We start from the raw sequence: 107106 nt of genomic DNA on the forward strand, positions 1-107106 counted from the left end.
TAATTTAAGCCTTCTTTTCGGTCTTCTTGGGCAAGAGAACAGCTTGGATGTTTGGCAATACACCACCTTGAGCAATGGTGACACCGGACAGCAATTTGTTCAATTCTTCGTCATTATGGATAGCCAATTGCAAGTGACGGGGGATAATTCTTGTCTTCTTGTTGTCACGAGCAGCGTTGCCAGCCAATTCAAGAACTTCAGCGGCCAAATACTCCATGACAGCAGCCAAGTAAACTGGAGCTCCGGCACCAACACGTTCAGCATAGTTGCCTTTGCGCAACAAACGATGGATACGACCGACGGGGAATTGAAGACCAGCACGGTTGGAACGGGACTTTGCCTTTCCCTTAACTTTGCCACCTTTACCACGACCAGACATTTTTAGTTATTTTTTTTAATTCACTTCACTTAGCACTGAAACACAAATGATATTAGTTCGCAGTTTTGTTTTTGTTTTTTGTTTTTTGCAAAAGGCCATTTTATTGATGAAATTCTTAAATTTAATTTACAAAACAACCTTAGAAAATAAAGATTCCGTATACAATATTACCCAGCAAAAAAAAAATATATCAGGGTCTTCCAAATTCAGTTGAATACAACAGGTAGCAATATAGATCACACTCTTCATTTAAAATACATAAGAAAAAAAAAATAAGATCATGTCACCCGAAAATTTAGCACAAACTTAAAAAGGGCAATTCTCTCAAAACTTAAAATTTAAACTTAAAAAGGTAACTTAAACTAAAAAGTACATAAATATAAACCTAAATAATATATACAAGAAATTAAAAACTAAACGATATCTAAACTAAAGACTATGTACACTATTTACATCGACTCGACTCCGGGGCACCCCTTCCGCGAGAACATCTCCTATGGTAAAATATCAGGACGTCATCAGAGAACAGCATCCCTTCATCATTCAAGTTGGCAAGGGCTGACGGGCGTAAATGCCTCATAGTGACCTCGGATGAAGTGTCCGGAGGATGGTCAAGAGAAGCTTGAACAATCAAGTTACTAGAAGCTCGAGAATTTTCAAAGTATCTGAGGGCGCTCCTAACCATAAACACGTCAATCCTAGGGAAATCAACGGCCCCATATATCTGCCTGCACGGTGTACTCCTGACAGAACCATCCACCACAACGCGTCTCCTCATCCCAAGGCATGTCCTAATGATCCTCCTTTCTCATACACGTAGTCTTTCCATCTGGTGTGACGAAATACCACACCAGGCGGAAAAGGCGTATGTAAGTATGGGCCTGATTACCTGTCGGTAAATCAGAACCCTTACATCAGGAGGAAGACCACCCCTCATGCCGAGGAGTCTGCAGTAGCCAAAGTAAACAGACTTCGCCTTACAGAGCACGAAATCAACATGTCTACAGAAGTCGAATCGACCGTGAAAAACAACGCCCAAGTACCTCATAGAATCCTGCACACGAATAATCCGGCCACCTATACGAAGCACAGGGACATAGCGTCTGAAATTCGGATAGACAATCCGTTTGGACTTGCCGCTAAACACGACTGCCACACACTTACCAACATTGAGCCTCAGGCCCCAGTCTTTGAAATAGCCATGCAGAGACGCAAGGTACGCATTGAGCCGTCCGGTAACCGTGCTGGCCCTTGGACCAGAACTCACCACCAATACGTCATCCGCGTAGGTCAAAAGCAAGCACCTTTCGGGGGGTGCAGGAATGTCGCAAACGAAGATGTTGTACAACACCGGTCCCAGCAGAGAACCTTGCGGCACCCCTGCTGAAACGTGGCGCTGCACAGACATCTCCTCGCCGACTTTAACCCTATATACGCGCCCCCGAAGGAAGCTTGCTATCATCCTACATGTCTGATGACCAAAGCCAAAGGACTGGAGCTTATAAAGAAGGCCGTTGTGCCAGACCGTGTCGAACGCCTTGGAAAAATCCAAACTGATCGCAATGGAAACCCACCTCTTCTCGAAGCCCCCAACAACAAAGTCGGTGAGGGCTACAAGTGCGTGCGAGGTCCCAAGGCCAGACCGAAAGCCGAACTGGCAATCGCGCAGAATCCTCCTGTCCTCAAGTACATCCTTAATCCTGGAGAGAAGAAACGCCTCAAGTAGCTTGCCAAAAGACGAGAGTAAAGAGATAGGTCGATAACCCGTGGCAGAGAGTGGATCGGCGCCGGGTTTCCTAATCGGGACCACCATGGCCTTCTTCCAAGCTCCAGGGAAGTAGCCAAGATTCAGACAATGATTGAAGAGGACAGCGAGAAAGGTATGAACCAATTCATCTGTCCTCTTCAATACAATGTCCGGAACTCCGTCAATTCCACTAGATCTTTTCGAAGGTCTGGTGACCAACATCTCGCGCACCTGGACCGAAGAGACAAAGCCCCCCTACTCCACTCCGACCTATCTGAAATCGTTGAACCATCAGCCATAAATACCCTAGAAAAAGTCACCAGCGGCGTCCCATCATCCACATCAGCCACAGCACGATCCACCATGGATCTGAGTGAGGTGTCAACCGAGTCCATCGCATATTAATTCGCAGCATGAACTGCAGTATTTATACTTTCGGATCCATCGTGTAGCTAAATTTAGAGGGTTGTTTTCGTAAACATAGCGACTGTTTTCGTCTACCTGAATATCTTGTGCATGAAATGGTTTAAATATTCCGAGTAAGCCATCAAACACACAAAATCGTGAACAGTGTTAAAAGTGTTTGTGTGACTTAAAAAAAAACCAAGTGAAAATGCCTCCAAAAGCCAGTGGTAAAGCAGCAAAGAAGGCCGGCAAAGCACAAAAGAACATCACTAAGGGTGACAAGACCAAGAGACGCACCAAGCGTAAGGAGAGTTATGCTATCTACATTTACAAAGTGTTGAAGCAAGTCCATCCCGATACTGGTATCTCCTCAAAGGCCATGAGCATCATGAACAGTTTCGTCAACGATATCTTTGAACGTATCGCCGCCGAAGTCTCCCGTTTGGCTCACTACAACAAGCGTTCCACCATCACCAGTCGGGAAATCCAAACTGCCGTCCGTCTATTATTGCCCGGTGAGTTGGCTAAGCACGCTGTCAGTGAAGGTACCAAAGCCGTTACTAAGTACACCAGCTCCAAGTAAATGGCATACTTATTTCGTCGTACAATATTTTCCCTACAACATCAAAGGCCCTTTTCAGGGCCACAAAATAAATTAAAAAAGAGACTTAATTCGTTATTCAACTAAAATTAATTTATATTTACAAATTTAAAGAAAAAATATATCTACCACTCACCCTCACATTGCCCTTATTACTTTTTTAAAATAAAATATGTATACTACCCATACTCTAATATTGCCCTCCTTGCTTAGCACCATCTACATCTACAGTAGTATGATCAACACATATTGCTCTTATGCTCAAACACTCGGTATGCAACGTTGTATTGATGTTCGAGTATATGTGAGCGTGTGTGTTGATACTAAATTTTTTAGGGATGTATACTAGTTAGCGTGTTAGCGTGAAATGGTGTAGAGATGTATATGTGGACTTATGCGTTTGTACGCGAGATCTATGGGTAGGTATGCTCGTAAAGAATGAAATAGGTATGCTAAGTGCGATTTTTGAAGGGAATATTGTACGCCACTCTCTTATTGGTTAGGTATGCTAAATGAGATTTTCTTTAACATTAAGTGATTTTCATAATTCTTAGTAATTGCTTTGGTTTATGACCCTAAGTGAAACAGTTAATCCAGTTGCGGAAAAAATCCCATTTAACATGTGATTACTTAAATTTCCTTAAAGGGTAATTTATTCCCATATTAGGTAACAATGGTATTAAAAGATTTCAACAGATGTTTTACAGCTACGAAAAGGGCTGTGATTAGCTTTTCCCTTAAAATTAACATAGTATTTATTAGGTAATTAAAAAATTGTTTGAGTTAAATTTGGTCTCTTTTTAAAAATTTTTTTGTAGCCCTGAAAAGGGCTGTTAGATATACTGCTTTCGAATATCGAAAATAATAATTTTGACATGATAAGTAATTTTGCATGGAAAAATTACTTCTTAGCGGCGGTCTTCTTGGCAGCTGGCTTCTTTGCTGCGGCAGCCTTTTTGGGCTTGGCAGCGGTGGTTTTTGCCTTGGGTGCCTTTGGTTTAGTGGCTGATGCTTTGGCGGCTGTTTTTGCGGGTTTAGCTTTAACTGTACCTGTCTTTTTGGCAGTTTTAGCCTTGGCCTTTTCGGTCTTCTTCTTCTCGGCGGTCTTTTTAGCAGCGGAAGGCTTCTTTCCAGCGGCTTTCTTTTCACCGGCTGCCTTTTTGGGTGCTGCTGCCTTCTTTTTCTTATCACCGGCTGGGGCCTTCTTCTTCTTTTCAGCGCTCTTTGCTTTAGGTTCCTTCGAGGCAGATGGGGACAATTTGAATGAACCGGAGGCACCCTTACCTTTAGTTTGGATCAATTTTCCACTAGCAACAGCGCTCTTCAAGTACTTCTTGATGAATGGGGCCAATTTTACAGCATCAACTTTGTATGTGCTGGCCAAGTATTTCTTGATGGCAGGCAATGAGGAACCACCACGTTCTTTCAATGTTTTGATGGCAGCATCGACCATTTGTTGGGTTGGTGGATGGCTTGGGGCAGCAGAGGGTTTCTTTGCCTTGGCAGCGGCTTTCTTAGGTGCCTTTTTCTCAACAGCGGCGACTGGAGATGCGGTGGCTTCAACAACGTCGGCGTCAGACATGATTTCACTTATATTTTTCTTTTTAAACACACTTTAACACTTTGTAAATATACACTCACTACTGGTGTACGCTGATTGGTTGAAAATATGGTTTCAACCTTTAGACTAGTGATGGCTGGGTACATCGAAATTATGAGAAGTACATAGTAGTCAACTACGAAATTTTGCGAAACGTTGTGTGGAAGCGAATAAAAATTTTTACAAAAGTTTTCACAGAATTATTCATTTTACGATGAGATAGTAACAATTTCTTTTTATTTTTTATACAATTCTTCTAGTAGAGATATCCAGCTAATCATTAAAGAAAATCCGAGTTAATTATCTTTAAGCGTTACCGAGTTATAAGGGTTTGAGTTGAAAGTTTATAAAAATGTTATGATAAAATTGTAACTAAATTAAAAAATTTTCCAATTTTTATTGAAAATTGGTTTTTATAAAAATTTAGTATGGAATCTTGATATGTTTTCTTGAAAGAAGTGTAAAAAAAAGTGAAAATTTGGATGATTTTCATAGTGAAATAATCGATTTTATTATGTAGTCTATGACAGTTGAATTCACCATATTGGCGTATTTTCCATGAATAAAAGTTTTTCTGCAAATTAATTTGAAAGCTCTAATGTAAAAATGTTTTAGGAAAATTTTATCATAAAATATTATAGAAATGATAGATTTCTATTAAAATGTTACATAATTTGTAAAAAGTGTACGTTTGTTACGAAAAGTCTAAAATATTACGGTGCTATGTTATACCAACGTCGTTGGCTATGCAAAATGTGCGATGAGCTCTATTGCATTTATTATAAAATATTTTTTTCTATATAAAGTGGACTTGAAACTAAATAAAAAATTTAAAATTGTATATTCTAAACAATGTATTGTTGCAATCACAAATTTAAAAAAATATATATATATTTTTTTTTTTGCAAATTAAACACAAATTGAAAAATGCCCTTGTCTAAGCAAGCAAATGTAGAACAGTTGCATACCGAACGAAATCTATTTCCCTTTAATAATTTAAAATATTAAAATACTATTTTATTCTTTTTAAAACAGTTTTTAGAATAGCAAAAAATATCATTTGTTTAAAAATAATAAAAAAATACAGAAAAAATGTATATTCAATGTATCTAAATTATCTATTTAAAGTTAAAATTCTCTCGAATGTATTGGCCTGGCTGTTTTTATCTTCATTCATTCTTGTTATGTAGCTACTACGAAAAATCAAATTTTGCAAAAAGAATAACAGCAAATATACTGTTGCTAATAGAAAATAAAAATTTTCAATTTAACATAAAAAGTAAATTAAATAATTTTTTTTTAAAAAAAGTTTTTGATTTCGCTCCATGTTTTGAAACTCAATATTACCAAAAGTAAAACGCATAGAAAAGAAAAAATTTTTTTTTAATATAAATAGTGTATTTTTCCATCCCCAAAAAAAAGACTATATTTATTTATTTTAATAAAAATAAAAAGGTGTAAGTTTTGAATAAATTTTTTTCTCTTCTTTATATAAAAATATTGTGGTCCTGAAAAGGACCGATTGTTTTTGTAAAAAAAAGTTGGCTTTTAAAATGTCAATAATTTAAGCACGTTCTCCACGAATACGTCTGGCCAATTGGATATCCTTGGGCATGATGGTGACACGCTTGGCATGGATGGCACACAAGTTGGTATCTTCGAAGAGACCGACCAAGTAGGCTTCGCTAGCTTCTTGCAAGGCCATGACAGCAGAGCTCTGGAAACGCAAGTCAGTCTTGAAATCTTGGGCAATTTCACGAACCAAACGTTGGAAAGGCAATTTGCGGATCAACAACTCAGTACTCTTCTGGTAGCGACGGATTTCACGCAAAGCAACGGTACCAGGGCGGAAACGATGTGGCTTCTTAACACCACCGGTGGCTGGTGCGCTCTTACGAGCAGCTTTGGTAGCCAATTGCTTACGAGGGGCTTTGCCACCAGTAGATTTACGGGCAGTTTGCTTAGTACGAGCCATTTTTCACTAGAGGTTTTTAGTTCACTTCACGATATGCACACAAACACTGTTAACACTGTAATAGTTGCCTTACGGTTTTTTTTTTGTTTTATACTTGTTTTATTTTCCAATCGATTTCAGTTTACAATATTTGCGTTTTAATTCTATTTCCTTAAAATTATCCTCTAAGCATCTTTAATTTATCTAGAGATTTATTATTCAAGAATATATATAAATATATGTAAATAAATGGCAAGGCCAGCCCAATTCGTTTTCTTATTCTAAACATGACATTTAGCCAGTAATCCATTCAAATTATGCCTCGGAAAAATGGAAAAAAACCGAGATCTCTACTCTCCTGTTTTTACTTATAAAGTACCTTAAAAAAACTAGCCTAATCTAATATTTACAAAAACAAAACAAAAACAAAAAAAAAAAAAACAATAAAACAAAAACAAATCCAATCTATCGTTATTACAAAAAATCAAAAGTATAAATATTTACAAAATCATAAATAAATGAAGCAAAACAAAATAATCTATGTGGGACCGGTCCAGGATCATTGCGTCGTATTATATACAAGGCTATCATGGCCATACTGGCCATACCTCCGATGGTAGAACAGTAGCTTGTCGTCATCGCCAAACATCATACCTCCATCGATCAATTTCATCAGACTCATCGATGTCAAATGTCCTCTATCATCAAGGATACTTTGCAGTTCCCCGTCTGCCAGTTCACACTCCCTAATCATGCCATTCACATGATCTCGGCATTTCGATAGATGGTTCACAGCCGTCCCGACCATAAATCTATCAATTCGCGGCATTCCTCCTTCCTCATAAATTCTTCTACACGAAGGTCTCCTATAAAATCCAGCAACGTCCTGCCTTCCCCTCAATCCAAGGCAGTATACTAACATCTTTCTCTCAATGACCCTTATCCATTCCATCTGGTGGGAGCTTATGGAATACCAGGTCGGGAATCCGTATGACATCGTGGGTCGTATAACCTGCTTATATACAGCAAGCCTGATCTTTCTGCTCAATCCTCCTCTCCCCGTCAGCAGGCCCTTGAAGGTGGTCAAGGCAGCCCAGCCCTTCTTAAGTACATGGCCGACATGTTTCTTGAAGGACATGTCCTCCTGAAACATGACCCCCAAGTACCTAATTGTACTGGTGCTGGCTATGACCTCTCCTCCGATTCTTATATTCGGCACAAATGATCTTGCGTTCTTATGCACGCTGCCTCTTCTACCCTTGAAGACTATAGCCCGGCATTTAGAGACATTTAGCCGCAGTCTCCATTGCTCAAAATAATCCTTCAGACCCTGCAAGCATATATTCAACCTTCTCTCGGCTATCTTGGCCCTGGCACTCGTTGCTGCCACAATTATGTCATCGGCATATATGATCATCATATCCTCACCGTCCGGCCTCGGTATATCGGCCAGGTAGAGGTTATATAACACCGGGCCCAGCACGGAACCCTGTGGCACTCCCGCTGTGACATCCCTATTCGCGGACTTGACGTCCCCCACCTCCACCGAAATCGTCCTGTTCCTGAGATAATCGCGAGTCAGCCTGGTCAGACAGGGGTTAAACCCATGTACCTCCCTCATCTTATACATTATACCCTCCTGCCAAACGGTATCAAATGCCTTCTCGAAATCCAGGCTGACTGCTATGGTCGCCCTTCTCTTATTAACCCCTCTATTGACCTTGTCCGCTAGGGACATGAGTGCATGATTTGTCGATAACCCTCTCCTGAAACCGAATTGCATGTCCGCCAGGACTTCGTTCTCCTCTATGTGACCATTCAATCTCTCAAGAATAAAAATCTCAAAGAGCTTACCCAAGTTTGACAACAACGATATGGGTCTGTAACCCTCAGGTCTTGTGGGGTCCTTCCCTGGCTTCAATTCCTTCCATTTCCTCGGGAAATATCCTATATTAATGCAATGATTAAATAATCTCGCGAGATGTCCCCAAGACCTTTCGCCTACTCTCCTCAGTACATAATTGGGTATCCTATCATTCCCAGAACTCTTCTTATTGTTCAATCTCCTGAGAACAGACCCTACCTCCTCCGGTGTAATGAGTGGCACTGGCAGTGGGCCAGCTCCAGGTAATCTCCTGCCGTCTGCAAGGTGTGAATCCCCAAACGATGTCATCGGTCTATATATCTCCTCCAGTGTAATGTCTGCATCCTCTTGCAATCCGGAATCTCCCTGGATTCTGGAGAAAGTATCCGCCAAGGTCTCAGATATACCAGTATCCGATACAATTCTTCTCTCCTGATCATCAATTAACTCCGTAATCTCTTTCCTCGTTCGGGCTCCAGTGAAAGCCCTAATCTTCTGGAACATCCTATCATCTGGTTTAATCCCTTCCAATTGCCTCAGGAATAAGTCCTCCTCAAATATACGGATTCTATCCCTTACAATGGCCTTAGTCGTAGTTGCCTCTTGTCCATCTACCGTCCTGTGCAGTCTGCGTCTTAGTGTCTTCTTCTGCGCAATAAGACTTAATATGTCATCAGGTAACTGCCTCATTACTCCTCTATTTAGTCTGAATTTACGGATACTCCCCTCCATCGCCGATATAAAAGCATTAGTTACCCCTTCCACAGCCCTATCTATCTCCCTCGTGCCAACGTTATGATCGTCCGGCAGTCATGAGCATGGCATTGAAGGTTCCCACCTGGATGGTGGTGTAGTCATATATTTCTGCCGCCGATCCTGTGGCCAGGGCCTCCATTTCCACATCCAACTGAACAGCCATATGATCCGACTCATAGTATAAAGTCTCAAGACCCCCTCTATTCCTCTCCTCATCAGTCCTTCCTATCCCTGCCGTCACCAGGTAAAAATCAATGTATGACCGCGACTCCGTTACAATCCTCGTCGGTCCGGATGTTCTCCTCAACTCCAATACAGGGTCCTGATCTAACCATCCTGCCAATATCCTACCATTGCCATTAACAGCAGTATCCCCCCATCTATAGTGCCTCGCGTTCAGGTCTGCACCTATTATCGCCTCATCCGTACCAATCACCTCTGTCAATGCCTCGAGATCCGTCTCACTTAACTTATCGTGTGGTCTTAAATAAAGGGATGCAACAATGCAACTTCTACCACCTGACGTACCCAGTCTAATAATGGTGCCCTCTATAGCTCCTAAATCAGCCGATATCCTCTCTCCTTTCATCCCCTCTCTCATAAAAATGGCCGTGCCCCCTCCGCGTCCGTTTCTCCTATTTCCAACAAATAACTTATATCCCTTAAACGATATCCTGTTCCTCACCGTCAACTTATGTTCTGCAACTAGCAGCACATCGGGTCTATGTCGTTCCAAAAATAATTGCATATAGTGTCTCTTGAACCGAGACACAAGAGAATTCACGTTAATAAAAATATACTTAAGAGTCATTACTTCCCCATGACTAGTGCCGCCATAAGTCCCACCATGGCGCGCGTCCTTTCCTCGTCCGTTCTCAGCCTCTTGTAATCCGCAAGATACCCTTCAACTTTCCTAAAGGCTGTAAGAAAATCACTGCCCAAAAGTCTCTCGCATTCCTTATCGAAAAACTGCATCGTCTGTCCTACTGTCTCACCAATACCCCTGGTCGCCGGTACTGGTGCCCTGATTTCCTTCGATGTACCTCTCAAAGCACCTGCATATGATGCCTCATTCTCTCGATCTGGGACACCAACCTTCCGTATGGGTGCCATTATAGTGGGTGGCGGAACATTGACCACCACATTCCTCCTCTCTGTCTTCCTTCTCAAGATCTCGAGCCGAACCGGGCACTCCTTCGCACTAGCCACATGGCCCTCGACCCCGCAATTCACGCACCTCACCGGGTGCTCCACTGTCCTCACCACCTGACCTGTATCAGGATCGGTTCTGACCACCTCCTTGTTCTCCTGACCCTTCTTTGGCACCACACACTTACCAGGGCCATGACCTTCTCCACACTTAACACATCTATAAGGCATACTGCAATTCATCGATGCATGCCCATATCTCTGGCAGTTCCTGCATTGCGTTATGCCTTTCCTCCTGTATCTGCCTATTGACACCCTGCTGTTCAAGAGATACCTAAGTTTCTTAAAAGCGCCCACATCAGACTCCCTGTCCAGCTGCACGATCCATCTACCACCATTCCCCTTTATAACATTGGTAATCTTCACATCGAGCTGTCTCCCCTCTATGAACTCCTTGAGATCATCCTCATCAAACGTGTCTGATAGTCCTTTTACCACCAGAGAGTATGGCCTCAAATTCTTAGGTGTAAATGTGAAGAATGAAATCTTCTCGTTCTCTAAATATTGCTTGACCTTGGAATGGTCCTGGACCGTCCCTACCATCAAACCTATCAAATTTCTATTGATCATATTCAGCGTAAAAATGCTGTGACCTAAGACCTCGGTTATCTTCTTAGTAAAATCCTTCACATTTACATCATAAACCTTAATTATGGGTGGGGTGGCCTTACCTGATTTCCCCTCATTCTTAGTCTTCTCAGTTCCATCATTGGTCATCTTTCGGGTCGTCTTTGGGATTGCTCCGGTATTGCGTTTGTTCCGCACCTCTTTGAAAGCAACCTCTTCGCCTCCTTGACTTGGTACCACAGTCTCATTGGTCATCATCTCTTCTTCCATCGGAGCCTCTCGGCCTATCTCCGATTCCATAGTGCTACGGCCTTGCACTATGCCATTATCTTCCATTAGATTGGTGTCGGCATGCCAATCTACCTTCTTATTATTATTTGTTGGAGTGCTATCTGCAACCCACTCATTCGGGATATGTAGGCTGACGTTGACATTTTTGCCAGCCAATTCCTTGGTAAGCACGTTTAGCTTGGCTTCCAAATCGTCGATGCGCTTTGCCGCATTCAATTTTTCATTTTCAATTTCCACAAGTTTCTCCTGTGCTCTTTTGTAGTCTGATGTCAAGACTTCAATCTGCTTCGCCTGTTCCCTTATCCTTGCTTCATATCTCAGGCTTTCATAATGATGGTCTTTCTCGCTTGACCTCCTTTTCTCACTTTTGCGAGAAAATTCGTAGCTAGCGACTGAATTTGTTGCACTAGCACTACTTCGCTTAGGTTTTCCATTTTCTTCATCCTGACGCCTCCTATGCGATTCTCATGATCGCTAGGGACGTCGACAATCTTCTCTTGCTTCTCAAATTTTAGTATACCAATATTGGCAAAATCAAGTTTTTGCGCAGCACTGGTGACTACTAGCGCTTCACACAATGGCACTTAAGATGTCCAAAATTCACCACCTTTAGATTAAAATTTTTGTTATCAAACTTTATCTTATTTTATTTTACACTTTATTATTATCCGCCTCTTTCACTGCTGGCTTACGATGTTCACACTTCAAATGCCAATCACTGAATAGTTAGTTGCCTTACGGAGCGATTCCCGATATTTATAGAAAAAATTTGGCGGGCTACAGTTTCCAAAAAGGGTGTGTGCTGCGTATATGCTTCAACATTTGTATCTGTACACACGAAGTGTATACGAACAACCCCGAAGATAGATCGAAGCGTATGTGTATGTAGTAAATTCAGAGCGGATTTTGTATAAATATGAGGTATCGCAGCATGGTAAGTATTACAATCACAATTAGACACAAAAAAGAAAGATCACAACAAGAGACAAAGAAGCCGAGCAGCGCTCGAAGTGTAAACATCAAGTGTTAGAAGTGAACTTATACGAAGTGCAAAAGAAGTTAACTTTCGTAGTATTACGAAGTCTTGAAGTGCATCATGAGTGATAGCAGTGGTGGTGCTATTGGCACCCCAGACGATGAGAATCGCATAGTAGTCAATTCTATGAACAATAGAAACCCGAGCATTAATGGTACTCTCAACGCCAATGTTGCCGAAGAAGAATTTTTAACAGCCGATGGTTTCCAGGTGGTTCAGAGTCGTGAATCCACGAAGAGAAAGAAAAACAGATCGGGAAATTCCGGCGACAGGGATTTCAAAAAATTAAAAGCCGATGCAGCAATAATAGAGCTCACGAGACAACTAGAGCAATTAAAAAATGATCATCAGATAGCCCTCCAGAAAATAAATGAGCTTATGATGGTAAACAATCAATTAACATCAAAATTGGCCGGTGGAGACGCCAACATCAATCTCCAACCGCCAAATAATGTGAACTATTGCCAAACGACAACAATGGCAAAAACGAATATAAATGCCGAAGCAGCCAACCCCCTCGGCAAAACTACAAAAACAACGGAAGTCGTCAACAACCCGACTAGAACTATCACAAAAGCCGATGTCATGCCGACAGCACATCATATAACAGCAACAGAGTGGAGCCTAGAAATCGACCATGAAATCGATATGGACATGAATGTAGATATAGCAGGGCAGCAGGCCACATTACCAGCCAACAAAGGAGCAGTGCCAAAACAGCCAGGGCAGCAACAACAACAACTGCAGAGAAATACTGAGAAGGAAGCCATGGATCATGAGAGAGGCCAAATTAATTCAACAACAAAGGGACCGACAACGTCAACAGGATCGAAAGGTAAGGCCAGCCCACCCGTCATAAAAATATATAATTCCAATTCGAAGGTATTGATAAGTAATGTTAAGGAGAGATTAGGACATAATCTTTTTTCACTGCATATTGTTAATAAGAACTTGATAAATCTTAAATTGAATACGAATGGGGACCATGAGGTGATTAGGAAGTTTTTGGAGGAAAGGGGGGTCTCTCATTTCACCTTTACGCCGAGGGAGTTAAAACCGGTTTCGGTTATTATAAAGGGGTTGTCGGACACGTTTGACAAGGAGGATTTAGAGGGGTATATTAATGAGAATATGCCGGAGCTGGGTCTGAGGAATGTGGTCAAGCTGAGGGGTGACCGATGGGTAGTCCAATTGGACAAAAGTGCTGATATAAAGGCTTTTCGGAGGCTTAGGTATCTGTTGAACTGCAGGGTCAGGGTTGAGACCCACAAGAGGAAGGGTCTGGTTCAGTGCCATAATTGCCAGAGGTTCGGGCATGTGTCCACTAATTGTAGAATGCCGTACAGATGCGTCAAGTGCGGCCAGTCGCATGGGGCCGGGAAATGCGAGGTCCCGAATAGAGAGCAGAATTGTCAGGAGACTTTGGAGAAGGACCCTGTGACCGGGGAGATAGTGAGGAGAATAGGTCGGCAGGTTCACTGTGTTAATTGCGGGGTGGATGGCCACGTGGCCAGTTCAAAGGAGTGTCCAAAGAGGATAAGTCTCCTTAGGGAGATGGAGGAGAGGAAGTCGTTTGCGAGGGCGAATAATGTGAATAGAGCGGTGGGGCCCCGGAGAGAGGCGGTGGCGCCTAGTTTTGTGCAGCAGGGTAGGACCTTCGCTGGCGCTGTAGGGATGGCTGAGTCGGCCGGTTTACGGACTAGGGTGGATGCGGTACCGGTGTCTAGGGAAGCGTCTGGGCAGGTAGGAGCCGCGATGGGCTGGTTTGATGGGGAGCTGAAGAGGCTCATAGGAAAGGACTTTGTCACGTGCATGAGGAAGGTGAATGGGTTTGTCGACACATACAGGCGATATACGAATGATGATGAGAGATTGCAGGGCGTTTTCGGTCTGCTTCTTAGCCTGAGACTCTATGACTAGTTTGAAGTGTATTTTCTTGAATGTGAATTCCTTAGTGTCTCGCCAGAAGAGACACTACTTGGAGCTGTTTGTGAGGGAGCACAGACCTGATGTACTACTGATAGCCGAGACGAAGTTATCAGCTAGGCACACATATGGTCTGCAGGGCTATACGGTCTTTAGGCAGGATCGGAGAGGGGGCAGCGCCGGTGGTGGTACGGCGATATGCTTGACGGACAGGTTGAGTGGGGAGAGGCTTGCGTCGGATTTCGGAAACGTCGAGGCTACAGTAGTCAGGATCAAAGGGACCGGGGGCAGGAGCGTCGTTGCCATGTCGTTGTACTTACGGCCGACTGAGGCGCTGGGAGTGGGAAGCCTCGATGCGGTCGAGGCAGTCATTGGGACTGATGAGGCGGTCATAGGCGCAGATCTTAATGCCAAGCATGGCTCATGGGGTGGGGTCCAGATGAACACAAGGGGGAGGGCGCTCTACGAGTGGCTGCTGTCGTGCCCGTCTTTGCTGGTTAGACCTACGGTTGGGCCGACAAGGTGTGCGATGGGGACAGGGTCGTATATAGACATGATTCTGACTACTGTGGGTATTCGACCTACAGAGGGTGCCATGAGGAGGGGTGGACTGAGGATCGTGGATTTTGAATCCGATCATAAGGCGGTGGTGTTAGAGGCCACAACTATTGGGTTGCGGGCTGGAGAGAGGGTGGAGGTCTATGATTTCAATAGGATGGATGTCAGGGCCTTCAATCGGAAACTGGCCGAGAGGCTTGGATCGGAATTGCTCCCTAGGGATCGCAATGTGTTGCCGGCTGAGATAGATGAGGCAGTTGGAAAGCTTTCATCTGCTATTAATCAGACCATGGTAGAGACCATTAGGAAGGTTACGCCAAAGAGAGATGGGTTGCCGGAACTGCCGCCCGACATTTTGGATTTGATCCGCCAAAAGAAGACGCTCAGGAGGAGAGTACATAGGACTCTTGACCCGCAGGGCTACACCACTGCGAAGGCTATTATCAAGAGGATGAATAAACTGATTGGCGAGCGGATAGCAAGGTTTGAAGAGGAGTATTACCTTCGAAGGCTGCAGGCCATCTCCGCAGACAAGGACATGTACAGAAAGGTGAAGGGGCTGAGTGGTGCCCTAAGGAGAAGGGGAATCGATGACTTGGTGGACTCGGGTGGCAGGAGAGCTGTGGCCGATCGAGAAAAGGCCGAGATACTAGCTAGTGAATTTGCGAGAATACAGGGGACTGCTGTAGCCGGATACGCCCCTGATGACGATGAAGAGCCCTTGGCACCTATGATGGATTTTGGCACAGACTATTTTGCAGATGGGACAGTGATCCCGGGATCGACCGCAGTACCGTTACGGCTGGTCAAAGTGGAGGAAATAGGAGCCTATCTCAAGAGGCTAAATAACAAAAAGAGTTGTGGAGAAGACGGAATCCCGAATTTTGTTCTGAAGAGGGCTGGCAGAGGGGCATGGTCTGCCCTGACCCTAATATTCAACCACTCATTGAATGTTGGATATTTCCCTAAGGAGTGGAAGGTGTCCAAGGTTGTCGCAGTACCTAAACCGGGCAAGGATCCCACTGACCCAGGTGGATATAGGCCAATCTCGCTTCTATCGAACGTGGGGAAGCTGTTTGAGATAGTGATTCTGGAGAGGCTGAACGAACATCTCGATACGGAGGCTGTTCTTGGCGATTGCCAATTTGGTTTTAGAAGGCAGACCTCGACGGTACATGCACTGATGACCCTGACGGACAGGGTGACAAGAAGGTTGAACGACCGCTGTGCTACCATAGCCGTCAGCTTGGATTTCCAGAAGGCCTTCGATACCGTGTGGCAGATGGGTATTGTAGAGAAGATGAGGACATTCGGTTTCGATCGGTATGTTGTTGCCTTGGTGGGGGAGTACCTCAGAGGCAGATCATTTGCTGTGGCCTTAGGGACCGTTAGGTCTGATACGAGGGCCGTGATGGCGGGGGTACCACAGGGCTCGGTGCTGGGCCCTGTACTGTACAACATATACTTAGCAGATATTCCTCTCCCACAGGGAGGGGAACTTCTGCTAATATATGCGGACGACATAATGGTGGCGTCCACTCATGCCAGCGCGAGGATAGCTGAGAGGAATTTGACCAGGTACCTGGAGACCCTCAGGATTTATTTCGACAGATGGAGACTCTCGCTCAACGTGGAGAAGTGCAGAACGATTATGTTCAAGGGCATCAAGAAGCGGATATTCAAGAACGCTAGGGGATATATACCTAGGGTGACCATCGGAGGGGAGGTGATTGCTAATGCAAGGGTCCTGAAGTACCTGGGCATTGTATTTCAAGAGGACATGACCTATACGCGTCATGTGGACCATGTCATGGCGAAGGGTAGGATGGCTTTCCAGGCATTGTACAGTGCCCTCGCGGGAAGGGGAGGCCTGAGCCGGAGGGTTAAACTGGCCATATATAGACAGATTGTGCGTCCGTCGATGTCATACGGATTCCCGATATGGTTCTCCATATCATCTCATCAGATGGAGAGGATTCGGATGTTGGAGAGAAGGATCCTTAGATATTGTCTGGATCTCAGATGCAGGATGGATGAGGAAGGGCACTGGATCAGGCCTAGCTGTAGGAGGATATATGAATTGAGCGCTTTGGGCCGGATCGATGTATTTATGACACGGACTGCCCTTGATCAACTCTCGAAATGCTCCAGCCATCCAAATGAGATGGTAAGGGGCTGCGCTGTCTCTGATGAGACTTTTGACCGATACATTCGACAAGGGGCATACTTACCCCCGGCCTCCTTGTTAAACATGTCCGAGAATGGGAAACTTTACGATGAGAATGGTCGGCTGCTGTTTTATCATAGACGGTTCCGAACATACGGTTTTGACGATCTTGTTTATCGTACTTCGCAATGAGAGATCCCCTATGGGGGAAATAGAATTTGGAGAGAATAATTTTATGACCTTTTTGTAAATACCTTAATAATTTTGCTTTCAAGAATGGATTGTTAATTTAAGTTTATGAACCTGTAAATATTATGTAAATACCTTTTTGAATTTTTGTTTTATTATGATTTCCTTTTTAGTTTTTGTTATGTAAATACGTTTTATTAGTTTTAAGTAGGAAATATAAAAAAAAACATTTGAGAGTTAGATCCTAGAGTTTTTCTTTACCTTTTTACTAGGGCAAATATGATAAGAGACTCCACGGGCTTTTAAAGTGGAACTAGAATGAAATAAGGATAATGGGTTTGGCTGGCCTACCAAAAACATTAGTATATAATTAGAATGTAAGAACTTTATAGAAATATATATATATATATGCTAAAGAAAATAAGACATAAGATCGTAGCTTATAAGGCAAAAATTGTTAAATGAAAAATATGGTAAATAAATAAATAAATAATCATGGTAAGTATTAGTTCTTGTGCATATCTTGTGAAGTGAATTTAATTTATAAAGTGAAAAAATGACTGGTCGTGGTAAAGGTGGCAAAGGCTTGGGAAAAGGTGGCGCTAAACGTCATCGTAAAGTGTTGCGTGATAACATCCAAGGTATCACCAAGCCTGCAATCAGACGTTTGGCTCGTCGTGGCGGTGTAAAGCGTATCTCTGGATTGATTTACGAAGAAAGCCGTGGTGTCCTGAAGGTGTTTTTGGAAAACGTTATTCGTGATGCTGTCACCTACACTGAACACGCTAAGCGTAAAACCGTCACCGCTATGGATGTCGTCTACGCTTTGAAGAGACAAGGCCGCACTTTGTACGGTTTCGGCGGTTAAACATTATCTTGACGCTATTTTGGAGAAAATTTTAAAAACTTTAAAACTAAAACAATCGGTCCTTTTCAGGACCACAAAACATATTTAAAAAGAGATATTTCTTGTTATAAATTTTTACTAAAAAAAAAAAATACACAAAATTTATTTGAAAATAAATATTACCATTTTTCAATTTGCCGTCGGCAAAAATGTAGCTTCTGTAATATACATACATACATGACGAAACTAAAACCGACGCCATTAGAACAATACGATGAAACGATGGTATACAACACTAAAAAGCATACATACACACAGATACCAAAATGCACGCATATACTACCATTAAATGTTTCCTTTGCTTGGAGCTGCTAACTTTGTCACAAATGTACGAAGAGGGACGATCGTAGATACTTCGTTTCGATGTTTTGTTATTACATATGCCAATTTTTTTTAGCATCAGAAAATGAACAATGATTACCATGTGATATTCAAATGTAAAATAAATAGTTTTTACAGTACCCTAATGGTAACATTGCTCCTATTAAATGCCGATAATCTTGAGTAGGGTCGATAAAACTAAATTCTTATTATGTTAATGTATGCAAAAAGGCGAAATGTTGATACATGATAATTGATAACTGATAATTATGACATGTATATTAAAAGACCTGCAATAGTCGATAAGATGTAAACATATTTGAAAATGTTTACCTATAAACAATAGATGGCAGATTTTTTTTGTATTTACGCCTAAAACAGGATTGTTTAAGGAAATTTCGAATAACGAAATTGCTAGCAAATTACCAAATCCACTGAAAAAAAAATCGACCAAAAAATATTTTTTTTTAAATTTAACTACAATTAAAATTTTATTTATTATTTAAAACTATTTTTTAAGTAAATTTTCTTGATAAAATAAGGTTTGATATAGTTTTTTCTCTTTTAAAAAAATTTTTGTCGTCCTGAAAAGGACGGATTGTTGTTGTTGATTTATACGATGGCCTGTATTTACATTTTTTCTTTGATGCTCGTAGATAATTTAAGCCTTCTTTTCGGTCTTCTTGGGCAAGAGAACAGCTTGGATGTTTGGCAATACACCACCTTGAGCAATGGTGACACCGGACAGCAATTTGTTCAATTCTTCGTCATTACGGATAGCCAATTGCAAGTGACGGGGGATAATTCTTGTCTTCTTGTTGTCACGAGCAGCGTTGCCAGCCAATTCAAGAACTTCAGCGGCCAAATACTCCATGACAGCAGCCAAGTAAACTGGAGCTCCGGCACCAACACGTTCAGCATAGTTGCCTTTGCGCAACAAACGATGGATGCGACCGACGGGGAATTGAAGACCAGCACGGTTGGAACGGGACTTTGCCTTTCCCTTAACTTTGCCACCATTACCACGACCAGACATTTTTAGTTATTTTTTTAATTCACTTCACTTAGCACTGAAACACAAATGATATTAGTTCGCAGTTTTGTTTTTGTTTTTGCAAAAGGCCATTTTATTGATGAAATTCTTAAATTTAATTTACAAAACAACCTTAGAAAATAAAGATTCCGTATACAATATTACCCAGCAAAAAATATATCAGGGTCTTCCAAATTCAGTTGAATACAACAGGAGTAGCAATATACATCACACTCTTCATTTAAAATACATAAGAAAAAAAAAATTAGATCATGTCACCCGAAAATTTAGCACAAACTTAAAAAGGGCAATTCTCTCAAAACTTAAAATTTAAACTTAAAAAGGTAACTTAAACTAAAAAGTACATAAATATAAACCTAAATAATATATACAAGAAATTAAAAACTAAACGATATCTAAACTAAAGACTATGTACACTATTTACATCGACTCGACTCCGGGGCACCCCTTCCGCGAGAACATCTCCTATGGTAAAATATCAGGACGTCATCAGAGAACAGCATCCCTTCATCATTCAAGTTGGCAAGGGCTGACGGGCGTAAATGCCTCATAGTGACCTCGGATGAAGTGTCCGGAGGATGGTCAAGAGAAGCTTGAACAATCAAGTTACTAGAAGCTCGAGAATTTTCAAAGTATCTGAGGGCGCTCCTAACCATAAACACATCAATCCTAGGGAAATCAACGGCAGATATATGGGATATCTGCCTGCACGGTGTACTCCTGACAGAACCATCCACCACAACGCGTCTCCTCATCCCAAGGCATGTCCTAATGATCCTCCTTTCTCATACACGTAGTCTTTCCATCTGGTGTGACGAAATACCACACCAGGCGGAAAAGGCGTATGTAAGTATGGGCCTGATTACCTGTCGGTAAATCAGAACCCTTACATCAGGAGGAAGACCACCCCTCATGCCGAGGAGTCTGCAGTAGCCAAAGTAAACAGACTTGGCCTTACAGAGCACGAAATCAACATGTCTACAGAAGTCGAATCGACCGTGAAAAACAACGCCCAAGTACCTCATAGAATCCTGCACACGAATAATCCGGCCACCTATACGAAGCACAGGGACATAGCGTCTGAAATTCGGATAGACAATCCGTTTGGACTTGCCGCTAAACACGACTGCCACACACTTACCAACATTGAGCCTCAGGCCCCAGTCTTTGAAATAGCCATGCAGAGACGCAAGGTACGCATTGAGCCGTCCGGTAACCGTGCTGGCCCTTGGACCAGAACTCACCACCAATACGTCATCCGCGTAGGTCAAAAGCAAGCACCTTTCGGGGGGTGCAGGAATGTCGCAAACGAAGATGTTGTACAACACCGGTCCCAGCAGAGAACCTTGCGGCACCCCTGCTGAAACGTGGCGCTGCACAGACATCTCCTCGCCGACTTTAACCCTATATACGCGCCCCCGAAGGAAGCTTGCTATCATCCTACATGTCTGATGACCAAAGCCAAAGGACTGGAGCTTATAAAGAAGGCCGTTGTGCCAGACCGTGTCGAACGCCTTGGAAAAATCCAAACTGATCGCAATGGAACCCCACCTCTTCTCGAAGCCCCCAACAACAAAGTCGGTGAGGGCTACAAGTGCGTGCGAGGTCCCAAGGCCAGACCGAAAGCCGAACTGGCAATCGCGCAGAATCCTCCTGTCCTCAAGTACATCCTTAATCCTGGAGAGAAGAAACGCCTCAAGTAGCTTGCCAAAAGACGAGAGTAAAGAGATAGGTCGATAACCCGTGGCAGAGAGTGGATCGGCGCCGGGTTTCCTAATCGGGACCACCATGGCCTTCTTCCAAGCTCCCGGGAAGTAGCCAAGATTCAGACAATGATTGAAGAGGACAGCGAGAAAGGTATGAACCAATTCATCTGTCCTCTTCAATACAATGTCCGGAACTCGGTCAATTCCACTAGATCTTTTCGAAGGTCTGGTGACCAACATCTCGCGCACCCGGACCGAAGAGACAAAGCCCCCCTACTCCACTCCGACCTATCTGAAATCGTAGAACCATCAGCCATAAATACCCTAGAAAAAGTCACCAGCGGCGTCCCATCATCCACATCAGCCACAGCACGATCCACCATGGATCTGAGTGAGGTGTCAACCGAGTCCATCGCATCCTGCACACCATCCAGGGTCTCAGCGAGACATTCCGCCTTACCCCTATCATCAAAGATGATCGATCCATTCGACGAACGAATCCCCTCTATGCGCTCCCTAGCGGCAAGACCTGCAGCGGACTTCACCTTTCCGTACGTCCAGGAGTTGACCCGTATCCGCTCCAATCGTTCCTCCATACGGTCCTTCCCGTAGTTCTATATGGCACCCTCAATAATCCTGCCCAGGTTTCGGATATCCGCACGGAGAATGAGATGGCGTCCGGGATCCCCAGACCTATGCAACACTCTACGCAGACGTTTACGCTCCTGGATAAATCGTAATATATGCGACGGCAACGGGCCAAGGGAAGCGGACCGGGGGGTAACCCTTGGTGTGGAGCCCGCAATAGACTCGCCAAAAGCAGAGGAAAGGTCTTCTATGCAAACATCAATCATCTCGCGGGTCACATTCGAGTCAGTCGGAAGAGAAATGGCCGGTAGACGATCTCCTAAAAGTCGCCTGAAGCGGCGGACATTCATCTTTGGGAAATTGAAAAAAGTCGTGGGCTCACGCGGTTGCAGATCAATCAAGGCAAGGGGAAAACGGACCGCCCTATGGTCCGATTCAAAGTCATGTGTCATCAGAGGAGTTCCATCCCCCGGAGGTATGCCGGGGGTCCAAAGAAATAAATCAATGTGCGACCCACCCGAGCCATTCGGTCTGGTCGGTTCGTCGGTGGGACCCGTGTCAAATTCCGGAGAATCGATAAGGAATCTATGAAGTAAACGACCCCTAGAGTCTGCCTCGGCCCCTCCCCAGGCGGGATGCTTAGCATTCAAATCGCAACCTATCAAAACTTCATCAGTACCAGCCAAGGCGACCAAGGAATCCAAATCACCAATTCTAAGCTCAAACTGCGGGCGCAAGTACATCGACACAAAAACCACCGACTAACCATCCGACCTCCAAACTCTGCTGGCACAAGACTCAATCAGGCCAGTACCAATCACAACCTGTTCAGACCTAAAGGTTTCCCTTACTAAAACCGCCGTGCCACCACCAGCACCTGCCTCCCTGTTCTGCCTATAAACCACATAACCATCCATGGAGAATCTATGCCTGTTAGAGAATCGATGTTCAGCGATCAGTAAAATATCCGGGCAATGCTCATCTATAAATAAACGAAGGAAGTGTCTCTTGCTCAACGAAACAAGTGAATTCACATTAATAAAAATGGCGTTCAACATTAGAAACCCTGTATATTGATAAGAAGGCCCAACAACGAACTGGGGCCGTTCCCTTCTCTCTCCAGCCTGTCAAACTCAGGACCAAACTCCCTGATACTGGCCATCACCGACATCAGATCCCTTCCATAGTAGTCCCGACAGGACTCAGCAATAGTCCTGCCGCGGCGGTGAATATCCTCCATACCAGGACGCGGGACCCCCAAGGGGTTAGGCAAGTATCGGTCGCGAGCCGAAAAATCCTCGAAGTGAGCAGCGCGCTGGGGGGCGCGGGATTGTGGGGCGCCGAGGTGTGACCGAGCAGCCGAAGCATAGGATACGCCTGAGTTCAAATTACTCAACCGAGTAGTTCGGGCCCTGGCTTTATCCTGAGCCACCTGCTTCCTTTCGGTCACTTTCCTCAGAAGAGCCTGGCGACTTGGGCAGGTGCGTGAGCTGGCCGCATGACCAGCCACGTCACAGTTCGCACACCGCAGTTGGCTATCGCCAGCTTCGGTAGACTGCTGTCCTTCGTCGGCCTCCTGCCCCTTAGGCGGTACCCCACAATTACCGGGGCCGTGTGAACCAGCGTATTTGACGCAGCGGTACCTCATGGTACAATGCGCAGACACATGGGAAAATCTCTGACAGTTGAAGCATTGTGTTATGTCACGGCCCTTACTCTTACGCAAAACCACCTTGCAGTGGAGCATCAAGTCAACCTTGTACAGCCTCTCAACATCCGTGTCCCTACCAAGGCGGACAACCCACTTGTCCGGTGACACATTGGTCGCATCCAAAAATACGACCTTAAATTCAAGCGAGGAGAAGAAATCCCGCACCTCATCCTTCGTGAACTCCCTGGACAGCCCAACAATCAAAATAGAGTAAGGCAACAGTTCCCTAGGGGTGTGCGTATGTGCCTCATACCCACGTTCCTTGAGCAGCCCCTTGATCCTCTCGAAATTCTCAAGCCCTCTAACTCTTATAGAAATCGATGACTTACCTGCCAACTCAATGACGAATTCTTCCTTCTTCAAATGGCGCAACAAAATCGTCGTTGCCTCTCTAACACCTACATTATAGAGGGTTATCGCCGGAAGGAGTCTCCCAGAGACGCCCTTAGCCATAGTCGTATCACTAGAACCAACAGGTGCCGGAGCCCTTGGAACGGCACCGGTGTTAACTCCAGAGCCAAATGATGTCTTCGTTGCCTTGGGAGCAGGCGATTTATCAGTCGTCGTCACTGTAGTCATGTTAGTTGGTGCTGCCAGTGCACCAGCAGAAGATGTAGATGCCTTCGTCGCCTTGGGAGGGGGCGGCTTCTCAGTTGCTGTTCCCGGAACTGCGTCAGTTGAAGATGCTAGCCCACTAGCATATGATGAAGATGCCCTAGGCAGCGGGCCATCTTTTATTGCCTTGCCAGCGTCGGCCAAGACCACTGTCTCCTCTTCATCCATCGCCATACCTGAGTTTTCGGCTACCCAGGCAGCATTATCTTCTTCATTATGCCCTTCAGCAAGAGAATTTCGCAGCAAAGAGATTTCGTCGGACAATCTCTGGACCGTATTGATGAGTGTATTTATCTGCTGGCGATACTCATCCATCTTAGTCTGAGCCAGGCGGAGCTCATCAGCCATTCTCTCATTGTCCAGCTTCAGTTTAAAGTCGGCATATGCGCCATCGGAATCGTTGCTTCCGTCACTTTTACGCTTCTTTCTCTTTTTTTTGTTCTTCTTAGGGATTGGGTTTGCCCCTGACACGGAATTGGAGTTGGAGGCCACAGTCATATCGGCTCTCTCAGCCGCTTTCTTGTCAGCTGATAATGCAGCTGGATCCAAATCACGTTGCATATCAGCAACAACGTCCAAAGAATTCGGTAATTCAAAAGTTCTTAAGGTGCCTTCACTTTTAGTGATAGCAAGATCTGCTTCATTTCCATGAACCATTTTATCAGGTTGCAAGAATATTTCACTTCTCGGCCCAGATGCGGGTCGAAATGCAGGAACACGGGCTACTGCAACGGCTTCCTCACGTCCACCGTTGCATTCGCCGCGAATATTCAACAAAAACTCGTTAATCTCCACTACAGCGCCTCCTATGCACTTCACAAAATTACAGGTTAAGTAATAAATAATTCGCGCAGCACTGCTGCCTTCTCTCGCTTCTCAAAAAAGCAAGGTACTCCAAACAAAAAGTCTTAGGTTTTGCCAGAGGATGAAGGAATATTAATTCTGTGTTTGGTGCTCGAAGTGACAACAACGAAAGCGGAAAGTGAAAAAAAAGTGTTTGATAACATATCCAATCTCAATTTTAAGTGACTTTACGTGTCTATAAGTACTAACTTTGAGAATTAATAGTAGTCGCAAGTGTTGCGCAAATAGACTTTTGAAAGACTTTTGGTATATCGAATTTTGAGAAGCGGGAGTAGTCGCCAGTGCTGGCACACTCAAGTCAGCGAAATACGCATGTCCCTCTGGGACGCGAGAATCGAATAGAAGGCGAGAATACGCATAAATTTTTGCAATTGAATTATGATTTACCCACTGGCGGAATGAGTTCGACTGGTGACAACAATAGATTTGGCGTTTTGGCAATGGCTGAACCGAACGAAGACAATGTAAATATGGGGCGTCATAAGACGGGCGCCCATGTTAGACCAGAGACTAAGGATGATTGGTCTGTAGCTATTGATGGAAAGGTTAATTTGGATCAATATTCGACTGATGGAAGCCAACTTACTGAGGCAAAAACGAAGAAAAGAGGAAGAAAAATAAATCTAGCAGTGGCAGTGAAGATGAGGGTGATGCTGCATATCAAATCCTCAGGCTTCAGCTCACCGTCGATGATTGTTATAAAACAATTAAAAACCTAGAACAGCAAATTGCCGTATTAAGGGCAGCAGCATCAAAAGAAAGCAATAGTTTCGTCACAACAGACACCAACCAACTACCATCAACTGGAACCTCGACTATTAACGTTAATACCGGTCAGGTCCAACAAATGGAGACTGAAGAAATGCCAGGTTTAAGTCTCAAGTCGGTCAAGGTAGCTGCAAACCTTGACACAGCGTTGAATGCGTGCATGAAAACAGCAGCAACCGGTGCCGGCACAGGAACAGTACCCAAGGGGTCCACCGGCAGTTCGACTGGAGCCATTCCAAAATTGATGCAGAAAGTTGCTACAGGCGCTCAACCGAGCATACGCAATCCTACAAACGGAGCAGCTGGAGGAAACCCTCGGGGCAGCATGCAGAATAAGGTCAAAGGTAAGTCCAGCCCACCAGTTATTAAGATATATGGGAGCAATCCGAAGGAATTGACTGACAGATTGTCTAGGCACCTGGGTCATGGTTTGTTTGGTCTTAGACTGATTAATAGGAATGTGGTAGGTCTCCAGCTGTCTAAGGTGGAGGATCATGAGAGAACTTTGGTTTTGTTAAAGGATATGAATTTGAATTATTATACTTACACTCCAAAAGAGTCCAAACCCAGTACACATCTGATACGTGGGCTATCGGAAACATACGAGGAGGATGATTTGAAGGCTTTTCTCGAGAGTCTTGACATTGAACTGGACTTAAAGAAAATAATTAAACTAGCGGGAGGCAGATGGATCGTCCAACTAGGAAATGACTCGGACATCAGGGCCTTTATGGGTATACGCTATATTCTTCACTGCCGCGTTGAGATCAAGAGGAATAAGATGAAGGGTCTCACCCAATGCCGTAATTGCCAACGATATGGACATGTATCCTCGAACTGTCAGATGACGTACCGGTGTGTGAAGTGTGGTGGCTCGCATGGACCAGAGAAATGCCAAATCCCCGATAGAGAGAACAACACCGAAGAGGTGATAACAGCGGATCCGACGACTGGGCAGATAGTGCGCGCTATTGGAGTTCCCGTATATTGCATTAACTGCAAGATCAATGGACATGTGGCGAGTGCCAAAGACTGCCCGAGACGACTGGAGATTCTTCAGAAGAGATCAAGACGTACGATTGCACCACCTATCGCGGTTTCAGTGAATAGGACAAATCCGCATTCGGTCACGGATGGTAGGACATTTGCGGAGGCTATAAGGGGAACCCGGGCGAATGGGCCTGGAATGACTCAACAAGGAGGATCAGGAGTCAATCGGGCCGTGGACATGTTTGATGAGGAATGCAGACGGCTTCTAGGCGGAAACCTTATAACTTGTCTGAATAAGATCGGCAGCTATGCTGAGACCTACCGGAGGCTGCAGACGGATGAAGAGAGGACCCGTGCGCTGTACGGGCTTTTGTTGTCTATGAAGCTTGATGTCTAGATATAAGTGTATATTCATAAATGTGAATTCCATAGTGTCCTTGCACAGAAGACACTACTTGAAGATTTTCGTGGATACACATAGACCGGATGTTCTGATGGTGGCGGAACATGGGATGAGGAGATGTAATCGGCTGGAACTAAGAGGTTATAGGTGCTACAGGACGGACAAGTCTGATAGGAAAAGAGGGACGGCGATATTTATAAAGGAAAATATAAGGTCTGAGTGCTGTGTTGCGGACCTAGGTGAGCTAGAGGGGACTATCGTTAAGGTATGGACAGATGGTGGATTCGTCTACTTCGCATCTTTATATTGTGCACCGCATGTTGCCCTGGGGACTGGAGATCTCGATAGGCTGCTAGACATTATAGGACCGAGTGAGGCGGTGCTAGCAGGGGACCTGAATGCCAAACACACGGATTGGGGTGGCAATGACATCAATCGAAGCGGTAGGACACTTAAGGAGTGGATGAGGTTAAGTCCCACGATTAAGATCTGGCCAACGGCGGAACCTACAAGGTGTAGCGCGACCTGTGAGTCATATATTGACATTTTTATGACTACAAGCGGACTTAGACCAGCTGGGGCAACCCTTTTGGCAACCTTAGACTACGATTCAGATCACGAGGCAGTATTGATGAACGTGGAACTGGACAGATTGCAGACCCTCCCTCCAATAGAGGCTTTTGATTATAGGTCTGTCAAGATCAGGAGACTTAATAGCGTTCTGGCACAGGGACTAGATAGATACAGACTTCCTGTAAATAGGAATTGCACTATAGAGGAGGTGGATGGCGCAATTGCCGGGATGAATTCAGCCTTTGAGGAGGCCATGAGCCAGTCGATCAAGCGATTCAGACCTTGCCGAGGAGTAATGAGGGACCTTCCAGAGGATATACTGGAGTTGATCAGACAGAAGAAGTCTCTCAGGAGAAGACGACACCGGCTGCTTGACCGTCAGGAGGCTAATACCCTGGGAGCGATTATTCGGAACTTAGGCAATATAATTGCTCAAAGAATTGCTATTTTTGAAGAGGAGGCCAAACTGGAGATATTAGGAGCCATCAGGCCAGGTTGTAATATGTTTCAGAAGCTGAAGGGACTTTGTGCGGCCAAGAGAAGGACAAAGATTGGAGATCTCATGGGGCCGAACGGCGAACTACAGATCTCGGAGGAGTCCAAGGCGGAGACTTTGGCCGATAAGCTCTCGGAGATTCAGCAGCGTGCAGGGTCCACCGATGATGAGGAGGGATTCATAGACTTGACGTCACATACACCTATAGTCGAGTTCAGCGAGGAAATCAGAGCTGATGGCTCCCTGGGAGTCCCAAGGCAATTGAAACTACTAAAGACGAATGAGGTAGGTTCTATAATCAGACGGCTGAACAACAAGAAAAGCTCGGGCACTGATGGTATTCCGAACTTCATTCTGAGGAAGGTGGACGCGGCAACCTGGGAGTTCCTGACCATCCTTTTCAACCATTGTCTTAACCTGGGATATTTCCCAGGGTTATGGAAGAAATCAAAGGTTGTCCCAGTCCTTAAACCGGGTAAGGATCCGACAGCTGCTGCCAGTTACAGGCCCATATCGTTGCTGTCCAACGTATCGAAACTGCTCGAGAATGTGATTCTGGAGAGGTTGAATGACCATATAGAGGATAATGCCATCCTTAAGGACGCGCAATTTGGTTTTAGAAGAGCGACTTCGACTACACATGCCCTCCTGTCCCTCGCGAGCAAGGTCACGGATGGTTTTAATGCCCGTTGTGCGACTATAGCAGTAGGATTGGACTTTGAGAAAGCGTTCGATATGGTATGGCAGGAGGGTATTGTTAGGAAAATGAGACATTCCTACGGCTTCGTTGAACATCTTTGCGTAATGATTTCCAGCTATCTCAAGAGGAGATCTTTTTCGGTGTTTATTGGGCAGGCGACATCGAGGGATAGGGCGATTGTGGCTGGAGTCCCTCAGGGTTCGGTACTGGGACCGGTATTGTATAATTTGTACCTGGCAGATATTCCGGAGCCTGAGACAGGGGAAACTCTGGTCATATATGCGGATGATATATTAGTGACATCCTGCCATCCCAGGGCGAAGATGGCCGCCAGGAATTTGTCACTGTACCTTGGGAAACTGGAAGTGTATTTCAGGGAATGGAGGCTTAGGCTTAATATTGAGAAATGCTCTTCGATCGTTTTTAGAGGGAAGAGGAAGAATCTTTACAAGAATGCTCGTGGCTATGTCCCTGAGATAAGAATGAACGGTCAGCTCATAAGGAACGAGAAGACAATGAAATACCTCGGAGTGGTCTTTCAGGAGGAATTTACTTTCACTCGCCACATAGACTACACATTGGAGAAGGCAAGGGCTGCTTTTCATGCATATGGGTCCCTCTTTAGAGGAAGAAGGGGATTGAGCAGCCGGGTGAAGCTCATAATGTATAAGCAGGTTGTTAGACCGGTCCTTTCGTACGCACATCCTGTATGGGCGTTTATATCATCGGCGCAAATGGAACGTGTGAGGCGTTTTGAGCGCCATATGCTGCGATACGCCCTCGATATGAGATGGTATATGACGGCGAGCGGGGAAATGAGGATGCCTTCGAATCGTCGGGTTTATAGAGAAGGCGGCATGCCCAGAATTGATGCCTTCATGGTTGGATCATCTATCTGCCACCTACAGCGCTATCCAACTCACCCGAACGGACATGTCCGAGAGTTATTTCCCACTGGGGAAAGATTTGAACGATTAAAGGTTGATGGGAAAGCCCTTCCCCCCACATGTCTTCCTCTTATGGCCGATAGCGGCATGTTATATGATGGTGATGGTAAACTTTTGTTTTACCACAGAAGGTTTGGGAGTCTTGACATTGGAGATACGGTCTACGCCACCGATCAGTAGACAGGGACTTGTAAATAGTTGTACATAGTATGCTCTGGGTTATTATTGTTTTGTTTAGTTTTTGTATATACCTTTTGTGTGAAGTATTTGGTTTGTTTTTACTTTTATTTTGTTTTTGTAAATACCTTTTGTGATTTTTGTTTACTATAGTATTAAGTAGCTTTAGTTTTCATGGACCTAGGTTTTGTCCCTTTCCTGGGTTTTGGAATATTGAGTTAGGGTTTTGGAAACCTTCGGATTGAAAGTTGGAAATGGGCTGGACTTCAGTATAAACATTTAAGTTCTTATGGAAGGAATATTCTTAGATAGATATAAGTGCTAAGAGAAATTGTATTAGAAATAAGATAGTTATAAGACACAACTTGTAAAAGAAATTTGAAATAACATGGGAATAAATCAAAACTTGAAAACTTGAAACTTGATCTTAGGTTTTGCCAACCCTGGTGACTACTCTCGCTTCTCACAATTGCACTTAATCAAGTTAAATGCCCACTGGCTCAGGTTAAAATCTGTCATCAAACACTGAGATTAAAATTCGCTATCAAACACTTGAACACTCCGAAACTGGTCTGCACTGCACAAGAGCTAAACACTGAATCCCGATATTAGTTCGCAGCATGAACTGCAGTATTTATACTTTCGGATCCAACGTGTAGCTAAATTTAGAGGATTTTCGTAAACATAGCGACTGTTTTCGTCTACCTGAATATCTTGTGCATGAAATGGTTTAAATATTCCGAGTAAGCCATCAAACACACAAAATCGTGAACAGTGTTAAAAGTGTTTGTGTGACTTAAAAAAAAACCAAGTGAAAATGCCTCCAAAAGCCAGTGGTAAAGCAGCAAAGAAGGCCGGCAAAGCACAAAAGAACATCACTAAGGGTGACAAGACCAAGAGACGCACCAAGCGTAAGGAGAGTTATGCTATCTACATTTACAAAGTGTTGAAGCAAGTCCATCCCGATACTGGTATCTCCTCAAAGGCCATGAGCATCATGAACAGTTTCGTCAACGATATCTTTGAACGTATCGCCGCCGAAGCCTCCCGTTTGGCTCACTACAACAAGCGTTCCACCATCACCAGTCGGGAAATCCAAACTGCCGTCCGTCTATTATTGCCCGGTGAGTTGGCTAAGCACGCTGTCAGTGAAGGTACCAAAACCGTTACTAAGTACACCAGCTCCAAGTAAATGGCATACTTATTTCGTCGTACAATATTTTCCCTACAACATCAAAGGCCCTTTTCAGGGCCACAAAATAAATTAAAAAAGAGACTTAATTCGTTATTCAACTAACATTAATTTATATTTACAAATTTAAAGAAAAAATATATCTACCACTCACCCTCACATTGCCCTTATTACTTTTTTAAAATAAAATATGTATACTACCCATACTCTAATATTGCCCTCCTTGCTTAGCACCATCTACATCTACAGTAGTATGATCAACACATATTGCTCTTATGCTCAAACACTCGGTATGCAACGTTGTATTGATGTTCGAGTATATGTGAGCGTGTGTGTTGATACTAAATTTTTTAGGGATGTATACTAGTATGTTAGCGTGAAATGGTGTAGAGATGTATATGTGGACTTATGCGTTTGTACGCGAGATCTATGGGTAGGTATGCTCGTAAAGAATGAAATAGGTATGCTAAGTGCGATTTTTGAAGGGAATATTGTACGCCACTCTCTTATTGGTTAGGTATGCTAAATGAGATTTTCTTTAACATTAAGTGATTTTCATAATTCTTAGTAAATGCTTTGGTTTATGACCCTAAGTGAAACAGTTAATCCAGTTGCGGAAAAAATCCCATTTAACATGTGATTACTTAAATTTCCTTAAAGGGTAATTTATTCCCATATTAGGTAACAATGGTATTAAAAGATTTCAACAGATGTTTTACAGCTACGAAAAGGGCTGTGATTAGCTTTTCCCTTAAAATTAACATAGTATTTATTAGGTAATTAAAAAATTGTTTGAGTCAAATTTGGTCTCTTTTTAACAATTTTTTGTAGCCCTGAAAAGGGCTGTTAGATATACTGCTTTCGAATATCGAAAATAATAATTTTGACATGATAAGTAATTTTGCATGGAAAAATTACTTCTTAGCGGCGGTCTTCTTGGCAGCTGGCTTCTTTGCTGCGGCAGCCTTTTTGGGCTTGGCAGCGGTGGTTTTTGCCTTGGGTGCCTTTGGTTTAGTGGCTGATGCTTTGGCGGCTGTTTTTGCGGGTTTAGCTTTAACTGTACCTGTCTTTTTGGCAGTTTTAGCCTTGGCCTTTTCGGTCTTCTTCTTCTCGGCGGTCTTTTTAGCAGCGGAAGGCTTCTTTGCAGCGGCTTTCTTTTCACCGGCTGTCTTTTTGGGTGCTGCTGCCTTCTTTTTCTTCTCACCGGCTGGGGCCTTCTACTTCTTTTCAGCGCTCTTTGCTTTAGGTTCCTTCGAGGCAGATGGGGACAATTTGAATGAACCGGAGGCACCCTTACCTTTAGTTTGGATCAATTTTCCACTAGCAACAGCGCTCTTCAAGTACTTCTTGATGAATGGGGCCAATTTTACAGCATCAACTTTGTATGTGCTGGCCAAGTATTTCTTGATGGCAGGCAATGAGGAACCACCACGTTCTTTCAATGTTTTGATGGCAGCATCGACCATTTGTTGGGTTGGTGGATGGCTTGGGGCAGCAGAGGGTTTCTTTGCCTTGGCAGCGGCTTTCTTATGTGCCTTTTTCTCAACAGCGGCGACTGGAGATGCGGTGGCTTCAACAACGGCGGCGTCAGACATGATTTCACTTATATTTTTCTTTTTAAACACACTTTAACACTTTGTAAATATACACTCACTACTGGTGTACGCTGATTGGTTGAAAATATGGTTTCAACCTTTAGACTAGTGATGGCTGGGTACATCGAAATTATGAGAAGTACATAGTAGTCAACTACGAAATTTTGCGAAACGTTGTGTGGAAGCGAATAAAAATTTTTACAAAAGTTTTCACAGAATTATTCATTTTACGATGAGATAGTAACAATTTCTTTTTATTTTTTATACAATTCTTCTAGTAGAGATATCCAGCTAATCATTAAAGAAAATCCGAGTTAATTATCTTTAAGCGTTACCGAGTTATAAGGGTTTGAGTTGAAAGTTTATAAAAATGTTATGATAAAATTGTAACTAAATTAAAAAATTTTCCAATTTTTATTGAAAATTGGTTTTTATAAAAATTTAGTATGGAATCTTGATATGTTTTCTTGAAAGAAGTGTAAAAAAAAGTGAAAATTTGGATGATTTTCATAGTGAAATAATCGATTTTATTATGTAGTCTATGACAGTTGAATTCACCATATTGGCGTATTTTCCATGAATAAAAGTTTTTCTGCAAATTAATTTGAAAGCTCTAATGTAAAAATGTTTTAGGAAAATTTTATCATAAAATATTATAGAAATGATAGATTTCTATTAAAATGTTACATAATTTGTAAAAAGTGTACGTTTGTTACGAAAAGTCTAAAATATTACGGTGCTATGTTATACCAACGTCGTTGGCTATGCAAAATGTGCGATGAGCTCTATTGCATTTATTATAAAATATTTTTTTCTATATAAAGTGGACTTGAAACTAAATAAAAAATTTAAAATTGTATATTCTAAACAATGTATTGTTGCAATCACAAATTTAAAAAAATATATATATATTTTTTTTTTGGAAATTAAACACAAATTGAAAAATGCCCTTGTCTAAGCAAGCAAATGTAGAACAGTTGCATACCGAACGAAATCTATTTCCCTTTAATAATTTAAAATATTAAAATACTATTTTATTCTTTTTAAAACAGTTTTTAGAATAGCAAAAAATATCATTTGTTTAAAAATAATGAAAAATACAGAAAAAATGTATATTCAATGTATCTAAATTATCTATTTAAAGTTAAAATTCTCTCGAATGTATTGGCCTGGCTGTTTTTATCTTCATTCATTCTTGTTATGTAGCTACTACGAAAAATCAAATTTTGCAAAAAGAATAACAGCAAATATACTGTTGCTAATAGAAAATAAAAATTTTCAATTTAACATAAAAAGTAAATTAAATAATTTTTTTTTAAAAAAAGTTTTTGATTTCGCTCCATGTTTTGAAACTCAATATTACCAAAAGTAAAACGCATAGAAAAGAAAATTTTTTTTTTAATATAAATAGTGTATTTTTCCATCCCCAAAAAAAAGACTATATTTATTTATTTTAATAAAAATAAAAAGGTGTAAGTTTTGAATAAATTTTTTTCTCTTCTTTATATAAAAATATTGTGGTCCTGAAAAGGACCGATTGTTTTTGTAAAAAAAAGTTGGCTTTTAAAATGTCAATAATTTAAGCACGTTCTCCACGAATACGTCTGGCCAATTGGATATCCTTGGGCATGATGGTGACACGCTTGGCATGGATGGCACACAAGTTGGTATCTTCGAAGAGACCGACCAAGTAGGCTTCGCTAGCTTCTTGCAAGGCCATGACAGCAGAGCTCTGGAAACGCAAGTCAGTCTTGAAATCTTGGGCAATTTCACGAACCAAACGTTGGAAAGGCAATTTGCGGATCAACAACTCAGTACTCTTCTGGTAGCGACGGATTTCACGCAAAGCAACGGTACCAGGGCGGAAACGATGTGGCTTCTTAACACCACCGGTGGCTGGTGCGCTCTTACGAGCAGCTTTGGTAGCCAATTGCTTACGAGGGGCTTTGCCACCAGTAGATTTACGGGCAGTTTGCTTAGTACGAGCCATTTTTCACTAGAGGTTTTTAGTTCACTTCACGATATGCACACAAACACTGTTAACACTGTAATAGTTGCCTTACGGTTTTTTTTTTTGTTTTATACTTGTTTTATTTTCCAATCGATTTCAGTTTACAATATTTGCGTTTTAATTCTATTTCCTTAAAATTATCCTCTAAGCATCTTTAATTTATCTAGAGATTTATTATTCAAGAATATTTATAAATATATGTAAATAAATGGCAAGGCCAGCCCAATTCGTTTTCTTATTCTAAACATGACATTTAGCCAGTAATCCATTCAAATTATGCCTCGGAAAAATGGAAAAAAACCGAGATCTCTACTCTCCTGTTTTTACTTATAAAGTACCTTAAAAAAACTAGCCTAATCTAATATTTACAAAAACAAAAAAAAAAAAAAAACAATAAAACAAAAACAAATCCAATCTATCGTTATTACAAAAAATCAAAAGTATAAATATTTACAAAATCATAAATAAATGAAGCAAAACAAAATAATCTATATGGGACCGATCCAGGATCATTGCATCGTATTATATACAAGGCTATCATGGCCATACTGGCCATACCTCCGATGGTAGAACAGTAGCTTGTCGTCATCACCAAGCATCATACCTCCATCGATCAATTTCATCAGACTCATCGATGTCAAATGTCCTCTATCATCAAGGATACTTTGCAGTTCTCCGTCTGCCAGTTCACACTCCCTAATCATGCCATTCACATGATCTCGGCATTTCGATAGATGGTTCACAGCCGTCCCGACCATAAATCTATCAATTCGCGACATTCCTCCTTCCTCATAAATTCTTCTACACGAAGGTCTCCTATAAAATCCAGCAACGTCCTGCCTTCCCCTCAATCAAAGGCAGTATACTAACATCTTTCTCTCAATGACCCTTATCCTTTCCATATGGTGGGAGCTTATGGAATACCAGGTCGGGAATCCGTATGACATCGTGGGTCGTATAACCTGCTTATATACAGCAAGCCTGATCTTTCTGCTCAATCCTCCTCTCCCCGTCAGCAGGCCCTTGAAGGTGGTCAAGGCAGCCCAGCCCTTCTTAAGTACATGGTCGACATGTTTCTTGAAGGACATGTCCTCCTGAAACATGACCCCCAAGTACCTAATTGTACTGGTGCTGGCTATGACCTCTCCTCCGATTCTTATATTCGGCACAAATGATCTTGCGTTCTTATGCACGCTGCCTCTTGTACCCTTGAAGACTATAGCCCGGCATTTAGAGACATTTAGCCGCAGTCTCCATTGCTCAAAATAATCCTTCAGACCCTGCAAGCATATATTCAACCTTCTCTCGGCTATCTTGGCCCTGGCACTCGTTGCTGCCACAATTATGTCATCGGCATATATGATCATCATATCCTCACCGTCCGGCCTCGGTATATCGGCCAGGTAGAGGTTATATAACACCGGGCCCAGCACGGAACCCTGTGGCACTCCCGCTGTGACATCCCTATTCGCGGACTTGACGTCCCCCACCTCCACCGAAAACGTCCTGCTCCTGAGATAATCGCGAGTCCGCCTGGTCAGACAGGGGTTAAACCCATGTACCTCCCTCATCTTATACATTATACCCTCCTGCCAAACGGTATCAAATGCCTTCTCGAAATCCAGGCTGACTGCTATGGTCGCCCTTCTCTTATTAACCCCTCTATTGACCTTGTCCGCTAGGGACATGAGTGCATGATTTGTCGATAACCCTCTCCTGAAACCGAATTGCATGTCCGCCAGGACTTCGTTCTCCTCTATGTGACCATTCAATCTCTCAAGAATAAAAATCTCAAAGAGCTTGCCCAAGTTTGACAACAACGATATGGGTCTGTAACCCTCAGGTCTTGTGGGGTCCTTCCCTGGCTTCAAAATCGGAATCACCCTCGACGCCTTCCATTTCCTCGGGAAATATCCTATATTAATGCAATGATTAAATAATCTCGCGAGATGTCCCCAAGACCTTTCGCCTACTCTCCTCAGTACATAATTGGGTATCCTATCATTCCCAGAACTCTTCTTATTGTTCAATCTCCTGAGAACAGACCCTACCTCCTCCGGTGTAATGAGTGGCACTGGCAGTGGGCCAGCTCCAGGTAATCTCCTGCCGTCTGCAAGGTGTGAATCCCCAAACGATGTCATCGGTCTATATATCTCCTCCAGTGTAATGTCTGCATCCTCTTGCAATCCGGAATCTCCCTGGATTCTGGAGAAAGTATCCGCCAAGGTCTCAGATATACCAGTATCCGATACAATTCTTCTCTCCTGATCATCAATTAACTCCGTAATCTCTTTCCTCGTTCGGGCTCCAGTGAAAGCCCTAATCTTCTGGAACATCCTATCATCTGGTTTAATCCCTTCCAATTGCCTCAGGAATAAGTCCTCCTCAAATATACGGATTCTATCCCTTACAATGGCCTTAGTCGTAGTTGCCTCTTGTCCATCTACCGTCCTGTGCAGTCTGCGTCTTAGTGTCTTCTTCTGCGCAATAAGACTTAATATGTCATCAGGTAACTGCCTCATTACTCCTCTATTTAGTCTGAATTTACGGATACTCCCCTCCATCGCCGATATAAAAGCATTAGTTACCCCTTCCACAGCCCTATCTATCTCCCTCGTGCCAACGTTATGATCGTCCGGCAGTCATGAGCATGGCATTGAAGGTTCCCACCTGGATGGTGGTGTAGTCATATATTTCTGCCGCCGATCCTGTGGCCAGGGCCTCCATTTCCACATCCAACTGAACAGCCATATGATCCGACTCATAGTATAAAGTCTCAAGACCCCCTCTATTCCTCTCCTCATCAGTCCTTCCTATCCCTGCCGTCACCAGGTAAAAATCAATGTATGACCGCGACTCCGTTACAATCCTCGTCGGTCCGGATGTTCTCCTCAACTCCAATACAGGGTCCTGATCTAACCATCCTGCCAATATCCTACCATTGCCATTAACAGCAGTATCCCCCCATCTATAGTGCCTCGCGTTCAGGTCTGCACCTATTATCGCCTCATCCGTACCAATCACCTCTGTCAATGCCTCGAGATCCGTCTCACTTAACTTATCGTGTATTCTTAAATAAAGGGATGCAACAATGCAACTTCTACCACCTGACGTACCCAGTCTAATAATGGTGGCCTCTATAGCTCCTAAATCAGCCGATATCCTCTCTCCTTTCATCCCCTCTCTCATAAAAATGGCCGTGCCCCCTCCGCGTCCGTTTCTCCTATTTCCAACAAATAACTTATATCCCTTAAACGATATCCTGTTCCTCACCGTCAACTTATGTTCTGCAACTAGCAGCACATCGGGTCTATGTCGTTCCAAAAATAATTGCATATAGTGTCTCTTGAACCGAGACACAAGAGAATTCACGTTAATAAAAATATACTTAAGAGTCATTACTTCCCCATGACTAGTGCCGCCATAAGTCCCACCATGGCGCGCGTCCTTTCCTCGTCCGTTCTCAGCCTCTTGTAATCCGCAAGATACCCTTCAACTTTCCTAAAGGCTGTAAGAAAATCACCGCCCAAAAGTCTCTCGCATTCCTTATCGAAAAACTGCATCGTCTGTCCTACTGTCTCACCAATACCCCTGGTCGCCGGTACTGGTGCCCTGATTTCCTTCGATGTACCTCTCAAAGCACCTGCATATGATGCCTCATTCTCTCGATCTGGGACACCAACCTTCCGTATGGGTGCCATTATAGTGGGTGGCGGAACATTGACCACCACATTCCTCCTCTCTGTCTTCCTTCTCAAGATCTCGAGCCGAACCGGGCACTCCTTCGCACTAGCCACATGGCCCTCGACCCCGCAATTCACGCACCTCACCGGGTGCTCCACTGTCCTCACCACCTGACCTGTATCAGGATCGGTTCTGACCACCTCCTTGTTCTCCTGACCCTTCTTTGGCACCACACACTTACCAGGGCCATGACCTTCTCCACACTTAACACATCTATAAGGCATACTGCAATTCATCGATGCATGCCCATATCTCTGGCAGTTCCTGCATTGCGTTATGCCTTTCCTCCTGTATCTGCCTATTGACACCCTGCTGTTCAAGAGATACCTAAGTTTCTTAAAAGCGCCCACATCAGACTCCCTGTCCAGCTGCACGATCCATCTACCACCATTCCCCTTTTTTAACATTGGTAATCTTCACATCGAGCTGTCTCCCCTCTATGAACTCCTTGAGATCATCCTCATCAAACGTGTCTGATAGTCCTTTTACCACCAGAGAGTATGGCCTCAAATTCTTAGGTGTAAATGTGAAGAATGAAATCTTCTCGTTCTCTAAATATTGCTTGACCTTGGAATGGTCCTGGACCGTCCCTACCATCAAACCTATCAAATTTCTATTGATCATATTCAGCGTAAAAATGCTGTGACCTAAGACCTCGGTTATCTTCTTAGTAAAATCCTTCACATTTACATCATAAACCTTAATTATGGGTGGGGTGGCCTTACCTGATTTCCCCTCATTCTTAGTCTTCTCAGTTCCATCATTGGTCATCTTTCGGGTCGTCTTTGGGATTGCTCCGGTATTGCGTTTGTTCCGCACCTCTTTGAAAGCAACCTCTTCGCCTCCTTGACTTGGTACCACAGTCTCATTGGTCATCATCTCTTCTTCCATCGGAGCCTCTCGGCCTATCTCCGATTCCATAGTGCTACGGCCTTGCACTATGCCATTATCTTCCATTAGATTGGTGTCGGCATGCCAATCTACCTTCTTATTATTATTTGTTGGAGTGCTATCTGCAACCCACTCATTCGGGATATGTAGGCTGACGTTGACATTTTTGCCAGCCAATTCCTTGGTAAGCACGTTTAGCTTGGCTTCCAAATCGTCGATGCGCTTTGCCGCATTCAATTTTTCATTTTCAATTTCCACAAGTTTCTCCTGTGCTCTTTTGTAGTCTGATGTCAAGACTTCAATCTGCTTCGCCTGTTCCCTTATCCTTGCTTCATATCTCAGGCTTTCATAATGATGGTCTTTCTCGCTTGACCTCCTTTTCTCACTTTTGCGAGAAAATTCGTAGCTAGCGACTGAATTTGTTGCACTAGCACTACTTCGCTTAGGTTTTCCATTTTCTTCATCCTGACGCCTCCTATGCGATTCTCATGATCGCTAGGGACGTCGACAATCTTCTCTTGCTTCTCAAATTTTAGTATACCAATATTGGCAAAATCAAGTTTTTGCGCAGCACTGGTGACTACTAGCGCTTCACACAATGGCACTTAAGATGTCCAAAATTCACCACCTTTAGATTAAAATTTTTGTTATCAAACTTTATCTTATTTTATTTTACACTTTATTATTATCCGCCTCTTTCACTGCTGGCTTACGATGTTCACACTTCAAATGCCAATCACTGAATAGTTAGTTGCCTTACGGAGCGATTCCCGATATTTATAGAAAAAATTTGGCGGGCTACAGTTTCCAAAAAGGGTGTGTGCTGCGTATATGCTTCAACATTTGTATCTGTACACACGAAGTGTATACGAACAACCCCGAAGATAGATCGAAGCGTATGTGTATGTAGTAAATTCAGAGCGGATTTTGTATAAATATGAGGTATCGCAGCATGGTAAGTATTAGTTCTTGTGCATATCTTGTGAAGTGAATTTAATTTATAAAGTGAAAAAATGACTGGTCGTGGTAAAGGTGGCAAAGGCTTGGGAAAAGGTGGCGCTAAACGTCATCGTAAAGTGTTGCGTGATAACATCCAAGGTATCACCAAGCCTGCAATCAGACGTTTGGCTCGTCGTGGCGGTGTAAAGCGTATCTCTGGATTGATTTACGAAGAAAGCCGTGGTGTCCTGAAGGTGTTTTTGGAAAACGTTATTCGTGATGCTGTCACCTACACTGAACACGCTAAGCGTAAAACCGTCACCGCTATGGATGTCGTCTACGCTTTGAAGAGACAAGGCCGCACTTTGTACGGTTTCGGCGGTTAAACATTATCTTGACGCTATTTTGGAGAAAATTTTAAAAACTTTAAAACTAAAACAATCGGTCCTTTTCAGGACCACAAAACATATTTAAAAAGAGATATTTCTTGTTATAAATTTTTACTAAAAAAAAAAAATACACAAAATTTATTTGAAAATAAATATTACCATTTTTCAATTTGCCGTCGGCAAAAATGTAGCTTCTGTAATATACATACATACATGACGAAACTAAAACCGACGCCATTAGAACAATACGATGAAACGATGGTATACAACACTAAAAAGCATACATACACACAGATACCAAAATGCACGCATATACTACCATTAAATGTTTCCTTTGCTTGGAGCTGCTAACTTTGTCACAAATGTACGAAGAGGGACGATCGTAGATACTTCGTTTCGATGTTTTGTTATTACATATGCCAATTTTTTTTAGCATCAGAAAATGAACAATGATTACCATGTGATATTCAAATGTAAAATAAATAGTTTTTACAGTACCCTAATGGTAACATTGCTCCTATTAAATGCCGATAATCTTGAGTAGGGTCGATAAAACTAAATTCTTATTATGTTAATGTATGCAAAAAGGCGAAATGTTGATACATGATAATTGATAACTGATAATTATGACATGTATATTAAAAGACCTGCAATAGTCGATAAGATGTAAACATATTTGAAAATGTTTACCTATAAACAATAGATGGCAGATTTTTTTTGTATTTACGCCTAAAACAGGATTGTTTAAGGAAATTTCGAATAACGAAATTGCTAGCAAATTACCAAATCCACTGAAAAAAAAATCGACCAAAAAATATTTTTTTTTAAATTTAACTACAATTAAAATTTTATTTATTATTTAAAACTATTTTTTAAGTAAATTTTCTTGATAAAATAAGGTTTGATATAGTTTTTTCTCTTTTAAAAAAATTTTTGTCGTCCTGAAAAGGACGGATTGTTGTTGTTGATTTATACGATGGCCTGTATTTACATTTTTTCTTTGATGCTCGTAGATAATTTAAGCCTTCTTTTCGGTCTTCTTGGGCAAGAGAACAGCTTGGATGTTTGGCAATACACCACCTTGAGCAATGGTGACACCGGACAGCAATTTGTTCAATTCTTCGTCATTACGGATAGCCAATTGCAAGTGACGGGGGATAATTCTTGTCTTCTTGTTGTCACGAGCAGCGTTGCCAGCCAATTCAAGAACTTCAGCGGCCAAATACTCCATGACAGCAGCCAAGTAAACTGGAGCTCCGGCACCAACACGTTCAGCATAGTTGCCTTTGCGCAACAAACGATGGATGCGACCGACGGGGAATTGAAGACCAGCACGGTTGGAACGGGACTTTGCCTTTCCCTTAACTTTGCCACCATTACCACGACCAGACATTTTTAGTTATTTTTTTAATTCACTTCACTTAGCACTGAAACACAAATGATATTAGTTCGCAGTTTTGTTTTTGTTTTTGCAAAAGGCCATTTTATTGATGAAATTCTTAAATTTAATTTACAAAACAACCTTAGAAAATAAAGATTCCGTATACAATATTACCCAGCAAAAAATATATCAGGGTCTTCCAAATTCAGTTGAATACAACAGGAGTAGCAATATACATCACACTCTTCATTTAAAATACATAAGAAAAAAAAAATTAGATCATGTCACCCGAAAATTTAGCACAAACTTAAAAAGGGCAATTCTCTCAAAACTTAAAATTTAAACTTAAAAAGGTAACTTAAACTAAAAAGTACATAAATATAAACCTAAATAATATATACAAGAAATTAAAAACTAAACGATATCTAAACTAAAGACTATGTACACTATTTACATCGACTCGACTCCGGGGCACCCCTTCCGCGAGAACATCTCCTATGGTAAAATATCAGGACGTCATCAGAGAACAGCATCCCTTCATCATTCAAGTTGGCAAGGGCTGACGGGCGTAAATGCCTCATAGTGACCTCGGATGAAGTGTCCGGAGGATGGTCAAGAGAAGCTTGAACAATCAAGTTACTAGAAGCTCGAGAATTTTCAAAGTATCTGAGGGCGCTCCTAACCATAAACACATCAATCCTAGGGAAATCAACGGCAGATATATGGGATATCTGCCTGCACGGTGTACTCCTGACAGAACCATCCACCACAACGCGTCTCCTCATCCCAAGGCATGTCCTAATGATCCTCCTTTCTCATACACGTAGTCTTTCCATCTGGTGTGACGAAATACCACACCAGGCGGAAAAGGCGTATGTAAGTATGGGCCTGATTACCTGTCGGTAAATCAGAACCCTTACATCAGGAGGAAGACCACCCCTCATGCCGAGGAGTCTGCAGTAGCCAAAGTAAACAGACTTGGCCTTACAGAGCACGAAATCAACATGTCTACAGAAGTCGAATCGACCGTGAAAAACAACGCCCAAGTACCTCATAGAATCCTGCACACGAATAATCCGGCCACCTATACGAAGCACAGGGACATAGCGTCTGAAATTCGGATAGACAATCCGTTTGGACTTGCCGCTAAACACGACTGCCACACACTTACCAACATTGAGCCTCAGGCCCCAGTCTTTGAAATAGCCATGCAGAGACGCAAGGTACGCATTGAGCCGTCCGGTAACCGTGCTGGCCCTTGGACCAGAACTCACCACCAATACGTCATCCGCGTAGGTCAAAAGCAAGCACCTTTCGGGGGGTGCAGGAATGTCGCAAACGAAGATGTTGTACAACACCGGTCCCAGCAGAGAACCTTGCTGCACCCCTGCTGAAACGTGGCGCTGCACAGACATCTCCTCGCCGACTTTAACCCTATATACGCGCCCCCGAAGGAAGCTTGCTATCATCCTACATGTCTGATGACCAAAGCCAAAGGACTGGAGCTTATAAAGAAGGCCGTTGTGCCAGACCGTGTCGAACGCCTTGGAAAAATCCAAACTGATCGCAATGGAACCCCACCTCTTCTCGAAGCCCCCAACAACAAAGTCGGTGAGGGCTACAAGTGCGTGCGAGGTCCCAAGGCCAGACCGAAAGCCGAACTGGCAATCGCGCAGAATCCTCCTGTCCTCAAGTACATCCTTAATCCTGGAGAGAAGAAACGCCTCAAGTAGCTTGCCAAAAGACGAGAGTAAAGAGATAGGTCGATAACCCGTGGCAGAGAGTGGATCGGCGCCGGGTTTCCTAATCGGGACCACCATGGCCTTCTTCCAAGCTCCCGGGAAGTAGCCAAGATTCAGACAATGATTGAAGAGGACAGCGAGAAAGGTATGAACCAATTCATCTGTCCTCTTCAATACAATGTCCGGAACTCCGTCAATTCCACTAGATCTTTTCGAAGGTCTGGTGACCAACATCTCGCGCACCTGGACCGAAGAGACAAAGCCCCCCCTACTCCACTCCGACCTATCTGAAATCGTAGAACCATCAGCCATAAATACCCTAGAAAAAGTCACCAGCGGCGTCCCATCATCCACATCAGCCACAGCACGATCCACCATGGATCTGAGTGAGGTGTCAACCGAGTCCATCGCATCCTGCACACCATCCAGGGTCTCAGCGAGACATTCCGCCTTACCCCTATCATCAAAGATGATCGATCCATTCGACGAACGAATCCCCTCTATGCGCTCCCTAGCGGCAAGACCTGCAGCGGACTTCACCTTTCCGTACGTCCAGGAGTTGACCCGTATCCGCTCCAATCGCTCCCTCATACGGTCCTTCCCGTAGTTGTATATGGCACCCTCATTAATCCTGCCCAGGTTTCGGATATCCGCACGGAGAATGAGATGGCGTCCGGGATCCCCAGACCTATGCAACACTCTACGCAGACGTTTACGCTCCTGGATAAATCGTAATATATGCGACGGCAACGGGCCAAGGGAAGCGGACCGGGGGGTAATCCTTGGTGTGGAGCCCGCAATAGACTCGCCAAAAGCAGAGGAAAGGTCTTCTATGCAAACATCAATCATCTCGCGGGTCACATTCGAGTCAGTCGGAAGAGAAATGGCCGGTAGACGATCTCCTAAAAGTCGCCTGAAGCGGCGGACATTCATCTTTGGGAAATTGAAAAAAGTCGTGGGCTCACGCGGTTGCAGATCAATCAAGGCAAGGGGAAAACGGACCGCCCTATGGTCCGATTCAAAGTCATGTGTCATCAGAGGAGTTCCATCCCCCGGAGGTATGCCGGGGGTCCAAAGAAATAAATCAATGTGCGACCCACCCGAGCCATTCGGTCTGGTCGGTTCGTCGGTGGGACCCGTGTCAAATTCCGGAGAATCGATAAGGAATCTATGAAGTAAACGACCCCTAGAGTCTGCCTCGGCCCCTCCCCAGGCGGGATGCTTAGCATTCAAATCGCAACCTATCAAAACTTCATCAGTACCAGCCAAGGCGACCAAGGAATCCAAATCACCAATTCTAAGCTCAAACTGCGGGCGCAAGTACATCGACACAAAAACCACCGACTAACCATCCGACCTCCAAACTCTGCTGGCACAAGACTCAATCAGGCCAGTACCAATCACAACCTGTTCAGACCTAAAGGTTTCCCTTACTAAAACCGCCGTGCCACCACCAGCACCTGCCTCCCTGTTCTGCCTATAAACCACATAACCATCCATGGAGAATCTATGCCTGTTAGAGAATCGATGTTCAGCGATCAGTAAAATATCCGGGCAATGCTCATCTATAAATAAACGAAGGAAGTGTCTCTTGCTCAACGAAACAAGTGAATTCACATTAATAAAAATGGCGTTCAACATTAGAAACCCTGTATATTGATAAGAAGGCCCAACAACGAACTGGGGCCGTTCCCTTCTCTCTCCAGCCTGTCAAACTCAGGACCAAACTCCCTGATACTGGCCATCACCGACATCAGATCCCTTCCATAGTAGTCCCGACAGGACTCAGCAATAGTCCTGCCGCGGCGGTGAATATCCTCCATACCAGGACGCGGGACCCCCAAGGGGTTAGGCAAGTATCGGTCGCGAGCCGAAAAATCCTCGATGTGAGCAGCGCGCTGGGGGGCGCGGGATTGTGGGGCGCCGAGGTGTGACCGAGCAGCCGAAGCATAGGATACGCCTGAGTTCAAATTACTCAACCGAGTAGTTCGGGCCCTGGCTTTATCCTGAGCCACCTGCTTCCTTTCGGTCACTTTCCTCAGAAGAGCCTGGCGACTTGGGCAGGTGCGTGAGCTGGCCGCATGACCAGCCACGTCACAGTTCGCACACCGCAGTTGGCTATCGCCAGCTTCGGTAGACTGCTGTCCTTCGTCGGCCTCCTGCCCCTTAGGCGGTACCCCACAATTACCGGGGCCGTGTGAACCAGCGCACTTGACGCAGCGGCACCTCATGGTACAATTCGCAGACACATGGGAAAATCTCTGGCAGTTGAAGCATTGTGTTATGTCACGGCCCTTACTCTTACGCAAAACTACCTTGCAGTGGAGCATCAAGTCAACCTTGTACAGCCTCTCAACATCCGTGTCCCTACCAAGGCGGACAACCCACTTGTCCGGTGACACATTGGTCGCATCCAAAAATACGACCTTAAATTCAAGCGAGGAGAAGAAATCCCGCACCTCATCCTTCGTGAACTCCCTGGACAGCCCAACAATCAAAATAGAGTAAGGCAACAGTTCCCTAGGGGTGTGCGTATGTGCCTCATACCCACGTTCCTTGAGCAGCCCCTTGATCCTCTCAAAATTCTCAAGCCCTCTAACTCTTATAGAAATCGATGACTTACCTGCCAACTTAATGACGAATTCTTCCTTCTTCAAATGGCGCAACAAAATCGTCGTTGCCTCTCTAACACCTACATTATAGAGGGTTATCGCCGGAAGGAGTCTCCCAGAGACGCCCTTAGCCATAGTCGTATCACTAGAACCAACAGGTGCCGGAGCCCTTGGAACGGCACCGGTGTTAACTCCTCCAGAGCCAAATGATGTCTTCGTTGCCTTGGGAGCAGGCGATTTATCAGTCGTCGTCACTGTAGTCATGTTAGTTGGTGCTGCCAGTGCACCAGCAGAAGATGTAGATGCCTTCGTCGCCTTGGGAGGGGGCGGCTTCTCAGTATTAAATATTCCGAGTAAGCCATCAAACACACAAAATCGTGAACAGTGTTAAAAGTGTTTGTGTGACTTAAAAAAAAAACCAAGTGAAAATGCCTCCAAAAGCCAGTGGTAAAGCAGCAAAGAAGCAATAGCCGTTGAGTGACAGATCATAGACTCAAGATACGAACTTGATTTGGCAAAAAGTGATTTTTGAAAATAAACATAAAAGAAATATTAAAAACCTACAGTGGTTGGCAGATTTGAACATTTTTGTGGGCCACTGGCCAGTGATTGTGGTGTTAAAATGGAAGGTCAGCCTGAGAAAAGGGATGACGAAGAAGAAGAAGAAGAAATTGAAGAGGCAGAGGATGCAGAGAAGCCAAAGAATGAGACGGTCAACGAGGTCATCCAAAAAATGGATGAGGCTAGTCGCAAGCGAAGAAAGAAGAAGTCTGATAGCGACATTTACGAGAGCCTAAAGATGGGATGCTTGGTGGATGAACTCAAGGCAACGATTGCACGCCTTGAGGAGAATGCCCGCAGAGATGGGGCTGTAATTTTGGCCCTACGAACGAAAATGGCCGAAATGGAAATGGCAATGATGGCCAGTGCAAAGCAAAATTTTAGTAATGCTTCTGATGGTCGAGTGATTGTTGCCCAAGCTACAAAGGGCATGAATTCACATAATGCTTCAGCTAGTGCCCACACCACAAAGGGCATAGCTGCTGGCAATTCAGCTGATGATGGCGTCCATATCTCAGTCGAGGATATGGATACGAATGATTTGTCGGCCGGGGTAGCCGAAAACCCCGGCACTGCGTTGAACGATGGAGCCTTCTCCCTGGTAAAGGCCAAGCGAATTCCGAAAGAGAAGAAGAATGAAGAAACGCTCCCGTTAAGAGATGTTGCGCACCCCGCAAAGACTGGTGCTGTACCGAAGATACCGGCAGTGAAGAAGAATGCTGTCCCCCCAGCTGTGAAGACCCCTGCTACGGGCCAACCGGCCACAGCGGATAGAGAAGACAATGGAACCATGCCTGCGTTTATGGTTTATGATGTAGGTGTAAGAGAGTTATGCACGATTGTGTCAAGATCCCTGAACACGAAGGACTTCACCATCAGATTGGTAAGAAAAAGTTGCATAAGTTTGAGGGTAAGGGGTATAAATTCCTTTGAGAAGATTAAGAGTATGTTGAAGGAGAGGCGGTATAAGTTCACCACCCATACGCCTAAGGATTTGTTGCCCTATTCCGTTGTTATTGAGGGGCTTTCTGGGGAGTTTTCTAAGGAAGAGGTCGAGGAGTGTTTGGGCGGCCTTGGGTTCCCGGTCGATGTGCGGGGTTTGGTTAACCTTTCAGGGAACTTGTGGCTTCTTAGGGTGGGAAGGTCCACCGATTTGGGTCTCCTCTATGGGGTGAAAAGGATGTTGCATTGCAGGGTCACTTTCCGTAGGGACAGGGCCCGTGATCCCGTCCAATGTTATAATTGCCAAAGGTATGGCCATGTGTCCGACAACTGCGGTTTGCCATTTCGCTGCTGTAAATGCAGCCAGCCACATGAACGCGGGGCGTGTCCGGTTCCGCCCAAGGATTTGGAAGGGAAGGAGGTTACCGATCCGGAGACGGGAAGGGTTACGAGGTATGAGGTGGTGCCAGTGAGTTGCGTGAATTGTGGTGTTGAGGGCCATACTGCTGGCTCGAGGGGATGTCCCATTCGTGTAAGAATGGTTGCCAGGATGGCAGAGAAGAGAGAGGAGATCAGGAATAGGGATATGTCTAGGTCGAATAGGGTGAGAGGACTTTCCTACGCGTCCGCTGCACGGCCAAGCGCGCGCTCGGCACCGTCTGGTGCCCCCACATCCGCCGGCGGTGCGGATATCTTTGCGGACTGTCAGCGAATATTGGGCGGCGACTTCGTTTCAGTTTTCGCTAGGATGAGGGAATTTGCACCAAGGTATGCAGGCCTTGTTAGGGAGCATGGTGAGTCGGGGGCCATTACGGCCTTCTTGCGCTTCCTCTGCGATGTGTAGTTTATTTAAGTGTGTTTTTCTGAACATCAACTCTTGTGTGTCCTTACGCAGGAGACATTTTTTGAAGATTTTTGTTGACGACCATGGACCTGATGTGATTTTGTTGGCGGAACATAAGCTTTCCAGTAGGCACCGCTTTGAATTGGAGGGATATGATGTTTTCAGACAGGATAGACAGTCACGCGGCGGTGGCACTGCGGTACTTGTGCGGAGTTCTTTTCGCAGTGAGAGGATACATATTCGGACAGGAGGCATAGAATCCTGCGCTGCGAGGGTTTTTACGAGGGATGGCGGTTCAGTTGCCTTTGTTTCGCTTTATCTTCGTCCTGGTGAACCCTTGATACCATCGGATTTGGAGTCGATTATGGAGCTGCACGAGTCTGGCGAGGTTGTGGTTGGAGCAGACCTCAATGCTAAACACCCGTCCTGGGGTGGCACGGAGGTGGACCCCAGGGGAAGGCGGCTGGCCAGGTTTTTACTTGACTACCCTGATTTTGCGACGTGCCGGTGCGATAGACCGACGAGACCGAATGCATCCGGGGGGACTTACATAGACTTCTTTTTGTTGACTCCTGGTGTTCCACTCACGGGCGATGGGGGATTGTCGAGAGCATTTGATTTCGAGTCAGATCATAGGGCGATCCAGGTGACTCTAGGTATAGGGCGACTTGAGATAAGGAATCCCAGGACTTTCCTCGATTTTAGCAGAATGCATGTCCGTCGCTACAGGGCTCGTCTGGGTGAGGGGCTGTCGCCTATTTCTCTTCCGGTAGACAGGAACGTGACTACACAGGAGATTGATGATTGTGTTGAGGGACTTGGAATGGTATTTCGCTCCGCGATCGAGGCTTCGGTCCCTAGGGTTCCCGTGGAGAGGACAAGGATGTTCTTACCGGGCTGGATTCTCAGGCTCATTTATGAGCGTAGGGCCCTATGTCGGGCGCTGCGCGGATCGGCTGATCCAGAGCGCCGCGGGCTTTTGCGCACTGACATCAGACACCTGTCTAGGGTGATTCGCGAGTCCATTGACTCCTTCGAACGGGACCGCATGAGCCGCCGACTTGGACGTATTAGGATCGATGGTCGTTCATACTCTCAGGTCAAGAGGGCCGCGGGCCTATCCAATAGGGAACCTATTGGAGACCTGACGTCCTCTGACGGGAGTGTATTGACTGATGATCTTTCCAAGGCGGAGGCTCTTGCGGACCATGTTCAAGTCGATTTGGTAACGGGCTTTCCCCCGTCTGACGGCGAGTTCGAAAGACAGGTCCATGAGGTTGCAGAAGATCTTGTTGATGCGTCTCCCCTGGTTGAATTTTCTGGTTCGTTCCCTGCTAACGGCACTGCTGTGGCTGATAGGTCCTTGTGGGAAGATGGTCTTTTTGTAAAACCATCTTGCATTGGTTCGGCCCTTTCCTCTTGGTCGTCCAAGAGGTCCTCCGGTGTTGATGGAGTCCCGGATATTGCGCTCAAGAGAGCCGGCAATGTGATTTTCACTTTTCTGTGCGTCTTGTTTAACCACTGCCTGAATTTGGGGTATTTTCCTCCCGCCTGGAAGACCGCTGTAGTTGTTCCGATACCGAAACCGGGGTCTGATCGGCGAGATCGCTCTGGCTATAGGCCTGTTTCTCTTCTGTCGACGTTTGGGAGACTCTTTGAGTCGTTCATTTTGAGGAGGATTGCCAGGGTCGTTGAGGACAGAGGTATTCTGCCGGATGGTCAGTTTGGTTTCAGGCCGGACCATTCCACCACACACGCTTTAGGCGTTTTCACGAGCTACGTGACTAGGGGATTTGATAGGAAGTACGGGACGATTGCGGTAGGCCTTGATATTTCCAAGGCCTTTGATTCCGTTTGGCACGACGGCCTGCTTTTTAAGCTTAGGGGCCTTGGATTTGGCAGACAGGTGTGTAGGGTGGTCGCAAGCTTTCTCCACGGTCGGAGTTTTTGTGTAAGGGTAGGTGAGCAATCTTCTTCAGATCGGCCAGTTCGATCTGGCGTCCCCCAAGGCTCCATCCTCGGGCCGATGTTGTACAATTTGTTTGTCCATGACATTCCAGCCCCTCCTTCAGGTGGCATGCTGCTGGCGTACGCGGATGACGTCATGTTGGCCTTCTCTGGCCCCAGGGCTTCTATTGTTAACAGGAATGTTAACATGTTTTTGGGTGAGTTGTGTGGTTATTTCACTAGATGGAGGCTTAGGCTAAACCCGGCGAAATGCTCCGCTATGGTTTTTAGGGGCAGGACTGGCACCACTTACCCTAATTTTCGACGATACGTTCCCGTGGTCCGCATCGGGGTCGATAACGTGGCAGTTACTGGCACGATTAAGTATCTGGGGGTCGTTTTTGACTCCAGACTGGAATTCCGCAATCACGTTGATTACGCGCTGGACAGGGCGAGGAGGGTCTATTTCGGCTATCACCGCCTGTTTCGGATGAGAAGGGGTCTATCGTCGGCCGTGAAGCTCTTGATTTATCGTCAAGTGATCAGACCGGTGGTTTCATATGCCTTTCCGATATGGTTCGGCATATCTTCGGCGCAGATGGAGAGGGTCAGGGCTTGGGAGAGGCGGGCTTTGCGCTCGTGCTTGGGGCTGCGGACGATAGTTAGGAGGGATGGTTCGGTTAGTCGCCCTTCGTGCAGGGCGATATATGATGGAGCGGGGACTCCCCGTATCGACGTATGGATGGTGCGGGGCGCCATTGGATTTCTGGGACGATGCGGCGATGTGGGCAATGGGATGGTGTCTGACCATCTCTCCTCCAATGATGACAGGAATGTACTCCTAAACAGAACGTACTTTTCACCGGCTGCACTGCCTAGACTGAATGAGGAAAACCTCTTATATGATGGTGAAGTCCTTCTATTTTACCATAGAAGACATAACAGTTTTGATTTTCAGGACACAGTGTACGACACAACTCAGTGATCCCAGCCTTGTACATATTGTAAATAGTTATTTAGAATTACTCTAGAATTAAGATTATATTTATTCTTTCCGTATATAGTTATTTAGGTTTAAGATTTAGATTTAAGTAACACACCCCTATTTTTGGTTCTATGAAATATTTCTTTTTTGTAACTCGAGGTTAATTTTGATTTTGATTTTTGACGGAATTTGAAGTCACGGTCAAGAGCCGGCTACCGCATAATAACTTGAAGTTGTCGTACGAGGGAATTTTTTAAGTACTTTGTAAAATTTATAGATTCAATTAGATATTAGCAAAATCTCTGTAAATGAATTTGAATTTTGGAAAAAATAAACGGCTATATGAAACGCCATCAAACACACAAAATCGTGAACAGTGTTAAAAGTGTTTGTGTGACTTAAAAAAAAAACCAAGTGAAAATGCCTCCAAAAGCCAGTGGTAAAGACTTATTATTTCAACTCGATATTGAAATAAAAAAAATTGAATCGTAATCCCTTCGATTATTTCGATAGGGCAACTCAAAATAAAAAAACGTCCAAGCGATTTGGAGGTGAGAATAATTCTATTTTATTAATGTTATTTCATTCTACATGTTAGTTGTCCACAATGACTTATGTTACTTAAAAATATCTTACAAAGCGTTTTTGGTTCTTGCTTATTTGTTAAGTCTGTTTCGTTTCCTGCTTCCATCGTTGTTGGGAACGAAACAGTGTTATAAAAGTCTATGGAATTTTAAGTGTTGGATTCAAAATGTCTTACAAAGCATTTTTATTGAAAGAGTGAAATTATTTGGAATCGCAACATTGTCGTTACAAACAATTTAACAATTGGGTTGATGCAAAATATTTTGTGATGACATATCCGATTTTGGAAATAATAAAATTTAATGTATAAAATTATTTGGAATTTTGGAAATAACAAAATCGAATGTATAAAATTATTTGGAATCTTAAATGTCGTTCCAAATAATTTTGCTGATTTGTAGTTTTAATTGTAATTTGTTTGTTTTTATATAATTTCTATTTTTGATGTCGTAACACCCCCACCGTTAGTATGAGGCTCCGACGAAATTACAAATTTTTGTTTGGATTTAGAAATTAACATTACGCATATAGTTATTATACATATTACTATTATTACATCGATACTGTTACTTATTATTGTAAATTTATTGTTATGGTAAATGATTTGATCTAGGTTATTTTTATATTTTATTTGTTCCATGAAAAGGGATTCGAGTTTTATATTATTCAGTGTAAAATGTTCGGTTTCTTTAACCTTTGTTAAAATATTGGGTAAAATGATTTTATCATAAATTTTTATGTTTACATTCATATATGTTTTATTTAAAGCATCAATTTGGCAGTTTTCAAATTTGATTATAAAATTTCCAGTTTGTTTTAGTTTCATTTTGTTACAGTTATGAGTAATATTTGAAAGAAAATTTTTAAATATTAAGACACCTGGAATTATTTCTATTATCTCTGTGTCTTTCAAAAATTCCATTGGGCAATTTGCCTCTTCAAATAGTAAAATATTCTTTAGACATTCGTTGTTTACTTTTATCATATTTTTCATTAATTTGTTTTTCACATTATTTTCGAATATATTATTGTTTAAGTCAACTAATACCTCGTTTGTGTCGAGTATAATAGATTTATTTAACATATTTGGTATTGGTTCGAACTGAATTCTTGAAAAGTAGTTTTCAGACAAATGTGGAATTTGTAGAATAATTACTAAACTTTCGTTATGAAATGCAACTGAAACTTTAATATCCTTATAGCTGTCAAAGTCGGTTATGAGGTCTAGTTCTGTTTTGGTTAGGATGTTTGAAGGGATTATTCCTAATTTACTAGAAAATATTATCTGTCCTATATCATCTATATGGTCTTTGAATAAGAGAATGTCGTTATTTATTTGGTAAATTTGTGTCATGTACGTAAATTCGTCTTCTAGCGTAGCTATCTTGTTTTGAAGGATGTTTTTGAAATCGTCTAAGTATTTGCCGATTTTGTATTGTTGTCGATTTATATGGTTTGTTATGTTTTGTATTTGTAAGGATAGAAAATTATTAACTTGTGTAAATGTATTTAATTTTCCAGTCAGATTAATTTGTCTGTCATTGAGAGATTTAAGTTTGTCTTCTATTTCTAATTCGTCGTCACTATCCATTGTTCCTGCTATTAGTTTAAGTCCTTTTCCTATTATATTCGCTAGTCCGCGTTTTGATTTAAGACGAGGATGTAAATTATCAACTTTAACTTGAAGTAATTCAAAGTTCTTATCAATTGTGTCTAAAAGGGGTTTATTATTAAATGTAGTCATTCTGAGGGCATTGATGTTTTCCGTTATAATATCCAGTGTGCGTTCGTATTCGGTCAGATTCAAGATGTGTAAGATTTTACTATAATATTCAATAGGTCTGAATTCTCCTGTCTTTATTGGTACGTATCCGTTATTGTTAGTTAAGTCCTGGATGTCCATCGTTTGAGCCGTAATAGTTGTAATTAAAGTCAATATCAGTATCCGGTCCATAGCCTGGAAAGAATTGAAAGTTATTTCTATGTAGTTATTGTCGGATTGTCTCTGTCTTGGTATTGCTTCTTTGGTTTAACATGTGTTTTATAATATTTTAATTTTGTTACAGTATTTTCTATGTGATCATTGTCTATCTTTCTACTATCTATTTTCCTGTATTTCCTGTGATTTTTGCCACCTCTAATTTCTTTAATGAAGTTTGTTCCATCTTCCAGAATAACATCTTCTTTACCTTCGTTTCGTTTATGAATTGTCTTTTCCTTTTTCGAGACCATTAGATCGTGTATACCTTTATAGGAGTCTTCGTGAATTTTTCCATTAATAAAATCTATAGGTTTATGTCCGGTGGTACTGTGAATAGTATTATTATAGAATCCTATGATTCTAATCATTTTTTCCTCTATTGTCTCGCTATTGTTCCTGTCGTCATGTCGTAGTAGTCTTAAATGTTCATTTATTGTGTTATGTAATCGTTCGATGTCGGCGTTTGATGTATGGTTGCTGTTAGACGTATAGTGTATTTCTATGTTTTCCTCTGTTAGAAATTGCTGCATCGGTATGGCTTTAAATCCGAGTTCATTGTCGACGATAATCTTATCCATCTTTCCGAGGGTATTGATCATTTGAAGTAGTTTTACTTTAAATTCAGTCCAAGATCTTCCGTTTATCCGATATGCCATTGCATATTTAGAAAACTTATCTATAGACGTCATAAAAAGACTTTTGTTCAAGGAGTAAAATACGTCTATGTGTATGATTTCTCTAGGTTTTGACGGTGTATCAGTTATCTGAAGCGGTATTTTAGGCGGATTTCTATCGTATTTTTCAATATTGCATACTTCGCAGTTATTTATGAATTGTGTGGTCCTAAGTTTCAATTTTGGGTTGTAGATCCTCAGTTTTAATTCTTCGTAAACAGCTTGGATGCCTCTGTGGTTTTTGTCCAAGTGTTCTGCTTTAATTAGTTCTGTTAATTTTAATTCATCTTCAATATCTTCGAGTAGAGTTGTACATCTTACTATCTTTAATCCATTATCATTCGAAAATATTTCGCTGTATGTGGTACTGAATATATTGAAGAAGGGATCGTCGATAATTATTGCGTTGACTTGGGTAGGATGAAAATGGGTTTTCAACAATTTTATAACTGAAGCTCTGTCTAATTCCTTAAAGTAAAATATTTTTCTAATTTTTCCAAATATAGTCAATGATCTTATTTTGGTCGAGCCTGATGTAATTTTCCTGATTATAGTTTGGTTCTTATAGAAATTTATCGGGGTTTTGCATTCTGTGATCATTGTATTTTCTTCAATTGTGTTTATTTCTGCTGTTTCGGGTCTTATTCTGGAAAGTGCATCAGCATTTCCATTTTTGGTGCCTTTCTTGTATCTGATCTCATAATCGAATTCTGATAATTTCAATCTCCAACGAACCAGTTTAGAGTTAGGTTCCTTTATCGAAAATAACCATGTCAAGGGTTTGTGGTCGGTTTCTATTATAAATTTTCTACCAAAGAGATAGGGTCGAAAATATTTAGTAGCCCAGACTATGGCTAATAACTCTTTCTCGATAGTACTGTAGTTTATTTCATGTTCGTTTAAGGTTCGGCTTCCAAAACATATAGGTCGATCATTTTGTGATAGTACTGCACCAAGGGCATAATTACTGGCGTCTGTGGTTAGAGTGAATATTTTAGAAAAATCTGGATATACTAGGATAGGATCATTAGTTAAAATCTTTTTCAAAGTTTCGAAACATTGGAGATATGATGGGTCTACTATGTTCAATTTGGCATCCTTTTTCAAGTATTTGGTCATGGGTTTGGTTAGATGAGAATAATCTTTAATAAATTTCCGGTAATATCCCGTAAGTCCAAGAAATTGCTTAATTTGTTTTGGTGTCTTTGGTATCGGAAAATTTACAACGCATTCTACCTTTGATGGGTTTGGTTTCACACCATCTTGAGTTACGATATGTCCAAGAAATTGTGTTTCTCTTTTACAGAATTCGGACTTATCTAGTTGAACTTTTAGGTTCGCGTTCTGCAGGCAATTAAAGATAAGTTTCAAAGACTCTATGTGCTCTTGAAGTGAAGTAGAAAATATTATAATGTCGTCAAGATAAACGAGACATATTTTGTTAATATAATCCTTCAATACAGTGTTCATTAGTCGTTGGAAGGTCGCGGGGGCTGTTTTAAGTCCGAAGGGCATTCTTAAGAATTCATAGTGCCCACCTTCCACAGTAAACGCAGTTTTATGCACATCAGATTCTTCAACTTCGATCTGGTAAAATCCTTTTGCTAGATCTAAAGTAGTAAAATACATACTTTTCCCCAATTTATCGAGGATTTCATCAATGTTTGGTATTGGATACCGATCGTTGATGGTCACTTCATTCAATTTCCTGTAGTCCACGACTAATCTCCATTTTTTATCACCGCTGGCATCTTCCTTTTTAGGAACGATCCATATTGGTGCGGAATACGGTGAGCTGCTATGTCGAATTATTCCGTTGTCAAGCATCTCCTGTATCTGCTTTTGTACCTCATCCTTATGGATGTAGGGGTATCGGTATGTTTTTGTACAAATTGGAATGTTGTCGATCGTATCTATTTTGTGCTTTATTTCACCAGTAAAGGTTAGCTTAGAATTTGGTTCATAGAATACATGTTGGTATTCTTTTATAATTCTTAATATTTGGGATTTTTCTTCTGAATTCATGTGCGATGTACGGATCTGTTGAAGAATTGGTTCTGTTTGTTGAAATTCTTCATTCACAATATAAAAGTTCTTGGAATTCACTGATGTTATTGCATCAGTATTAAGATAGATTTGGTCTAAACTATCTATAGACGTTTGTATTTCAAGTTTAAAATTCTGGACATTGTATATGCCTTCTTTTAGGATTACGCTTCCCGTGTTGTTTCGTTGTTCTGAAAAATGAACAAGTCCATTTTCTTCTGGTATTATAAATTGTACTGTGTGTGTGCCCGCATAAAATAAGGGAATTTTCTTATCATTTATCATCAAACTGTCGCTCGTGTAGTCTATTATTGCCCCAAAACGTTTTAGAACATCATTCCCAATTATTCCGTCATAATAATCGTGGAATTTACATTCTATTAGGTCAAAATTTTCCTTATCATCTCCTAGTTCAGAGAATAAAGGAACACGGTAAATGGTAGTGGTTTCGACGCGATTTTGCAGTGTTTTCAAGGTCAAGGGTCCTGTCTTTATTTTCCATTTTGGGTCGCATAAACCGGGATTCACTATTGAATGAGTTGCTCCGGTATCTATAATGAACTTTAAATAATCTTTCACGATTATATGGGGTAATTTTCCCCGGAGGCTACTGTAAGAAAATTTTGGGATGATTCGATATTATTTCGAGCAGGGTTATCTGCTGGTTGGTAATTAGAAGGGGGTCCTTGGTATTCTATCTGTTCTTGTTTTGTGATCTGCTCCTCCCAATTGTTGCCATAAGTATATTGGTTATTAACGTTGATTTGATCATTGTTCTGCACCATATTTATATCCATTGGTTCTGCAGGTGGTAGGTTGTTTCTTTGGTAGTAGTTAGGGTTTCGAATATTTTGTTGAGGATAATATTGATTATTATGCTGTTTAGGAGGGTTTCCATTGTATTTGTTTGGTTGGTAATTGTTATCCCTTTGTTGAAAACTATTACCCTGAAAGCTTTTATTATATTGATTGCCCTGATTTTGTACCGGTTTGTAGCTATTATTTCCTTGATTATATCTATTATTTTGATACGAATTATTTTGTTGCTGTCTGTTATTATTCTGGGGTTGACGCTTGTCTGTTTTATTTTCCTGACCTTTATATTGGGTTTGGTATGAATTGTTTGATCTGTTCGGTTGTCTCGTGTTAGAATTGAAGATACCATTTGCCTGTGTAGTATAAGCATATCCGGACTGAAACAGTATATCCATAGCAGTTTCCAGAGAGTCTGGATTTCTACATGTTATTATAGTCTTCATGGGTTCGGGCAATTTTTCCCTGAATATCCCCAACGCCGTTTTCATGTTATTCCTAGCACATTCACTTGTTGCTGGGCCCGATCCTAGTAGGGTAATCGTCTTGTTATTTAAACTCCTAAGGCCAGTTTTAATTTCATTATAAAATTCAACACTATTTGATCTGAACGTCACGCTCTTCAGTTTGTCGAACAATTCCTCTAAGCTGTGTCTGTCGCCGAAATTATTTATAAGGATCTGTTTTACATCGTTCCAGGATTCGGCCTGGCAATTTATCTCAACAATTTCCCTAGCTTTCCCTCTTAGTCTGCCTTTTATGATGTCAGAGAACAGATATTGAGATGGTTCATCGTAAGCTCTAAGGATAGGGTGGACTCTGTCTATTAAATTGATAAAAGTTTGGAGATCTCTATAGTCTCCACTGAATTCTGGAAGGTTTCCTAAATATTTAAGGGGATCAATTCTAACAGATAGAGGAGGTGGATTTGAAGTGTCAGTAGCCATATCGTCAAGCGAAAAGTTTATACTGGGGAAAAAAAATGTTTACCGCTGTCTAGTGTAATTGTTAAATATGTTTCTACATTCGTAATTTTGAAACAAAATATCGAACAAAAGAAAAACTAATTAATCAATTTGAATGTCACTTTAGAGAAGGAAAAAAAAAAATTTTACCCAAGGTTTTTGTTCAAAGATATTCTCTTTTTGTTTATTAATTTTTATTAAAATGGGAATCGCAGCAATATATTGAGAGAATTTTCTTACTTTTAAATAAAAATTAACCTTAATGAATTTATCTAGATTCAAAGGACAATTCGGTAATATTTTCATAAAATTTAAGAATGCATTTCACAATATAAATAAAGCGTATATAGAATTAGATCTAGGCTTACTTAGATGTTGTTAGATGCTGGGTTGGCTACTTTGTCGTCTTCAATTTTGATGTCAGTTGATTGCTGTGGATCTTCGTCCTGTGTTGTCAATATTGGAATTGGTTCTTTTTTGGTATTAGATGTTATTAGATGTTGGGTTGGCTTCTTGTCGTCTAAAATTTTGATGTCAGTTGATTGCTGTGGATCTTCATCCTGTGTTGTCAATATTGGAATTGGTTCTTTTCTTGGGAAATTTCACAGATTAGATTTTAATAGACACTTCCTCTTTGTGTTGTAGTCTTTGTTGATCTTAGATTTCACTGTTGTATGTTCGTTTCGCAATTGTTTTTTCTTTTTTTTGATCGTTTAGCAGTTGTGTTTTTTTTTTATTTGTTCTATTAAAATAAAACTCTTCTTTTAATATCTTTGTTTATTTTAATAAACAGTTTTTCTTTATTTAATTGATTTGTTTAATTTTCTTATCTTTCACTTTAGTTTATTTGTCACGTTTCACTTTCATTTGCTTATTGATTTACTTAACTTATTGAATGCACATTGAGTTCTTTCACCGCGTTAATGCGTAAAAACGAACAAAGGGGTACGGTTTAATTAATTTACACCGAGGATCCTTTGCGCGGATCCTACCGACTGCGCCACTTATTATTTCAACTCGATATTGAAATAAAAAAAATTGAATCGTAATCCCTTCGATTATTTCGATAGGGCAACTCAAAATAAAAAAACGTCCAAGCGATTTGGAGGTGAGAATAATTCTATTTTATTAATGTTATTTCATTCTACATGTTAGTTGTCCACAATGACTTATGTTACTTAAAAATATCTTACAAAGCGTTTTTGGTTCTTGCTTATTTGTTAAGTCTGTTTCGTTTCCTGCTTCCATCGTTGTTGGGAACGAAACAGTGTTATAAAAGTCTATGGAATTTTAAGTGTTGGATTCAAAATGTCTTACAAAGCATTTTTATTGAAAGAGTGAAATTATTTGGAATCGCAACATTGTCGTTACAAACAATTTAACAATTGGGTTGATGCAAAATATTTTGTGATGACATATCCGATTTTGGAAATAATAAAATTTAATGTATAAAATTATTTGGAATTTTGGAAATAACAAAATCGAATGTATAAAATTATTTGGAATCTTAAATGTCGTTCCAAATAATTTTGCTGATTTGTAGTTTTAATTGTAATTTGTTTGTTTTTATATAATTTCTATTTTTGATGTCGTAACAGTAAAGCAGCAAAGAAGCAATAGTCGTTGAGTGGCAGATCGTAGACTCAAGACACGGACTTGATTTGGCGAAAAGTGATTTTTATAAAGAGCACAAAAGAAATATAAAAAGCCTACAGTGGTTTGAACATTTTTGTGGGCCACTGACCAGTGACTCTGGCGTTGAAATGGAAGGTCAGCCTGAGAAAAGGGATGACGAAGAAGAAGAAGAAATTGAAGAAGCAGAGGATGCAGAGAAGCCAAAGAATGAGAAGGTCAACGAGGTCATCCAAAAAATGGAAGAGGCTAGTCGCAAGCGAAGAAAGAAGAAGTCTGATAGCGACATTTACGAGAGCCTAAAGATGGGATGCTTGGTGGAAGAGCTCAAAGCAGCGAATGCACGCCTTGAGGAGAATGCCCGCAGAAGTGAGGCTGTGATTTTGGCCCTGCGAAAGGAAGTGGCCGAACTAAAAATGGCCAGAGCAAAGCAATGTTTTTGTAATGCTTCTGATGGTCGAGTGATTGTTGCCCAGGCTACAAAGGGCATGAATCCACATATTGCTTCAGCTAGTGCCCACACTACAAAGGGCATAGCTGCTGGCAATTCAGCTGATGATGGCGTCCATATCTCAGTCGAGGATATGGATACGAATGATTTGTCGGCCGGGGTAGCCGAAAACCCCGGCACTGCGTTGAACGATGGAGCCTTCTCCCTGGTAAAGGCCAAGCGAATTCCGAAAGAGAAGAAGAAGAATGAAGAGACGCTCCCGTTGAGAGATGTTGCGCAACCTGCAAAGACTGGTGCTATACCGAAGATACCGGCAGTGAAGAAGAACGCTGTCCCCCCAGCTGTGAAGACCCCTGCTACGGGCCAACCGGCCACAGCGGATAGAGAAGACAATGGAACCATGCCTGCGTTTATGGTTTATGATGTAGGTGTAAGAGAGTTGTGTACGATTGTGTCAAGATCCCTGAACACGAAGAACTTCACCATCAGATTGGTAAGAAAGGGTTGCATAAGTTTGAGGGTAAGGGGTATAAATTCCTTTGAGAAGATTAAGAGTATGTTGAAGGAGAGGCGGTATAAATTCACCACCCATACGCCTAGGGATTTGTTGCCCTATTCAGTTGTTATTGAGGGACTTTCTGGCGAGTTTTCTAAGGAAGAGGTTGAGGAGTGTTTGGGTGGCCTTGGGTTCCCGGTTGATGTTCGGGGTTTGGTTAACCTCTCGGGGAACTTATGGCTTCTTAGGGTGGGCAGGTCCACCGATTTGGGTCTCCTCTATGGGGTGAACAGGATGTTACATTGCAGGGTCACTTTCCGTAGGGACAGGGCCCGTGATCCCGTCCAATGTTATAATTGCCAAAGGTATGGCCATGTGTCCGGCAACTGCGGTTTGCCATTTCGCTGCTGTAAATGCAGCCAGCCACATGAACGCGGGGCGTGTCCAGTTCCGCCCAAGGATTTAGAAGGGAAGGAGGTTACCGATCCAGAGACGGGTAGGGTGACGAGGTATGAGGTTGTGCCAGTGGGTTGCGTGAATTGTGGTGTTGAGGGCCATACTGCTGGCTCGAGGGAATGTCCCATTCGTGCAAGAATGGTTGCCAGGATGGCAGAGAAGAGAGTGGAAATCAGAAATAGGGATATGTCTAGGTCGAATTGGGTGAGAGGACTTTCCTACGCGTCTGCTGCTCGGGCGAGCGCGAGCTCGGCACCATCTGGTGCCCCCACATCCGCCGGTGGTGCGGATATCTTTGCGGACTGTCAGCGAATATTGGGCGGCGACTTCGTTTCAATTTTCGCTAGGATGAGGGAATTTGCACCAAGGTATGCAGGCCTTGTTAGGGAGCATGGTGAGTCGGGGGCCATTACGGCCTTCTTGCGCTTCCTCTGCGATGTGTAGTTCAGATGGGAGTGTTGAGGCAAGAGACATTTTTTGAAGATTTTTGGAGTTAAAATTTACCGCCTACACTGAAAGGGGAGATCCTTTTATATGATGGTGAGGTCCTTCTATTTTTCCATAGAAGGCATGACGGTTTTGACATTCAGGACACTGTGTACGACACAACTCAGTGATCCCTGCCTTGTACATATTGTATATAGTTATTTAGAATTACTCTAGAATTAAGATTATATTTATTCTTTCTGTATATAGTTATTTAGGTTTAAGATTTAGATTTAAGTATCACACCCCTATTTTTGGTACTATGAAATATTTCTTTTGGTTTTTGACTCGAGGTTAATTTTGATTTTGATTTTTGACGGGATTTGTAGTCATGGTCAAGAGCCGGCTACCGCATAATAACTTGAAGTTGTCGTACGAGGGAATTTTTTAAGTACTTTGTAAAATTTATAGATTCAATTAGATATTAGCAAAATCTCTGTAAATGAATTTGAATTTTGGAAAAAATAAACGGCTATATGAAACGCCATGAAACACACAAAATCGTGAACAGTGTTAAAAGTGTTTGTGTGACTTAAAAAAAACCAAGTGAAAATGCCTCCAAAAGCCAGTGGGTAAGCAGCAAAGAAGCAATAGTCGTTGAGTGGCAGATCGTAGACTCAAGACACGAACTTGATTTGGCGAAAAGTGATTTTTGTAAGGAGCACAAAAGAAATATAAAAAGCCTACAGTGGTTTGAACATTTTTGTGGGCCACTGACCAGTGATTGTGGCGTTGAAATGGAAGGTCAGCCTGAGAAAAGGGATGTCGAAGAAGAAGAAGAAATGGAAGAAGCAGAGGATGCAGAGAAGCCAAAGAAGAAGACGGTCAACGAGGTCATCCAAAAAATGGATGAGGCTAGTCGCAAGCGAAGAAAGAAGAAGTCTGATAGCGACATTTACGAGAGCCTAAAGATGGGATGCTTGGTGGATGAACTCAAGGCAACGATTGCACGCCTTGAGGAGAATGCTCGCAGAGATGGGGCTGTAATTTTGGCCCTACGAACGGAAATGGCCGAAATGAAAATGGCAATGATGGCCAGTGCAAAGCAATGTTTTTGTAATGCTTCTGATGGTCGAGTGATTGTTGCCCAAGCTACAAAGGGCATGGATTCACATATTGTTTCAGCTAGCGCCCACACTACAAAGGGCATAGCTGCTGGCAATTCAGCTGAAGATGGCGTGCATATCTCAGTCGAGGATATGGATACGAATGATTTGTCGGCCGGGGTAACCGAAAACCCCGGCACTGCGTTGAACGATGGACCCTTCTCCCTGGTAAAGGCCAAGCGAATTCCGAAAGAGAAGAAGAAGAATGAAGAGACGCTCCCGTTGAGAGATGTTGCGCAACCTGCAAAGACTGGTGCTATACCGAAGATGCCGGCAGTGAAGAAGAACGCTGTCCCCCCAGCTGTGAAGACCCCTGCTACGGGCCACCCGGCCACAGCGGATAGAGAAGACAATGGAACCATGCCTGCGTTTATGGTTTATGATGTAGGTGTAAGAGAGTTGTGTACGATTGTGTCAAGATCCCTGAACACGAAGAACTTCACCATCAGATTGGTAAGAAAGGGTTGCATAAGTTTGAGTGTAAGGGGTATAAATTCCTTTGAGAAGATTAAGAGTATGTTGAAGGAGAGGCGGTATAAATTCACCACCCATACGCCTAAGGATTTGTTGCCCTATTCCGTTGTTATTGAGGGGCTTTCTGGCGAGTTTTCTAAGGAAGAGGTTGAGGAGTGTTTGGGTGGCCTTGGGTTCCCGGTTGATGTTCGGGGTTTGGTTAACCTCTCGGGGAACTTGTGGCTTCTTAGGGTGGGCAGGTCCACCGATTTGGGTCTCCTCTATGGAGTGAACAGGATGTTGCATTGCAGGGTCACTTTCCGTAGGGACAGGGCCCGTGGTCCCGTCCAATGTTATAATTGCCAAAGGTATGGCCATGTGTCCGGCAACTGCGGTTTGCCATTTCGCTGCTGTAAATGCAGCCAGCCACATGAACGCGGGGCGTGTCCAGTTCCGCCCAAGGATTTAGAAGGGAAGGAGGTTACCGATCCAGAGACGGGTAGGGTGACGAGGTATGAGGTTGTGCCAGTGGGTTGCGTGAATTGTGGTGTTGAGGGCCATACTGCTGGCTCGAGGGAATGTCCCATTCGTGCAATAATGGTTGCCAGGATGGCAGAGAAGAGAGAGGAGATCAGAAATAGGGATATGTCTAGGTCGAATTGGGTGAGAGGACTTTCCTACGCGTCTGCTGCTCGGGCGAGCGCGAGCTCGGCACCATCTGGTGCCCCCACATCCGCCGGCGGTGCGGATATCTTTGCGGACTGTCAGCGAATATTGGGCGGCGACTTCGTTTCAATTTTCGCTAGGATGAGGGAATTTGCACCAGGGTATGCATGCCTTGTTAGGGAGCATGGTGAGTCGGGGGCCATTACGGCCTTCTTGCGCTTCCTCTGCGATGTGTAGTTCAGATGGGAGTGTTGAGGCAAGAGACATTTTTTGAAGATTTTTGGAGTTCAAATTTACCGCCTACACTGAAAGGGGAGATCCTTTTATATGATGGTGAGGTCCTTCTATTTTTCCATAGAAGGCATGACGGTTTTGACATTCAGGACACTGTGTACGACACAACTCAGTGATCCCTGCCTTGTACATATTGTATATAGTTATTTAGAATTACTCTAGAATTAAGATTATATTTATTCTTTCTGTATATAGTTATTTAGGTTTAAGATTTAGATTTAAGTATCACACCCCTATTTTTGGTACTATGAAATATTTCTTTTGGTTTTTGACTCGAGATTAATTTTGATTTTGATTTTGACGGAATTTGTAGTCATGGTCAAGAGCCGGCTACCGCATAATAACTTGAAGTTGTCGTACGAGGGAATTTTTTAAGTACTTTGTAAAATTTATAGATTCAATTAGATATTAGCAAAATCTCTGTAAATGAATTTGAATTTTGGAAAAAATAAACGGCTATATGAAACGCCATCAAACACACAAAATCGTGAACAGTGTTAAAAGTGTTTGTGTGACTTAAAAAAAAAACCAAGTGAAAATGCCTCCAAAAGCCAGTGGTAAAGCAGCAAAGAAGGCCGGCAAAGCCCAAAAGAACATCACTAAGGGTGACAAGACCAAGAGACGCACCAAGCGTAAGGAGAGTTATGCTATCTACATTTACAAAGTGTTGAAGCAAGTCCATCCCGATACTGGTATCTCCTCAAAGGCCATGAGCATCATGAACAGTTTCGCCAACGATATCTTTGAACGTATCGCCGCCGAAGCCTCCCGTTTGGCTCACTACAACAAGCGTTCCACCATCACCAGTCGGGAAATCCAAACTGCCGTCCGTCTATTATTGCCCGGTGAGTTGGCTAAGCACGCTGTCAGTGAAGGTACCAAAGCCGTTACTAAGTACACCAGCTCCAAGTAAATGGCATACTTATTTCGTCGTACAATATTTTCCCTACAACATCAAAGGCCCTTTTCAGGGCCACAAAATAAATTAAAAAAGAGACTTAATTCGTTATTCAACTAAAATTAATTTATATTTACAAATTTAAAGAAAAAATATATCTATCACTCACCTCACATTGCCCTTATACTTTTTTAAAATAAAATATGTATACTACCCATACTCTAATATTGCCCTCCTTGCTTAGCACCATCTACATCTACAGTAGTATGATCAACACATATTGCTCTTATGCTCAAACACTCGGTATGCAACGTTGTATTGATGTTCGAGTATATGTGAGCGTGTGTGTTGATACTAAATTTTTTAGGGATGTATACTAGTATGTTAGCGTGAAATGGTGTAGAGATGTATATGTGGACTTATGCGTTTGTACGCGAGATCTATGGGTAGGTATGCTCGTAAAGAATGAAATAGGTATGCTAAGTGCGATTTTTGAAGGGAATATTGTACGCCACTCTCTTATTGGTTAGGTATGCTAAATGAGATTTTCTTTAACATTAAGTGATTTTCATAATTCTTAGTAATTGCTTTGGTTTATGACCCTAAGTGAAACAGTTAATCCAGTTGCGGAAAAAATCCCATTTAACATGTGATTACTTAAATTTCCTTAAAGGGTAATTTATTCCCATATTAGGTAACAATGGTATTAAAAGATTTCAACAGATGTCTTACAGCTACGAAAAGGGCTGTGATTAGCTTTTCCCTTAAAATTAACAGAGTATTTATTAGGTAATTAAAAAATTGTTTGAGTTAAATTTGGTCTCTTTTTAAAAATTTTTTTGTAGCCCTGAAAAGGGCTGTTAGATATACTGCTTTCGAATATCGAAAATAATCATTTTGACATGATAAGTAATTTTGCATGGAAAAATTACTTCTTAGCGGCGGTCTTCTTGGCAGCTGGCTTCTTTGCTGCGGCAGCCTTTTTGGGCTTGGCAGCGGTGGTTTTTGCCTTGGGTGCCTTTGGTTTAGTGGCTGATGCTTTGGCGGCTGTTTTTGCGGGTTTAGCTTTAACTGTACCTGTCTTTTTGGCAGTTTTAGCCTTGGCCTTTTCGGTCTTCTTCTTCTCGGCGGTCTTTTTAGCAGCGGAAGGCTTCTTTGCAGCGGCTTTCTTTTCACCGGCTGCCTTTTTGGGTGCTGCTGCCTTCTTTTTCTTATCACCGGCTGGGGCCTTCTTCTTCTTTTCAGCGCTCTTTGCTTTAGGTTCCTTCGAGGCAGATGGGGACAATTTGAATGAACCGGAGGCACCCTTACCTTTAGTTTGGATCAATTTTCCACTAGCAACAGCGCTCTTCAAGTACTTCTTGATGAATGGGGCCAATTTTACAGCATCAACTTTGTATGTGCTGGCCAAGTATTTCTTGATGGCAGGCAATGAGGAACCACCACGTTCTTTCAATGTTTTGATGGCAGCATCGACCATTTGTTGGGTTGGTGGATGGCTTGGGGCAGCAGAGGGTTTCTTTGCCTTGGCAGCGGCTTTCTTAGGTGCCTTTTTCTCAACAGCGGCGACTGGAGATGCGGTGGCTTCAACAACGGCGGCGTCAGACATGATTTCACTTATATTTTTCTTTTTAAACACACTTTAACACTTTGTAAATATACACTCACTACTGGTGTACGCTGATTGGTTGAAAATATGGTTTCAACCTTTAGACGCCTTTGGCTGATTTATTAATTTTCAAAACACTTATCGTTAGGACAATTAGGAACATTCTTAAAGTTATGTTGTCTATATACGTATAAATTTAGCGTAAAATATTATTACTTATCTAAATATATTCTCTATTCGAAAGAGGTGCAGAGGCGCAGCCATAGCACATAACTATTACTTTATTCTTTTAACCATAGTACCTGGAAGGAAAGTTAATATCCAATAATACTTATAAACTAAGATAAAATAATGACACTTATAGACTAAATATTATATACTATATACACATTCAGGAGCCCAATGCCCCCGCAGAAGACTGCCTACTGGGCAGTGTTGTAGACCAGGTCCTCAATTCCGGTGGATCCGAACCTTCTATTATAGAACAGGAGTCTGCCATCCCTAGAAAGCAGGCCCTGTTCCTCCAAATCCGCAAGGCACACCGGCGGCCGGTGTGGCACTTCCAACAAACGTCCAGGACTTATGCCGCCCTGAAGACATCCCCTCACCAAACCATTGTCCACAGTGGACGCCTTCTCCAAGAAACCCAACGCGCACCTGACAAGGAACACATCGATCCTCTCGAGACCTGCCATGGAATAGACCATCTCACAGGATGGCCGTCGCATCACCCCATCAGGGCCCATAGCAGGTCTGAGGCCCAGACAAGAGACGAGGATCCTCCTCTCCCAGATCCTCAACCTTTCCATTTGGTTGGACGTGATGTCGAACCATACCGGAAAGGCGTAGGCGGTGATAGGCCTGATGATCTGTTTATAGATCAGCAGCTTCACACGCCTACTGAGACCCCCTGAGGTTCTAAAGACCCTCAGGTAGGAGAAGAAGACCCCTTTGACCTTGTTGAGCAGATAATCAATGTGTCTAACAAAGGTGAACCTTTCCTGGAAGACAACGCCCAGATACTTAATGCTGTCGCGAGTGGCGATGGCCTGACCTCCAATGGCAAGAGCGGGTTCGTACGTCCGTGAACGGGGGTACAAGTTCCGCCTCTTACCCTTGAAGATCATGCCCTCGCATTTGTCAACATTAAGCTTCAGCCTCCATCTGTCAAAATAGACAGAGAGCTCCTCCAAGTAATGGTTCACTCTGGCATCCACAACCGCAGCGTCTGGTCCCGATGCCGCAATGAGAATGTCATCGGCATAAGCAAGGAGCAGGTCGCCAGCGGGTGGTTCCGGAATGTCAGACACAAAGATGTTGTACAAAATCGGGCCCAGGAGAGACCCCTGGGGTACCCCGGTTCGCACTTCTCTACTACCCGACAAAGTCTCGCCTACCCGGATCCTGAAAGTTCTGCCACCAAGGAAATCTCTGACCAATCGGCAGAGGTTCGTGTCAAAACCCAGGATCCTCATCTTGTATATGATAGCATCATGCCATACGCTATCAAACGCCCTGGAGAAATCAAGGCTCACGGCAATCGTGACGTGTCGCCGGTTGAGCCCCCTAGAAACATGGTCCCCGAATACAGTCAGGGCATGGGAGGTGGAGAGACCCCGCCTGAAACCGAACTGGCAGTCAGGCAGGATCGCCCTGTCATCGAGAGTTTCCCTGATGCCCTCAAGCATGAAAAACTCAAAGAGCTTGCCCAACGAAGGGAGCAAGCTGATCGGTCTGTAAGCATCACCCCTGGATGGGTCCTTCCCCGGCTTAAGGATGGGGACCGTAATGGCCTCCTTCCAAGACGCCGGGAAATAACCCAAATTAAGGCAATGATTAAATAGGACCGCGATGACACCCCAGGCCCTCCTGTCCGTCCTCTTAAGGACGATGTCAGGAACGCCGTCCAAACCGCAGGATCTACGATTACGCCTAGCCCGAAGGGCATCTCCCACCGCGTCGGCTGAAACAAATCGGCCCCTGCACCAGTCCACAGAGCCTCCTCCAGCGGAGCCATCAGCGGCCAGAGCCGCAGAAAATTCCACCAGAGGGACACCGCCGACCAGCGACGAAACCTCGTCTCTGACCAACCCGTCTATAGGAAGTCCCCTCCCGGCCATCTCCGACACGTCACCCTGGACATGATCCGCCAGTATGTCCGCCTTGAGACGGTCATCCGAGACGACAGACCCGTCCGCCCGGACAAGATCAGGGATCGGAACCCTTTTCTTAATGCCGGCAGCGGCCCTAACCTTAGAGTAAACCCTATCGTCCACCCTTACACTCGCCAGATGACGAGCTTGGCGCTCCTCATCGTACCGTCGTATCTCATCACGCAAGATACGGTCCAAATCCCGGATCTCCATCCTATACAAGTCGTACCGGAAAGGATCCGTGGTCCTATGAAGAGCGCGCCTAAGCCTTTTCTTCGTCCGGAACAGTTCCACAACCTCCGGGGAAAGTCTCCGAGAGTCACCACGCCTAGGGCGTACCCTTGGTGTGGAGGACTCCATGGCATCACGAAGTGCCCCACTCAGGGAATCAATGCACGCATCGATCTCCTCGCATGTGACATTTCGGTCCACCGGCAGAGAACATTCACCCAGATTGTCGGCAAGAACCCTGTGGAACCTGTGTCGGTCCATCCTAGCGTAGTCATAGACCAAAGCAGGCTCCCTCGTATCCGGGCGAACACCGGAGACAAGGATCTCCAAGGCCCTATGATCAGACTCATAGTCCAGAGTGCCGATCATCCTACCACGCGTACCGGACACTGCAACGCCGGGCGATGCCAAACAGATATCGATGTAGGAGGCTGACCCCCTACCGAACCTGGTTGGTCCGTCCGTCGGAACAACGTCCAGATCGGGACACCGGAGCAAAAACTCGCGTACCAATCTCCCTCTGCCGCAAGTAGAGCCGCCGCCCCACTCGACGTGCCTGGCATTCAGGTCAGCGCCGACCAGGACCTCACAGCCCGCAGCCAATGACCCCAACGCATCTAGGGAAGATACATCAAAGTCATTGGCCGGTGCGCAGTAGAGGGAAACCACACAGAGCGGCCTTCCGCCCTCTCTGTGTATCCTGACACAGGTCCCCTCGAGAACCCCTAAGTCCAACTGGACCCTATCACACCTGATATTGTCCCTGACCAACACAGCCGTTCCGCCACCCACGCGGTCCCGTCTGTACTGGGCAAAGACAATATACCCTTCCATCTCAAAGCGATGCCCCGCGTTCAGCTTATGCTCGGCCACAAGCATGACGTCAGGGCTGTGTCTATCCAAGAATAGTCTAAGATAATGTCTCTTCAGCCTAGAAACGACTGAATTGGCATTAACAAATACTACTCTCAGATCTCTAGACATCGCAGAGAGAGTCAACTACCGACATCATGGCTCCACAAATGTCGCCTACCTCTACCATCGTCCTGATGTCAGCAGATCGCTGACGCAGGACGGCTGCGCAGGTAAGGAAGTCCTTACCGAAAGCATCCCTGCACTTCGCGTCAAACGAGGCGAATAGACCAGCAGCGGATGCGGCGGCAGAACCAGCCCCATTCGGCACCGCAGCAAGTGCGGGACGAACAGGGGCCGGTGCCACAACAGGCGCAGTGCGAACCGTGGCCACAGCAGCATAGGAGACACCCCGTTGGGCGTAGCGTCCAACCGGAGCCGCCGAAGCAGCCGTTGCAGCAGGCGTAGATGAAGCACCAGACTTCATCAGTGCCCGCTGGGCCAGAAGAGCCTGCCTCTTAGGGCAGTTCTTCGCGCTCGCAGCGTGGCCGTCAACACCACAATTGACGCACCTCAACGCAAACTCAGGACGCACCGTCACAACTCCAGTGGTAGGGTCCTGCACCTTTATCGAACGGGGTTGTGAGACCCCCTTCGGAATGGCGCACTTCCCAGGGCCATGTTCGCCACCACATTTGACGCACCGGAATGGCATGCCGCAGTTGGTGGAAACATGGCCGAACCTCTGGCAGTTGAAACACTGCGAGACCCCGACCTTCACGTCCTTCCTAAACAAGACCCTACAGCTGAGAAACCTTCTAACCTCGAAGAGTCCGTCAACGTCGGGTCCTCTGGCCAAGTGGATAAGCCACTTATTCCCCCCTAACCTCACAACTCGTCTGATGTCCAGGCTTAGTGGCAGACCACGTAGCCCAGCCCGGACATCTTCCTCATCATAAGACGACGACAGACCCTCGAGCACGACGGAGCGTGCGGTCTGTCCCTTGGGAGAGTAGGTGAACGAAGCGATCCCCTTTTCCCTAATCATGGAGAGAACCTTCGCATGCTCGTCCATGGACAAGATCCGAAGGTTCACCCCATTCCTGCCAACCAGCGACAACGTATACTTGTCGTGTCCCAGCAAGGCCCTAACGTCATCTGCGAACCCCTTGACATTCACCCCTACCACCGAGATCACCGGAATTGAGGACTTACCTGGTCTCTGATCCGTTGGAGCGGGTGGGGTTGGAGCGGGTGGGGTAGGTGGGGCTGGTGCAGATGCTGATGCTGATTTGAGGGGAATGGACCGATTGCCCGAGTAAACGGCCACAACCCTTGCCCTTGCCCTCTTTGTTTTTTTCTTCGTCTTGCCATCCGGTTGGGTAGCAATCTTCTTATCCACAGTAGATGCGGCCTTTGCTGCTGCTGCTGCTGATGTAGATGGCAGGTCATCTGCCATTGTTGTTTTAAACGATGATGCTGCAGCTGATGATGTTGATGGAACTGCAGTTGTTGATGGTGCTGCCACAGCTGGGGTGCCAGGAGGTCCATCGCTCAATATCGTCTTGGCCGGCTTCTTCGGTACCACCACGTGTGAGGCCGGCGCTGCACTCACAACATTGATCTTCCCGGGCATCGGCTTTATGACCACGGGCTGCTACACTGGCGGTGTGTCAGCAGGCTCCATATCCATGGCATCCATTGTGCCATTGTTGGCATTAGGTCCCTTGACCTCTGCCAGCTGTTTCTGCAAGGAGCCCAGCAAGCGTTTATAGCTGAACTCCTTGTTCCCGAGCTCTTGGACTTGGTGGCCAAGCTCTTTAACAAGCGCCAATAGACGTTGTTGCTCTTGGCGCTGACTTTCGACCAAATCTACCAGGGACTGGTATTCGGTCCTATTGATAGTAACGACGTCCAGCATTGTCGTTGCTTTTTTATCTGGCGCGCTCTTCGACGGTCCGTCGGAATCTTCATCGGAGGTAATTTTCCTTCGAACTGACATGGCACCATAGGCTTTGCGCACTCAGTCACGATATCTGCTGTTGTTGTTGACGGCTGCCAAACTGACCGCAGGTATCCGATTCGCTAATCGTTGGGAAAGCCCACGGTAAAACCTAATAGCGATGTTATTACCGTGGCTTGCTGTTGTTGTTGTTGTAGTCTTGGCAAGGGGTTGATGCCTTGACTCTTTTCTTCCGCTGCATCCAGGCTACGCCAGGCCAAAGATGAATCGATGTTACCTGCCCTCGGCACGTGAATAACGAAAAGCCGCTGGCAGGTATAACTTCACTTATATTTTTCTTTTTAAACACACTTTAACACTTTGTAAATATACACTCACTACTGGTGTACGCTGATTGGTTGAAAATATGGTTTCAACCTTTAGACTAGTGATGGCTGGGTACATCGAAATTATGAGAAGTACATAGTAGTCAACTACGAAATTTTGCGAAACGTTGTGTGGAAGCGAATAAAAATTTTTACAAAAGTTTTCACAGAATTATTCATTTTACGATGAGATAGTAACAATTTCTTTTAATTTTTTATACAATTCTTCTAGTAGAGATATCCAGCTAATCATTAAAGAAAATCCGAGTTAATTATCTTTAAGCGTTACCGAGTTATAAGGGTTTGAGTTGAAAGTTTATAAAAATGTTATGATAAAATTGTAACTAAATTATAAAAATTTTCCAATTTTTATTGAAAATTGGTTTTTATAAAAATTTAGTATGGAATCTTGATATGTTTTCTTGAAAGAAGTGTAAAAAAAAGTGAAAATTTGGATGATTTTCATAGTGAAATAATCGATTTTATTATGTAGTCTATGATAGTTGAATTCACCATATTGGCGTATTTTCCATGAATAAAAGTTTTTCTGCAAATTAATTTGAAAGCTCTAATGTACAAATGTTTTAGGAAAATTTTATCATAAAATATTATAGAAATGATAGATTTCTATTAAAATGTTACATAATTTGTAAAAAGTGTACGTTTGTTACGAAAAGTCTAAAATATTACGATGCTATGTTATACCAACGTCGTTGGCTATGCAAAATGTGCGGTGAGCTCTATTGCATTTATTATAAAATATTTTTTTCTATATAAAGTGGACTTGAAACTAAATAAAAAATTTAAAAATGTAAATTCTAAACAATGTATTGTTGCAATCACAAATTTAAAAAAATATATTTTTTTTTTTTTTGGAAATTAAACACAAATTGAAAAATGCCCTTGTCTAAGCAAGCAAATGTAGAACAGTTGCATACCGAACGAAATCTATTTCCCTTTAATAATTTAAAATATTAAAATACTATTTTATTCTTTTTAAAACAGTTTTTAGAATAGCAAAAAATATCATTTGTTTAAAAATAATAAAAAATACAGAAAAAATTTATATTCAATGTATCTAAATTATCTATTTAAAGTTAAAATTCTCTCGAATGTATTGGCCTGCCTGTTTTTATCTTCATTCATTCTTGTTATGTAGCTACTACGAAAAATCAAATTTTGCAAAAAGAATAACAGCAAATATACTGTTGCTAATAGAAAATAAAAATTTTCAATTTAACATAAAAAGTAAATTAAATAATTTTTTTTTAAAAAAAGTTTTTGATTTCGCTCCATGTTTTGAAACCCAATATTACCAAAAGTAAAACGCATAGAAAAGAAAATTTTTTTTTTAATATAAATAGTGTATTTTTCCATCCCCAAAAAAAAGACTATATTTATTTATTTTAATAAAAATAAAAAGGTGTAAGTTTTGAATAAATTTTTTTCTCTTTTTTATAAAAATATTGTGGTCCTGAAAAGGACCGATTGTTTTTGTAAAAAAAAGTTGGCTTTTAAAATGTCAATAATTTAAGCACGTTCTCCACGAATATGTCTGGCCAATTGGATATCCTTGGGCATGATGGTGACACGCTTGGCATGGATGGCACACAAGTTGGTATCTTCGAAGAGACCGACCAAGTAGGCTTCGCTAGCTTCTTGCAAGGCCATGACAGCAGAGCTCTGGAAACGCAAGTCAGTCTTGAAATCTTGGGCAATTTCACGAACCAAACGTTGGAAAGGCAATTTGCGGATCAACAACTCAGTACTCTTCTGGTAGCGACGGATTTCACGCAAAGCAACGGTACCAGGGCGGAAACGATGTGGCTTCTTAACACCACCGGTGGCTGGTGCGCTCTTACGAGCAGCTTTGGTAGCCAATTGCTTACGAGGGGCTTTGCCACCAGTAGATTTACGGGCAGTTTGCTTAGTACGATCCATTTTTCACTAGAGGTTTTTAGTTCACTTCACGATATGCACACAAACACTGTTAACACTGTAATAGTTGCCTTACAATTTCAATTTCAATTTCAAAATAGCGTTTTTATTTCTGATAAAATCTTCCTATATATGTACAGTTACGCTTACTGCTAAAATCTTACAGGCTACTATTCCAATGTATTACAATTATGGATACTCTTAAACATATAGTATATGACTGCGCTACAAGGCAACAGCCGCTAATCCTTCAAAGAAAAAACAAACATCAACACAGAGGGTAGGTACAAAAAATACAGATTCAAAAAATACCAATTCATTATTTTATAAACTAAATAAAAATTCATTATGACTTAAACTAAGGAAATTAAAAAAAAGTAAAAAGTAAATAAAAAGTACTATTTACACTATTTACAATATAAAAACCACAATGCTCACTGCGGCCATCATCAGACTACTGGCTGGTGTCGTACACCAGATGATTCAGGTCAAAAGAACCATTCAACCTATGATAGAATAGGAGTTGGCCGTCTATAAATACATGCCCAGCGGCAGTAAGCGCTGGAAGAGCGGCAAATGGGAGGTGTCTACTATCCATGGCGGGTTCGAGGTCAACGTCTCTGCATAAAAGATCCGATACCAGGGCGTTGTCGAGGTTATGGCACCTTGTAGCAAACTCTAGGGCACCCCTCATCAAAAACACATCGAGTCTATCAGAATCATACGTGTCATAAAGCTCCCTGCAGGTCGGTGAGCTAAAGGTCCCATCCCCATGGGAAAAAGGCCACATGCCAAAGCATGAGCGAAGAACACCCCGCTCCCAGACCCTGAGCCTCTCCATATGTCGTGAGGAAATGTCAAACCAGGCAGGAAAGGCATGACAAACGACAGGCCTAATGACCTGTTTATAAATAAGCAGCCTAACCTCCCTGGTAAGGCCCCCCCTCATCCGAAGAAGCCCAGCGTAGGCGAAATACAAACGCCTAGCCTTATCCAGCACATGACGAACGTGTCCCGAGAAATCAAATCTAGTATCGAAGACAACACCTAGGTACCTCAATACAGTGGAGACCTCAATCCTGCCACCCCCGATAAACAAATCGGGAATGTAGCCCCTAAAGTTGGGGAAGACGACCCCTGGCCTACCACGGACCACCAAAGCGGAACACTTCCCCACATTCAACTCCAGCTTCCACCTAGAGTAGAATGCATAAAGCTCATCCAGAAATGAGTTCAACGCCCTCTCCACAGCAGACGCCCTAGCCCCAGAAAATACAACCAGCACGTCATCAGCATAGGCGAGTAGCAAGCCCCCCGAGGGCGGACTAGGGACATCATGGACAAATATGTTAAATAACATAGGCCCTAGCAGAGAGCCCTGAGGCACACCTGCTAGCACCTGTCTCTCAGAAGAGAGACATTCGCCCACTCTAACCCTATAAGTCCTTTCCCTCAGGAAATCCGCCACCATCCTATAAGTCTGACGGGCAAGGCACAACGACCGGAGCTTAAACAATAAGCCCTCATGCCAGACAGAGTCGAATGCCCTGGCGAAATCCAGACTGACCACAATTGCACCTCGCCCCCGGCCAAGGCCATCCACTACATAGTCCCTAAAGACTGCAAGCGCGTGGGTAGTGGAGTGCCCTGACCTAAAGCCAAACTGAAAATCAGCCAGAATTCGCCTATCCTCAACAAAAGCAGAGACCCTCGCCAGAACAAAGGACTCCAAGATCTTCCCGAACACCGACAGAAGAGAAATCGGCCTATATCCACCACAGCGAGTCAAGTCAGAGCCAGTCTTGGGAACCGGCACAACCACAGCCGTCTTCCATGCCCTTGGAAAATATCCCAAATTAAGGCAGTGATTGAAAAGCACCGCCAAAAATACAAAAACAACGTCGCCAGCCTTCTTAAGTGCCACCTCGGGGACACCGTCAATGGCCACATCATCCCGGTCAACAAAACAACCCTCCCTCCAAAGAGACCTGTCATCAACCACAGACCCGTCAGCCGTGAAGGACGGGGAAAACGAGACAACAGGGGCCCTGTCAGGAATCCTCTCAACAGTCTCTGTAACGAGGCGGTGGATAGGATCCCCGACAAGACCCACCGGAGGATAAGCAGAAGAGCCCATATGAGCGGCCAACAAATCCGCCTTACCAGCATCATCAACAACAGCAGCACCATCCGACCTAAGCAAAGACCCCACAGGCGTAGCAGCAGCAAGCCCGGCAGCCCTCTTAACACGGCCATACCTCCTGCAGTCCACTCTAATACGGCCGAGATATCCCCGCACCCGCCCCTCTTCAAATACGCGAATAAGGTCGCGAATAATACATCCAAGATTCCGGACATCAGCCCTAAGCACCAAGGCGCGATCAGGGTCCGGACACCTGCGCAAGGCGCAACGGAGCCTTTTCCGCTCCCGGATGAAGCGCATGATATTGGGCGGAAGTTCACCCATTATCCTGCGCCTCATCCGGACCCGGGGAACAGCCTCCTCTATTGCCTCGGAAAACGCAGAGCCCAGACCGTCAACACACAAATCAATCTCATTCACAGAGGCATTCCGGTCAGTGGGCAAAGCCAAGTGAACGAGACCGTCCCTTAGAACGCGTCTGAAACCACGGACATTAGTCCTATCGAAGTCCAGAAAAGAAGGACCCTCAATCATCGCCAAACCCCCCACAGCTAACTCAAGAAGAATCGCCCTGTGGTCAGACTCAAAGTCAAGCGCCCTACTATTGGAGGCACCTCCGGCCAAGGAAATCCCCGGAGTCCTCAGGAAGAAATCAATGAAAGAACCATTGGGCCTAGTAGGCCTATCGGCAGCCACAGCGTCCAAGGACGCACCACAAGCCAAGAAATTAAAGAGAGAATCAATGACAGAATCACCCCAGAGGGGATGCCTCGCATTGAGGTCACAGCCCACAACAAGCTCACCACCAAGCGCCAATCGAAATACAGGGTCCAGAGCAGAAATAGCAAAGCCAATGCCTGGGCGAAGATATAGCGACACAAAGGAAATTACCGACCCATCGTCTCTCCATACCTTTACCCCACATCCCTCCACAGCCCCCAGTTCAAGAGGAATCAACTCGGAGCGAAAATCCTCCCTGACAAGTACGCCAACACCGCCGCCTCTCCCCGTCGTCCTATCACGCCTGTAAAAGACGTATCCCTCGTACTCAACGCTGTGATGGTCAGTCAGCTTGTGTTCTGCCAGAAGCAGAACATCAGGCCTGTGATCCCTAATAAACAACCTCAAGAAGTGTCTCTTGTCCAGGGAGACAAGAGAATTAACATTCAAGAAGATGCATATCAGGGACCTAACCATCACAGAGTCGATTCAAGAGGGCCGCAAAAGCTGCGTCCCTACCCTTCTCCAACTTCAACCTACGGTAGGTTGGGCCAAACTCCTTGAGCACACGGAAAACCCCAAGGAAATCATCCCCCAGAATCGCCCTACAATCCGCCGCCAAGCCCTCATCAGGAGAGCCCGTTACAGGGCGAGGGGCCGCTGGGGAAGCAGCAGCACCAACAGGACGCCCGCCAAGTGCGACAGCATATGACACCCCAGCACGAATGTCCGCCAACCTAGAGGAACGAGCGCGAGTCCTGTCCCTAGCCTCCTCCTCCCGCGCATTCAAACGGGCCAAGAATTGAATCCGTTTAGGACAAAGTGTACTGCCAGCCGTGTGACCAACAGCACTACAATTTACACAGGAAACTGGTTGTGTCGCCTTCCGAATAACCCCACCTGTCACAGGATCTACAACATCCCGAAGGACAACCTCAGCCTTGGAGCGAATTGAGCAATCAGCAGAAGCATGAGCCAGACCACACTTCACACACCTGAGGGGCATGCCACAATTGGATGCAACGTGCCCGAAGCGTTGACAACGAAAGCACTGAGTAACCCTGGCCAACCTATCCTTCCTGATGCGAACACGACAATGCAACATCCGAGTAATCGCATAAACCGCCCCTATGTTACAACCCCTCTCAATGCGGACAACCCATCTGTCACCAGCAACAGAAATTGCACCAGCGACTCTAGCGCCTAACTCCGCCCTATCAGCAAAGAATTGAGAGATCTCCTCCTGGGAGAACTCAGACGACAACCCCTCAATGACCACCGTGTGGGGAACAAGGGCCTTTGGTGTGTGGGTATGGAACTTGTACCCCCTCTCGGACAGAAGTGACCTTAACCTCTCAAAGCCCGCCAAGACCTTGACCCGCACAGACAAGACCGATTTGCGAACCATACTTATAACAAAATCGCCATGTTTAAATATAGTGTGTAGGAGACCACTCACCTCTTTAACACCAGCATCATAAATGATGACCGCAGGTAATGAGCCGTCTTTCGTTTCATCCCCAGTAATATTATTAGTATTAGCAGTAGCAGAATTAACAGCAGCAGCAGTAGTAGCAGCAGCAGTAGCAGCAGCTGCAGCAGGTTGTGCAGTTTTCGTAGTCTCGCCTCGCACGATGGACACGGAAACTTTTCGCTTCCCCTTCTTCGGCTTCTTAGTTTTGGCTGCATTCAAAGCAAGAGCCGCAGCAGAAGTGCTTGCCACAGGCTCCAAGTCATCCTTCTCTGGGTTACCATGGCAACTGGTAACCGCAAGTGGGGCCGGCGTTGCCTCCACTTTCTTCATCTCCCCGGGCAACGGTATTTTGCTACCGGGCAGTGCCACCGGCGGTGTGGACACTGAATCAACATCCATGGACAAGGTAGTAATGTCACCCTGTCCAGTAACAGCCACACATGCATGACCAGGCTTTGTTAACGTAGCCTGGTATTGGGCATTACTACGCTTGAGCTTCTCAACATAAAGCATTAGGCCTTCAATAACCCGCTGGAAACTGGTCTCACGTTTCTGGAGCTCTCGGATTTGTTGGCCGAAAGCCACCAGTAGCTCTTCATTTTTGCGCAACAGATCGTTCTTGCGCTCCATCTCCTCACGAGTAATGACAACAAAGTCCTGGTATGCAACACTCGGTATGCAACGTTGTATTGTTGTTCGAGTATATGTGAGCGTGTGTGTTGATACTAAATTTTTTAGGGATGTATACTAGTATGTTAGCGTGAAATGGGGTAGAGATGTATATGTGGACTTATGCGTTTGTACGCGAGATCTATGGGTAGGTATGCTCGTAAAGAATGAAATAGGTATGCTAAGTGCGATTTTTGAAGGGAATATTGTACGCCACTCTCTTATTGGTTAGGTATGCTAAATGAGATTTTCTTTAACATTAAGTGATTTTCATAATTCTTAGTAATTGCTTTGGTTTATGACCCTAAGTGAAACAGTTAATCCAGTTGCGGAAAAATCCCATTTAACATGTGATTACTTAAATTTCCTTAAAGGGTAATTTATTCCCATATTAGGTAACAATGGTATTAAAAGATTTCAACAGATGTTTTACAGCTACGAAAAGGGCTGTGATTAGCTTTTCCCTTAAAATTAACATAGTATTTATTAGGTAATTAAAAAATTGTTTGAGTTAAATTTGGTCTCTTTTTAAAAATTTTTTTGTAGCCCTGAAAAGGGCTGTTAGATATACTGCTTTCGAATATCGAAAATAATCATTTTGACATGATAAGTAATTTTGCATGGAAAAATTACTTCTTAGCGGCGGTCTTCTTGGCAGCTGGCTTCTTTGCTGCGGCAGCCTTTTTGGGCTTGGCAGCGGTGGTTTTTGCCTTGGGTGCCTTCGGTTTAGTGGCTGATGCTTTGGCGGCTGTTTTTGCGGGTTTAGCTTTAACTGTACCTGTCTTTTTGGCAGTTTTAGCCTTGGCCTTTTCGGTCTTCTTCTTCTCGGCGGTCTTTTTAGCAGCGGAAGGCTTCTTTGCAGCGGCTTTCTTTTCACCGGCTGCCTTTTTGGGTGCTGCTGCCTTCTTTTTCTTATCACCGGCTGGGGCCTTCTTCTTCTTTTCAGCGCTCTTTGCTTTAGGTTCCTTCGAGGCAGATGGGGACAATTTGAATGAACCGGAGGCACCCTTACCTTTAGTTTGGATCAATTTTCCACTAGCAACAGCGCTCTTCAAGTACTTCTTGATGAATGGGGCCAATTTTACAGCATCAACTTTGTATGTGCTGGCCAAGTATTTCTTGATGGCAGGCAATGAGGAACCACCACGTTCTTTCAATGTTTTGATGGCAGCATCGACCATTTGTTGGGTTGGTGGATGGCTTGGGGCAGCAGAGGGTTTCTTTGCCTTGGCAGCGGCTTTCTTAGGTGCCTTTTTCTCAACAGCGGCGACTGGAGATGAGGTGGCTTCAACAACGGCGGCGTCAGACATGATTTCACTTATATTTTTCTTTTTAAACACACTTTAACACTTTGTAAATATACACTCACTACTGGTGTACGCTGATTGGTTGAAAATATGGTTTCAACCTTTAGACTAGTGATGGCTGGGTACATCGAAATTATGAGAAGTACATAGTAGTCAACTACGAAATTTTGCGAAACGTTGTGTGGAAGCGAATAAAAATTTTTACAAATGTTTTCACAGAATTATTCATTTTACGATGAGATAGTAACAATTTCTTTTAATTTTTTATACAATTCTTCTAGTAGAGATATCCAGCTAATCATTAAAGAAAATCCGAGTTAATTATCTTTAAGCGTTACCGAGTTATAAGGGTTTGAGTTGAAAGTTTATAAAAATGTTATGATAAAATTGTAACTAAATTATAAAAATTTTCCAATTTTTATTGAAAATTGGTTTTTATAAAAATTTAGTATGGAATCTTGATATGTTTTCTTGAAAGAAGTGTAAAAAAAAGTGAAAATTTGGATGATTTTCATAGTGAAATAATCGATTTTATTATGTAGTCTATGACAGTTGAATTCACCATATTGGCGTATTTTCCATGAATAAAAGTTTTTCTGCAAATTAATTTGAAAGCTCTAATGTACAAATGTTTTAGGAAAATTTTATCATAAAATATTATAGAAATGATAGATTTCTATTAAAATGTTACATAATTTGTAAAAAGTGTACGTTTGTTACGAAAAGTCTAAAATATTACGATGCTATGTTATACCAACGTCGTTGGCTATGCAAAATGTGCGATGAGCTCTATTGCATTTATTATAAAATATTTTTTTCTATATAAAGTGGACTTGAAACTAAATAAAAAATTTAAAAATGTAAATTCTAAACAATGTATTGTTGCAATCACAAATTTAAAAAAATATATTTTTTTTTTTTTGGAAATTAAACACAAATTGAAAAATGCCCTTGTCTAAGCAAGCAAATGTAGAACAGTTGCATACCGAACGAAATCTATTTCCCTTTAATAATTTAAAATATTAAAATACTATTTTATTCTTTTTAAAACAGTTTTTAGAATAGCAAAAAATATCATTTGTTTAAAAATAATAAAAAATACAGAAAAAATTTATATTCAATGTATCTAAATTATCTATTTAAAGTTAAAATTCTCTCGAATGTATTGGCCTGCCTGTTTTTATCTTCATTCATTCTTGTTATGTAGCTACTACGAAAAATCAAATTTTGCAAAAAGAATAACAGCAAATATTCTGTTGCTAATAGAAAATAAAAATTTTCAATTAACCATAAAAAGTAAATTAAATAATTTTTTTTTAAAAAAAGTTTTTGATTTCGCTCCATGTTTTGAAGCCCAATATTACCAAAAGTAAAACGCATAGAAAAGAAAAATTTTTTTTTAATATAAATAGTGTATTTTTCCATCCCCAAAAAAAGACTATATATATTTATTTTTATAAAAATAAAAAGGTGTAAGTTTTGAATAAATTTTTTTCTCTTTTTTATAAAAATATTGTGGTCCTGAAAAGGACCGATTGTTTTTGTAAAAAAAAGTTGGCTTTTAAAATGTCAATAATTTAAGCACGTTCTCCACGAATACGTCTGGCCAATTGGATATCCTTGGGCATGATGGTGACACGCTTGGCATGGATGGCACACAAGTTGGTATCTTCGAAGAGACCGACCAAGTAGGCTTCGCTAGCTTCTTGCAAGGCCATGACAGCAGAGCTCTGGAAACGCAAGTCAGTCTTGAAATCTTGGGCAATTTCACGAACCAAACGTTGAAAAGGCAATTTGCGGATCAACAACTCAGTACTCTTCTGGTAGCGACGGATTTCACGCAAAGCAACGGTACCAGGGCGGAAACGATGTGGCTTCTTAACACCACCGGTGGCTGGTGCGCTCTTACGAGCAGCTTTGGTAGCCAATTGCTTACGAGGGGCTTTGCCACCAGTAGATTTACGGGCAGTTTGCTTAGTACGAGCCATTTTTCACTAGAGGTTTTTAGTTCACTTCACGATATGCACACAAACACTGTTAACACTGTAATAGTTGCCTTACGCATATATTCTTTTATTTCCCATATCTTTTCGTATTTCATTTATAACATATTCTTATAATTAGTGTAGATACTTACTCTAGCTATCATAGATATTCTCTAGAGATGTATTCTAATAACATTAAATAATTATTAAAATAATAGATTAATCAATACGTTGAATGACAAAGGTACAAAGTCCAGCCCATTCATATTCTTATTATTCCTAGGGTAGTAATCCTTTAAAGTAAATTCGACACACCCGGATAAAAAGGTAAAAACCGGGATTTAAAATCCTAAAACTAATTTAAAACCTACTTAAATGCTACTAGAAAACAAACAAGAATAATCCATCAAAAAAATAAAACTATTTACAAAACTATTTACAAACAAAACATAAAACAAAATAAAATATAACTAAAACAAAACAAACAATCCATTTTACTATTTACATATTTACAAAACAAATCAAATGCTACCAGGTAGCCACTGGTCCACTTTATAAACCGGATCTTCAAAGTCCATTCTCCCAAATCTCCTATGGTAGAACATAAGTCTACCATGCTCATCAAACAGCATATTGTTTTCGGCCATATGTCCAAGGCACGTAGGAGGAAGGCCCCTTTCGGCATTTCTAAGGCTGTCGAAATCCCGGCGCGAGAGGCTCATCTCCCGGACAATCGCATTTGGGTGCGCGGCATAACCCTGCAGGTGTTTCAGCGCAACGTTCACCATGAAGGCGTCCACTCTGGGCAATCTAGCGTCGCCATATACCTCTCTATTTGGGGTATTCCTATACTGCCCCTGGGTTTCCACCTTCGTTCTCATATCAAGAGAATACCGCAACATCTTTCTCTCGAATATCCTTATCTTCTCCATTTGTGCCGATGATATGGAGCTCCATACCAGGAAAGAATAGGCCAATGTGGGTCTAACAACTTGTTTATAAATGGTGAGCTTAATCTTCCTACTCAGTCCTCCTTTCCTCCTCAGTAACGATGCGTAGGCGTGGAAAGCAGCCTTTGCCTTATCCAAAAGGTAATCGACATGACGCGTGAATGTCATATCCTCCTGGAAAATCACACCCAAATACTTCAAGGATCCATAATTTACGATAGTATCGCCTCCAATCTTAATGCTGGGGACGTACGATCTGGCGTTCTTGTACAAATTCCGCTTCTTCCCTCGGAATACCATTGTCCGGCACTTTTGGACATTCAGGCCAAGTCTCCATGTCTCAAAATACCCTTGTAGAGTGTCAAGGTATTCCTCCAGGTTCCTAGCGGCCCGCTTGGCCCTGTCATGTGTCGATGCGACAAGTATGTCGTCCGCATAGATGAGAAGAAGTTCCCCATTAGTCGGCTCCGGTATATCTGCCAGATAAACATTATAGAGAACCGGTCCTAGGACAGATCCCTGCGGTACTCCAGCTCTGATTCTCTGTGTGGCAGACTTCGAATCAGCTACCACAACGCTGAAGGATCTCTCCCTGAGATAGTCCTCTACAATGTCAATAAGGGAATCTTGAAAGCCGAATGTCCTCATCTTTCGGACTATGCCCTCCTGCCAGACCGAGTCGAAGGCCCTCTCAAAGTCCAAGCTGGCCGCTATCGCCACACACCGGTTGTTGAATCCCTCCACAACCCTACTTGTGAGGGCCGTCAGGGCGTGTGTAGTGGAGGTAGATCTCCTGAACCCAAACTGCGATCCTATCAGCATCCCAGCTTCCTCAATGTGGCAATTCATCTCCTGTAGGATGAAAATTTCGAAGAGCTTCGAGATTGACGAGAGTAGGGATATCGGTCTGTAGCTCGCTGGCGATGTCGGATCCTTTCCCGGTTTCAATACAGGGACCACCTTTGCTATCTTCCACGCCCTGGGGAAGTATCCAAGGTTCAGGCAGTGGTTGAAGACAATCGCTAAGAATCGCCATACCCTAGTGTCAGTCCTGCGGAGCACATAGTTCGGAATGCCGTCCTCTCCCGAGCTCTTCTTGTTGTTCATGGTGCGGAGGACAGACCCAATTTCCGCTGGTTTTATAATCCTGAAAGAACCCTCCACAGTCGTGGAGGCATCCGCTAAGTTTCCATCACGGAACTCAATCTTCGGTGTGTACATGTCCCGAACATCATTCAATGCTCCAGGGTTCATGACGCCTTGTTGGATCTTCGCCAACTCACGCGCAACAGCATTCGCCTTTTCCTCGTCAGATGTGGTGCTTCGCCCGTCTTCCTGGATAAGATCACAGATTTTACTCCGTCTCCCAGCGGCCCTTATACTCTTCAGCTTGCTGAACATTTCACTGTTCGGCCTAATATTATCAAGCATTTGCATGTAATTCTGGTCCTCAAAACGAGCAATACGCTGGGCAATTATGTTCCCTAAGTTCCTTATGGTAGCCCCAAGGGTTGATGATTCCTGCTGGTCCATAATCCGAAAACGTCGCCTTCTCAGGGTTTTCTTTTTGTGGATGAGTTCCAATATGTCCTCTGGCAATTTTCTCAGGGTTCCCTTATGTGGCCTAATCTTGTCGATGCTTTCACTCATGGCCTCGGAAAAGGCTCTATCCATTGCCTCGATCGCCCCATCGATTTCTGCAACAGTCGCATTACTGGCAATCGGCAATTCGCATCTGTCCAGGGCCGCAGCAAGCCTTTCATTAAATCGTCGCATTCTTAAGCTTCTAAAATCGAAGATCTCTGTGGGCTGACTCCTTTCAAAAACCATTTCGCCAATCTCAAGGACGACGGCCCTGTGGTCCGAGTCGTAATCCAGCGTCTCAAGTCCCCTATGAGACCGCGAAACATCCGTCGGCTGAATCCCATTAGTCTTCAAGAAGAAGTCGATGTACGAGCTAGACATAGCAGTCCTCCTCGAGGGCCCCTCTGTCTTCAGCAACGACATGGTTGGTGTCATCCTAAGCCACTCATGCAGACGGCGGCCACTCGCGTTCTGGACAGCATCCCCCCAATCTGGATGCCTAGAGTTGAGATCACCACCAATTATCGCCTCCGTGGAGCCTACTAGATCTGCCAATCTATCCAGTGCTTGTATGTCAAGAGCATCCTGTGGCCTACTATACAATGAGGCAAAGAGAACATAACCCTCGGGCGTCGAAGCCCTAACCAGTGTACCCTGTAAGCCGCCGAGATCGCAAATACACCTCTCAGCCTTAATGCCAGTCTTTATAAATATGGCCGTACCGCCGCCTCTAATGCCAGTCGTCCTATATTGTATGTGACAGTCGTAGCCCTCTAGTCCACATACATGCCTCTCCGTGAGGCCATGCTCAGCTATCATCAAGACATCCGGTTTCTGCTGCTTCACGAAAATCTGAAGATAGTGTCTCTTATGTCGAGACACTATTGAGTTGACATTTATAAAGACTGTCTTAAAACTGGGCATCAAGGCGCATCGATAACAATAGCCCGTAGAGCGCACGGGTTCTCTCTTCATCGGTTCTAAGTTGGCAATATGTATCAGCATACGTCCCAATCTTCTTAACGCAGGTCATCAGATCGCCGCCAAGGAGTCGTCTGCACTTGCCATCAAAGTGGGCCAAAGTGGTACTTCAGCTTCTTAAAACCATCGAAGTCGGACCCGTTTCCTAATTGGACGATCCAGCGATCTCCTTCCAATCTTATTATCTTGAGCACATCCAGACTGAGGCCACAGCCTGCAAGAAACTGTCTAAGATCCTCCACATCGTACGTGCCCGAGAGGCCCCGTATCATAAGGGAGAATGGTCTAAGTTCCTTTGGCGTAAAAGTGAAGAAATTAAGACCTATGTTCGTTAAGAACTCTTTTGCCTTCGCATGGTCTTCCATCTTACTAAGATGTAGACCGACGAAGTTCCTGTTTATCAGCCTAATGCTGAATAGGGAGTGACCCAAATGTCTAGCTAGCCTATCCGTCATATCCTTAGGATTACTACCATATACCCTAATCACAGGTGGGCTGGACTTACCTTTTCCTCTCGGCTGAGCAATGTTTGGCTGGTGTCCTGGATTTCCTCCGCCAGTGGTCAATCGTCCCTGTGTATCGCCAGGGACAGTTGTCTTCCGTATAGCGCCTTTGCTGGGGGCTGCTGCTGATGTTATTTTGTCTGTATTTGCTGTTGCTGATGTAACTTTGTTTGTTGTTTCTGTTGGTGTATCATTGTTGGTTCCCGCTACTTCGTTTCCATTTGCCTTGACCCACATTTCTCTCGGCTTTACCAACGGTCTTCTGGCATCCTTCATCGCTGTGTCAAAGCCTTCGGCTGCTTTGACCGACATTTGTTTTTCTCTCTGGAGTGAGTACTCATTAACGACGTCCATGTCATCATCACCTCTAGCTGCAGTATATCTGACGTCATGGTCATTGTTGCCCCTGATTACGCCAGGGCTAGGTGTTTGATTTTGAACATTGCTCTGTATGAGTGAGCGCAGTTCAGCCAACTCATTAGCAAGTTAACGCTTCTCTTTCTCGAGCCTCTCAATGGTTTCCATAAACTGTGACGTGATTAAGTCAATACGGAAGTCCTCGTATTGCGAATCACTGCCACTTCCACTGCCATTCTTCTTCTTCTTTTTGCGTTTGCGCCTTTTGTCACTGGCGGACGCGCCTCCATCAGACGTACAGGTGTCCTGAACTGCCTTTTTGGATGCATTAGATGTCGAAGCATCCATCTTGTCTTGATTATGAGCGGAGCCCAGCGCCTGCTCGCTCAATATTCCATAGTAGCTTGATTCAGCCATTAAGGTGCGATTATGGTCAGTAGCATCTCTGACCAAACCGACAATTTCTTTTGGCGCACATAGGTGCTGTGCGCCGGTATTGTTTCCAAACTCCACCTCCTTCTCCACTTGTTAGCACAGTAAAAACGAATATAGAGATTGCTGCCTACCATGCACTTCTCACTTTTTTAAGTGATGTACAAAACTTTTGGTGACTACTATCACTTCTCAATTTCCAGAGTGAGTAGCCAAAAATGTCCAAAAATGCAATGTGCTTACTATGCACTTCACAAAATCACAATTAAGAGTCACTTTCAAAAAGCACTTCAGATTAAAATTTGTATTCAAACTTCCGCTTTCCAAACTTATGTGTTCACACCACGAGTTCTCAACACAGAATCCTGTTGCCTTACGGAGCGATTCCCGATATTTATAGAAAAAATTTGGCGGGCTACAGTTTCCAATAAGGGTGTGTGCTGCGTATATGCTTCAACATTTGTATCTGTACACACGAAGTGTATACGAACAACCCCGAAGATAGATCGAAGCGTATGTGTATGTAGTAAATTCAGAGCGGATTTTGTATAAATATGAGGTATCGCAGCATGGTAAGTATTAGTTCTTGTGCATATCTTGTGAAGTGAATTTAATTTAAAAAGTGAAAAAATGACTGGTCGTGGTAAAGGTGGCAAAGGCTTGGGAAAAGGTGGCGCTAAACGTCATCGTAAAGTATTGCGTGATAACATCCAAGGTATCACCAAGCCTGCAATCAGACGTTTGGCTCGTCGTGGCGGTGTAAAGCGTATCTCTGGATTGATTTACGAAGAAACCCGTGGTGTCCTGAAGGTGTTTTTGGAAAACGTTATTCGTGATGCTGTCACCTACACTGAACACGCTAAGCGTAAAACCGTCACCGCTATGGATGTCGTCTACGCTTTGAAGAGACAAGGCCGCACTTTGTACGGTTTCGGCGGTTAAACATTATCTTGACGCTATTTTGGAGAAAATTTTAAAAACTAAAACAATCGGTCCTTTTCAGGACCACAAAACATATTTAAAAAGAGATATTTCTTGTTATAAATTTTTACTAAAAAAAAATACATAAAATTTATTTGAAAATAAATATTACCATTTTTAAATTTGCCGTCGGCAAAAATGTAGCTTCTATAATATACATACATACATGACGAAACTAAAACCGACGCCATTAGAACAATACGATGAAACGATGGTATACAACACTAAAAAGCATACATACACACAGATACCAAAATGCACGCATATACTACCATTAAATGTTTCCTTTGCTTGGAGCTGCTAACTTTGTCACAAATGTACGAAGAGGGACGATCGTAGATACTTCGTTTCGATGTTTTTTTATTACATATGCCAATTTTTTTTAGCATCAGAAAATGAACAATGATTACCATGTGATATTCAAATGTAAAATAAATAGTTTTTACAGTACCCTAATGGTAACATTGATCCTATTAAATGCCGATAATCTTGAGTAGGGTCGATAAAACTAAATTCTTATTATGTTAATGTATGCAAAAAGGCGAAATGTTGATGCATGATAATTGATAACTGATAATTATGACATGTATATTAAAAGACCTGCAATAGTCGATAAGATGTAAACATATTTGAAAATGTTTACCTATAAACAATAGATGGCAGATTTTTTTTGTATTTACGCCTAAAACAGGATTGTTTAAGGAAATTTCGAATAACGAAATTGCTAGCAAATTACCAAATCCACTGAAAAAAAAAATCGACCAAAAAATAATTTTTTTTTAAATTTAACTACAATTAAAATTTTATTTATTATTTAAAACTATTTTTTAAGTAAATTTTCTTGATAAAATAAGGTTTGATATAGTTTTTTCTCTTTTAAAAAAATTTTTGTCGTCCTGAAAAGGACGGAGTGTTGTTGATTTATACGATGGCCTGTATTTACATTTTTTCTTTGATGCTCGTAGATAATTTAAGCCTTCTTTTCGGTCTTCTTGGGCAAGAGAACAGCTTGGATGTTTGGCAATACACCACCTTGAGCAATGGTGACACCGGACAGCAATTTGTTCAATTCTTCGTCATTACGGATAGCCAATTGCAAGTGACGGGGGATAATTCTTGTCTTCTTGTTGTCACGAGCAGCGTTGCCAGCCAATTCAAGAACTTCAGCGGCCAAATACTCCATGACAGCAGCCAAGTAAACTGGAGCTCCGGCACCAACACGTTCAGCATAGTTGTCTTTGCGCAACAAACGATGGATGCGACCGACGGGGAATTGAAGACCAGCACGGTTGGAACGGGACTTTGCCTTTCCCTTAACTTTGCCACCATTACCACGACCAGACATTTTTAGTTATTTTTTTAATTCACTTCACTTAGCACTGAAACACAAATGATATTAGTTCGCAGTTTTGTTTTTGTTTTTGCAAAAGGCCATTTTATTGATGAAATTCTTAAATTTAATTTACAAAACAACCTTAGAAAATAAAGATTCCGTATACAATATTACCCAGCAAAAAATATATCAGGGTCTTCCAAATTCAGTTGAATACAACAGGAGTAGCAATATACATCACACTCTTCATTTTAAGTACATAAGAAAAAAATTAGATCATGTCACCCGAAAATTTAGCACAAACTTAAAAAGGGCAATTCTCTCAAAACTTAAAATTTAAACTTAAAAAGGTAACTTAAACTAAAAAGTACATAAATATAAACCTAAATAATATATACAAGAAATTAAAAACTAAACGATATCTAAACTAAAGACTATGTACACTATTTACATCGACTCGACTCCATTGCGCAGCGTCATATACTGCATTTAAAACATCAAAGGAGTCACTTCTCCTATGGTAAAATATCAGGACGTCATCAGAGAACAGCATCCCTTCATCATTCAAGTTGGCAAGGGCTGACGGGCGTAAATGCCTCATAGTGACCTCGGATGAAGTGTCCGGAGGATGGTCAAGAGAAGCTTGAACAATCAAGTTACTAGAAGCTCGAGAATTTTCAAAGTATCTGAGGGCGCTCCTAACCATAAACACGTCAATCCTAGGGAAATCAACGGCCCCATATATCTGCCTGCACGGTGTACTCCTGACAGAACCATCCACCACAACGCGTCTCCTCATCCCAAGGCATGTCCTATTGATCCTCCTTTCCCATACACGTAGTCTTTCCATCTGGTGTGACGAAATACCACACCAGGCGGAAAAGGCGTATGTAAGTATGGGCCTGATTACCTGTCGGTAAATCAGAACCCTTACATCAGGAGGAAGACCACCCCTCATGCCGAGGAGTCTGCAGTAGCCAAAGTAAACAGACTTGGCCTTACAGAGCACGAAATCAACATGTCTACAGAAGTCGAATCGACCGTGAAAAACAACGCCCAAGTACCTCATAGAATCCTGCACACGAATAATCCGGCCACCTATACGAAGCACAGGGACATAGCGTCTGAAATTCGGATAGACAATCCGTTTGGACTTGCCGCTAAACACGACTGCCACACACTTACCAACATTGAGCCTCAGGCCCCAGTCTTTGAAATAGCCATGCAGAGACGCAAGGTACGCATTGAGCCGTCCGGTGACCGTGCTGGCCCTTGGACCAGAACTCACCACCAATACGTCATCCGCGTAGGTCAAAAGCAAGCACCTTTCAGGGGGTGCAGGAATGTCGCAAACGAAGATGTTGTACAACACCGGTCCCAGCAGAGAGCCTTGCGGCACCCCTGCTGAAACGTGGCGCTGCACAGACATCTCCTCGCCGACTTTAACCCTATATACGCGCCCCCGAAGGAAGCTTGCTATCATCCTACATGTCTGATGATCAAAGCCAAAGGACTGGAGCTTATAAAGAAGGCCGTTGTGCCAGACCGTGTCGAACGCCTTGGAAAAATCCAAACTGATCGCAATGGAACCCCACCTCTTCTCGAAGCCCCCAACAACAAAGTCGGTGAGGGCTACAAGTGCGTGCGAGGTCCCAAGGCCAGACCGAAAGCCGAACTGGCAATCGCGCAGAATCCTCCTGTCCTCAAGTACATCCTTAATCCTGGAGAGAAGAAACGCCTCAAGTAGCTTGCCAAAAGACGAGAGTAAAGAGATAGGTCGATAACCCGTGGCAGAGAGTGGATCGGCGCCGGGTTTCCTAATCGGGACCACCATGGCCTTCTTCCAAGCTCCCGGGAAGTAGCCAAGATTCAGACAATGATTGAAGAGGACAGCGAGAAAGGTATGAACCAATTCATCTGTCCTCTTCAATACAATGTCCGGAACTCCGTCAATTCCACTAGATCTTTTCGAAGGTCTGGTGACCAACATCTCGCGCACCCGGACCGAAGAGACAAAGCCCCCCCCTACTCCACTCCGACCTATCTGAAATCGTAGAACCATCAGCCATAAATACCCTAGAAAAAGTCACCAGCGGCGTCCCATCATCCACATCAGCCACAGCACGATCCACCATGGATCTGAGTGAGGTGTCAACCGAGTCCATCGCATCCTGCACACCATCCAGGGTCTCAGCGAGACATTCCGCCTTACCCCTATCATCAAAGATGATCGATCCATTCGACGAACGAATCCCCTCTATGCGCTCCCTAGCGGCAAGACCTGCAGCGGACTTCACCTTTCCGTACGTCCAGGAGTTGACCCGTATCCGCTCCAATCGTTCCTCCATACGGTCCTTCCCGTAGTTCTATATGGCACCCTCAATAATCCTGCCCAGGTTTCGGATATCCGCACGGAGAATGAGATGGCGTCCGGGATCCCCAGACCTATGCAACACTCTACGCAGACGTTTACGCTCCTGGATAAATCGTAATATATGCGACGGCAACGGGCCAAGGGAAGCGGACCGGGGGGTAACCCTTGGTGTGGAGCCCGCAATAGACTCGCCAAAAGCAGAGGAAAGGTCTTCTATGCAAACATCAATCATCTCGCGGGTCACATTCGAGTCAGTCGGAAGAGAAATGGCCGGTAGACGATCTCCTAAAAGTCGCCTGAAGCGGCGGACATTCATCTTTGGGAAATTGAAAAAAGTCGTGGGCTCACGCGGTTGCAGATCAATCAAGGCAAGGGGAAAACGGACCGCCCTATGGTCCGATTCAAAGTCATGTGTCATCAGAGGAGTTCCATCCCCCGGAGATATGCCGGGGTCCAAAGAAATAAATCAATGTGCGACCCACCCGAGCCATTCGGTCTGGTCGGTTCGTCGGTGGGACCCGTGTCAAATTCCGGAGAATCGATAAGGAATCTATGAAGTAAACGACCCCTAGAGTCTGCCTCGGCCCCTCCCCAGGCGGGATGCTTAGCATTCAAATCGCAACCTATCAAAACTTCATCAGTACCAGCCAAGGCGACCAAGGAATCCAAATCACCAATTCTAAGCTCAAACTGCGGGCGCAAGTACATCGACACAAAAACCACCGACTAACCATCCGACCTCCAAACTCTGCTGGCACAAGACTCAATCAGGCCAGTACCAATCACAACCTGTTCAGACCTAAAGGTTTCCCTTACTAAAACCGCCGTGCCACCACCAGCACCTGCCTCCCTGTTCTGCCTATAAACCACATAACCATCCATGGAGAATCTATGCCTGTTAGAGAATCGATGTTCAGCGATCAGTAAAATATCCGGGCAATGCTCATCTATAAATAAACGAAGGAAGTGTCTCTTGCTCAACGAAACAAGTGAATTCACATTAATAAAAATGGCGTTCAACATTAGAAACCCTGTATATTGATAAGAAGGCCCAACAACGAACTGGGGCCGTTCCCTTCTCTCTCCAGCCTGTCAAACTCAGGACCAAACTCCCTGATACTGGCCATCACCGACATCAGATCCCTTCCATAGTAGTCCCGACAGGACTCAGCAATAGTCCTGCCGCGGCGGTGAATATCCTCCATACCAGGACGCGGGACCCCCAAGGGGTTAGGCAAGTATCGGTCGCGAGCCGAAAAATCCTCGAAGTGAGCAGCGCGCTGGGGGGCGCGGGATTGTGGGGCGCCGAGGTGTGACCGAGCAGCCGAAGCATAGGATACGCCTGAGTTCAAATTACTCAACCGAGTAGTTCGGGCCCTGGCTTTATCCTGAGCCACCTGCTTCCTTTCGGTCACTTTCCTCAGAAGAGCCTGGCGACTTGGGCAGGTGCGTGAGCTGGCCGCATGACCAGCCACGTCACAGTTCGCACACCGCAGTTGGCTATCGCCAGCTTCGGTAGACTGCTGTCCTTCGTCGGCCTCCTGCCCCTTAGGCGGTACCCCACAATTACCGGGGCCGTGTGAACCAGCGTATTTGACGCAGCGGTACCTCATGGTACAATGCGCAGACACATGGGAAAATCTTTGGCAGTTGAAGCATTGTGTTATGTCACGGCCCTTACTCTTACGCAAAACCACCTTGCAGTGGAGCATCAAGTCAACCTTGTACAGCCTCTCAACATCCGTGTCCCTACCAAGGCGGACAACCCACTTGTCCGGTGACACATTGGTCGCATCCAAAAATACGACCTTAAATTCAAGCGAGGAGAAGAAATCCCGCACCTCATCCTTCGTGAACTCCCTGGACAGCCCAACAATCAAAATAGAGTAAGGCAACAGTTCCCTAGGGGTGTGCGTATGTGCCTCATACCCACGTTCCTTGAGCAGCCCCTTGATCCTCTCGAAATTCTCAAGCCCTCTAACTCTTATAGAAATCGATGACTTACCTGCCAACTCAATGACGAATTCTTCCTTCTTCAAATGGCGCAACAAAATCGTCGTTGCCTCTCTAACACCTACATTATAGAGGGTTATCGCCGGAAGGAGTCTCCCAGAGACGCCCTTAGCCATAGTCGTATCACTAGAACCAACAGGTGCCGGAGCCCTTGGAACGGCACCGGTGTTAACTCCTCCAGAGCCAAATGATGTCTTCGTTGCCTTGGGAGCAGGCGATTTATCAGTCGTCGTCACTGTAGTCATGTTAGTTGGTGCTGCCAGTGCACCAGCAGAAGATGTAGATGCCTTCGTCGCCTTGGGAGGGGGCGGCTTCTCAGTTGCTGTTCCCGGAACTGCGTCAGTTGAAGATGCTAGCCCACTAGCATATGATGAAGATGCCCTAGGCAGCGGGCCATCTTTTATTGCCTTGCCAGCGTCGGCCAAGACCACTGTCTCCTCTTCATCCATCGCCATACCTGAGTTTTCGGCTACCCAGGCAGCATTATCTTCTTCATTATGCCCTTCAGCAAGAGAATTTCGCAGCAAAGAGATTTCGTCGGACAATCTCTGGACCGTATTGATGAGTGTATTTATCTGCTGGCGATACTCATCCATCTTAGTCTGAGCCAGGCGGAGCTCATCAGCCATTCTCTCATTGTCCAGCTTCAGTTTAAAGTCGGCATATGCGCCATCGGAATCGTTGCTTCCGTCACTTTTACGCTTCTTTCTCTTTTTTTTGTTCTTCTTAGGGATTGGGTTTGCCCCTGACACGGAATTGGAGTTGGAGGCCACAGTCATATCGGCTCTCTCAGCCGCTTTCTTGTCAGCTGATAATGCAGCTGGATCCAAATCACGTTGCATATCAGCAACAACGTCCAAAGAATTCGGTAATTCAAAAGTTCTTAAGGTGCCTTCACTTTTAGTGATAGCAAGATCTGCTTCATTTCCATGAACCATTTTATCAGGTTGCAAGAATATTTCACTTCTCGGCCCAGATGCGGGTCGAAATGCAGGAACACGGGCTACTGCAACGGCTTCCTCACGTCCACCGTTGCATTCGCCGCGAATATTCAACAAAAACTCGTTAATCTCCACTACAGCGCCTCCTATGCACTTCACAAAATTACAGGTTAAGTAATAAATAATTCGCGCAGCACTGCTGCCTTCTCTCGCTTCTCAAAAAAGCAAGGTACTCCAAACAAAAAGTCTTAGGTTTTGCCAACCCTGGTGACTACTCTCGCTTCTCACAATTGCACTTAATCAAGTTAAATGCCCACTGGCTCAGGTTAAAATCTGTCATCAAACACTGAGATTAAAATTCGCTATCAAACACTTGAACACTCCGAAACTGGTCTGCACTGCACAAGAGCTAAACACTGAATCCCGATATTAGTTCGCAGCATGAACTGCAGTATTTATACTTTCGGATCCAACGTGTAGCTAAATTTAGAGGATTTTCGTAAACATAGCGACTGTTTTCGTCTACCTGAATATCTTGTGCATGAAATGGTTTAAATATTCCGAGTAAGCCATCAAACACACAAAATCGTGAACAGTGTTTGTGTGACTTAAAAAAAAACCAAGTGAAAATGCCTCCAAAAGCCAGTGGTAAAGCAGCAAAGAAGGCCGGCAAAGCACAAAAGAACATCACTAAGGGTGACAAGACCAAGAGACGCACCAAGCGTAAGGAGAGTTATGCTATCTACATTTACAAAGTGTTGAAGCAAGTCCATCCCGATACTGGTATCTCCTCAAAGGCCATGAGCATCATGAACAGTTTCGTCAACGATATCTTTGAACGTATCGCCGCCGAAGCCTCCCGTTTGGCTCACTACAACAAGCGTTCCACCATCACCAGTCGGGAAATCCAAACTGCCGTCCGTCTATTATTGCCCGGTGAGTTGGCTAAGCACGCTGTCAGTGAAGGTACCAAAACCGTTACTAAGTACACCAGCTCCAAGTAAATGGCATACTTATTTCGTCGTACAATATTTTCCCTACAACATCAAAGGCCCTTTTCAGGGCCACAAAATAAATTAAAAAAGAGACTTAATTCGTTATTCAACTAACATTAATTTATATTTACAAATTTAAAGAAAAAATATATCTACCACTCACCCTCACATTGCCCTTATTACTTTTTTAAAATAAAATATGTATACTACCCATACTCTAATATTGCCCTCCTTGCTTAGCACCATCTACATCTACAGTAGTATGATCAACACATATTGCTCTTATGCTCAAACACTCGGTATGCAACGTTGTATTGATGTTCGAGTATATGTGAGCGTGTGTGTTGATACTAAATTTTTTAGGGATGTATACTAGTATGTTAGCGTGAAATGGTGTAGAGATGTATATGTGGACTTATGCGTTTGTACGCGAGATCTATGGGTAGGTATGCTCGTAAAGAATGAAATAGGTATGCTAAGTGCGATTTTTGAAGGGAATATTGTACGCCACTCTCTTATTGGTTAGGTATGCTAAATGAGATTTTCTTTAACATTAAGTGATTTTCATAATTCTTAGTAATTGCTTTGGTTTATGACCCTAAGTGAAACAGTTAATCCAGTTGCGGAAAAAATCCCATTTAACATGTGATTACTTAAATTTCCTTAAAGGGTAATTTATTCCCATATTAGGTAACAATGGTATTAAAAGATTTCAACAGATGTTTTACAGCTACGAAAAGGGCTGTGATTAGCTTTTCCCTTAAAATTAACATAGTATTTATTAGGTAATTAAAAAATTGTTTGAGTCAAATTTGGTCTCTTTTTAACAATTTTTTGTAGCCCTGAAAAGGGCTGTTAGATATACTGCTTTCGAATATCGAAAATAATAATTTTGACATGATAAGTAATTTTGCATGGAAAAATTACTTCTTAGCGGCGGTCTTCTTGGCAGCTGGCTTCTTTGCTGCGGCAGCCTTTTTGGGCTTGGCAGCGGTGGTTTTTGCCTTGGGTGCCTTTGGTTTAGTGGCTGATGCTTTGGCGGCTGTTTTTGCGGGTTTAGCTTTAACTGTACCTGTCTTTTTGGCAGTTTTAGCCTTGGCCTTTTCGGTCTTCTTCTTCTCGGCGGTCTTTTTAGCAGCGGAAGGCTTCTTTGCAGCGGCTTTCTTTTCACCGGCTGTCTTTTTGGGTGCTGCTGCCTTCTTTTTCTTCTCACCGGCTGGGGCCTTCTTCTTCTTTTCAGCGCTCTTTGCTTTAGGTTCCTTCGAGGCAGATGGGGACAATTTGAATGAACCGGAGGCACCCTTACCTTTAGTTTGGATCAATTTTCCACTAGCAACAGCGCTCTTCAAGTACTTCTTGATGAATGGGGCCAATTTTACAGCATCAACTTTGTATGTGCTGGCCAAGTATTTCTTGATGGCAGGCAATGAGGAACCACCACGTTCTTTCAATGTTTTGATGGCAGCATCGACCATTTGTTGGGTTGGTGGATGGCTTGGGGCAGCAGAAGGTTTCTTTGCCTTGGCAGCGGCTTTCTTAGGTGCCTTTTTCTCAACAGCGGCGACTGGAGATGCGGTGGCTTCAACAACGGCGGCGTCAGACATGATTTCACTTATATTTTTCTTTTTAAACACACTTTAACACTTTGTAAATATACACTCACTACTGGTGTACGCTGATTGGTTGAAAATATGGTTTCAACCTTTAGACTAGTGATGGCTGGGTACATCGAAATTATGAGAAGTACATAGTAGTCAACTACGAAATTTTGCGAAACGTTGTGTGGAAGCGAATAAAAATTTTTACAAAAGTTTTAACAGAATTATTCATTTTACGATGAGATAGTAACAATTTCTTTTTTATTTTTTATACAATTCTTCTAGTAGAGATATCCAGCTAATCATTAAAGAAAATCCGAGTTAATTATCTTTAAGCGTTACCGAGTTATAAGGGTTTGAGTTGAAAGTTTATAAAAATGTTATGATAAAATTGTAACTAAATTATAAAAATTTTCCAATTTTTATTGAAAATTGTTTTTGATAAAAATTTAGTATGGAATCTTGATATGTTTTCTTGAAAGAAGTGTAAAAAAAAGTGAAAATTTGGATGATTTTCATAGTGAAATAATCGATTTTATTATGTAGTCTATGACAGTTGAATTCACCATATTGGCGTATTTTCCATGAATAAAAGTTTTTCTGCAAATTAATTTGAAAGCTCTAATGTACAAATGTTTTAGGAAAATTTTATCATAAAATATTATAGAAATGATAGATTTCTATTAAAATGTTACATAATTTGTAAAAAGTGTACGTTTGTTACGAAAAGTCTAAAATATTACGATGCTATGTTATACCAACGTCGTTGGCTATGCAAAATGTGCGGTGAGCTCTATTGCATTTATTATAAAATATTTTTTTCTATATAAAGTGGACTTGAAACTAAATAAAAAATTTAAAAATGTAAATCCTAAACAATGTATTGTTGCAATCACAAATTTAAAAAAATATATATATTGTTTTTTTTTTTGGAAATTAAGCACAAATTGAAAAATGCCCTTGTCTAAGCAAGCAAATGTAGAACAGTTGCATACCGAACGAAATCTATTTCCCTTTAATAATTTAAAATATTAAAATACTATTTTATTCTTTTTAAAACAGTTTTTAGAATAGCAAAAAATATCATTTGTTTAAAAATAATAAAAAATACAGAAAAAATTTATATTCAATGTATCTAAATTATATATTTAAAGTTAAAATTCTCTCGAATGTATTGGCCTGCCTGTTTTTATCTTCATTCATTCTTGTTATGTAGCTACTACGAAAAATCAAATTTTGCAAAAAGAATAACAGCAAATATACTGTTGCTAATAGAAAATAAAAATTTGAAGCCCAATATTACCAAAAGTAAAACGCATAGAAAAGAAAAATTTTTTTTTAATATAAATAGTGTATTTTTCCATCCCCAAAAAAAAGACTATATATATTTATTTTAATAAAAATAAAAAAGGTGTAAGTTTTGAATAAATTTTTTTCTCTTTTTTATAAAAATATTGTGGTCCTGAAAAGGACCGATTGTTTTTGTAAAAAAAAGTTGGCTTTTAAAATGTCAATAATTTAAGCACGTTCTCCACGAATACGTCTGGCCAATTGGATATCCTTGGGCATGATGGTGACACGCTTGGCATGGATGGCACACAAGTTGGTATCTTCGAAGAGACCGACCAAGTAGGCTTCGCTAGCTTCTTGCAAGGCCATGACAGCAGAGCTCTGGAAACGCAAGTCAGTCTTGAAATCTTGGGCAATTTCACGAACCAAACGTTGGAAAGGCAATTTGCGGATCAACAACTCAGTACTCTTCTGGTAGCGACGGATTTCACGCAAAGCAACGGTACCAGGGCGGAAACGATGTGGCTTCTTAACACCACCGGTGGCTAGTGCGCTCTTACGAGCAGCTTTGGTAGCCAATTGCTTACGAGGGGCTTTGCCACCAGTAGATTTACGGGCAGTTTGCTTAGTACGAGCCATTTCGACACCCCCGGATAAAAAGGTAAAAACCGGGATTTAAAATCCTAAAACTAATTTAAAACCTACTTAAATGCTACTAGAAAACAAACAAGAATAATCCATCAAAAAAATAAAACTATTTACAAAACTATTTACAAACAAAACATAAAACAAAATAAAATATAACTAAAACAAAACAAACAATCCATTTTACTATTTACATATTTACAAAACAAATCAAATGCTACCAGGTAGCCACTGGTCCACTTTATAAACCGGATCTTCAAAGTCCATTCTCCCAAATCTCCTATGGTAGAACATAAGTCTACCATGCTCATCAAACAGCATATTGTTTTCGGCCATATGTCCAAGGCACGTAGGAGGAAGGACCCTTTCGGCATTTCTAAGGCTGTCGAAATCCCGGCGCGAGAGGCTCATCTCCCGGACAATCGCATTTGGGTGCGCGGCATAACCCTGCAGGTGTTTCAGCGCAACGTTCACCATGAAGGCGTCCACTCTGGGCAATCTAGCGTCGCCATATACCTCTCTATTTGGGGTATTCCTATACTGCCCCTGGGTTTCCACCTTCGTTCTCATATCAAGAGAATACCGCAACATCTTTCTCTCGAATATCCTTATCTTCTCCATTTGTGCCGATGATATGGAGCTCCATACCAGGAAAGAATAGGCCAATGTGGGTCTAACAACTTGTTTATAAATGGTGAGCTTAATCTTCCTACTCAGTCCTCCTTTCCTCCTCAGTAACGATGCGTAGGCGTGGAAAGCAGCCTTCGCCTTATCCAAAAGGTAATCGACATGACGCGTGAATGTCATATCCTCCTGGAAAATCACACCCAAATACTTCAAGGATCCATAATTTACGATAGTATCGCCTCCAATCTTAATGCTGGGGACGTACGATCTGGCGTTCTTGTACAAATTCCGCTTCCTCCCTCGGAATACCATTGTCCGGCACTTTTGGACATTCAGGCCAAGTCTCCATGTCTCAAAATACCCTTGTAGAGTGTCAAGGTATTCCTCCAGGTTCCCGCTTGGCCCTGGCATGTGTCGATGCGACAAGTATGTCGTTCGCATAGATGAGAAGAAGTTCCCCATTAGTCGGCTCCGGTATATCTGTCAGATAAACATTATAGAGAACCGGTCCTAGGACAGATCCCTGCGGTACTCCAGCTCTGATTCTCTGTGTGGCAGACTTCGAATCAGCTACCACAACGCTGAAGGATCTCTCCCTGAGATAGTCCTCTACAATGTCTATAAGGGAATCTTGAAAGCCGAATGTCCTCATCTTTCGGACTATGCCCTCCTGCCAGACCGAGTCGAAGGCCCTCTCAAAGTCCAAGCTGGCCGCTATCGTCACACACCGGTTGTTGAATCCCTCCACAACCCTACTTGTGAGGGCCGTCAGGGCGTGTGTAGTGGAGGTAGATCTCCTGAACCCAAACTGCGATCCTATCAGCATCCCAGCTTCCTCAATGTGGCAATTCATCTCCTGTAGGATGAAAATTTCAAAGAGCTTCGAGATTGACGAGAGTAGGGATATCGGTCTGTAGCTCGCTGGCGATGTCGGATCCTTTCCCGGTTTCAATACAGGGACCACCTTTGCCGTCTTCCACGCCCTGGGGAAGTATCCAAGGTTCAGGCAGTGGTTGAAGACAATCGCTAAGAATCGCCATACCCTAGCGTCAGTCCTGCGGAGCACATAGTTCGGAATGCCGTCCTCTCCCGAGCTCTTCTTGTTGTTCATGGTGCGGAGGACAGACCCAATTTCCGCTGGTTTTATAATCCTGATAGAACCCTCCACAGTCGTGGAGGCATCCGCTAAGTTTCCATCACGGAACTCAATCTTCGGTGTGTACATGTCCCGAACATCATTCAATGCTCCAGGGTTCATGACGCCTTGTTGGATCTTCGCCAACTCACGCGCAACAGCATTCGCCTTTTCCTCGTCAGATGTGGTGCATCGCCCGTCTTCCTGGATAAGATCACAGATTTTACTCCGTCTCCCAGCGGCCCTTATACTCTTCAGCTTGCTGAACATTTCACTGTTCGGCCTAATATTATCAAGCATTTGCATGTAATTCTGGTCCTCAAAACGAGCAATATGCTGGGCAATTATGTTCCCTAAGTTCCTTATGGTAGCCCCAAGGGTTGATGATTCCTGCTGGTCCATAATCCGGAAACGTCGCCTTCTCAGGGTTTTCTTTTTGTGGATGAGTTCCAATATGTCCTCTGGCAATTTTCTCAGGGTTCCCTTATGTGGCCTAATCTTGTCGATGCTTTCACTCATGGCCTCGGAAAAGGCTCTATCCATTGCCTCGATCGCCCCATCGATTTCTGCAACAGTCGCATTACTGGCAATCGGCAATTCGCATTTGTCCAGGGCCGCAGCAAGCCTTTCATTAAATCGTCGCATTCTTAAGCTTCTAAAATCGAAGATCTCTGTGGGCTGACTCCTTTCAAAAACCATTTCGCCAATCTCAAGGACGACGGCCCTGTGGTCCGAGTCGTAATCCAGCGTCTCAAGTCCCGTATGAGACCGCGAAACATCCGTCGGCTGAATCCCATTAGTCTTCAAGAAGAAGTCGATGTACGAGCTAGACATAGCAGTCCTCCTCGAGGGCCCCTCTGTCTTCAGCAACGACATGGTTGGTGTCATCCTAAGCCACTCATGCAGACGGCGGCCACTCGCGTTCTGGACAGCATCCCCCCAATCTGGATGCCTAGAGTTGAGATCACCACCAATTATCGCCTCCGTGGAGCCTACTAGATCTGCCAATCTATCCAGTGCTTGTATGTCAAGAGCATCCTGTGGCCTACTATACAATGGGGCAAAGAGAACATAACCCTCGGGCGTCGAAGCCCTAACCAGTGTACCCTGTAAGCCGCCGAGATCGCAAATACACCTCTCAGCCTTAATGCCAGTCTTTATAAATATGGCCGTATCGCCGCCTCTAATGCCAGTCGTCCTATATTGTATGTGACAGTCGTAGCCCTCTAGTCCAAATACATGCCTCTCCGTGAGGCCATGCTCAGCTATCATCAAGACATCCGGTTTCTGCTGCTTCACGAAAATCTGAAGATAGTGTCTCTTATGTCGAGACACTATTGAGTTGACATTTATAAAGACTGTCTTAAAACTGGGCATCAAGGCGCATCGACAACAATAGCCCGTAGAGCGCACGGGTTCTCTCTTCATCGGTTCTAAGTTGGCAATATGTATCAGCATACGTCCCAATCTTCTTAACGCAGGTCATCAGATCGCCGCCAAGAAGTCGTCTGCACTCGCCATCAAAGTGGGCCAGGGCCCCGTCAATGCCTCCAGATGGACTCTTCCGAGTCGTAGCTGTCGATGTAGATGCATCTCCACGCATCCCACGGGCCATATCGGCGTACGAACCACCTCTGCCATCAATGGGAGGAGGAGGGACAGTAATTCCGCTGGTCGTTTTCATGGGAGCAGCCCCCTTACCTGCTCTCCTTCGGAGTATTTCCTTACGTTTCGGACAGTCTTTGGAGCTTGCCACATGTCCGTCAGCCTTACAATTGACACAGTGAACTGGGACTCCAACGGTCCTCACTATTCGTCCAGTAGAAGGCTCGGTAGCCACATTCTCCTCCGTGTTCAGGTCCCTTTCCGGGATATCGCAGTTGTCCGGACCATGTGAACCACCGCATTTAACACATCGAAACGCCATCTTACAATTCAGGGAAATGTGACCAAATCGTTGGCAATTCCTGCATTGGGTTAAGCCTCCCGCCTTATTCCTCCTTATACTCACGCGGCAATGCAGTATGTACTGCAGCTTCTTAAAACCACCGAAGTCGGACCCGTTTCCTAATTGGACGATCCAGCGATCTCCTTCCAATCTTATTATCTTGAGCACATCCAGACTGAGGCCACAGCCTGCAAGAAACTGTCTAAGATCCTCCACATCGTACGTGCCCGAGAGGCCCCGTATCATAAGGGAGAATGGTCTAAGTTCCCTTGGCGTAAAAGTGAAGAAATTAAGACCTATGTTCGTTGAGAACTCTTTTGCCTTCGCATGGTCTTCCATCTTACTAAGATGTAGACCGACCAAGTTCCTGTTTATCAGCCTAATGCTGAATAGGGAGTGACCCAAATGTCTAGCTAGCCTATCCGTCATATCCTTAGGATTACTACCATATACCCTAATCACAGGTGGGCTGGACTTACCTTTTCCTCTCGGCTGAGCAATGTTTGGCTAGTGTCCTGGATTTCCTCCGCCAGTGGTCAATCGTCCCTGTGTATCGCCAGGGAGAGTTGTCTTCCGTATAGCGCCTTTGCTGGGGGCTGCTGCTGATGTTATTTTGTCTGTAGTTGCTGTTGCTGATGTAACTTTGTTTGTTGTTTCTGTTGGTGTATCTTTGTTGGTTCCCGCTACTTCGTTTCCATTTGCCTTGACCCACATTTCTCTCGGCTTTACCAACGGTCTTCTGGCATCCTTCATCGCTGTGTCAAAGCCTTCGGCTGCTTTGACCGAGATTTGTTTTTCTCTCTGGAGTGAGTACTCATTAACGACGTCCATGTCATCATCACCTCTAGCTGCAGTATATCTGACGTCATGGTCATTGTTGCCCCTGATTACGCCAGGGCTAGGTGTTTGATTTTGAACATTGCTCTGTATGAGTGAGCGCAGTTCAGCCAACTCATTAGCAAGTTGACGCTTCTCTTTCTCGAGCCTCTCAATGGTTTCCATAAACTGTGACGTGATTAAGTCAATACGGAAGTCCTCGTATTGCGAATCACTGCCACTTCCACTGCCATTCTTCTTCTTCTTTTTGCGTTTGCGCCTTTTGTCACTGGCGGACGCGCCTCCATCAGACGTACAGGTGTCCTGAACTGCCTTTTTGGATGCATTAGATGTCGAAGCATCCATCTTGTCTTGATTATGAGCGGAGCCCAGCGCCTGCTCGCTCAATATTCCATAGTAGCTTGATTCAGCCATTAAGGTGCGATTATGGTCAGTAGCATCTCTGACCAAACTGACAATTTCTTTTGGCGCACATAGGTGCTGTGCGCCGGTATTGTTTCCAAACTCCACCTCCTTCTCCACTTGTTAGCACAGTAAAAACGAATATAGAGATTGCTGCCTACCATGCACTTCTCACTTTTTTAAGTGATGTACAAAACTTTTGGTGACTACTATCACTTCTCAATTTCCAGAGTGAGTAGCCAAAAATGTCCAAAAATGCAATGTGCTTACTATGCACTTCACAAAATCACAATTAAGAGTCACTTTCAAAAAGCACTTCAGATTAAAATTTGTATTCAAACTTCCGCTTTCCAAACTTATGTGTTCACACCACGAGTTCTCAACACAGAATAGTTGCCTTACGGAGCGATTCCCGATATTTATAGAAAAAATTTGGCGGGCTACAGTTTCCAATAAGGGTGTGTGCTGCGTATATGCTTCAACATTTGTATCTGTACACACGAAGTGTATACGAACAACCCCGAAGATAGATCGAAGCGTATGTGTATGTAGTAAATTCAGAGCGGATTTTGTATAAATATGAGGTATCGCAGCATGGTAAGTATTAGTTCTTGTGCATATCTTGTGAAGTGAATTTAATTTAAAAAGTGAAAAAATGACTGGTCGTGGTAAAGGTGGCAAAGGCTTGGGAAAAGGTGGCGCTAAACGTCATCGTAAAATGTTGCGTGATAACATCCAAGGTATCACCAAGCCTGCAATCAGACGTTTGGCTCGTGATTGGTGCTTGAAGTGCAAACATCGTGAGCCAACAGTGAAAGTGATCTTCAAAGTTTGATAACAGATTTTAATCTCGGTAGAAGTGACTTTTTGACACCTTAGGTGCCGTTCGTGAGTAGTGGTAGTAGTCATCAGGGCTGCGCAAAGACATTATTTTGCCAAATTTGGTATCCTAAAATTTGCGAAGTGATAGTAGTCGCCAGTGCTGGCACAAAATCGACAGCTAGACCAGCGAAATGTGAATGTCCCTCTGGGGCATAATATACAAATAAAAGGCAGCAATTTGCTTGATTTTGAAAAATTGAATGATGGTTGTAATGAACTCGTTTTTAATTTGAATATGAACTCTTGTGAGAACAGATTTGGTGTTTTAGCTATGGCTGATGCTATAGATAAGAAGGAGACTGTTGTACAGCGTAAGGCAAGTGCCCCTACAAGCCGAAATAATGGAAGTGATTGTGCTAAGACTAACGATGATAGTGTAAACTTCGAGCAATGTTCGACTGACAGCAATCAATTTGTCGAGGCAAAGACCAAAAAGAAAAGAAAGAAGAAGAAGACAAGCAGCGGCAGTGAAGCTGAAGGCGACGCTGCGTATAAAATAATGCAGCTCCAGAGCAAAGTGGATGAGTATCAAAAAACAATAAAGGAACTACGGATGAAGTTAGATGAGTTGTGTGCAGCATCATTGCAGACAAGCACAAAGGGCGGCGCACTTATGGCACCTGTCACTAGCCACTTGACGTTGGCAAAACCAACAATAAAGGAAGCCATTACAAATCTACAACTACAAGAGATGGAGACTGACGATATTTCTGTGGGTAGTAGCAGTCTCAAGTCGGTCAAGGTAGCCGGAAACCTTGGCACTGCGTTTGGAAATGATGAGACAACATCAGCAAAAGTAACTAGCAAAGGGGCAGTGCCGAAGGGCTATAAGGAGATTCCAAATCAAGAGACACCCAAGATGAAGCACAATGTTTTGGCTGGTCAGAAGATGAGCGGGGCTGCCAATGAGCCAGAGAGGAATGAGACGATGCCTGAGAGAAGAAGGAATGGTAAGGTCAGCCCACCTATTATAAAAGTTTATAATGCTAATGTTAGGGAGCTTAATATGATATTGAGAACATTGTTGGGGCACGCCCTTTTTG

At 43.4% G+C, this 107106-nt stretch overlaps 9 protein-coding genes and 1 pseudogene across 9 annotated transcripts; 3 read left to right on the top strand and 7 right to left on the bottom strand.

The window, feature by feature from the left end:
• Nucleotides 1-2527: 2527 nt before the first annotated feature.
• LOC131996168 (histone H1-like) lies at nt 2528-4714 on the bottom strand. The gene is made up of 2 exons (XM_059365621.1): nt 4046-4714; nt 2528-2578 (listed from the first exon to the last, which is right to left on the bottom strand). Exons 1-2 carry the CDS (start codon nt 4712-4714, stop codon nt 2528-2530), a joined length of 720 nt encoding a protein of 239 aa, XP_059221604.1.
• A 13088-nt stretch (nt 4715-17802) lies between these two features.
• On the top strand, nt 17803-18185 carry LOC131995797 (histone H4-like). Its single transcript, XM_059364895.1, has one exon. The coding sequence runs from the start codon at nt 17806-17808 to the stop codon at nt 18115-18117; it is 312 nt and encodes a 103-aa protein (XP_059220878.1). The 5' UTR covers nt 17803-17805; the 3' UTR covers nt 18118-18185.
• A 13990-nt stretch (nt 18186-32175) lies between these two features.
• On the bottom strand, nt 32176-32862 carry LOC131995793 (histone H1-like; annotated as a pseudogene).
• Nucleotides 32863-40512: 7650 nt separating this feature from the next.
• LOC131995798 (histone H4-like) lies at nt 40513-40895 on the top strand. The gene has a single exon (XM_059364896.1). The coding sequence runs from the start codon at nt 40516-40518 to the stop codon at nt 40825-40827; it is 312 nt and encodes a 103-aa protein (XP_059220879.1). The 5' UTR covers nt 40513-40515; the 3' UTR covers nt 40828-40895.
• Nucleotides 40896-65124: 24229 nt separating this feature from the next.
• Nucleotides 65125-67455, bottom strand: LOC131996169 (histone H1-like). Its single transcript, XM_059365622.1, has 2 exons — nt 66787-67455; nt 65125-65133 (listed from the first exon to the last, which is right to left on the bottom strand). Exons 1-2 carry the CDS (start codon nt 67453-67455, stop codon nt 65125-65127), a joined length of 678 nt encoding a protein of 225 aa, XP_059221605.1.
• Nucleotides 67456-74549: 7094 nt separating this feature from the next.
• On the bottom strand, nt 74550-74960 carry LOC131995789 (histone H3-like). The gene has a single exon (XM_059364889.1). It carries the CDS (start codon nt 74958-74960, stop codon nt 74550-74552), a length of 411 nt encoding a protein of 136 aa, XP_059220872.1.
• A 7887-nt stretch (nt 74961-82847) lies between these two features.
• LOC131995788 (histone H3) lies at nt 82848-83258 on the bottom strand. The gene has a single exon (XM_059364888.1). It carries the CDS (start codon nt 83256-83258, stop codon nt 82848-82850), a length of 411 nt encoding a protein of 136 aa, XP_059220871.1.
• A 5431-nt stretch (nt 83259-88689) lies between these two features.
• On the top strand, nt 88690-89042 carry LOC131995796 (histone H4). The gene has a single exon (XM_059364894.1). The coding sequence runs from the start codon at nt 88693-88695 to the stop codon at nt 89002-89004; it is 312 nt and encodes a 103-aa protein (XP_059220877.1). The 5' UTR covers nt 88690-88692; the 3' UTR covers nt 89005-89042.
• An 8580-nt stretch (nt 89043-97622) lies between these two features.
• On the bottom strand, nt 97623-98303 carry LOC131995782 (histone H1-like). Its single transcript, XM_059364883.1, has one exon. It carries the CDS (start codon nt 98301-98303, stop codon nt 97623-97625), a length of 681 nt encoding a protein of 226 aa, XP_059220866.1.
• Nucleotides 98304-99815: 1512 nt separating this feature from the next.
• Nucleotides 99816-100226, bottom strand: LOC131995785 (histone H3-like). The gene has a single exon (XM_059364885.1). It carries the CDS (start codon nt 100224-100226, stop codon nt 99816-99818), a length of 411 nt encoding a protein of 136 aa, XP_059220868.1.
• Between the last annotated feature and the right edge of the window lie 6880 nt (nt 100227-107106).

This window comes from Stomoxys calcitrans, chromosome 3, assembly GCF_963082655.1.
Source record: "Stomoxys calcitrans chromosome 3, idStoCalc2.1, whole genome shotgun sequence".
Classification (NCBI taxonomy): domain Eukaryota; kingdom Metazoa; phylum Arthropoda; class Insecta; order Diptera; family Muscidae; genus Stomoxys; species Stomoxys calcitrans.

Coding starts and splice junctions, on each gene's coding strand:
- LOC131996169 (XM_059365622.1), bottom strand. CDS start 67,455: ATGTCTGACGCCGCCGTTGTTGAAGCCACCGCATCTCCAGTCGCCGCT.
- LOC131995797 (XM_059364895.1), top strand. CDS start 17,806: ATGACTGGTCGTGGTAAAGGTGGCAAAGGCTTGGGAAAAGGTGGCGCT.
- LOC131995782 (XM_059364883.1), bottom strand. CDS start 98,303: ATGTCTGACGCCGCCGTTGTTGAAGCCACCGCATCTCCAGTCGCCGCT.
- LOC131995798 (XM_059364896.1), top strand. CDS start 40,516: ATGACTGGTCGTGGTAAAGGTGGCAAAGGCTTGGGAAAAGGTGGCGCT.
- LOC131995788 (XM_059364888.1), bottom strand. CDS start 83,258: ATGGCTCGTACTAAGCAAACTGCCCGTAAATCTACTGGTGGCAAAGCC.
- LOC131995789 (XM_059364889.1), bottom strand. CDS start 74,960: ATGGATCGTACTAAGCAAACTGCCCGTAAATCTACTGGTGGCAAAGCC.
- LOC131996168 (XM_059365621.1), bottom strand. CDS start 4,714: ATGTCTGACGCCGACGTTGTTGAAGCCACCGCATCTCCAGTCGCCGCT. Junction 2,579..4,045: donor CAGCTGCCAAGAAGACCGCC/GCTAAGAAGTAA, acceptor CTCTAAATTTAG/CTACACGATGGATCCGAAAG.
- LOC131995785 (XM_059364885.1), bottom strand. CDS start 100,226: ATGGCTCGTACTAAGCAAACTGCCCGTAAATCTACTGGTGGCAAAGCC.
- LOC131995796 (XM_059364894.1), top strand. CDS start 88,693: ATGACTGGTCGTGGTAAAGGTGGCAAAGGCTTGGGAAAAGGTGGCGCT.